The sequence below is a fragment of the Melitaea cinxia genome, chromosome 6, assembly GCF_905220565.1.
Source record: "Melitaea cinxia chromosome 6, ilMelCinx1.1, whole genome shotgun sequence".
NCBI lineage: Eukaryota > Metazoa > Arthropoda > Insecta > Lepidoptera > Nymphalidae > Melitaea > Melitaea cinxia.
Genome location: NC_059399.1, coordinates 4,145,901 through 4,256,570, shown reverse-complemented (window position 1 = coordinate 4,256,570; position 110,670 = coordinate 4,145,901). Strand labels below are relative to the sequence as shown.

Below are 110,670 nucleotides of genomic sequence, written 5' to 3'. Positions count from 1 at the left end.
TAAAAGAATTGTCGATATTTTTTTATCAATCACACGCAAGCATCTTAACAATTTCTAAACAAGAATGTAAGATTTACGTTATTTTCTTAAGCAAATTATAATAATACTTTTCAATCACATAGAAGCTGTTCATTCAATCTCGCATGTAGTTAGGTATTTAATATACAATATATATTTAGATGTAACCACATCATAACTTTCCTGTTTATCCACTTATGAAAAAAGCCAAACTAACCTTCCAATTTAAGCATTTCTCGTTAAATTTGTTACACCTTTCGATATGTCTATTGATATTAATATACTTCGTGACAGCTTATGATGTTGTCTCTTACTAACGATTTATGCAATGTATATAGAATAAAACTAGACCGGATATCTATTTAAGACCTTAGTTTTTAATTTTAGTTGGTTTAGTAGATTTTAACTTTTCTGAATATATAATTAGTGTCAACTGTTTTTGAAAATGAATTTCCTTTCGTTATTTCAATGTTGCGAAGATTTTTCTAACATTACTTTGTACACCTATATAAATACGTGTACATAAAGCTGCCAGAACTATATTTTTATGAATAAGACCCCAGTTATAAATCGTTGTTGGCGGAGTGACATACGGGAGGATGGAGTGAAAACAATACACTATAAGTACATAATAACAACCAGACTCCTTGTAATAGTTACTATTTTGCATTTTGTTAAATTTACAGTCGTGTTCAAATAAATTTTTAAGAAAACGTACCGTCTTTTAATTAAAATTTTTGGTTTTATTTAAATTAAACGCAGTGGAAAGTATAATATCTTTATTTACTGCATAACTGTGTTCGATTTTGTATACAATTTTTCGAATCCTAATGTAGTACCGGTTCTATTTATCGTATTAAATTACGTTTCGTCGTTTTCTAAAGCTTCAGAAGGCGATATTGGTTTTGAACCAAACGGGTATAAATCAATGCTTTGTACATGAGCCCTGACTGACACACCAGGCGGTATGCCGAAGTAATCTTCGCCTATATTCCTAATAATAGTAGTGCCAGGCTTTTTATGTTGTATATTAAAACCTATCGCGAATTCTGGTTTACTTTTATCACCATCATCAACTTCAAAATCATCGTGTATATCATTCGTTCCTTGGGGAGGCTTAAATGGTATGTAAGGTTTCTTCGTCGGCCTATAAGGTTTGCTGGTGGGACGCCACGGTTTGCCTGTAATTTGTAATTATTACTAAGTTCTTTGTGCGCTCCATCACTGTGCTTTAGTGCCGAAGGGTGTTGGTGTAATAAAAACCAGTTTTACGGTGAATATTATTTATTGCGAACAAGCAATTTCATATAGTCATTCCAAATCAGTGCTCTCTCCAACCGCTCTGTGCAACTCGATTGAATATTGTGATCTTGTTATTTTAAAATAAATGGCACATTATTTCTAAATACGTAAATACATCGTCCGTTCTTTCAAATAATAAAGAACGTATACATTAACTAAATAGAAGCAACAAGCAATCTTCATCATCCACGAGATTTCCGTGCAAAAGTTGATGAAAAATGATTTTTCGGGATTCAACAAGATCACTAACGTCAATCACTTGCCATCATCCGTGCTATGCATCACCTGGTCCAGAAGTTGGTTTGGAGCCTGCGAAACTAGTGGCGTCTTCATCGACGTAGCTCAAGTCAGCCAAGTCTTGGCTTCCAGAATCATCGACAAAAGGCGGTTCCTGACCATAACTTTCTCCGGCAGGTTCTTCTTCAGAATTTCCTGTACTAGTACTGGCGCTCACGGGTTTACTGGGTCTGTCACTGTCGGATATAGGAAATGGAGGTGGTTTTACATGCCCTGATGCAGCTGTTCCATCTGGCCCTAAAATTATTATTCGAAGTGGGTAAAAAAAAAAAAATATTATTTCCTGAATACGATTATCAATAAGGTCTGACAAAATTTACAACAATAACATTGTACTCCTTGTTTACCTTTGAATACGTCATCGTTAGTTTCATCGTTCGAAGTGAAGGTTGGTGAACCAGAACTTCCTCCCGCATTGAACGCTGGGTCATAAGCACTGGGGAGAGTAGGGAAATAAGAGGGGATGAAAGGATCGTTGCTATTCTTCACGATTCTATATCCAATGCCTGGTCCAGCTATATAGTGTACCGTCCTGCCAAAATATAGAATGCAATTTAAAATTTGAGATATATTTTAAACTTTTAAACAATAATAAATCTGTAACAAAACTCTTAAAATACAAATAAATATGTCATTAATTGGTTTACTATACTGAATATATAGAATATAGCCTGTATGTCTGTTTGCAAGAATATTTCGATTCCATATAGTATATACTTAGTTTGTTTAATAGTACTTAAGGTATTCACCTTAATAGCTAAAAGTCTAACCTGTTTGTTTGTTTGTGCTTTATTTATGCTATGATTTATAAAAAAAAACATATCAGTCGGACAAAGCAGCAGTTACGTTTATTTCTATAATATAATTGTTGTCTTTATACCTTTGTACCCCTTTATCGTCCAAAAACGTGTACGATCCTCTGACGTTACCGTGTGAGTCGCTGCTCTCGGTTCTTCTTTGGTCAGGACCCGCAGAAATAAATCTATAAATTGATAACATAAGGGCCACAAATAGAGTAGGTAGCTAATGATTACAAAAATAGAATATTGAGTTTATTTGCTTTCGATGCGATTCGATCGCAATAGTATTAAAAAATGCTTATTGTAAATTGAGTTCATCTAAACTTTAGGCATATCTGAATTTGCCTAAACTCTAGCATGGCTAATCTATGAATCTGCAGTGTAGCAACCTCCATACATTATATAGATTACTTTATTTTAGTAATGATACTTTAAAAGTTTTTAACATGATATGCGTTGCATTCTTGATTAACCACTTATACCTGTAGGAACCATCAAGCCCTCTCTGTACGGCAGTACGACCTCTTGACGTGCTCTCTCCTCTTACAAGTGGTGCTCGATGAAACGGTGCTCCGATAAGATTGGGAGCGTCTGGATGAGCTGATGATACGTGAAAGCCTGTGTCTTTTCCAGCTATGTAGGATACATCATGTCGTTCGCCAATATCGTCCACGAATGAATAATGTCCTGAGAAAAAAGTAATTATAATAATATAATAAATAATTATATAATAATATAATAGATAAAAACGTTTAGTTCAGAAAAGAAGTCCATAAAATTATACAGTATTTTACAGTAAAGCGTAGAACAGAAAAAGTAAGTCAACAGAAATAAAATAATAAAACATTATAAAACAAGAAAACAAAGACAAAGTATACGGTAACATATAATTAAGCATAAAATTAAATTAATCGTGTAATGTCAATATTAGGTGTAGCAAAGACAATCAATTCATTAAATCATACTAATTAGGAGTATATTAATTACATTTCGTCATGATTCATGATACTGCAATACGTCATGATTGAAAAAAAAAGAAAAATAATAATAACACAATAAATGAAATATAAAATTAACAACAATATCATACAATACTAATGAGTCTCTGTATACACTTTGTTATCCTACTGATTTGAGTTTTTCATTCAATTAAAACTTCTTACGTCATTTATTTTTTTATTATATTCTTTATTGCACTAAGTAATTTTATAATAGTCATTATAATATAGGAAGTTAGCAAGGACGAACTTATCTCTAAAAGAGATCTCTACCAGTCGACCCATGGAAGTGAGAGATGATGTGAACGCGGGGCAAAGTAATGCAGGAATAGAAAAATAACAAAAAATATACCTACATAATAAAATACATAATAAATAACATACATAAACATACACACATACATCTACATATATACATCTCATACATCTGTAGTGATTTTGAAAAGCAGATAATTATTTTAATATTGTTTTCAAAAGTGGACAGCGATTCAGAAAAGTGCGATAAAGGAATTTTTTGAGATTATTCCAAAAGTTAGCAGCGCGTACAGAAAAGACACTTAGTCGGAAGTTTGTGTTATGCCTAGAAACTTCGAGCATCGTTGTTATGCAAAACCGCCTAGAGCGTGAAGGGGTAAGAATTAATTTGAAACGGGACCGAAGGTAAGGAGGAGATTTTTGATCATGGAGTATCTTATAAAGAAAAGAAAGATTGTGCATATCGCGGTAAAGGTGGATAGGGAGCCAATTGAGTTAAGAACGAAGGTGAGAGATGTGATCTTATTTGCGTAAACCAAAACAAATAAGCTCCTGTGTCACATCTTTATAGTGTCACACATCTGCATAGTCAAGAATGGGCTCGAGAAAATAATGATTGCGAAAGCAAAATTTTAGTTATAAATGGTAAAAATAATTTGAGACGCTTCAGAGAGTGAAGTTCATTGTTCTGCTGAATTCGCTGAGATGAGCTATCCAAGATAAATTGTTGTCCATAAGCAAGCCCAAGTTCCTAACTTTGTCACAACAAGGAATAGCTGTGCCATAGTAAAAGACGGGAGGAATAGCATTCCAACTGATTCGGTTTCTTAAACTACTGCTACCGACAATTCTTCGACATTTAAATGGGTTAATAAGAAGACCGAACGATTTAGCACATAGGTTAATAGCTGAAAGGTCTTCGTTTATGTTCAGAGCTGAGTATAGTGTACATATTCTTCTAATATTAAAATGTTTTAATCTCCTTGCCAATAGAAGTGAAATATATTCAAAAGGAAAATTTATAGGTTGTTACGATAAAGTACCTGTCACATCGCCCCGACTATCAGCATTTTCGTTCTTGGAGTAAGTTCTGGTTTCGATTTTGTAGGAGTAGCTCGGGTCTTCATTAGGATCGAAGTAAGGGTCGTCTTTGTTTCCAATGGCGCCTCGAGGTCTTTGATCCAGGTCAATTTTTCGATGGACATTAGGGCCTTTAGCTCGGAACCTAAATAGTTGGAAATTATTTATCGAAAGAAGTTACTTTAATCGTAAACATAAATAGATAATTATCGACGATATTCCAATTGCAGATTCACAAGTCTGCTAATAAAACAAGGCAAAAATTAAAGACTTTTCTACTTTCTTTTATTCATACAAGATCTAAGATAAACATTTTCCGACTTTGTGCCAGCTGCTGTATCTGCATGCATATTTATGCACTTTTTTTGAGTACAGAGTTATTTATATAAAATTTATTTCGTTTATACATACCCTCTGGGACCAGCAGTGTATATAGTTTCTTTAATTTCGTCAGTTCCGGGTTCCCTCGCTCCGAACCTTCCTCCCACTACATTATTGGCGTTTCCACGCGCTAAGTGGTAACTACCGCCACGGTCTTTGTTTGCATATCTGAACAATAATAGCAAGTAAAATGAACATTTTGATGAATTTCAAGATACATTAATGAGATACACTATTAATTCTTAGCCCATCAATTTACCCCATTATTAAAAATTCTAAAAAATATTCTGTTTTAAAAAAGTCTAGATATCTAATCATACTACGCATCAATCTAATTTAGATTAATACGTAGTAGGTAGTGGCATCGTAGGCCACATAGTAATATTCACTAGATTACACAAAATACTGAAGAATATAATCAGCCACTGTGTATGGCATTTGTGGACTACGAGAAAAGCTTTGACTCTGTCGATACCTGGGTTGTATCATACTCTACTTTTAGTTTCAATATCCGCCGACAGTCTTTAGCTTGACGTTTCATAGCCTACATCTGTTTGTAGTCAATTTATTTTTTAAACGGTCGACTGCGATTACATACTTATACTTATAATTTTTATATCTAAACAAAAGCTAGTTTTTGTGATGTAGGTAGTATGTATTTAATTAATTAGTCATTTGAGGATAAAGTAAATCTTCTTTTGTAAGCCAGTCTTTCAATAAAGCTGTAAACGGATGAACGTAGATTCCTTTTAATAAGCTTCCGTAGAATCCCCTGAAGTTCAGACATTTTCCAGTTTTCTTGTTACGCATCAACAAAACTTAACAGTCAAACGGTTAATCTAATAACAACTAATGCAGCCCACGTTGAAAACTCAAAACTATTTATTATATCATCATTATTCATTACAGCCTATACAGTTCACTGCTGGACGTAGGCCACCACAAGTTTACGCCAAAAATGACGTGAACTCATGTGTTTTGCCCATAATCACCACGCTGCACAGTGCTGTGAGTCTAGGACAAAAAAGAAAAAAACAAATTTCGGTTTCCTACAAATCGGTATTGCCGTTTTAAAAATAATGAGTTCCTACACAACGAGCACCAATTTTTATTAGCTGGATAGTTTTTATTCGCTTATAATGACACTTTGAATGTCTCACTTTGAATGAATACCGCTAACTACCTTATCAGTCGTAAATCGTCTGTTGTGCAAAGTGCATTGTGAAAAGAAAGTGTAACGTTTTTATAAACTAACAGCTATGGAGATTAAAGGCCAAGATATGTACTTAAAATTATTATAGTTTTTGAGTCTATACGTTGTCTTTAACTATGTATGAATCTATCCAAAGTTGCTATTGAAAATAAGTATAACTCGGTGCATTTTAAAACTTTGAAAGAAGTTTTAAAAAAAACATTGCATAACATTGCATACTTGTAACATTTTATTATTACTACATTGGTATACTTTAATTTTCAGTACAGTTTAAGTGCTTCCGTTTGCGACTTTTTTTATAATATCTTTTTCAGCGAGAAGGAAATCTATCAAAAACTCCGGGTAATCTGGTAGAAGTATGGTTTGAAACGGAAAAAAGTGGTCGAGAATCAGCTGTATTTGAGAGAATTTGTTCTCTTTTCGTCGGTTATTTTGTTTAAATATGAGCAATAAGTAGAAAGAAGTTAGTCGTAGCCGCCAAAGACTTTATCAACGCCACGGAGGTTGGCTACAACGGGAGATTCGCCTGCCAGAAAGTTTTAATTAATTTAAAATAATTTAATTTAAATTATTTTAAATAATTATTTAATTTAAAATAATTTAGTTTGGCTATTTTGGTAGATGAATTAAGTTAGAATGAATATTGTGTTTGTTTACCTTAATTAAGATAAATATAATTTTATATTTAATATTGTTATTAGATTAAAGAAGCTAAAAATTATTATACTAGACAACATTAACAAAATTATGTACGAAATATAGTTTATTACAGCATTAAAACTGTGTTATGATTTTTGTCCATCGCGCCATACATTTCACTGCACTGTGCGCTGGGCAAGCGGGTTGGTGACCGTTATTATATCAATCAAACAAAAAATAATACTGATCAAAGTTTTGCGATATCATAATAACACATTAGGTACACGTTTAATATTGAATGCTAAAAAATAGGTTCTAAAAATACTTTGAGAAAATCAAATTCTTTATAATTATAAATATAAAATATATCAAACGTAGAAAATCCGTGTTCACATTTTTTTACATCATAATTACGCTTATGTAAAATAACAAAGACGAAGATACGGTCCGAGATATCAACTAATTACAGTTTAAGCAGATGAAAGATAGCTGCTGAGAATATGCAATTAATTATCATTTGATCCTGATGAAAAGGTATATTTATTATTATCTGTGAATGGAACTTAGTATTTTTTTTTCATGTATAGAGCATTTGTTTATTGCAATAAAGGTTTGTGGCCAGTAATAAAATTTTGATGAAAATAACTGTTTGTTAAATCTTCATGTTAAACGCATAACAATTTTTTTTAAAATCATTGGTATTATATAAGTATAGTTTATGTTGACTCACATTTAATATCAAATCAAAACGAATTTAGTGTAAGTAATCTTTAAAAGCACTTTTGAGTCATCATTTTGCTATTTTAATTTTACTCATCAATTTCATTTTTTTATGTCTATGCAGGCTATAACATCCCACTGCTGGGCAAACGCATCTTTATCCATGTAGGAGAATGATAGGAGCTTAATCCACCACGCTGCTCCACTGCGGGTTGGCGAATACATTCTCTACTATGAGTAACGATTACTATAAGGTACCCTACCTTATAACAGAGGTTGTCCAAACCAAATTCAGTAATATAAAACGTTACTAGTTCTTCCCGTGCATCGTATTCGTTAAGTTTACGGGTCAAATAAGTAAGCGCGTTTCTTTCTTTTACAAAGACCTTTATTTGAAGTATCACGAAAACATATGAGAAAGAATTTCGTTCTTGAAATTCGGAAAATATGTATATTGTGTTCAAAAATAAAGAAAGAATAATAAAAATGTTTTTTTATAATACTGTAACCTCCGATAAAAAATATTATTACCTTAGAAAGCCATAATTAGCTTACACTTATTAAACAATACAAAAATCACAATTACCCAAAATCAAATGATCCATCTGGATTAACATTGTTATAATCACCGTCGCTTGTTCTAGTTTTGCTTGGTATGACCTGAGTCCTTACCACCGAGCACACACACAGAACAAAAACACTATACAATGTCCAGGCCATTTTATTTGTCAAAGTTTATTTTATTAAACACACCGTTCTAGTCACCTCACTATGTTGAAGTATACACGATTCGGTTTTGACTATGGATATAAAAAACAAACCAGCCTTATATATGGCGCTAAAAATGAGCGTTCGACGGAGTAATACCGCGCGAAAACGGCCGGACATCATTGTTATGAATATAAAGTATATTATCCAGTGTTCAGCTATTGCGATAGCTTATAAGCAAGTAAGCGTTTTTTAATTAACTCCAAAAAGTAAGCGAAATTAATTGATTAAGTGATATATTTTCTTAAATATACTCTTATTATACTTATAAGTATATTTAATAAGTACAGATAAAATTTTAACTTTTAAAATCAATACTACCATCAATAGATCTAAAGCACAAAACACGATTAAAACATATAAATAGCCTTCAACTTATAAGTTATATCAGAGATATATCTCTGCTTTAAAAGTTTAAATAGGGATATAATTATCTTTTTAGAATACTTGTATTGGCTACTTGGCTACACTACACAAAACTTGCAAGCTAATTTAAAAAAAATCTTAAAACATTGGCTAGCTATTTTATTGATAACTATCGCATTATAGTGGCAGATTCGTTCTAGCTTATAGTAGAGTAAAATAGCTGTAAACATTAAAAATATTTATGGAAGCGAAACCTAGTAGCCACTTCTTGTAAAATAATTTATAAAACCCAGAATTTCTGTCGTAAGTTGTGTTGATGTAAAAGCCATATTATTTACTAGCTTAAGGAAAAAAAAGTACTAGAATATAGTGCCAGTAGACTTCCTTAGTAAAGGAACTATCTAACATATAAAAAGGTTTTCAATTCGAACTGGTAGTTACTGAGATAAACGCGTTTAAATAAACAAAGAAACTCTTCGGCTTTATAATATTAGTATACATAAAATATAGCAACCATAAAGTATATCATTCAGTATGTACAAGCATCAAAGCGCAAAGAGGCATCGGCATGAGATGCGAGGGCCGCAATATCCTCCGCTACGTCTCGACCAGGAACAAATCTTGTGAGCTTACATTATGTGTAGTTTCATTAATTGTATTAACAATTAAGTTGCTCAAATTTATCTCTCATTATTTTAGGTGAATTAACACGAATTTTATTTTTTGTATTTCTGTTATTTGACTGTGTTTTTCGTAGTATAATTTGAATGTAAAGTAATTTTAAAAATCTATGAGTAAAAGAATTTAAAACGCATGTAACGTTTCCTGTCTGTTTTGTCGTTTACAATATCATAACATAGGTACCTATAATATTTCATTTGTTTTAATTTATTGTGGTGGAAAGTTTTAAAATAATAAAAAAAAATTATACATTTGAAGAAATCAACTATGTGATAGATTTAAGAAATTTAGTAACAATACATTTTCATTTAAGCTGGCGGAATTGACTAATAAAAGACCAGCTGATGCTGATCCTTGTAGTTTCACACGTGTAACTTCCAATCCCATGGGAATATCGGTAATAAAGTAGTTAATGTTTTTTCCTGAATCTCTAGCTATCTATGTATACAATACAGTCAGTTTTGTAGTTTTAGCATGAAATCTATACATATATAAAAGCGAAAGGTCACTCATCACGAAATCTCCGAAACTATAAGACCTACAAACTTGAAATTTGGCAGGTAGACTCCTTATAAGACGTAGGCATCCGCTAAGAATGGATTTACGAAACTCGACCCCTAAGAGGGTAAAACGGGAGTTGGAAGTTTGTATGAAAGTCCTATGTTTTTGAAATGTATACTCTATAGAAGAGGTGAAGAGGTATCTTAATAAGTATCTTTAGAAATCAACTCCCTTTTGGGGTTAAAACGGGGGATGGTAGATTGACTCATTCATCACGAAATCTCCGAAACTATAAGAGCTACAAATTTGACATTTGACAGGTAGGTTCCTTATAAGGCGTAGACATCTACTAAGAACTGATTTTTACAAACCTCGACCCCTAAGGAGGTAAAGCGGGGTTTGGAAGTTTGTATGAAAATCCTATGTTTCTGAAGTAAGAGACTTGAAATTTAAAATATATGCTCTATAGATGGTGAGGAGGTGTCTAAATAATACATCGTAATCTATATATATATAAAAGAGAAAGGTCATTGACTCACTCATCACGAACCCAAAAACAGCTAGAGGGTCCATCCATCTAGGATGGATAAAGATGAAATTTGGCAGGGAGGCAGATTATAGTTAGTAGATAATAGTAGTAGAGTAGAGAGATTTTGCGATATTCCACCGCTAAGCGGGTTTAAGTGGGGTTGATAGTTTGTATGAAACATATACAGCAGTTATAAGTTCGTCGATAGGTTATTTATACTGCAGCCTGAAAATAAAACTAAAAATGTGGTGGATTGAGAGGTTTTACAAAAACAATTATTAAATTATACTAAATTGTGCCTTTTAAAAAGTTACTCAGTGTGATAAGCATTTCAAGTGACTGAAATAAAAAAACGCGTTAAACGTCTTAATAGTAATGCACATCTTCATAACCACGCGGATGTAGTCGCGGGCAACAGTTAGTGTATTATAAAAGAAAGTCTATATGATCGATTTCCTCAAAATCTACTGAACGGATTTTCATGCGGTTCAAGAGGAAGGTTTACAGAACGGCTAAGCCGATTTTAATGAGAGTTTCAATGGAAGTTTGCCGGGAAAACTTTGTGACACACTGATTTCAACGCGGGCGAAGCCGCGGGCACAGCTAGTAGTAACAAACACCCATCTATTCTAACAAACTTTCCTATTTATAATATTAGTAGGGTTTAAAGAATAATTGATAAATATTGCAGGGCAGAGGTTAAATAAACTAATTTTGGGGTAAGGAGGATTTGCTTTTATACCCCTATAATATAGAGATATTATAATATACTCGTTCATACTCAATTGAGACAAACAAAAAAACATTCATATCGTATTGTGTACATTTATTAAATTACAAGTTCATAATATATTTGTATTAAAAGACATCTAAATTTTTACTGTTATCGCACTCTGTATCGAGTTCTCTAATATCCGCGTCCGGCGTTTGTTCCACTTCCTGATGCCTTGGGGATGTTTCACAACGTCGTAATAAATGTCTAATTGTGATGAGATCTTCACAAATCCGTCTCCACTGTATCACAATATTGAGGTAATAATTATTATGCGAATTTGGCATATAACTTGAAAAAGGAAATGTAAGTGCAAGATTTAAAATAAAAAAATAATAATTTAACGAAAATTAATCAGTTTCATTAAAGGACAGCAGTAAACATTGTGCTTAAAATTTGGAGCCGCATAATTGGAAAAGCACCACAAACTTACAGAAGATCGCAGCTTAATAATATTCTTAAGTAGTGTTGTATTCCTGTGGCGAGTACTGTGTCTAAAGCCCCTAAGGAGATCACTGGTTGGGTCGGCAACGGGCACGCGATGATTCGGGTGCTGCTGGCGTCCACAAGTTATGGTAACCGCTTACTTGAGACCTTAGCTTTGCTTGTTTGACTCCCTAGTTTTATGGAAATAAGTAAATGAATGAAATCGCATAGTACACGAAGTTGTGAGTATACTTAACAAACTTTTGTAATTTATTTCCAACGTAAACGATTACAGAGAAACTTCAGGCTAAAAAATTCTATAGGCTTTTAGAATGATCACCGAATACCTGCACATTTCTGCCGACCTTATCACAAACGGTATGCATTTTTGACGGCAAATAAGCATTTGACCTTTGGTATAAGCGCTTGTCACAGACTGTTACATAAAACAGTGCAGACTATTTTTTTTTTCTATTTTCCGCAGCCAACGAATCATGAATATTAAGCTAAGATTTCAGATGACAATTTTGATTAAGATTATCCTATCTAATTAATCATATTTTAAGTAAAATATCAGAAAAAAATATTTTCATGATCATTTTTATTTCCTGATACCATTTTATGTTTATTTTCATTTTATCTCTATATTTATTTTTATACTACTTATTATATCTTTGACGCATTCCATCCAATTTTACTTTGCCTTCCTCTACATTCTTTTATCGTTTAACAGCCAATAAAAGCTCTAAAAAAATTCTTTTTCCTCTTTATGATTAACGGCTTTCACGATGTTCGAAAAAGTTACAGAAGTAGCAAGCACTTAAGAAATTTTATGACGGCTAAAAGTGCATAGTGGAAACAATGGTACCGATGTCCGTTCCGCTGTAATCATCGCGTTTTATACCGAATTGTACTCACTCAGTGAAACGCCTCACAAACTTGACCCCTGGCATCTATCTCATGTATTTATTTTTCATCCATCCTCAGATCAAGATATACTGGCTCTTGCATTTGCATACGTCCTTCTACTTGACCATTGTGTTGTAACGATATATTTGGTTGAAGATATGCCAATGGGATGTGTATGTATGTACTTATCCTTAAAAGACAATTACGCTAGATGTACCATAGAATACTCGTAGAATTAATTGTTTAATTAATATAATTACTTCCTGTTTATTTTAATTAAAAATTTATATAAGATGAATAAAATAAGATAATTAAAATTGCTAAGTTATTTATTTTGTTAAATCTGCGGACCTTATAAGTATGTGCTTTATTCCTAACCTTGTTTAGTCGTACGCTATAATCATTTGAAAGCACTTAGGTACCTTTTTATTTTTCAGTGTATTAAAGTTATTACAACAAGGAAAATAATTTTATAGATTAAATTTATAACCAACATTGTTACATTGCAATGTAATTGATTGATTGGTTTATTGACCTTGCAAGTACAATAAGCGCAATTACAAATATTACGTAGAATGGGGTAGCATACTATGTTAAGTTCGTGCAAATTTTGAGTTCTAGTATTTTGCCATCGTTTTACTTGTTTCGAAAAACGCTATAATAAATCACTTTCATTTATGTTCGATGGATAAGAATCTTAGTGGTCGGTTATTAGTAAATCGTATAGGGAGGAGTGCTGAGGTCGGAGGGCTCACAATGGAGTTGACGAAGGTCATCAGATCTTCACGGTGCTTGCTCGTGCTGACGGTTATTGAACAGTTTTTATACTTGTAAATGTAATCGTAAATTTGTTTTCAGTGTCTATTAACTTTAATCATTATAATTACTTAAGTGAATGAATTTACAACCCGTCTCTAAAATAATCTCATGTTTTTAATATAAGAAATTCAAATTTAGAAGTAAAAGATACTCTAAAACTAAACAACGGACCTTTCTTTTCTTTATGTCTGTATATAATATGAACTATATTCTAAACTTCCTATTATAACTTAAACTGTAATATTATATTAAATATTATATTATTATTACATTACTGTCAATATTTGGGAATCTTACTTTTAACATACGACTACGTAACTGTGTAATAAATTCCGCTTTAGACGTTTATGGTTATTATTTCATGCAAAATCAAATATCAATACTTTTACAAGAATAAGGATCTTTCCACAAGATGCTGATAAAATTATCTGTTGTATATTTTTCACTTTAGCCTATTGCAGTCCACTGCTGGGCATTGGTCTCCCCAAGTCCGCGCTATACTTCCCGGTTCTCCGCAGTCCTCATACAGCTTCCACCAGCGGTTTTTATTTATAACGTTATCAAATGAGGAAAAACTTATGATATATTTTTCTCTTTTACCATCAATCTCTAATATATCTGTCAAATATTCTAAAACTTGTGAGTTTAAAGTTTGTAATCAAAGGTGAACAGAACGAGAAAGAATGTTGAATTGCCATATTACTTTAATGTATTAATCTTTTCGTGTTTTTTTACACAACCAAGTCGGCAAACATATCGAACGAATATCGTTGTTATTCTTACTCTCAATCCCCCCAGAAACCCTAGTCACCTTACTTACCACAAAGACAAAACAGTGCTTGTAAGCAGTATTGTTTAGCACTGTTTTTATTGTAAGGTCGAGGTACTTCCCCAGTCAGGGTTCTGACCCTACAGCTCCAGATTTTGAGCAGTATATGTCCGGCTATGCCCTACCTCAGTTATATTTCTGATAAAAGCAAATCTTAGAAAATAATTCAAGCAACATTATTTAGTAATATTTCACATCAACTGGAAACCGAACAATAATAAACGATGAGAATTTTACAACAACAAAAAATATGTTAAAATACCTTTAAAAATCCCGGATTCACTAATAAATGCGTCTTGTTAGGAAAAACCTGAGTAATTAATGTTTGTACGATCATCTTATCTTACACAATTGAATTTAGTAGGTAAACACAAACGAATTGGGAGGTCGTGGGATAGACGGGCTGACAGACAATCGTTGATAGCCATCGTCAATTTTGTTCGCGCTTTGTATTCTGCTGTGCTTTATGAGTAGGAAGCGGTTTGATTATGAAAATTTTATTCCGCAGTATAATAATACGGCTTTGTTAGTCTCTATTATGATTAATTAATTACAAAAAATATTGTTTCGTACACTCGCTTGGTTTTTTATTATCTAATTATGGGTATAAGTTGTACTACCGTGTATGCACCTAGCGATAATGACGTAGTAATCATTAAGGACAGTTTTTTTTTGTGTATGTACACATGTGTGTCGACGTATTTCGTTTTAAAGTTTAACAGAATTTATAATGTTATAAAAATTCAATAATAGTATTTTTAAGATATTAGAGACGATATTAGAGGCTAGAGCTAGGAGAGAAGATATTAGAGGCTACTTATAAAAAATCTAAGATATAATTTATACGAGGAAGGATTGAGTAGATTTATTACTTAGATATATTATATATCCTATAAAAAACGTTGAATAAACATAATTAAAATTGTTATTAGAAGTGGATTTTTTGTTTAATTTTTAACACCATATTTTATATGAACTGGTTGCAGTTAAGTTACAAAATTTTGTATCAATGGACAAATTCAATCATTATATAAATAGCATGCATAGAAAGTATCAAAACTAAACACATTAAATGAAAACTGTTGTATTATTAAAGATTATTTTCCAAGTTTATAGATCAGGAGCTTTATGCATATTGTGGTGTTTTACTTCAGGTCACTTTCAAATTTTGTTTACTTGTAGACAGCAAAAAACAAACGAAATAAAGAAAATAAAAATTAATATAATAGCTACCTAAATGACTGTTTATCGGCGCTTTAGTTTACATATAAATAGACAGTGCTGATGTTTCGGAAACAGCTGCTGACCTCTATATTATTTACAAAGCAACAAGCACTAGACAGATTGAGCAATGCAAGGGATGTATGAGCTAAACGTCTACTATACGTATACGTAGGATGGTAAAATATTGCAAAAACGAAAAAAAACTACTTTGTTTTGATTTATTCATTGCAATATAACGGTCGTAAGTTCATCAAGTCTCGCGATACTGAGTTCTCAAATATTAGATTTCTTTAAAATGTATCTTTCACTTAGCAGGGAAGCGTCATGTTTTCAGGGAATGTGAATGTTTTGGGAGAAATACCAGTTCCAATATTTCCCGTAATATGAAAAAATAACTTCACAACAGTAAAACATTGACAGGAAAGCGATGCCCCACAGTTTCACTGACCGTAACGCAGCCGTAGGTATACAGAAATTATGATTTCATAATTGTCTAATCAAAGTTTTGATTTGCCTCTTTCAAAAAAAGCCTGATAACCAATTCCCGTGTTATATACTTTAAAACGGCTTCTCATACAAACCTACATTCCCGTTTTCGTCAACTAAAGCATATAATTACAAAAAACGTGCGTACAGATAATTTTTTATTACTATCAGCAACAAAATACTAATTTTAAGTTCAGAAATAACAAAGCTCCACATAAACTTTAACACTTAATCTTGCCTTTGATGATCACATTTAACCGTTTAACGTTATCTAACTATACTATACAGCCCTGTTCCAAATGTCGAATCTATACAAGTAAATAAAATTGGAGTGTCTGTGTTATATAAAAATAACCGATTTTTACTAAATGCGTATGGATTTATACAGGATACATACCAAATATACCAAATAACATTTTTTATAATTTTTGTCTGTCTGTTTGTCTGTTTGTTCCAGCTAATCTCTGAAACGGCTGGACCGATTTTGACGGGAATTTCACTGTCAGATAGCTGATGTAGTAAGCAGTAACTTAAGCTACTTTTATTTTAGATTTTTTTTATAACTTTGCAAACTGAACAATAGATTTTTGTTAAATTCCACGTGGACGAAGTCACGGGCCACAGCTAGTTCATACATAAATTTTTGTAATTTCGTCATTTGACAGTGAATGAATAAAGAAAGAGCGAATTACAATGCTATTTACATATATAAATTATCAAACGTAATATAGTTAAGTAGAGTACGGTATAATAGAGAGAATTAATATAAAATGCTCTATTAATTATACTGTACTGTGTGGCTACGGTACTAAAGAATATAGCCACCCTCCCTCTTCCCGTGGGTGTCGTAAGAGGCGACTAAGGGTTAACAGTTCCACAGCTACCACCTTGGAACTTAAAAAGCCGACCGGTTGCGGGATAACCATCCAACTGCTGGCTTTGAAATACACAGGCCGAAGACGGGCAGCAGCGTCTTCGGTGCGACAAAGCCAGCCCTGCGGTCACCAACCCGCCTGCGCATCGTGGTGACTATGGGAAAAACACATGAGTTCACGTTATTTTTGGCGTAAATTTGTGGAGGCCTATGTCCAGCAGTGGACTGTATAGGCTGTAATGATGATGATGATGATTAATTATAAAAAAAGTCCCTTTATATAATTTCAAACCAATGTCTTATAAACAAAATTTGCTGACAAATAAACGCAAGGCGTGTGTAAGATTTTCCGATTTCTTTTATATTTTACTATTGCTTTTTGAGAAATCAAAGCTGAAAACAATTTTCATACATTCACTAGCTGACACGACAGATTTTTTCTGTCTTAAAAATTTTCAAACGCCCGAAGATGAAATAATTGTTACGTTTCGTTTCAATTTTATGCCCATTTTTTTTTTTAATTTCATTTCGTATGAACAAACGAGTACAAAGTTTCTACAAAATATTACAAAGCTAAAAAAAAATCGGTTGGTATTATTAAAGCCGTTCTCGAATTTACTGACACATTTAGCGGTTCATTTTTAACCGACTTTTTTAAAAAAGGAGGAGGTTACTCAATTCGACCGTGTATATATATATATATATATATATACATATATATGTATGTTCGGGGATAACTTCGTCGTTTATGAACTGATTTCAATAATTCTTTTTTTGTTGGAAAGGAGATATCTTAAGTGTACCATGATAACTAAACCAGGATTTGATGATGGGATCCCAGAGAAATCGAAGGAAACCCTCAAAAATCCGCATAACTTTTTACTGGGTATACCGATTTTGATGATTTTTGATTTAATCGAAAGCTGGTGTTTATCATCTCACATTTAACTCACATTTAAATTTCATCGAGATTTGATTACAACCTGATCAGCCGACCCCCCGGCCCTTGTGACATAATATATAATTTTAGCACAAGTTCTTCTGATGAGGGGTAGACATCTTCACACAAAAGCGTCGTTATTAAATAAAACACAGCATTTTTACTATAATATATACATTATTTATTCAAGAGTCTTAAAGTAAATTATTCTATCAGTTCGTTATAAAGCTTTGATGAGCTTAAAATTAGAATTAATTGTGATTTTATGCTATAAGTAGGTAACTAAAAAATTAAGTACTAAAAAGTATGAAAGCTTTGCAACAGGTGCTTTTATGTATTTTTTTTTTAAATGATAGTATTGCCCCTAATAAAAAGTTTCTATTTCATATATGGAGCGCCTTTCTATGTAGTAACTTTACGATACATATGTATAAGGCTTTGATAAAAATGTGTATAAGGGTTTTACAATTTTAAGGACATCTGCCTTAACAGAGGACACTTAAAATATCACATCTCCTAAATTTCTCAAAAATTCTTTTTCCTACGTATCAATAATGAAATATATTAAATGAATTAATTGTAACATAATAAAGTATTAATAAAATAATTGATATTTTATTGTTAAAAAGTGATCTTTAGTGTCTTCTGTAAAATCTGCACGTTAAAACAAACGACATGTTTAATTTTTTAATGTATCGCTGAGTATACATACGTATATGTCTACATTTTTTTACTTTTTATGTTAAAACAGCAGTGCTTTACATTTCTTAAATTTATTTCTCTTGCGAATCTTGCGTTTTATCTAAAAAACATTGTAAAAAACTCATGACAGTAAATAATAATTAAAGACAATTTTATAATTGTAAAGTATATTTAAATCTAACTATGTTAATGAGCATCAAATATTAGTGTAATTTTATCACTATTTACAAATGTCACTTAGTCTAAATAATGGTAACACTAAAAACTTACATTGTTGCGGAAAGGCAAAGTGGGAAAGAAATTTTATAAAATGTCAAAATACTATGTATGCACATATATGTTCCCTTCACTGTTTGTGCAACCAAAAGTGCATGCATTTATATTTTATTTAATTACTTGAATCAAATATTAATACACAATAAGCAAATTACCTAAACAATAAAGTAAATAGGGTTTTGTGAAACTATCAAGCGTTGTTGTTTTTACACGTTTTTTACACGATTTTTACACGCTTTTTATTAGTTTCACTTGTATGTTTGTAATAGACTCCTTTGGACTTCATTTTGACCCTATTCAAATTTTGAGATTTCATTTAAACTTAGTAGACTTATCGAGGACCGATGACATTGCACTAATTTGATAAGATTATTCCTTTTTAGTTTGGTTTATTTATAAAAGCGTTTCTTTTAGTTTTTTTTTTATATAAGGGTGATTACAGAAAATATATTTTGATTGATTCGTTCAATTTGAAACATTACGATTGTGTGAAATAATTATTTGATACAATTTTCACATAAAAAAGACACGAGTGTTACAAGAGTGAATAAGTAAAATAAATGTAGAGTAGTGTAGAGGCTATATTAAATACATCAAAGGCCGGAGTTCCCGCAGTACTCGCCGATACGGTCTGAGATGCACTCGAAGATGTCGAACGAGACGTCACAGTTTCTTCCATTATCTATGATAAAAGAAGATAATTTGATATTTTAACAAGGCTTACTTTAATTCGGAAAACCGCTCATAGATGGCGCTGTTACATATGAATTGAGCTACAACATCTTTATATATATACAAATAAATGTTTGTCTGTAGGTCTATTATAAAATCGTAAACTATGCATTTGATCATGTCATGATCTTCAGCAAAGTGTTATGCATGAGCCCACAAAGGTTTCTGAGTTGGTACGACTAAAAAAATATATAAAAAAGCGTAGCAACACGCGCAGGGTACAGCTAGTAATTAATAGTTTCTAAGCCTGATGTTATGAACATGAAATTTCTGATACGTATACGTATTTTTTTAATACTATCGCACCTCTTTCAGATACGGTTAAGGATATTGCATTATTTTGGATTTTATGTTAACGATACCAAGTTTAGTAATGTTAGTTAGTAGACAACAAAGAGTAAGGTAACAGATATTTTGTATACGTCAGTCAAAGTATTTAATACTTACCCATAGGTACACTTCTAGAAAACTTGTCATGGTTCCTCATAAGACATTCTCTAGAAGCCTCCAGCACAGCCATGAAATAACCGCGCTCGTTAACGCCATCCGAGTACAGTCCTACTAAACCTTCTAATGTCGGAAATCCATAGCCGTCGACCTGGAATAATATAAAAATTTAGAATTCATATAAAAATAAAATGAATCGTATGTCGCCCGTGACCAAGGTGTCTACAACTTTGCCGAAATATTGCGAGTTTTAAAATGAGATTCGCCGTAAGTTTCATAAAATTTAAAATGTTTTTATTAGAATATTGTACAACATTTGAACATTCCAAACTATGGCAAACAATCTTTAATCGAGGTGATAAATTTAAAATATGAAAGTAATTTATTGTTAATGGAAACTATTACAGGCAGAGAACATTAAAAAACGTCTATATTTTATATATGCGGCATTAAAATCTTAATAATATTTTATGCACATTTCATAGAATACAATTATAAAATTGAAAATTTTAACCCTTTAATCATCATTCTTTTTACGACCTATAATGGTTTATGGGACATCGGTTGACCACCTGGATTTATTATAAACTATTAATCTATTTTTAAACGCGTGTTATAATTTATAAATGTTTCAATTAAAATTTATATTTTTTATTACAATACAAGTAATAGGTGCTTTATTTATGATAAAAGAATTAACAAGTGGAATCTGTGAAATATAATTATTGTATAGTTTATTTAGCTGTATATTTATTAAATATTAATAAATATATAGCAATAAACTATAAAACTAAATATTGTGACGACGCGTTGGCGCAACGGCCACAGTACTGGTTTGTGGCTGTTGCGCTGGCGGTTGCGGGTTCGATCCTCGCACATGACAAACAGTTGTATTGGCCATACATTGTATTTGCCGTAGTCTGGGTGTTTGTGCAGTCCTTGTGGGTCTCCTCACCGTACCTCGGAGAGCACGTTAAACCGTCAGTTCCGGTTGCTATCATGTACACCTGATAGCGATCGCTACTCATTGTAGGGACTATATCTGCCAACCTGCATTGGAGCAGATATTAAATTTACACTATCATAATCACAATAAAAGTTATAAATAAGTTATATAATTATAATACAATTAATACTGCATAATAAGTTATATATTTTTAATCTTACTTAGCTAGTACAATCTATACTATGACTGTATATAAAATCGTGTACACTTTGAAACCTATTGCTGTTTTAAAAATAAGCGAGACGTACAATCAAGTAAATCATTGTTTTTTTCATATTACATTTAAATGGAACGCCCGCACAGTTACGGGACCACTGTCATTCTTTGACTATGGAGTCTGCAATGTTGAAACATCGGGAATCCTATAATAATAATCACAGAAAGTCCCAAGGAAGAAGAAAAAGTTTGAATCAAAGCTTCAATTCAATAGTCTCAAATAAATAATTCAATAACTCTCGACATAAACTTTACGACATACATACTTCTCGTGAAGGGTGTTTTCAAGGGTAATAGGCGAATTTCTTTTTCAATTTTACGACCTCACTCAGTTTATAGGTTACAAATTGGAACGATCATTCGCTATAATACAATAAAGCATTAAAGTCGGCTTTTTGAAATGGTTACTGTCGATTTTACTACGTTTATATTTATCGTATGCAGCTGGCCTGGCATTGGCCTTGGGTATGTTCTTGGAGTATTCAGGAGGATTATTGCTTGTAGAGTAATAAAATAATCTTTGCTGTATCTCTGCGAGATAATTAATATGCGGCTCTTTTCAATTTTGCTTTTTTATTGTTTATCTGTGTTGGATTTAATTTTTGGTTTTAAAGACAATAATATAAATAATTATTTACATCAGACAAAATAACATTAAATAAAAATTACAAAAGTATACAAAGGGCGGTCTTGATTGAGGAAGTTACTTTTTCTTGTAACTAATACTTTTGAAGTAATACAATTAATATATTAGTTACTCGTACATAATATGAAAAGTTTTTTTTTTTTTTTTTTTTTGTTAAATATTTAGTCGTGGAATTTAATTGTGAATTAAAAAGTTTACACGCGTTCATAAATATTTAAAAAAGGAATTGACAGTTTTTTTTTTGTATTTCAAAAACTAATTCAAATAACATTACCAAGATTTACTTTTATCGTTAAGGCGAAGTGGATAGGAGTCAATACTCACGGCTTTCACTTTCCGGTAAACGCACTGCAGCAGGCACTGGAAAATAGAGAAAATACACGTTACGATTGTGTATTATAATCTATAGTAATTTTATCGCTCGAGTAGTGCGTGAAATTACTATAATTACGTGTTTAACTTAAACATCGTGAACAGAACTTGAATATACAAACATACAATTTGAATGCATTCTAATCTATGTGAATGAGTCGACGAGCCTCGTACCGCCATATATATTTTTTCATGTATATATCGACATTTTTTTAACTTTTCCTCAGTACAAAACTTATTCTAACAATAACGATTAGTTTTGTTTACTTTTGTATTGTAATAAAATAATTGAATTTAGCGCAGTCGATTGGAAGTTAGGTATGCATACATTTTGGTGATTCATTTTTATTTATATAGATTTACACATCATTTTAATATAGCATATAAAAGCATCCTTAAATATCTAACCTTATATATATAAACATTAAATGTATATTGAAAATATATTTTTAAACTGCACTATTATTTATTACTATAAAGAAATTATTCTAACTAAACAAGAATACGACTCAGTGGAAGGTATACGAACCACAAAAGCTAACAGTCCTATTTATCTGCTAAATCCGACTATTACAGTCTGTTAAATGGGCGATATAAAAGTACCCTAACGAGAAAGGTCATCTTTACACGTCGTAGAATTTTATTGTCTCTATAATAAATAATATTTGCATCCCGTCGCTAATAAATGTTAATGTGTTCGTGTATTGAAGAATTATAATCAGTTTTAATTTTAAATTTAAGTGATATTTAAAGAAACAACTCCTTAATAGAAGTCTAAAAAGAAACGCATCTTATAACTTCCGAACGCAACACTTGGAACTACTCTTTTTTTGGTTATTTATTGTAATAACAATGATCGTATTTAAGAAAATAAAAAAATGTCGACATCATCTCGAAAAACAAGACGGTGAAGTTCATCGTGTCAGTTAATTTTAATGATTTGGGGGAACAGAGTCATTGCTAATTGCGCCAATAACCCAATCAAAATTAATTTAAAATGAAAAAATAATTATACTATTACATTTAACATTATAACCTTCCCACCTCTGTGGTTAACTCAAATATTACACGAAAGTGCACATATAATCTTTCTATGAAACGTTTTTTTCTGACGCTACTTTATGTTGCGGTGACATTTGTGTAAAGTAAGAAGGTTAATCGAAAGAGTTTTATTGCTACTCCATTTAAATTAAACCTCGTTTTAAAGCCAGTGAAAAGTAAGAAAAAAATTCTCCGTGTCTAATAAAACTTTAGCTAAATGGTTAATATGTAATGTTTATCATAATTAAAGAAAAACACGCAGTAACAATAACGTTAATGACAAAGACTGAGAAATGTAACTTTATTATTGTTCTAAATATGTTACTTTGAATGTGTTGTATATTAATATCCATATACATATTATATTTTTTATTTTTAAATATGTAATAAATTAGTCTGGATTATGTAAATAATGTCTAAATAACGCAAATTAAAGGCAACTACTCACCCCAGCTATTCGTTTCTCATCGTGGGTGAATGGTACTTCACGTTTGTTTCGCCGCCTTTCTGCTGGCATCGTGTGCTCTTCCTTTATCACATCAAGAGCCTCTGAAATTTAAAAATTAAACATTTAAAACTTTTTAGTTAAAAAATTTATTTCACTAAAAACATATGTTTTGACAAAATCCTGTTATAAGAAATCAGGTTTGTAAATAAATTACGTTTTTCAAAACTCTTTTTATTTCTAAAATCACCTCATCGTATTACGAATAACTTGAAAATTGTTATTTTTGATCCGGTACTATAATAAATTAAAACTTTCTTAGTTAAAATCTATTATATTCAATAGTTTTAAAATTTAAAAAAATAATTCAATGATAATATGCTGTATACAAATTATTATATTTTGTTAAACGTGAATGCAACTAGTTGAATTGAAAATAAATTCAACTTTTCATATAGTTTTTTCTCTCATTTTATTATATGTATGAATCAATAATTTTAAAACATTCCAATGATCTTACATTTCTGAGATAAGGATAATGAGCACTTAACATTAATATAGGACATGTAGACATGAACAGACGGACAAGCTTTACGATAAATAATTATAAGCTCTTTAAAACTTGATATCTGATATGAAACCTGCGTATAGCGACTTTAGACTTTTTTCAACAACAAGTAACGTAATTTCTAATTATTGCAATATTATATGTAATAATTGCGCGGTTTTTGCTAAGTTGTCGCTTTATTTATCTCTTTGTTGTATACATCAAGTAATGCAAAGAGATATTTATATTAATTAGTAACTGATCCAGCGAATTTTTTTCACATGTATGCATATATATCATATATATATTAATATTTACACGAATATATTTACTTTTCTTTTATACAAATATTTTAACAACTGTGCGCGACATTCTGCGCGTACATATATTTCGACTTTTTATTTATATAGATTATTAAATAATATTTATTATTTCTAATGATTTTTTTTTCTTTAACTCTGTTTTTAAATATCAAGAATATTACGGATAATAAATGTTTATTAATATGAATTATTAATTGTAACGTTCGTCATATGTTATCTTAGGATGTAAATCTTCGAGTACCATTTATAATTTGTTTCGAAAAATTAAATTCAAATTTCGTCTCCCACAACTACAAAAAACATTCAATCAATTAAATATCGCAATCTAAGATAGAAACAATGTTAATGACAAAACTGCTCTATAAAGCCAATTATTGTTAGTTCCAAGGAGGATATATAGGTAACAAATAGGCTAAAAATGAAGATTTTATTAGAAAATATTCTCTAGTAAAATATCAAATTAAGGTTGTATTTAAAGATAATTAGTTATACTATACAAAACTCTCAACCGACTGTGTTCGATGTTCTTGCGTGCAAGTGCGATTTGCAATTATAGGTAACAGTTGAATGAACATCGCATGTATCTTACGCAAGGGTTATGCAAGCTATATGGGTCAAGCTTGCGATTGCAGTCAGTTGAAAGCGACAGTGTCCTAACATTCGGGTTCTAGTTGATTCCGTACATGTCTAAATACAAGCAAGATATTAGTAATGTACCAATATGTTGCCTGGACAGTTTTTCCATAATTACTTGTTAAACAAACTATTTAATTTCTACTTTCTGTCTATTTAAATTTTTGCCATTTGAAGTATTATTAATATTTTTATCTGGGCAAAGATTCAATAAAATAAAATGAAATAGCCAAACAACCTATCACGAAATCGTAGTTGAACTCCTATTATAACCCAAACCTAAATTAATTTAAGTTTTTTTTCTTATTGATAGTTTAAAATACTTTGTGGCAAAAAAAATGGCGTTCAGCGTAATTTAGAAGCATCGGGAAATTATTGTACCATTATGACTGAAACTATTTTTAGTGGAAAGTAGCTGAAACCGTAACCGTACAGAAGTAAGAAAAAAAACATATAACATACGTAGTCAATAATACAAAGGTAAAAGTTAAAAACATTTGATCGCAGGCCTAGAACATAACAAAAAACATAAAACCATACTTTTGCCAGATTTTAAATTGCATCGTTATAAAATAATTTCGATCATTTTTAAAGCTTTTTAATGGCCTTTGTACCTTAAACTTAATCTTTGTAGTTTATTTTTGTCCCGTTTAATTTTATTTCTTTTTAAGTTTGGTGAATACTTTAATACAATTATTTAACACATTGCCCAAAGGTCAACCATATCATCAACATGAAGGTCAGTGACCAAGCACTGCATCTCAGGCTACTGTTTCGTCATTTAAGAGGATCGCGGTCGCCTTTCACATGGCATTTCAAATATTTTGAATTGCGATAGATGTCGCCATATAACTTGGCATCCTTAAAAGGTGAAGCGGTACTTTATACTAAATGACTTCACTGCTATAAGACATTGTCATAAGATTACATAGTTTAAAAACAATAATATATACCTATATTATTTCCAGTTTTGAAGCCTAGTGGTGGGTACTTTTGAAGAAATTTCGTTATTAATATAGTATCTGATTTTAGCACAACATAAATAGCAATTTCTTTTTTCTAAGGGTCTATGAATTTGAAAAGGTATTCTAGGGCTATGTGTGAAAAATAGGACGATGCATATCAATAGTAGGAGGACTTTCGCAAAATTTAAAACTTGTTAAAAATGTGCCTATTGTACACATAAGGCATCTTTAGTCGTTGGAACCACAACTTTTTACTACTTTTCTACACCGCTTCCATTATTCACTTGTGTGGTTGCAGTAATTTTAAATCAATATCATATTAAGTTTGTTGTTATGGCGTATTAATGAGTCTAGAAACTCGCTGATTCAACTTCAAAAATCTAATGATAAATTATTTTGTGTATATAATGTGTAAATATATTTTGGCTTTAGTAAAATAAACCAGATTTTAAAATTTGACTAAACCACATTTCTTCTAAATTTCAATTTTTCATTTTCAACATAATTAGAAAGAAAAACATAAACTTCGTTAATATAAAGACAAATCAGTAAGAAATACCCCATAAACAGCATACTTAGCTATGTAGAATTATTTACATACATAAATACGTAATTTGCAATTGTCACATAAATGATTCATTTCATTACAATATCCATATAAATCCAATACCAGGTAGTTTTATTCTTGACTCTAGTTACACACAATGCCCTGTGACACTCAGTAACTTGGACGTCCTAAGTAGGAGTTCTCAATAATTACAAATGCACCACAAAGTAAAATAGATCAAGTTAAAGAACTTATTCAAGTAGGCCTGAAAAACACTTTTAAATTATCATTTTATAATTATAATTAAATTATTATCTATGTGCTATACATGTATTATCTATGTGTCTTTAAGTGAATCACAATCGTACGATTAGCGCAACAGCCTATTGCAATATCTGGCGCCAAAGCTCAAACAATACATGACTATAAATTTTTCCACGTTTATACTAATAGTATGATGCTTGGAAACTTTGATTATAGAAGATAAATTAGCACGATACGAGGTCACTACATAAGTGTTCCAACACAACCGTAATTATCAAAGTATTTCAATATAATTTCCATTGTCATGTAACTCCTGCACTTACATAAAATTAATGGACAAAATCTTCGTTTCATCATTTGTTTTGAAGTTCTGTATATACTTAGTCTTACCTCGCTAAGAGTAGAAATATGTTTGACTTCAAAAAATTGTCGCTTAGACCGAATATAAAATCATCATATCAAAAATTTCGATCAAGCGGGTACAACGTTCCCTAGCTTAATTGGCTAGAGCACCGACACGGTCAGTCGGAGACGCAGGTTCGATCCCCCCTGGAACGATTGATTTTTGATATGATATTAAAAAATGTTTAGAAGTCCCTAATGTGTGGGTAACACAAAAATAAAATCGTACAAATTAATAAAATGGAGCAAAATCACGGAAAATAAGATCTACACCTAAGCTAAGTGCTGTGGTGTTTATTAGTTTCAAAGTAAGATTCACCTAAAAATCAGTTACTAAAAGTAATACTAGCCTCAAGTAGCGGTGTGTTACCGTTGTTAGGAAGGTGCCAGAGCTCTTTGGGAGGATCGGGATTAGTTTTGGTAACGCACTTGTAATACTGCTTAGGATCAGGCGGACCGTACAATAGTTTGCCACCTTTGTACTGTCATTTTTTTTCTAAAAATCCCACATATTTTTGATGTTATTTTATTTTTGCAACCATTTATAAGATTTAAAGTTAGGTACTAATTTAGTACTTACTGTCGTAATCTAAAACAAAATGAGGTTTTATAAGAGGGTGATGTCCTCTACTCTATAAATTGTTATATTCATTTTTAGATAATAAACCATTCAGATATAATTATCTATGTGGCGGTCCAGTTTTTATGAAAAGGGCACCGATCGTTTTGTAATAAGTAAACAAAGTATACTTTACTCCGATTTTTTAATATCAAATATCAAGCAATTATGAGTAATACGAAGTGAATAAAACACCAATTCTTCTTACACATATTCACAGGCCAATAAACCTTTGCACGTACATAACAGTGCCCTTAATTAACTTAATTAAGACTCAAATATAATCAGAATCAAAAGTGGAGTATGGTTATATTGCATTGTGAAATACTGGATATTGCAATTAATTGCAGTGATTTAAAATGTCGTATAATTTTGGACAACTGCTGCAATTATTTGAGCTCTGGATCTTAAAACCTTTTAAAATTCACTGACGTGATATTATGAGAGAAGTGAGACAAGAGATGCTTTGTGGTTTTAAGACGCTTAAGATGCAAGTACGCTAAAACACATATTTTAATAAAAAGGGAAAGGTATTATTTCATTAATTGACTCATCATTTATTTTTAAAAACTGATTAATGATATTAAAGTTTGACACAAAAGACGTCTTATTACGAGTTAGAAAAGCTGAGTAAAATGTGACGTAATTTTCTTTATTAAGTGTTAGAACAAGGGGCTACATTTTGCGTCGACGCTAAGGCATATATTATTATTATTAATTAAACAACGAATGAGAATTTTAAATGATCTGTATATATTAATCTTGGAATACTGTATTCGATGTAATAACCTTTTACTTAGCACGACTTTTGACACTCTACTACATACTTAAACTTGTTTGTTTAATTCTTTGGATTGTAAAGGTCAACAAGCAATCCATTTCTTTAATACATATTCAGTTTTGCTTGCTAATATTAAAATGGCGAAGCAATAGTTCGTTTGATTTTGATTAAAACTTTAACATTTTCAACTTTATATTCACAGTAAAAAAATATGCATAAAAAAAAGAAACACAGTTATTATTAGAAATTAGTAAAATTTAATTATTTATTATACATATATATTATAAATACGAGTATACTCGATTTTTTTTTGTAAATTTCCTTCAAATTGTACGTATTACATTGTGCTAAATGCAATCGAATGTCGGGCGTGACCTCAGCTACAGTTAAGATCAGCCTTCTATGTTTTGTGTATTGACAATATGCAATGAGGACATTTTGAAACGTCTGTTATTGTACTTGTTATATTGACTGGAGCGTAAAATACTCGAGTACTGATTCGAATACTAATCTCGTAGTTTATTTTTGATTATTAAACAACTCTATGCCATTTATTTGTGTGTAGGTATGTGTGTATGGGAATGTGTGTGTGTGAATGTGTGTATCTGTATGTGGTTTTTTTTTATAATGATAAAGGATATGAAATAGAAACTCTTAATCATTAGCCACAATTTCAACACACACTCAAGCATATATCATTTGATATTTCTGGCACAAATTCTTTACTAAAAAAATCACTATACTGCGTAAATTAAAGTCTTCCAATTCACGCTACAGACAAATTATCGACGCATTCCATCCAAAAATGTTTTAGTATGAGAATACAGAAAAAAAATCTTTTAAAATTTTCGAAACTTATTAATTACTTTTGTATTTTCTTCGTTTATAAAAACCGTGTCTTGACAATAACAAACAAAAAAAGGATTATCCAATTAAGTGCATTCGTGCGTAAGTTACAAGCGTATGTATATCCGGTAATTCGTTTCTATTTATATCGATAATATTCACCGAAACACGTCATGATCTTATATAATTAATACGTTCAAGTGCCCATAAGCAATGTATATTGTGCAGCTTTTGACATTTCCTTATAGAACTAATGTACAGCAAAACAATAATTTTACATATACTGTGGTCTACAACATCTTCTAAAAGCATCTTGAAACTTGTATATACGATAAAAATATTTCTTCTAGTATGTAAATACATTCATTTTAAACAAGGGATTTCTGAATCACGTTGTTTACGGTTAAATAATGCACTCGTATGCAAATAAGTAACTAAACGTCTCACACGACTCCTTTAGCATGTGGAACTTGTGTCTGTGTCCCACAAATACACAGGCACAAATACCCAGATTACGATAAACATATGTATGGCCGATATATACTATATGAGAGGATCGAAAAACGCATCTTCACCAATAAAATGATACAGATAAGCTTTTAAATGTTGTGTTTTCACAGATCACATCTGAAAAACGGTGTCCTGCACTATAGCATCGCTTAATGCGTTACAGTTGTATCTGATCCAATTAGAAGGTAAAAATGATACTCTGTAGTTAATACAAATGACAAAAAAGTACCTTTTTATGTTTAATCGCGAACAACAGCTAGTTAATAAGATTACATTTACTCAACAGGAAAGAAAGATTGTATATTTCATAAAATACGTACTAGTTTACGCAAATTTTATGCAACCATTAGCTACATCCTTACCAAAGCAATATGTGTACGTGTTAACAAGTTTGGTTACGCATCAATACTTGCAATCGTCAACTAAAATTACTAATAAATTTCTGCCTTTTTAACTAGTTTGATTTAAGGTATCTTAATTATTGTACTTATGGTATTTTTTATTCTATTACATTTAAATGTTAATGAATATTAATATTAATAAGAACTAGATATTAAATTAAATGTACGTGTCAAAATAACATACACCTATAGTATTCTTTTAGTAATAAAATACACGCTGTTATCCATACCTGTATGGATATATTGGATCATATATCAATAGCTACACAAAGTTTATTTGACTTATCAAAAAGACTAGTCTTGTGATGATTTTTATTAAACAATATAAATACTTACTTTAAAATGTTTATAGCTTAACTAGTATGACTAATATTGACTAACACGAGATTTGACTAATATTAATTTTCAGACATCCTCGAGCACAGCCTCAGGATGGCGATTCACCACAGGGATGCCGCCGTCATTGAGGGTGTGCTCGAAATGTTAAAATTGTAGCACACCTTATTTGTAGGAATAAATTGTAATTTAATGTAAGGAAAAAACTTAGGAGTAAGTAAAAATATATATATATATATATATATATATATATATATATATATATATATATATATATATATATATATATATATATACTAATAATAACATAGGTTAAGTGTATATTGTAAGTAGGCCATAAGTGTACATATATGTTAACTAGACAATAAGTGTACATATATTATAGATAGCAAGTAAGTGTATATATAAACATAGATTATAATAATTATTATAATAGTGACAACAATAATTAAAGTAAGGCGCAATATAATTCTATATCTTTTTGCATGTAAGATATCAATTAAGTTTAGCATAATTTTGGTCGGTGGACTCACGTCTGCATTAGGGATACTAAGACAGAATAATTAGATCTCTTAATGTAAGCTGCAGTAGTGTAACAAGTAAACGATCAGTAATAAAACTAAAAATCGGAATAACAAAAGCATGGGCACTTTAAGCCTGTGGACATAACTTTATTTATAAAAAAAAAATATATTAATTTTCAACTACGAAATTAATTTAGTAAATAAGTACAAGCCTTTCTAAGGAAGTACATCGATCATCGACCTTACAAAAGCTAATAAATCACAGCTAAATCATACTGCTTTCTAGCAGTGTTGTATTACTGCGGTAAGTAAGGTGACTAAATCTTCTGGGGGGAATTGGAGGTATGGTCGGCAACGCGCTTGCGATGCTTCTGGTGTTGCAGACGTCTATAAGCTATGGTAACCGCTCATCATCAGATGAGCCAAGTTTAGCAATTTTCGTTTTTAAGTTTCAATTTATATATCATCATTCATTATCTCTTCAGCCTATCGCAGTCCACTGCTCGATGGCGCAAAAAATTTATTATATATTCCATTCCATCCACTTCTGTTCTGCTTAGTGTCTTATTGTGCTATATGTCGTACAAATTAAGGGTTTCAACCTCGAAATTATGTTATGTATAACCTGTTTCTAAATCTTTTAATGGGTATAACCTGTTCTGTACGTGATTAAATAAATAAATAAATGTATAAGTGCCTCAAATTGTCACATCTTTCCATGACGAAGTAAAAAATTACACCTTCAATAGTGAGGACATTTCAATTATACATGTATATAATAATTATATAATAGTTCGACTGTTCAATAGTTCTACTGTTTAAGGATCGAGCCTAAATTGCAATGTAATTGTCTATGTCAATGTCTTGCAACAATGAATATTATTAATATGGCGCGAATATAATTTGTAACGCAGACTATTAGCGATTAAGCACAAGGACTACAATTATTAACACATTTCTGTAACAGCTACATGTTAGAATAGAGGTTCTAGCTTTTACATATAAGAACTGCTTCTGAACTTCAGACATACATTTATTTTTATTTTACGTTGTAAATATTGACGACTAATAACCACGATAAATGAAGACGCGTTGGCGCTGCGGTAACAGCACTGGCTGTTGCGCTGGCGGTCGCGAGTTCGATCGCCGCTCACTACCGACATTTGTATTGGCCATATAGATGTTTGCCGTGGTCTGGGCGTTTGTGCTTGTATATTGTGTGTGTTTCCGAACCCTCGACACAGGAGAAAATCCTACTGGGGGCCGTTGAGTATGAAACGTTTAAGCGTTTATACACGTCCTACTAATGATACTTATATTATAAATATGAAAGTTTGTGAGGATGTAGAGATGGATAGATATTTGCTACTTTTTCAAAAAAAAGTACTGATCTTATCGTAATGAATCTTGGTACATAGATAGCTGGAAATCCAGATTAACACAGGCTTTTTTATCCCGACATTCTACGGGTATCGGAAATTATAATATTTAGATTAATACCTATGAGATTAAGCTAGCTTAGTTATATGACAATTTGTGTAGTTTTGTTAGTCAAGGTCGAGTGAAAGAACTGCAATTAAGAACACACGTTACATTTACACTGCTTTACTGAGAAACGAACTGTTACATCAGTCCATTTGTATCCAAACGTGTTTTGTTAACTAATATTAATTAATGCCCGTATACTAGAATAGCATTATACACTCGATTAGATAAAAATAAACAATGTAAAAATTCATTTATTAAAATTGAATTTTCTTACTTTATGAGTTAGAAGTTAAATATTTTGGTATTTTCGTTGTAATTTTTCAATAGTTACAAGAAACTGAAGGTTCAGTTGCTGCACAGAGGTACAAATGCGTTGCTACGTAAAAAAAACTTTGATATATCGTATAGACGTACGTAAAGCCATAGATAGTCAACAAGAACCACGTTAGCCGTTTCTCTCGCTTACCACAGAGTCCACTCCAGAGCTTACTTCTCATCATTTTTTACGGAAGCACCATAATTGACGTTTGATACATGTTCACTTTATTTTCAAAATAATTCATTTATATAAACTGTTACTCTTCATATAGAAATATTACCAATAATGACGAAATTAATAATCTTTCCTCATGATTTCGATGGACTAATTGCGTAAAAGGCACGTTAAACTGGAAATGGATTAAGACAGCTTAGATCGGTCAGGTTCTATTAACAAGAAATATATTATACGTTAGTTAAAAGCTGTAGCTAGTTATAGTTGATTGCTAAACATTATGTATACTGAATATCAAATAGTGTGACTCTAACCTACTCCGACTCTCCTGACTCTACTATCTCTTTGAATGAAGAGGTTTCTTTAAAGCGACATTAGAACTGTTTTCAAATTAACAAATAAAAAGTGTAGGTACATACTAAAGGAGAGGTCGAAATAAATGGTAAGAAAAATAATTTAAGTAAATAATAAAGTAGCCTAGTAAAGTAAACAAAATCATTAAATTGCTTATCCATTTTAAATAAGTAAATTTTTAAATTTTAATAATATAACATTAAGAAACGTTATTAAGCTACAAGTAATAAAGCAATACTTATATACAAACACATACACATTATAATAAAGAAACCATATCATAATAATGTAGAGAGTGTGTCACTTTTACTATCGACTTGGCCTTAACTACGTAACTACGATCATACGCGTTTGCAGACCTACAGATCTGGAGAACAGTTTGCGAATTTTGTCTATTAGGTATGTTTACTTTCTTGATATTGTCAGTATAAAAGTCTATTGGCTTATTTAATGTATTGAATATATTATTATTTTCGTATTCAACAAAATAATTACTAAATATATTGAATATTATTAAATAACAAACGAAAAATAAGCGACAAGTATAAAAAGCGTTGTTGAATTAATTAAAAAATAAAGGGTAAAGTTTATAGCAAAGTACGAAATTAAAATGAAATAAAAATAAAGATTTAAAATAGTGATAAAAACAAGTTGATTTGTTAGTTCCTATCATACTGAATATTTACCTTATCACACTTTATTTAATTTACGTCTTGACTTAATTCTACCTTTACAATTAAAAAAAAGTAGGTATTATGTTAGAAAAGTATTTATCAAAATACAAAATCAGCATCTAATAAATTTGTTTAAAATTGATTAAAAATTGTACTACATAACAGACTTATTTATATGATCGTGAAAAATTCTAAAGAAAAGTAATTAAAACAATTTTAGACACACTTATTGCGTGCTATATTACTATGCTATACGTGCTATATGTACTATACTATATTACGTGCTAAGGTTTATGTGTTTTATGTTTTTTTTTCAATAGCTTAAATAAAACATAATAAACCTACCTCTTAAGATAGAGACTTTGATTTCATCCTGGCAAAGTGTTATCACTCTTTCTATTTTTTGTGGCGCAGTTGGAGGGTTTCGACATCTTGTTTCCTGTAACAAAATATACAATATTGAGCTAAAGAAAAGAACAGTTATTACAGGTTTTAATTTATGGTGCAAGTAAGTATTAATTAATTTAATACATATGCATTTTTTTTTTGTTTTAATAATAGAATTAGATGGCTTAGTAATTAATTTAAAATAAGACCAGTATAAATATGTACTATAAACAACTGAAGAGTTTGTATTCATCACAAGTGTGAATGTAAGGTCAGAATCGAGGTTTATTTGTTATTTTGTATCTAGAATTTCATCCTTTTATCGCGTCTATTGTGAGATTAAGGAAACATGGAACCACATGTTATTCGCATCAAAAAATATAGAAGAAACAAAATATTAAATTGTGAAATCATTTTTAGAAAAAGTGATTAAAAATTTTAATAAAAGAATCAACTTCTGTAACAGTGGTCGAAGTGTAGATTTATTAGATATTATTTTTCATTAATAATTACCAAACCTTACTCTTTTTAACACAATAATAATTTGAATTATTGCCATCTAAATTTATTGTTTTATTTTGATTTTAAAACATTCTTGTTGAAAAAGTCTTTATTTTAATTTATTATTTATGAAATTAGTATGTAAAGTTTATTTTCCATTTGTTTATACACGATTAAATTATCTATATAAGTAAATAAAAACAAAGTAAGTAACGCCTTGACCGGTAATGGTCTAATAACTCATAAGATCATCTCATTATGCAGCTCTTCATGGTTGACTCGCGTTCGACACAAATGAATGTAAATAATGTAAAGCATAATTCACACAATCCTTTTGACTTTTTTAAATACGCTTAACTTTTTTTGTTATGTATAACGTGTATTTTTTTCTCCCCAGGCAAGCTATTTAAGGCATTTGTTTTAGATGACAGCTAACTGATAAAAAAAATAATAAGTATAGAAATTTTTTAAATAAATAAATAGCTACCCCCTGTATAGCTTTATAAATAAAGAATTTAAAAAAATAGCTGCTCCCTGACTCGGAAATTAAATAAAACCTACAACTCTGGAGTGAAAACTAACTTTAGTTTTTTATCAGATGGGAGGAAAGTGAAGTCATCAACAGACATTTATAATAACATAATTATATTATTAAGTAGTCTAGTTGGTACAGGTAAAATAATACGCACGTTTTCTTACTCGTTTACTGCGTATTTTTTTACTGAAGCGTTACCCCTAAATGTCAACGTTGTTCTATTAATAACTTTTTTTTTTATAGACAAGTAGGAAAAAGAACAAGATCACCCTCCAAGTACTATTAAAATTGTTTTAAAAATTGTTAGCTGATTACCTTTTTTAAGTGTACAACACAAAAGGTCATGACTGCGAAAAATTAAAGTTCAATAAATTTATTATTAACTCCACACTTCTATACAAGGCCTTTACATCACGACCAACATTTGATATGGGAGATTGAGCACGGTCAAGCTACAATGGACGGCTATTCATATAAAGGTACACGATTTATTATATCGCAATAAATAATAAATACATAAAAAAATTGGAACATATAAAAGATTTCTCATGTCAAAAATTGGTAAAACTTGTTTAAAGCAAAAATTTAAACAACGAATTTTTTTAATTTTTTTTTTGAAACGAGTATAGAGATTATTATTATTTTTTATTAAATGATTTTTTTAGTCTTGTAGTAGTTTGTACGTTCATAAAAATAACTACCGTTCTTAAATAATATTTAAGATTATATATTTACCCAATAATTTTATGTTCACAAGCAAAAAAAATAACGCAATATGAAATTACTATTAACATTGCGACAACGATACAACAATAACAAGCATTGCAGCTAAAATTACTATTATTTTTAACAATGTACTCATATAAATCTTAATCTCTATACCATTTGTGATGATTGCAGTACATAAGACCTTACATGTTTTCTCATGCCGATTTGTATTCCGACAAACTAATTACACCACACGTTGATATTAACTTAAAATTGTTATTCATAGAAAGTAACTGTACAAATATTGCTTGTATTATTAACACTATTAAGGTTAGCATTTATCAAGTGTAAAAAAATAATATGTGCAGGAGCATGAATAGAAAATCGAAAGAATTACGATAGAGAATTGGATTCAACTGTAACTTTTTTACTTACATTTTATTTCATTACGTGAAATACTGATTTTTATTTACGTTTCAAATTGTCACCGAATTGTTCTAGCGTATTGACGTTTTTTACAAAACTGGACGTTTTTACCTGATACAATATTTATTCTCAGAAATTAAATAAATGTATATTAAAATATTCAAAATAGTTTTTTCGCAGTTGGTAAAAATCAATCATCTTCGATACTAAATACATAATTAATAACTTTCACGGCCGCTTCAACCAGTATCACTTTGACATTTCAATTTTCGTATGTAGAGCATGCGTTGAAGTAAAAGTACCTAATACGAGTATATGGCCAATATACCCACTCGTAAAAGCTGCGTGATGACGCCAAATAAAACAAACTTTTTATTCACTAGTAAAAAGCTATATGTAGCTACTAGCTGGTACCCGCGACCTCGTCTGCGCAGGATTAGTAATTACTTCGAATAGCTTATTATTTTCTCAATATCTATCTTTATACCAAAATTCATCAATATGGGCTCTGCGACATAAAAATCAAATTGTTACTGCCAAATGTGCATTAGAAATCTATTATCAATTTTTATTGTATACTAGCTGACCCGGCGAACTTCGTATCGCCTAACAGTGACTTTTAAGTATTATCACAAATCTTTTGTATGGGAGTATAGAAAAGTGTTGTTTTTAGACTTTTTCAGGAAATTTAATTTTTTTTTTTGAATTTTTCTCTCCGTAAGAACCATCCTTGTACTTCAAGGAACATTTTAAAAAAAGAATTAGCGAAATCGGTCCAACCGTTCTCGAGTTTTGCGCTTAGCAACACATTCAGCGACTCATTTTTATATTATAGAAGAAGATATGGTTCACTATTTTTGCGATAATGTCATTACTCATACAAGAGAGATATATGCTGTCGGGGACTTTTTTGTAGGACTAATTAAGATAAACACTTCTCTTGTACATTATATACGTGTAAACTCTACAGTTTTTGCAGCGTACGCCAGAATAGCTCGGAGATGGTAGATTTATTTTTCCGACTTACTTGACAATTATCGTTATATTTGGGACAATTCACAAACTATCTTTAAAAATTATAGCCTATGTGTTATTCTAATGTATCAGCTATATTACTGTAAGCTTTCATTAAAATCCATTCGGTAGTTTTTGCGTGAAAGAGGAACAAACATCCAAACATCCATACATACAAACTTTCGCGTTGATAATATTAATAGGATTTATGTATCTATTTATTAAATAGTTTATAAACCTGATATCAACATAAGTAGATATTGTTGAAAGATTCAATCTAAAATATGTTATAAATATTTTTTAAAGGTTGTTTGAAAAAGGTCCCTTTATTGAATTTTGGTGCATATTTTTTTCTTGTTTCCTGCAAATTTCTGTGTTAGTGTTTTGTTTTTGTTTTAGGTCTCTGCTAAAAATATTTTCAACCACTTTTATTTTCAAAGTACTTTTAGGCGCTTTAAGGCTTTTATATTTAAAGCATGCCAATCTTTTAACATAACTCACCATTTATTTCTACTAGACGGTTATATAAGTTTTCCGTAAATTAGTAGTAGGCAAGAGACTTAAAGATATTTTCTATCTCGACTTCATTTATGTAGTTCGTTCTTACGCAATGAACTTAATACTATTGGAGCAATACCATTTATATTGAAGATATATGTGTTTAGAACATATGATACTTAAATATATAAAAAAAATGTAGTCAAATGTGACTGACTGACTAATTGATTAACTAACTGATTAAAAGGAACAAGTCATATACGCTTTTTCGAACTTCGTGATCTTGATTCACTGTTTAAGGCAATGATCATTAAAAGGTGTCACCGTGGTCAGAAATAGCATTTGAATCATCTGAAGTATTTTTCATACAATAAAAAAATAATATGCTCTTTTTGTAAAACATAATATGTATAAACATACAAAAAAATAATACGCATATCGTTGTAAAAAAAAATAAAAGTTGACATATGAAGGTAATAATTAGATATTTTTTTGTTTGTTACTTATTTTTTGCGTTTGAAAAAATATACTTAATAACAAAACTTATAATTGTAAAAATTATTTATATCTGGATCTATGTTTTTTGACTGACTTCAAAGAAAGGAGGAGGTTTTTAATTCGACTATATTTCTTATGTGCTACCTCACAATTTTTACTGGGTACACCGATTATGCTAAATTTGTTTTTATTCGAAAGCTGGTTCGTATCAAGTAGTTCCATTTAAATTTGGCCAAGATCTGATTAGTATTTTTTGATAATTTTAATAATACGCTTTTTTACCTGATTATTAATTCAATCACCTAAGTTGTATTAGGTTCTTGTCGATAAAAAAGGCGTTTTTTTTTTTTTTTTGTTCAAAATAAATAAGCAATATTTAAACAAGATGTCACAAAAAATCAGATTGATTAATAGCAATTTAATGAGAAATACCCACATTACAATGCAAATTATGAGTTTTTTATTTAATTTACTTAGTAATGTTTCTTTTTTGTAGAGAAATTACCGTAACCGTTAAGTGTATCGAATACATTACTTCCTATACTAGTTCACACGGCGTTTATTACTTTAATTATTGGATAATGACACACATTTAACAAGATCAACAGACATCTTATATAGGCACTGTATACTATAGACTTTATATATTAACTAGAATTTTACAAAAAGGTTTTGTTCAGTTCGCAGAGGTTTAAAATAAATAAATTTCTGAAATAAAAGTAACCTAAGTTACTCCTAACTACATCAGATATCTGCCAGTAAAACTCCCGTCAAAATCGGTCAAGCAGTTTCAGAGATTAGCCGGAACAAACAGACAGACAGACAAAAATTATACATCTATGTGCATTTAGTACAAAGCGGTTATTTTAATATTACAAACAGACACCCCAATTTTATTTATTTGTATAGATAGTACAGCATTGTAACTTTATAGTGTTGTAAGTTGGTATAGTTCTTAGCTGCATCAACAAAAAATTATGTCTGAAATATATTTTTTCAAATATTTAATAGCACTTTTTGCTCAATGTCAAGCAAAACTACGGTATGTATAATGCAAGTGCCCGTTTCTTCTTGTGCATTCTAACTGTAAAAAGAAATATATATTAAGTTTGTTGGTTTAAGAGTTAAATAACAAATTTATCTCTTAATAATATTACTATTAATAAATATTGTAATTTAAAGAAGTCTGAAGAACAGTTTCGTGGTCATGTGTATTTTAATATACTATTTCTTATCTTATTATCTTAGCTAACTTTTAGATACAATACAGCCAATGGTCTGTCACAACTGAGTCATTCGAAGTGGGCGCAACCTTGTCAAGTCATTTATAGACGTGCTCTCCATGTATAGTATTGCGTGGGTCGGTGACGCTAAAGGCTTTATCCGTTATGTTACTTGTAATCTGCGATGTTTTCGGCTATTTGATAAAGTCAAATATAATCGTCAAGCTTAAACGTAATATTTTTGCAAGATTAACTAACGTTTAAAATGTAGAATTCAACCAAAAATATTGTTTTGAAATTAATACGATTTACGCTACCCGTCTTCGGTCTGTGTATTTCAAAGCCAGCAGTTGGATGGTTACCCCGCCATCGGTCGGCTTCATAAGTTCCAAGGTGGTAGTGGAACTGTGTTATCCCTTAGTCGCCTCTTACGACACACACGGGAAGAGAGGGGGTGGCTATATTCTTTAATGCCGTAGCCACACAACTTGCAAGCATCATCTATTTTCTAGTGAACTATCAAATATATATTATGCTGCGACCACCCTCACGATTTATATGTAACATAAGTCGAGGCCTTATTCAGGATAGGGTGAGTTTATTATCCTTCTATATTAGATTACATCCTTCTATCTGTCCGCACCAATAAAAACAAAAAGTGAAAGGTGTTCAATTACGTTATAGAGGGGTAACACTGTGTACAAAATATTGCTAAGCGCTTAATCACGTACCATATGATTTATATATTGGTTGTGTATTAGTAAATGCGTGCAACTATACGCTTCATAGACGCTGACGAATGAGCTTGATATCAGCTGAGACCGTCATTTATAGATATAAGAAAATTATTAAGAAATAATTAACATATTTAAGAAAATAATTTGTAATTAAACATAATTTGTGATAATAAAGCAAAAACTGACAATATAATACAATATAAAAATGCTTATATTATAAACCAAAAAAATATATTTTACATAAAATAAAAGTTATATATCAAAAAAATTAAAAACAAAACAAACCATAAACTAAAGGTGGTCAGTCACAAGGAGACAAAGGGATTTTCGGCAAGTGAATGTGAACGATTAAATATAAATTCGAGCGACGCACTCCTAATGACCTTTATACTCAGATATGAAGGCCCTGGCCTTTGCTTTAGGGATTGGCGACAACAGCGTGTTTTTTGTAGCGACATTTTTACTTATCATCTAGACTTCTAACCCCAATTCAGTACGAAACTATAGATATATCTATACATCTATTCAAATAAATAAAATTGGAGTGTCTGTTTGTAATATCAAAATAACCGCTATTTAATAAATGTATATGGATGTATACACGGTACTTATACCAAAATAACATTTTTTCTGCATGTCTGTCTGTCTGTCTGTTTGTTCCGGCAAATCTCTGAAACGGCTGGACCGATTTTGACGGGACTTTCACTGGCAGATAGCTAATATAGTAAGGAGTAACTAAGGCTAATGTTATTTTAGAAATGTATTTATTTTACAACTACAAACTGAACAGTAAATTTTTTGTTTAAATTTGTTAATAGCATACACGCCGAAAGTCCCATCGTTATGTTCTTAGTCGTAAATGTATCCACTTTTTTATTTTATTTAATTCGTACAAATAATACTATCTATAAATATATATATTACTAATTTGTTTCCATCGTTAGTAAATTTTGCGCATATTTCTGTGGTCTGTATGCGCGCATATATATACATATTGACGATTCATTTTTATTAATATAGATTATACAAGTATTTATGTATCAAAACAATTAATTTAAATGTGTCCTCGACATACATTAGCAAAAAAATCGCAAACCAAACGTTGTTGCGTGGTCCTTTTTGCCATTTACAACTAACTGTACAATTCAATCGATTGCTTGATTGCTGTATTAGGCCATTTATATTACATTAGCTAACGGAAAGGGATGCAATGGTTTACATTTAGTTTTAGTAGAACGTAACGTAGATATTGCAATGACTAGCAACCATTGCACAATATTTGTCCCATTTTGCCGATAAACTAAAATGAGCCTTACATAAGTTTTGTTACGTAAGTTTTGAATGTTTTGCAGCATCTTCCTACTGTGAAATTGCCTATTCAGTTAATTGATTTGGTTGCTTATTTGAGTGGTTTACCGCGATAAGGAAGTTTGTTGGTTATGATAACGTAATGACTAACTATTGCTTTAATACTTACAATGCATAGTTTTTGGTTTACTAGCGAGACCAAGCCACCCCATAGTAAAGTAATTAACACCAGAAAATGGGTATATTTCTAGAATATTTTATTCAATTAGAATATTACTACAAATCATTTTGAACGTAGATACATAATCATATGATGCTTCTTCTTCTGGTTAAATGGCTTTCTATAGTCCCAAATGATCACAGATGATTTCGCCAATGTCACGTAGAAAAATTATCTTTTATTATATATATATTATGATGTATACAATTGTCCTATAGAGTTTTGTATGTCATACTCGTTACAGTCTAAACAAAATGAACTAAAATAAACAAAATAAATTAAAATAATCTAAACGATTTCCAAACAAGGTCTGTTTTTACCTGAATTTAATTTGACCTAAAAAAGATCCTAAACATTGCACTGGTACGGAATGGAGTTTCAGAACAGTATTTAGCGTTTTTTTTTTTTTTCTTTGCAGATAGAATTTCGATTACTTATTAAAAAGTCAATAAAAATTTGCATAAAAAGTTGTCCATTTTTTATACAAATAAATATGATTTGTTTTATTTTAATAGCGGGCTCATGTCCTACTTTTATACTTAAAAAACTGCAACGAATAGTTAAATTCGTTGAGTTTTTGTCTATCAGAATAATGTCTAGCTAGTTTTGTTTTCTACCTATTTGATTTAAACAAAAAAAGTTGTAATAGGTAATAACCTATTATTATAATAACAGGTATTAAAATGATAAATTAAACTGTTATTATTCTAATAACACTATCTCAGGTTTATTTTAAAATATTTTATTGAAGAACAATTTCCGAGTTTCAAATTTAATTTATTTTTACTCAAACGTTCTGTTTAATTAATAAATTCGCATTAATAAAAATTACGTAATTGTTTTATTATAATTCGTTGAATCCTAGTTTTTTTTTTCATAAGCGAGTTGTCAATTCTTAAGGTCCATCTAATTTTTTATAACAGACTGGTGTGAATATTTGTTTTTGTAATAAATGTACATTAACTGTGACATTACTTATTACAACTAAATTTATAGTTTAGTACACGTAAACTCGGACAGAAATCGAACTCTTAACCAAAGATCAGAAAACAGTACTATTGTCAACTGCGCTAAATTTAGAGGCTAGTTATATTATTGTTATGTAAAAATAATTGTTACATTAATGTATTTCAAAAAATCCAGACGACAGCATCGTCTTCAAAAATATTAAAATGTCACCTGTAAATAAAATAAAAGAGACTAGTTCTCTTCTCGTTCTATTACGATCTTAATAAAATACAATAAACTGGTTTTTTTATGCTATTTTTAAATTTTGGCAATCTAATGAAAACGTTTTAGTTCCTTGTGATGTTGTATCAATAAAAAAATTAAATATTAAATAAATTCTTTTTCACCAAACTTCCTAGTTTTTAATCATACCAAAGCAATATAGGTCTAGGCATTATATTTTGTGTGTTTTGAGTGTTTTCAGTCCCCCGACGCAGGATTATGTACTAGGGGCAGTTGAATGTCTACCGTTTATTTTTGTAACTAAATTGCAATAATATCTTAAGATTAGCGTGTATAAACAATGAACTCTATAGCGTTCACCTAATTTTATTATGTTGTACATACACGTAATAACAGTAATCAAATAAAACAATAAGAAAAGTTTTTATCGAAACTTGGAAGATATAATCTTGTGTCTCTATGTGAAGTCGCAAGTATTTACACGTATAAAATACGAGAATTACGTAAAATTCATGCACAATATTGTACTACCGAGCTGATAACGTTTCAGTATATGAAGCGCAACATACATACGTGGGAATACAGTATGTATGTGTACATTTGTAGGAATTGACTTAATTGTATTCTCATTTTGTGTATAAGATTCATAAATAACAAATATTTACAGCTATCTAGAATTTTTTTATGTGTGGTAGGTATGTTGTTTAAAATAATCCTAAATGGACATTTGCCATTAAAAAGGTCCAAATTTTGAAAAGATTCTAAACAGATATTTTTCAAAATAAACATCATAAGACAAGAAACAAGTATCATAGTTGTAACATAGTTTCGACCAATAAGACAAAAACTAAAATATTCCTGTTTACATCTTCCATGTTACTGTTTAAGACATTTAGGTAAAACAAAAGAAATGAAGGTCGACATTAAATTAGCGCACGCTATAGCGATTTCACTTTCTCCGTTGTTTCTACGCACCGGTTCCCAAGATCTGATAATTCTTGGCCGTAAAAACCTTAGCACTGATTGATCTGAATCATAAAACGGACCTAATTTGTGTAAAATAAACAAAATTTTATTTATTAATTCAAAAGTGTCAATATTATAACATAGCAACTAGAAATCCGCAGCAGCGTTTTGAGAGATAGTAATAATTGTCAATTGTTAATAGGAATAGTAAAAAGTTTAATAGCAATTCAAATCTTGTATTTAATAATATAATTATTAGAATTTTAAAATATGTATTTAAGTCTTCCCTAAGTTGAGGCTTGTTAACAAAGTTATAAACACATCTATCGTGTAGAGATTCTGGTTGAAAGTAAAATTCCAGTACAGTAGAACACAGCTCAGAATTTAAGCATACTTTAGTACGATACGACATAAGCCTCGACTATGTTATAGAGGGGTTACACCTCACATGTATACAAAATACGAAATAAAAATATTGCTAAGCGATAATAATCACGTTCCATGTGATTTATGTATTTGTTGTGTATTAGTAAATGGGTGCAACTATGCGCATCATAGACAATGCTAGAGGAGGAACAAAGTTGATGATCAGCGAAGACTGTCATATTGAAGAAAATAATTTGAAATTGAATTTAATTTGTGATAATGGAACAAAAGTAGCCGTGATCACACATTACAATATAAAAATGCTTTATTATGAACCAAAAAAGTTATAAATAAAAAGGAATAAAAAACAAAACAAATCATAAACTAAAGGTGGTCAGTCACAAGGAGACAAGCGTATTTTTCGGCAAGTGCATGTGAACGAATTAATATAAATTCGAGCGACGCACTTATTAAACGTAAGTATAGCGTGGTGACTATGGGCAACACACATGAGTTCACGCATTTTTTACGCGAACTTGAGGAGGCTTATGTCCAGCAGTTGACTGAAATAGGCTGGAATGATGATGATGATGATGAAATAAAGTCTGTAGCTTTTGCTCCTATTTTGCTCTATTTAGTTTTGTTCACAGGTCATACACATAACTTAGAGGTTCTATTTAATAACCCAACACACATTAAGGGGCGTACCTTACAAATACCATACATATTTATTATAAAAATGATAAACTGATCGTTTATTCTGCACGTGTTTTGATTCAGAAATATGTAAAGTTCTGTAAAAGCCTGTTGTAAATATCTCACAGCTGTAAAACGTCTCTTTTAGTACAAGGAAAAGAATTTCAGCGAAATAGCAACGCTGTTTCACAGCAAATAAAAGCGTAAAGCGAAAGTGCTTGTTTCAAAACTTCTCATCAACTGTAAATCATCAGTAGACGAAAATTCTAGACAAGTTCAGAATTTGAAATGTTTTGATGACAGGATTTTTTTCGTAAGTAAACATTGTAACACAAACATTGTACATTTGTAACACTCATAATATAGAGACTTTAAAGAAAATATTAGTACCTCGACCTTGAATCAAACAACTCTCTAAACTTTTCTTCTTTAAGTCAACACGAGGTTTTTATATTTTTAGTACACTTGCTTAGATAGAGATAAACAAATAAATAGATATATAATTATTATATATATATATATTTATATTTATAATTTAGATCACAGTCTTTATAGAGAGCGGCGTAATATTTAGTACTTTGAGAAATCAATCATCTTCAATAATACCTTTACTTGTATTGCATCAAGTTTTTTGATGACTCAATTTCTATTCAATAGATATAGAAAGAAATGACATGTGAATGAACCTTTTGCTAGTTTGTGGTTAGTGCTAACAAGCTGCGTGCGGAATCGATTAACATGTTGACTCTTGGTTAAACCGTACAGAATAGTGACAATTCGTAGCTTTTCACACAATTTAAATATTTCAAATTCAGTTATGATTAAAGTATTTTTAAGGTTTTACGTCTTAATTACAAGTTTTATGGACTTGTTTTATCAACTAATTTTTGTCTATTTATATTAACTAATTTTCGTTGCTTGATCAACGCCAACAATTATACACCCGATTTTAGTATTTAAGTAATACGTAATTAGTAAACACAATCCTTAATTTTTTATACGATTTCGAGTTCATTACGCACTGGATGAAATTGTATGTTCGAAAAAACGCTAATATATTGCCATTAATGTGATTTTTTTTTTTACATTTTTATCGATTTCATTCATATTAGGTTTTGATGCCTCTCAAGTGGACATAACACAATTTACGACTTTCTTTACATCTAAAAGAATTGATAATATTTTCTATATTACAAACCATTCCGCGTGACTTCCATTAATATAATATTTTTGATTAATTCTCCACTCCATTAAATCTAGCTTGTAGCTCCACCGCCCCTATAGACATTGGCCTGCATCTTTTATAGCATATTGTTTATCTCAGTAAAGAGAAGTTCTAACGCACAGAAGGTCTTTTTTATATGGTATGGTATGTACCCATTAAATTTAATAGAGACCTGATGAGAACTTTTTGAGTTATTACTAAATACCATGATAAGGAAAACAGGATCTGATGATGGCAACCCAGAGAAATCGGGGAACCCTCGAAAATCCTAGTGGCGACTAGTGCGTTTTTCAATTTTTTCTACTACAGACCTACGTTGTATTACTTGTCGCAATGTAAATTAAAGTCGGGTTTTTTTTTTCGTTTTGAAAGCAAACATAATTATAGTCACCGTACACGAAGCAGTATTATACTTGACAAATATTTTGACTGTAACACAATTTTATTTTAAAATTTTAAGCAGGCGCCACCGGACAGGATATCTTTGGTAATTTTTTGCTTAATTTTTACATAATTTATTACAAATCAACAGGTGTTTTCAACATATTTTGACCCTTAAAACTCTACTATATCTGATTATATCATAATAGGTCGTTTATATGACTTAAGTAACAGTCACACGCTTTCAAGGTTGACAAGAATCTGGAGCATGTGCAAAACAAGTTGATTGATTTTAAAGTGATATTTTTTTTCTTGGTGATTGTAAAATTTACTGCAACTAATTTAATTTAGTTAATTATCTGTATTTGTATTACTTTGAGTTATTTAATAATAAATAATAACACTAGTAATTAATAAATTAATAATACTAAATAAATACTATATATATATTTTGATGAAATAAATACTAATGCACTATTATAAATTTTGGTAATTTTAATAATTTTATTAGTTAATTACTTACAGTCTCAGCCGATATAACACTATCACTTAATTGAACGCTGAAAACGTATAAACACCACAGAAGCGCACTAACTTTATACATTTTTATTTACTTTTTTTACAGAGATAAAACAATTATTCAATGAAATCAATAAGCGATAGAAATAAATTTAATTATCGAACGTATTTACGCGATGTGAGGCGAAAGGCGCGCGACCGAACGCAATATGAAACTTGGTTGTAAGTGCGCTGATTTTTGAAAGGCCCGCGTAGGAGGGTTTCGCGCCTATTTCAAGCTGTCACTAATCGTTCCGTTTCTGCAATAGATATTTATATATGACAACAAATAAGGTTTTATATTAATTTGAAATAACAATGTATACTTTTTACTAAAATTAATAATTGTTTTGCTAGCAAACGAAAAAAACCGACTTCAATTACATCAACAAGTAATGCAATGTGTAAGTAGACGAATAATTGTGTTTGCTCGCAAACGAAAAAAAAACCGACTTCAATTACATCGAAGAGTAATACAACGTAGATCGACGAAAAAATAGTAATACTTTGTTCGTATTCCATATAACGCGACATTATAAAATTGTAGAATTATATAATGTTCTACTGTTATTTCTAACATTTTGTTAGCGATTGTAGGCAGAAATTTCATAAAAGGCCCGTCGTCGATTCGCGCGAAGCGCTGACATCGCTTATTACGGCGGGTTTTTTAGTTGAAGCGGATTTATATTGAATTACGGTTTATGTCTTTTTTATTAAAAATATGTAATGTTCATGTTTTCACACAGCTCCGATGCACGACTGGAGTTTACCCCTTCAGATCAACTGTCTAAATAGGCACAAAAAGGCTTACTAGTCTAAGAAATATATTATTACTATATCAAATTGTGAATAAATTAATGCAATAACGCCATCTATCGGAACCTAATTGCGTTATTAGAAAACGTCTGAACGCCATCTCTAACAAGGTCATTCGTTCAGTAGATTTTACTGTTCAATTTTTTCATTCCGGGGCCTTAAATGAAAATCGATTCTTAAGGAGAAAACTCCAAAAACAGTCAAGTAAATACGCCATATCAGATATAGCTCAAAAAGTTCGAGTCAAATCTCAATTATATTTAAATGGGACCACATGATAAGCACCACCTATCGATTAAAAAAAGAATCATCGATATCGGTCCACCCAGTAAAATAGTAATGAGGTTAATATAACGTTGGTCGACGTAAAATAGCCAAGTAAATACCAAGTATTAGCGATAACTCAAAAATTAAAAGCTCAAATATATTTATAACGAATAAACTGCTACTCTCTACTCTAGTGGAATATTGTAATTTGATCGATAGTGAACGAAGTAATTTCATAACATTTTGATAGATGGCGTTGTGGCAAAGTATTGAACATGACCACAGTCGTCTTAACATCGTCATGTAAATACGTGTCATCAAAGATTACTCAAAAATTGCTCATTATATCTCAATCATATTTAAAACGGACAACATGACAAGTATTACCTTTTGATTTATACAAAAAAGATCAAAATCAGTGCACCCAGTAAAAAGATATAACGTTTATTACAACGTAGGCTGACGAAAAAACCGTCAAGTAAATACGCAATATTAGATATAACTCACAAATTACGAATCAAATCTCAATTAAATTTGAATGGGACCACGTGACAAATAGTAGCTTTTAATTTATATAAGAAACGTCAAAATCGGTGCACCCAGTAAAAAGTTATGAGGTATAATACAACGTAAGGTGACGAAAATAATGTCAAGTAAATACGCGTTATCAAAGATTAATCAAAAAGTAGTTATCAGATCTCGATAAAATTTATATGTGACCACATGATAAACATCAGCTTTCGATTAAAGTAAAAATTATCAAAATCGATACACCCAGTAAAAAGTTATTGCGGATTTTCAAGAGTTTCTCTCGATTTCTCTGGGATCCCATCATCAGATCCTGGTTTCCTTATCATGGTACTAAACTAGGGATATCCCCTTTCCAACAAAAAAAGAATTATCAAAATCGGTATACCCAGTAGAAAGTTATGTGGTATAATACAACGTAGGTCGACGAAAAAAGCGTCAAGTAAAAACGCATTATTAGATATAATTCGAAAAGTAGTTGTTAGATCTCAAATAAATTTAAATGGGACCAATCGGCACACACCACCTTTCGATTAAAACAAAATTTGTCGAAATCGGTCTACCTGGTCAAAAGTTCTGATGTAACATACATAAAAAAAAAAAAAAAAAAAAAAAAAAAAAAATACAGTCGAATTGAGAACCTCCTCCTTTTTTGGAAGTCGGTTAAAAAATTAACAAACGTACTAGTCGCCACTACGATTTTCGAAGGTTACCCTCGATTTCTCTGGGATGCCATCATCGGATCCTATTTTCCTTATCATGATACCACCCCTGGGAATCCAACAAAAAAAGAATCAGCAAAATCAGCATAAACGACAAAGTTATCCGCGAAAATACATAAAAATATGATATACGGTTGAATTGAGAAACCTTCTCCTTTTTTGAGTCGGTTAAAAAGGTAATGGCTACGAAACGGTATTACTGAATTCAATTAAACTTCAAAAGCAATTTGTAAAGCGACGATTGCTAACAATCTTCGCTTTACAAATGAAAAGCGCTTTTTTATATAACTAGGTCGGCAAACAAGCGTACGGCTCAGGAACACAGCACTGGTTGAAAACAGTATTATTTAGCTGCGATCTTCTGTAAGGTTGAGGTACTACCCCAGTGGGAGTGCTCCATATTTTAAGCAGGAAATTTTCTGCTGTGCCCTACCTCAGTTAATTAATTAGTTACGGCTAAAATTGAAGCTATACTGATTCAAAATGTAGATTCTACAGAGAAGAATAAAGAAACTCCACGGTTACTCTTTTAAAAAACTGTGTTTTATTATAATTAATAACTATACGAATGTACATTACATATTAATAAGATTTTAGACTATTTTGTTATTGTTAAGAAGATAAATAATAACATAATTGTGTTTGCAGGCAAACGAAGAAAAACCGACTTCAATTATATCGACAAGTATAATACAACGTAGGTAGACGACAAAATAGTCAAGTAAATACGCATTATCAAAGATTACTCAAAAAGTTGTTATCAGATCTCAATGAAATTTAAATGTGACCACATGATAAACATCGGCTTTCGATTAAATTAAGAATCATTAAAATCGGTACACTCAGTAAAAAGTTATGCAGATTTTCAAGAGTTTCCCTCGATTTATCTGGGATTTCTTCATCAGATCCTGGTTTCCTTATCATGGTACCACACCGGGAATATCTTCTTTTCAACAAAAAAGAATTATCAAAATCGGTTCATAAACGACGAAGTTATCCCCCAACATACATACATATATATTATTATTTTGAAGTCGGTTAAAAATGGTACAATTATGAATTATATAATATTATATATCTGTCTGAGATTTCTCGTCCCATTTTTATATATTACAATAGACGAAACAAAAAGCTTGTTCACGCGAGAAAGTCTACGGGACAATTTTATTGTCTTAACGCTTTTTATTGATTACAAAGAGCGCTTCATAAATTATCTATGAAATTAATTTTCTATTAAAAGAAGACTTAATTTTTTTTTTTTCATATAATAACGTCAATTTTTTATAATATTTATAGATTAAAAATTGTTTGTCTATTAAAATTAATTGTTTGTTAATTAAAAATTTTATATCTATGTATAGACCATCTCCTCCGCCCCGAGATTGCTTGAAAGAGATCTTTTTTCAGCGATGAGGCCGCTCTATGTACTTTCGAATGAAAATGAAATAATCTATTTTACTCATCATCATCATCAATTAATTATTAATAAATTATTTCTAAGAACGGATAACAATTATTATTATTAATAAGAAAAATATTTACACAAGATATATAGACCTAACCTATATAATTATATAGACTATAGAGAGGATGAACACCTAAATTATAGGTCCGGAAATTGAAATTACACAAACACGAAAGCTCAGAGTTTAACAAACAGCTGTAAGGACCTTATACATAAAATTGTCATGAGCAGGTTTCGAACTAGCAACAATCAGTTGCTATGATAACTACCCCAATCTTACATCGGATAACATACGTCTAGATGATTAAATATTATTAATCATATCCTTAAAATCTCGGTATTATTACTAAACATAATTTGAATATTCTTTAATTACTTTCAAAGGTTTATGAAATGCATAATTATGATAGTTATCGCTATGAAGCAATGTACTAAAGTAAGACATAGACATATGAGGCGCGCGAATCTAGGTCCTTTGTGAAACCTAAGTTGAGTACTTTAATATGTGCTAACTATATTTTATCTCGTGATGTATAGCGTGTTATGTCTTCATCTCGGATGATGAAATTATTATAGCAGGAAAATACAAACATAATTAATATGAAAAATTTCAGTATAAATTTGTAGCCTTAACCTAAATTGATTTTTAAATCATCATTACAGCCTATACAGTCCACTGCTGGACATAGGCCTCCACAAGTTTACGCCAAAAATAACGTGAACTCATGTGTTTTGCCCATAGTCACCACGCTGGGCAGGCGGGTTGGTGACCGGATTTTTAAATGATATGGAGGAAAAAAATATTTGTAAAAACGAATGTTACTCTATTATTATAGAGTAGTAAGTAGAGTCATCAGAAGCAATAGCGTCTGCAACAGAACAAAGTGAAACATTCAGAACGACCATCGCGGTAAGTTTACAGGTAAAAGGTTTGATAGTGATCATAACGTACAGGTACATATAATAATATTAAATGCTTTATGCTCAATGGCCCCAGTAGAATGAGACTTGTTGGGAATTCGCATTCCTTAGCGTTACACAGTGTCTGACTAGCCTGTTGGTGCAGTTTGCAGTTATTCTGTTTTGATCCAAGGTTTGAAGCTTCGATATCCATCCCAAGCCTAGGTATAAAATAATAATGTGTTTGGTTATTTATAAAAAAAAAATGTAGCCACAGGAGCTCTGAGTACCTTAGACACCCTAACATTTAAACACTATTTGAAAGGAGTGTTATTAAGATATGATCATTTGTAAGGTTGATTGAGTTGGGCTGCTCTATATTAATTTTAAAATACCGCCAATGCTTTAGCGTTGCGGGACAAAAATAATACTTACAATGTTTTTGATTCTAAAAATATCAAAAATATTAATGAACTCGCTCGGTCGTGATATATATTTTATTAAATTAAAATAAATTTAAATTATTTAAAATCTGACCTTAACATCATTAACGTCTCATTATATAATTTTATTATAAATTTAAATAATAAACATAGCATTAAGTTTAGAATGAAAAACGTCATAAAACAAGTGTATCTAAAAATTAATTTTATATGCTTGTTATGTAGTTAATAACTGGTTTATTGAGATAAATGATATTTAAATGGTAAATATGTAATAGGTTATGTAAGAATTTAGTTACATATTTTAATTTTTATTTACAAATTGTACCAAAAATCTATAAAGTAACACTAAAGTTGTATCGTTGAACCCACCCAAAGATTGTTCCACGCCAATCAAACATAAAATTAGTTATATGAATAATATATATTAACTAGCTGTGCGCGCGTGGAATTTAACAAAAAAGTTATTTTTCAGTTCTCAGAGTTATAAAATAAATAAATTTCTAAAATAAAAGTAAAAGCCTCAATTACTCCTTATTACATCAGCTTTCAGAGATTAGCCGGAGCAAACAGACAGACAGACAGACAAAAATTGTAAAAATGTTATTTTGGTATAGGTGTCGAGTATGCATCCATAATTGTGCATTTAGTAAAAAGCGGTTATTTTAGTATTACAAACAGTCACTCCAATTTTATTCATTTGTATAGAAAATAAAAAAATATTTTATATAATTACTATTTTTTTTTTTCTAGTATTTGTTTGAATCAGCAATTCGACAATAGCAAATTTCGGACTCTAGTATTCTACTCTAAAAAATCTTGAAATTTTTTGTAGGAACAAAAATATTTTTAGGAATACAATATATTTTTTTTTATTTGTTTATTTATTTATTAACTAGTATACATTAATATTAAAAGCTCAATATAAAGACAAAACACTCTTTTAAAAAAGGATTGGTACTAATAAAAACTGATGAAATCATGTTGGTCGCATTTTAGAAATATAAAAAGTATGAAATTTTAGCCACACATAGTATCAAAATAATTTTATTTTTATTTTTTTATATCAACACAAATTATTTATTTTCATTATGTTTTGACACATATTTCACACTGGGACCATTATGGAAGGTAACTCGTGACTCTCCTTTCTTGGTCCTGCCAGTAGTTACTTTATCAAGAGATCTACTAGAAGTTGCACTTCTACTCAACACCTGCATGGAAATGAGTCGACGTTGTGACGTCAATGTTGAGCGCCTGTCATTATAGTATTCTTCGATCTCTTGTAGAGTTAGCTCTTTCGTTTCTGGCAGGCAAAAGTATAAAAAGATGCAACCTGGTTGAAATAAGAGTTTATACGTACATATTATGTATTTTTTAAGAAACATCTCTGTTTTTAGAAGATTATATTGTAGTTAATTTGATTCTCTTTCTTGTTATAAAGTTATACTTTTCATACAGAAAAATGATCCCTTAAGCGTTTAAAGTCAATAGACAACATTAATTCAAGTATGTTATTTATATAACTAGCTGACCCGATAACTTACGGTAATGAAAAATAGATTTTGGCCGATTCTCAAACCTACCCGATATGCACATAAAATTTCATAGTATTTTATTAACCCTTTTAACCCCCCCCCCCCCCCCCCCATATATAATATAATTTAGGGCTATGAAAAATAGACGTTGTTCGATTCTCAGACCTACCGACATGCATACAAAATTTCATGAGAATCGGTCAAGCCGTTTCGGAGGAGTTTAACTACAAACACCGCAACACGAGAATTTTATTTATTAGATTATATTTTATTAGATTAACATTTTTAAGTATTTCCATAAAAATTATCTTTACTGAAATCGTATTTCATTAGTATCCCGCACGATTTCCAATTTGTTCTAGTAAAAAAACACTGTATAACATAGTTTGTTACTTTTATCATAACACTAGAATATTATAATTTAATATTTACTTCTTTATAATATATTATAGATAAAATCATTCACCTGCCAAAGAACAAACGCCGAAAGCAAGGATTGTATTTGAAAAACCAAGACCGTCTCTCACATATGGATAACATATATTAGAACAGAATATAAATAAATTTAAATTTGATATTGATATCCCTCCAAGTAAACCTCTAACCTGAAAAGAAGTATATTTAAAATAATAATTTAATATTTTTATTTTTATTGTTATTTTAAAATAAATATTTAATAACCAATCATAGAATGATTTTATCCGATTTAATTAGTTGAAAGAGAAATAAAAAAAAAAAAATCGACAATCATAGCACAACTAATAATACCAGTCCTAGTAATGGAAAAACGTAGACAATGATAAAATTTCTGTTTATAACATTATTTTTTTATTTTTATATTATAGAAAATAATTAGTTACTTAATTTGTAGTCTTTAAAACTTCTGACTCTATTTCGATAATCTTTTAACCAACCAGAAAGCTAAGAGGGTATATTGGGGGCTCGGACTACTGATACCCGACCGTGAAAATTGGAGCCCTGGGCTTAGTATGAACGTTCGCCCTAGAAAATCTCCTAGTGTAACCGCATCTTAGTTTACGAAGAGTTTGTAATGGATTATCTAGTACGTACAGAGTCAACGCTTAAATATTTTAAAATAATATTCAATTTGAAAATAACAATTTAACAAATCAAGACTGTTCACTCACTTGTAAGGGATATAGTTCATACATAATGAGTGGAGGTAGAGTGTAGTAGCCCATCGTTACGAACATGATGTAAATCATATAGCCAATCTGTGGTAAAATCGTTGATTGCTCCTCGTATTTGATCAGGAGACTGAGAGAGATACACACTATGCCGACACCTAGACCTGCAATTTTGACATTATTTTTATTATAGGTAACAGCCGACTGGTATAAGTACAAACCACCACACCAGAGCGGTTGTTAAACGCCATGCTTATTTATAAATGTTACGACTGCGTGTGGTATATTAAGAAATACAATTAAATTCATTTTTATTCAAATAATTCAAAACAAATATATCTCATTTTATTTCTATAACTGTACTGTGGCTATAACTAGAACAATAATTGCCGCGTTTAATTCACATACACTAAAGAAGAATTGCTGGTAAAACGTACAACTTCGCAACAACATGAGTTGTATAATCTAAAAAGTATAAACTTTAAAACAGTGGTACCAGAAATTATCGCCAAAGGTCTTCGACCGACGTGGAAAATAAGAACAGCAGTTATTATTGAGATAATAATCCTTGTAATGCCTAGAGCAACATTTCCTACTTCAGCGTTAACTGATGACTTTGATCTCTGTTAATAACACAAAAATCACATTACTTAAAGAGTTACAGCGAACATCCGTGCATACTTTTACAAATCTACAAAAACACATATTTTCTCAAGCAATTATAATCATTAAGGAAAAAATCCTTTTACTACTTCTCATTACTTATCAAGTCTCAGTCTATCAATCTCATTCATTATAACAAGGTAGAGCTAAGTTACCAAAGTAGGTACGTATCAACTAAATAATTAATACCTCCAATATATCAACTGTCCACATGAAAATAACCGATGAACCCGACAACTGAGATATTATAACATAAATTGTCATAAGACAAAAAGGTTTGTAAGAGGATCTTTTCAGCAACGCCATTAACTGCTCCTTAAAACATAACCTAAATTTAATATGTAAAATAAAACGACTTTACTAAAATCTTTTAAATGCGTTTGTGGGTAATATTACTTGTGAATATCATTGTCATTCTTAAAATCTTCAAGTTCTTCCATTTCAGCTTCAATATTATATTTTTTACACCGAAATTTCTTTAGAGAAGCCTTCGCATCCTCTATTGTTGCTTTTTGAAGTAAATAATATGGTGTTTCAGGTAGACGGAAATAAACTAGACATAGCGACAATGTAAATACACTGCTCACGTAGCACAATGTTGACCATTTTAAAACTGACCCTAAAGTTGCCTGAAAATTGTTGACTACTATGTATTGTAGAAATTATTGACTTATTATATATAGAGTAATAGACAAAACAAAATCTTGGTAATTTTTACCTGAATAGTGATACCAATAGATATAGCAATATTAGGAAAGGAACCAATCACGCCTCTCATATTTGGTAACGAAACCTCCGTCATGTAAACTCTTGGCACACACATCACCATACCAATACCGACGCCAGTAATAACTCTACCTTTAAATATAATTTATTCAAATTCATAATATGACGTCATTATAGTTATTTTACTTCAGTTATCTTCTTTAGCTTAGGTATATTACCTTAAACCTAAGGACCTTACCACTAAGCCTAGTCTCTTACGCTTTGGTCATACGATTTTAACTAACATAAAATAACAAAACATTCGCTATTGCAATCAAATTTTGTTAATCACTTAAAATAGTGTAAATTTAACTTACGATTACAGAATTGATTGTTAAAATTTCAATCGACTCAAATTAAAATCTTTTTACTAACCCAGTATTATATATTTAGCTGAACTAGCAACACCAGTTAGAAGCCATCCTAAACAAACTGGTAGTTGACTATAAATGAGCATAGTTCGACGTCCAAATTTATCTATTAAATATCCGCATATCAAGCAACCAACAAGAGATGCTAATGATAATACACTGGCTGTTAAATAATAATAGATTATTTTTCACTAAAATTTAACTTAAAAAATAAAAAAAATACTGTCAAAAATGATAACAAACCAATCCACGATTCATCAGCAAGTGAAACTTTTACAGTAGAATCAGGTAACTGCAACTGTGGAAGTGTTACGGCTGAAAAACCATAAGCCAAACCAATTGTCATCATTGATAAATTTACCCAAATACCATAAACCAATTGAATCAGTGAGGTTTCTGTCCAAAAGCCAGGATCTGGATAATTGACTTGCAACTCTTGGGACATTATTTAATCATTGTATGTCAATGTGAGTATATGACAAGGGTTCTTATAAAACTATTCTTCTTTCACAAATTGAAATATTTCTTATGATTACTGTCATTTTGTAATTGTCAAGTAGCAAGCTTTTTTAGTCATATATTAAAAAAAGAAAAAACGTCGTGGTTGTTCTTAAACACTTTATTTTTAGAAAAATTAAAGTTAAAAATTACAAATTTAGCTGCCATCTTCTTTTCCATTTAGCAATGTTTGACTTTTTTTTACATTTTTGATGTTTTAACAAATTTAGGATAAATAAAGGGTCTGGTATACCTATTATTGACAAAATCTGCCATAAAAATTGGTTTAGCTTCTTTACCCATGCGATTCTTTATTTTTTCTTCGAAAGCTGCTAATATTTGTAAAAGCGTTCCTCGAGAAATTGAATCGAATTCAATTCCATCTCCTTGACGGACTGATTTTTTTCCTATAACATTAATTATAATCGTATAGATGCTTCATAAGATTTTGAATTATAATTTTTTTTTCTTTATTTTAAATAAAACAACTCCTATATGGACTATGTCAGTATTTGATTTCATATGGATGCAGAGGGCCTCTAACGCCTATTCAAAAAATAGACGATATTTATTTTTTACTAAAGAAAAATATATAAATTTAATAGTTAAATAAAAGATTGAATAATAAATAATCAGATTGGCAACTCTGAGATCGATCTGTGTTGCTAACTATCGAACGAAACAGGGAATTCCCCTGTTGCTCGTGTTTGGTCTGTGTGTTTTTAGAGGAGAAGGAGAGAGAGCAGAGGGAATTAATTAGAGTCGAATTTTTATTTAAAAAATTATTTGTTGAAAAATGGTCAAAATCTATGCTTAATAGACGTTTACTTTCTTTGAGGATTGTATACATTATGCATAGTACTTTATAAAGCAACCGCTGCGTAAGAAGAAAATAATTTGTTTGATTTTGTAATTATGTGTGATTTGTGAATTTCTACATTTGTTAAAAAAGATTAATTTTCAATTATGACTAGAAGAGAAGGTGACAATATAGTGCCTCGATCACTATACAAAACAGTTTATTAAAAAATTGTAATTAGGAACTTGAATAATAATTAATAGGCCCGCCAGTACTAGTAGCCCAAGGCCCAAAAAACTCACAATCCACTCCTGTTCTAATGAGATATTGTTAAAATTATTACCCTTTTCCTTTTGAAGGTTGGGTAGGTCCGCAGTACACCAGTGCAAGATAACGAAACAGAAAACAATGCAGTGCATGTTTTCGAACATTTGTAATAGTTTGCACTATTGCATTGATTGCACAAATATTATTGGATCTATTCTGAGATATTTTGAAACAAAGACTGCATTGTTCTAAAAAGCCATAGAAATTTCTTTTATTTCGTTTTAATTTTACTGTAGATCAATTTGTATCAAAAGCGTTTGTTAAATGGGTATTTTTTTTTTTTTCATGGCCAAATGGGTACTAGGCAATTTAATAATTCATTACAGAAATATCACAAGTAAAAAGTTTTATGAAAATGTTTTAATGTTTGTTACTTTTTGCTACTAAAATAATTAAACCCTTGCGAAGAAGCGCTATTTGAATATTTGAAGAGCTGTGTTACAGATAGTAATAAAAAAGTGATAAGCATCTAGATTTTAATGTGTTAAATACTTAATAAATTAAAGGTGCAAAAGGATTACAAATAATAAAAGACAATCAAATTGTATTTTCTTAAATTTATTAACAAATACTTCATGGTAACATTGTTTTTTTTTGAAAATTGTTAACATCTCCTGGCACATTTTAAATATGAACATTATTAAAATAAGTATTTGGAATTTTTGTAAGCTGCTACTTGGTGTAGATATTTTACAATTTATCAATAAATATATCTAAAAATAAGTTATCTTTTTATAATGGCACTAAAAATATCTTATTAATTTTCTTCTGTACAAACTTTATATTTTTTACAATAAATTAAAGTACTTTTTACAATAATATGATGGTATAAATTGATTTACTCCTATGTAAATAGCGATTCCAAAAATATGTTTTATATTGATACTTTATATTTCCATAATTATTTATTTCGAAAGTTAAACCCATATTTCATAACTTGCCTATTACTAAACAAGCGATTCAGTTTAAGTGATGTTTTGAGATACAAAGATAATTTACAAGTTTTTCTTAAAGTATAATTTCTAAAAATAAGTACACATTGTACATTTTGAGTAACATACTTATTTCATTTATAATGGACAATCTTTTTATGTATTATAAATACGTAATAGGCTTACAAACCGTAATTTAAAATTTTCCTATTTGAGGATTTATTGTTATTGATATTTTCCTTCACATTAATTAAAAAAATACTTAAAGAATTATTTAAAAGTTTTATTTACAAAAGTAAAATCTAATAAAAACATCTTATTTAGTAGTTTCAGCATCTTAATAACCTCTAATATAGATGTATGTAATATACTTCAACATACATTATCATTAAAAGTACCCTTGCATTGTTGTGTAATTGTTCAAGCTGTTTCAGTGACACTCGGTTTTTTCAAACTTTTCGTCCTTCCGCAAAAGTAATCTTCGATTTCTTGTAGTGTTTTTCCTTTAGTTTCAGGTAAAAATATGTAGAAAAATACCATACCTGTAAACAGATTTTCAATAAAGAATTAATGTAAATGTTATCTTAATGTAGGTCCTTGTAGAACCCCTAAAAATAGTTAAATTATGTTGTGAAAACTAATTTTACAGTGCTTATTTAACATAATTTCAAAATACTTTTAGTCTCATCGTTCATCATCATCATCATTTCAGCCTATCACAGTCTACTGCTGGACATAGGCCTCTACAAGTTCACGCCAAAAATGGCGTAAACTCATATGTTTTGCCCATAGTCAGTCACCACGCTGGGCAGGCGGGTTGGTGACCGCTGGGTTGGCTTTGTCGCGCCGAAGACGCTTCTGCCCAACTTCGGCCTGTGTATTTCAAAGCCAGCAGTTGGATGGTTATCCCACCATCGGTCGGCCATAGCCACACAGTGACTTTTAGTCTAATAAACATGAAAGATTATTTCATATTAATACGTTTTAATTTAAAGTTAACGTTAGATTATTTAAAAAAACAGATAAAAAATCAAGTAAGAAATCAATGTGTTTTTTGTATGTGTATTAAGTACGTTTAAAAATACTCTCACTCACCAGCTATTGATATAGCTCCATATAATCCGAATACCCCGTAGTCGTTAAGAGAATGCTTCAGATACGGGAACGTCTTTACTACTGAGAATATCGATAAGTGAGCAGCACATGTAGTCAATCCTCCTATTATACCTCGAACCTATAATAATTAACTTATTGTAACAAAGTTTAAATGAATAAATGTATTCTTTATTTCTATGTATTACAAAACACGAAGAAAAACAGTGACTGATTAGCTTTTCGTAGTAAACCATTTTCTATCGATCAAAGAATTGATCATGATAGGATATGTTTAGAAAAACTTGTAGAAGGACGTGTAGTGGTACATGAGAATTTATTTCTGATAAATATTTTAAAAAGCCACTGTACTGAACATGCGATTATATGCGAAAAAAAAACACCTTGAATCAAAGAATCCGTTCAAAGGTAGCAAATTAAAAAAAATCATAACAAACAATGATGAACATACCTGAGTAGGATAGACTTCGCCGATCATGATCCATGGTACGATGAGATATCCCAAAGTGCAGAATATTGTGAAAAGGTAGATACTAGCGACTGGAATCCAGGAGTGTTGCGGCGGGATAGCGTTTTCTTTCCAGTATTGGACAAAGTAAAGATATACGGAGAGGGTAATCATCATACTGCCGCAGCCGAGAGCTGTAGTAAATAAAATGAACAAACATCTTTAAATACACACACGGGCGTCTGTTCCTAAGGTCAAAAACTAAATGCTTGTCTCATAGGTAACAGCTGATGTACATATGCAGGTTTATTTACATTAAAGACCCAGATTCGGAGCGAGAATTGAAATCGTAACCCTCGCAGCAGAAAGCAGGGTCACTAAAAATACGGCAACGGGCTAGTTATAAATCATATACAACCATTTGCAAATTATAATTTTGATTTTTATTTACAAATGATCTTGAAAGAGTTCCAAAGTTATCACAAAACGACTCAAGACTAATCAGTAAAAATAAACTTGTAATAAGTTCAATAAGTAACCGACATATTGAAGGATCCATAGAAATAATAATTGTATTATTAAGATATTTTGTATTTAAAAAGCTGAAAATTTTAATTTAAAAATAAGTAAGGACTTACCAGAAACAAACGTAAGCGGTCGTCTCCCACATCTCCTACACAAAATACAGCCTACTACCGTAAATATTACTCGGAGGATTCCCATAGATATCGTCAACCAATATTTGTCTAATGATGCACCAGAGGACTGTAACGAAAATAATAGATAATATATGTAAAAAAAATTCCTGTTAACAACATGAAACAAACTTTTAACGTTGCTTTACTAATATCGATTCGAAACTTTATTAGTTAAGACTTTAAAAAAAATATTTTTTTAATGAAAATATTTGTAAATCCAAACGTTTGTACCAAATTGAATAATTCCTTTTTTAGGTTCGTTATCGTCACGGCAAGCTTTGTATAAAAAAATATTTTAAAATCGATATATTGACAAAAAAAATCTCAACATTTCATGTGGCGGTACGGAGTTCACCAGGTAAGCTAACATGTTATAAATAAATAAATAAATAGAGAAAATAATTCAAGTCTCACCTCAAAAACTTCAACAGCATAAAACGTAATAGTGTTGACTCCACACCACTGGTAAATGAAAAAATAGAGTGCCAGGATTCCAAAAGGCTTAAGTGCAGATGGAGACAGCAATGCTTTTAATATTTCCTTCGGTGATTTTAATCTAGTAACAAAAACAATCTAATTGAGCACGAAAAATTAAGAGCATTGTCAACTAATTGTTTGTTTTTAAATACAAAAAAATTACTTATTTACATCGACAAGTATAGTTCAATATACATTATTAGGAATAATTCAAAAAGTAAACGCAGATCTCGTTTAAATTTAAATGGGACCACACGACAAGTACTCGCTTTCGAGCCAATAATCATCAAAATTAGTGCAACCTCTAAAAGTTATGAGGTAACACGCATAAAAAATACAATAGACTTAAAAATCACCTACTTTTTTGAAGTCAATTAAAATGTAATAGTTTTATTTATCCTATACTTTTTGCGTTACAAAGTTGTTCTAGAAACTTGGATATACCAAACTAACAATTAAACTCGACAGGAGTTCGTGACACTAATTTCATTTCGAAACGCACATTATTCGAACTAGCATAGAATTTTTATTACCTTTGGTAACTAGATATTTCAATTATAATAAGACATATTGTTAAATTTAAAAAGCGATGTGTGTATAAATATAAGTCGTAAAAATATTAATAATTACTTAATCATCGTTAATTCAGAGAATTGCAATCAAAAAGACTTAAAAAAGCACTTGATATGAAAATAATTGTGTTTGCTCGCAAACGAAAAAAAAAACCGACTTCAATTACATCGACAAGTAATACAGTACAAAGTATACACATGCAGTATAGTACAAGTATGCAGTACAGTACAAAGTAATATAGTACAAAGACAACGTAGATCGACGAAAAAATAGTCAAGCAACTACGCGTTATTAAAGATTCCTCAAAAAGTAGTTATCAGATCTCGATAAAATTTATATTTGACCACATGATAAACATCAGCTTTCGATTAAATTAAAAATTATCAAAATCGGTACACCCAGTAAAAAGTTATTACGGATTTTCGAGAGTTTCCCTCGATTCCTCTGGGATCCCATCATCAGATCCTAGTTTCCTTATCACGGTACCAAACTAGGGATATCCCCTTTCCAACAAAAAAAGAATTATCAAAATCGGTATATCCAGTAGAAAGTTATGCGGTATAATACAACGTAGGTCGACGAAAAAAGCGTCAAGTAAAAACACATTATTAGATATAACTCGAAAAGTAGTTGTTAGATCTCAAATAAATTTAAATGGGACCAATTGGCACACACCACCTTTCGATTAAAACAAAATTTGTCGAAATCGGTCCACACGGGCAAAAGTTCTGATGTAACATACATAAAAAAAAAAAAAAAAAAAAAAAAAAAAAAAAAAAAAAAAAATACAGTCGAATTGAGAACCTCCTCCTTTTTTGGAAGTCGGTTAAAAAATAAACATTTGGTTACGCAAAATAATTTCGTACCATTCATTCTTACGAATATTATGAAATTATAAAAAAAACTGAAATTTTAATTTCACGAATTCTATTTTTTGAGGAAATAATAATATTATTTTTATTCCTTTTTTAGCCTCTTATAAGTCATTACGCCATTCGTATTTGTTTACGAGTGATATTTTCTGACGTTGTATCCTATAGCGTAAGTAAATAATTGTAACAGGTGTTAAATAGTATTCTCGCGTATAATGCTCTCTTAGTAAATAATACATTGTTTAAAACAAAACAACAACGAGGCACGCTGTAAAGAAATGTATTTGTTGATGGAATTGAGGACAGTTTACGTCTGAATGTAAATATTGCCGAGAGATAATTTCTTAGAAACAAATAGAATAAAAATACAAAAGTTTAGAAGAGATGCAAGAACAATTACTGTGACAAAAAAAAAATGTTCAAATTAAAAATGCATACTAAATATTTCTCTTTTAATTAAGTTTTATCGTGAAGATAATGTTGAAACCCTTCTCTATAATAATAATAAGTAACTAAGAGTCTAAGTAAGCTGATCACGGAGTTGAGATTAGCTCTACCATATACAATTAGTTCCTATATCGCTTTGATTAAAAATATAGTAATGGAGGTAGTTGTAGTTGTGAGAGTATATTTTTGATTATACATTCAGTCTAGCCCGATGGAGTAGTTTGAAGTGGTTGTGAGATCGATTTCCACCATAAGTCTGGGTGTAATATATGTTTTATTTTTATATGTATTATTTATATGTTTACTTATCAAAAACAATTCTTAAGAACAGATGACCATGTGTATATGTTAATGATATATTATTTATTCAGTGGTCACGGTAACGAATTATTTAAAATATTATTTTGAACATTTTACTTACGGTTCAACACAATTCTTTTCTTTGAACGTTTTCATCTTCTGTATTTCATCCTGCAGGTTGCAGGTTGAGCCTCTCAATTTGGCGAGAGAAGTTTCCGCTTTCTCCGTCTTGTCCTGGGTTAATAGATAGTTCGGCGTCTCTGGTAACAGCGTCATTCCTATCAAAGAGACTATCGGAATGATGGCACTCACTCCCGCAAGCACGTTCCATGTTGTTACACTGCCAATCACGTACTGAAAAAAAAATTGTTTTTAATTATCTTGTGCCTCTAAAAACATATAATGTGAGTTCTCTCGATTAATGCCTAATAAGTTTTATTATATGACACAATCTAAATTTATAAGCTTTATAAATCACAAGTGAAAGTATTTATTACCTATACCTTTTCTTTTCAAGTTATTTTCTATTAAAAATATAAAGAAACCGATTAGTTTGGTATTTTTTTCCAATTTAAAAAAAAATAGTTAATGTGGATATATAGAACATACTTATTTGTCAAAGTTTAGGAGTTTTTCTTTTCTTTTTGTATTGTGTTTATTTCTGGTCCTTCGCCACAGGATTTTATGCTACGGGGACTGTTATTATAATGCTTTTTGGGTACCACGTTGTATTTTCTTTTAAAAGTCTTTTATCTATAGTGATGAACTTGTGATATAAAAAAAAGTTTGATGATAGGTTTCTTTCAAAAGAGAGTTTTAATGAGAAATTGTGCCTAGTTCTACGTATTTCCGTTGACACATCGTAGTTTATATAATAACGCTAGTACACGCTAGTAATTGTTTACATCGCTCAATTCTAATTTTACGCGAACACGCTTCCCGTTCAATTACGGTTTATCAATGTTTGATATGGTAACGGAAAAACAGCGTATGTACAATCGTGTACAAGTCCTTGCAAACATTGGCGGGGCATTCATTAGTCTAAATTTTTACGTCAAAATTTTGATATCGATGCTTACGCAACTTAGTCTGCATTGAATTTTAGATTCCTGAAAGCCCTTTTACAAAAAAACAAGTCAAATAGAAGCAGCAACTTAAATTTATTTGTTAATCTATCTTGTACCTAAACTACTGCTTATGTTTGTTTGATTTTTTTAAATGTAAGCCATTAAAAAAAATCAATATATGATGATGTATTTGTGTAATTTAATTAATCTCGGTTGTATACATTTTGTAGGATAATAATAATTAACTAGCTATCCCCGCGATATCAACCGCGTTTATTTGAGGAAAAAAATAGCCGTCCTACTTCTTAAAGCATACTTAGGTATAACTTTTTTAAATAGTTTAAATTTTTAAGTTGTTGATGCCGGTAGAGCAAGCAGTTTATCTATTAAAATATATATAATTTATGTGGAGTAATTATGAGGTTTGTTCTAAAAATGAAGGCAAACATCTGAACCATAGCGTATTAATATATATTATGATACATAAAACACGTGATGATTATCTTGTTATGATAAAATAAATTTAAAATTATAATCAACATTATAAACAAATCATACAATGATACACGAGTCATATGTCATCGGACTATGATATAATCATAAATTATAATTGTATTTTATATTTATTAACTAGCTTTGCCCACGATTTCATTTGATTGCCACGATTTGGAATTTAACAAAAAAGTTATAGTTCAATTCACAGAGTTATATAATAAATAAATTTTTATGTATATGTACCGTGTATACATCCATATATATTTAGTAAAAGCGGTTATTTTTATATTATAAACAGACACTCCAATTTTATTTAATTGAATTAATCACGTCTTGAGTGTATATATAGTAATATTTATCCTGCTTTTATGGGGAATTATATGTAGGTAATGTCGTGGGACATTAATATATAATAATTTTATAATAATTTGTAATTAAAATATAATTATAAACTGGTATTAAAATAAGACTTATACTTATGCTAAAATGTTCATTGTAAAAAAAATAACAAAAGATATTTTGAATCCTGAGAAATATTATAGATTATTATTAAAGTATAAAAAATATGTTTAAAATCACAATGAGGGTTACTGAACCTCAACTAGTAAAGGTCAACACTTTCACCGATGAGATTAAAAAGCATAGTCAATGTTTACACTGTTAAATGTAGACTAATAAAAAAATATGCTTTTCGTAACAGATTTAGGTCTGCAGATATTAAAATCCCCTTTTTGTCTTTACCGTCTTAGAAGACCTTGAGAAATCGACAGTTTCCCATCGGCTCAAATAAAAACTATTTAAAAAAAAAAACCGAAAAGAAGTAAAAGACACCTTTTTATAAATAAACGCGACTATTATCAATATTTTTACGTAATAATTATATTATGTTTTGTATCGTTTACGAACTCTCGAGTCTCGTCACAGGAGTAAAACGTAGTGGAAGTCGTTGACTGTGAGATATAAAAAAAACGATTAGGTAGATAAAGCTCGAACAAAATTCAAGTGTATTTACCGTTGCACGAACTCAGTGTTATTGTTATGTCTTATAGTTTATATTCATTTTATATTTTTGAATGAATAAACGTTGGCAATTGAACATTACGAGATGTGGAATATGTTTTAAGTTCTATTTTTAAAATTATTTTTATTAAAGTTTCAAAGAATATTATATGTTTAGGATATTTAGAATGAAGTCCCGCTAAACCAACTCTATCGAATATACTCGTATTATCACTATCGAATTCTATTTTATGCGCTCAATGTTAAATTAGCACCTCCATAAAACTTAATACAAACTAATGTATCGTTATTTAAATATAATAGTAATGTCGTTATAATTTTATACATTTATATACATTTTCAGCCTTTCATTATAAATAGGGAAAAAGTCGGATAGTTTCACCACTTTTCAAGAACGCTCTGTTATTCAAGATGTGTACTTATTATTTTTGTATTCGCAGTGTAATGTATATCAAAACAAGTAATTGGTCTTCTATAATAGCTCGTTTTTTAATATAAATAATAAGTACTTAGTTTTGAGTTAATCCTGTTTTATTTAACCTTTACTCAACTTATTCAATTTTCAAAAATAAACTATATATACTAATATTTTCCTAGAAGTATCAAAAATACAATTGAGTAAGTAGTGCGAATCGATTATTATGAAATGATAACACTATCAACAAGCCTTATACATAGTGAATTCGAAACTGTGGCATGTACCCCATCGAAGCAACTATGCGGCTTTTCCCTTATAGTATATAAAAAATAAGGGGCCATCCATAAATAGTCACACGATTTTTTTTACTCCTCCTCCGTTGTTACAGATAAGTCACATTTACGCAACATCCCCTACCTTATGTGACGTCATATTTTTTGCAATTTTACATCACATCAGTTTCGACATTATTTTTATTTCTTTGAAATTATTTTTCAATAAAATCATCATCAATCTAACATATCTATGAAAAAAAATATGTAAAAGTAACAATTATATTTTGAAATGTGATGTCACAAAATTTTAGACCTCTCCCCAGCCCTTGTCGCACAATGTCAGACCTCGTTACCCCTAAGGTGTTATGTAATTTATGGATCGCCCCTAATTTTACATCGATATTTAATTGAATTTTCCCAAAAAGAACTTCAAGACATAAACATAAAAGTTTAAAGTCCAAATTATTAAAGTATTTTGAACTATGCAACGTGGTTTTCAGTAATCGATCAAAATGATTTGTGGTTTAAGAAAATAAGTAATCCGTTGAAAAATGTTGTCAGTTTGTAAACATTTGTACTCCAACTAATAGTGTACATGGATAAATATCGTGCATTGACTTCAGTCTAGTTCATACTTTTTTGTTATAAAAAATTATCTGCGAGTATGTACGGTAATACGTGTACCAGTTTTTTTTTTAATAAATTTACGAATTATGTCTCCTACTTTTTTTTTAAGTTAGTTCGGTATTATAGGTTTTAGTTTAATAGCATATCGCTTCAGCCTATAATATTCCACTGCTGAGCATAGGCCTCTTTCCCCATGTAGGAGAAGGATCAGAGCTTTATCCACCACGCTGCTAGCACATCAATAACAGCAATTTAATTCACACACTCACTTCAGCCTGATACAGTCCACTGCTGGACATAAGCCTCCACGAGTTCGTGCCAAAAATGGCGTGAACTCATGTGTTTTGCCCATATTCACCACGCTGGGCAGGCGGGTTGGTGACCGCAGGGCTGGCTTAGTCGCACCGAAGATCGATTTATGAAATGAAAATAATATCTGAATTAAATCAGCCTATATCTCGGTAAAGGCCCCGTTCTTCCCATAAGAGAAAGATCAACCCTTCTAGTATATAAAGCTTAATCGACCATGCTGTTACATTACGGGATCCAAGATAATTTCCCTACAGCCAGTAACGGCCACTATCAATGTCTATGACAACAACTGGGACTGAAAGTTGTACGTGCTCTCCGAGGAATGGCGGAGAGTTAAATTTGTACTACTCACTAGAATTCAAATAAAAATAATAATATGAAGTTAAAATTTCCAGTTAGCTCTCTAGCACTCGCTTAAATATTACATGTTGTACAAGTTAAATAAATATTATTTATTAATAATCCAAGCCATAATCATAAAATGGCTCGTTTATTATTCTTTATGTGTCATTATTATTCGTTTAATTTTATACAGATTATTAGTTTTACAAATGTTCAGGATTGTTAAGTTAAATTAGTTGTTGAGAGAAAAAATAAAGATATTCACATAAAACAATATTACGATATGAAGTTCGCCGAATCAGATTGTAGTTAATAACAATTATCGTAGGTACGTACTTGTATCAAAACTCCTGTAGAAACTCCAACAGAGGCCATTGCTCCAAGCATTCCTCGTAGATGTGGTTGTGACACTTCACAAGTATACACTCTTGCTGGAGCCCCCACCATACCAGAACCAAAACCTATCAATAACCTGCCTGGAAATATAACAACGGTTTTAACAGAATACAAATATGAACTAAAATAATAAATGTGTAAGGAATGTCCAAGATTTTTTGTTTAAAAAATATCGCCTAAATTCCATTTCAAAGAACAACAAAGGTTTAATTTTTGCATTGGTTTTTTATTTATTTATTTAAATTTACATTTGTTTTATTTAAATGAGCATGTGTTTTTTTTTAATAATAATATAATACGTAAAAACCACACATTAATTCTAACAATTTTTTTAACAATCTTGAAAAGTGTGGTGTTCAGAAATATACGTCAAAAAGTAGGGAAAAGATTTAAATAAAGTTACCTATATAAATCATAGGAACATTTTGCGCAACCGATACAAGGATCCAGCCTAAAATAAGCGGCACTTCCGTGACGATAAGGGTTCGTCTGCGACCAATGTTGTCCATGAGGTAGCCACTGACGATGCATCCAACTGGCGTTCCAACTGAACTTAAACTGGCTGTAAATAAAATAAAAATATTATAAAATAGTTAAAACTCATAGTTTTCATATATATCAGAATAAGTTTCAATAATTTCGTATTAAAGTTATGCTATAGATATTAGACACGAATATATGTAACTATTAAATAAGTATTATAAGCGTCAACATACAAATGCCGTGATCATAGAACGACGGTCTCAAAAATATTGGAAATCTCAAAAGGATAATCTCTGTAAGTACCATTTAAATTATTATTCTTTAAATAAAAGTAAAAAACGAGTACTTGATAAGACTGCTCGATAAAGAAAAATACACTTACCAACCCAACTGGCTTGACTTTCCGTAATTTGAACACTAGACGCAGCGCTCTTCAATTGGGGTAGTGCCGTTGCAGAAAATCCAAATGCCATTCCTGTATTCATGGTGCCTAAATTGGCGACAAATGACGCAATAATCTGCCTAAATGCCTTTCCTCTACCCTCCTTCCCAGGTTTCGAGGTTTTACCTGGTGAAGTTGTTTTGACAATGGTCGGTGATGTACCATTTTGTATAAATGGTGTTGAATCACTCCTGAAAAGACGAAATAATACTTATTCATATCATTTTCCTATGGTTTTTCTATAGACTTTAGAGCTAATCATGTTTATAGTTCTAAATTTAAACTAAGATTTATACGTGTGAATTTTAATACCTAAAATTTTAAGTCTTGCTTGTTGATATGGAAATCGACACAATAAACAATTACCTACCAGTAGGTAAATTATTACGCACAAAACGTTTATTGTTTTATGATAATATGGTTATAAAACTAGGTACTTTTATCTTAATAGGAACACTGTTTTATGAGCTCATTTTAATAATAACACTACCTCGTGCTGTGTATGACAGACTCTTATGTTATCAGACAGTGCCAGTTTGACCTTTAAACAATTTCTATTGCCAACTCATTTCATTACGTGATCGAGAACATGCAAAGTTCTCAATTTATTTTACTATATATATTATTTCATTTATATGTATTTTTTTATTAGATTTTTTTTTAGTTTTTATTTTTCCTTATGATTTAAGTTCGTCCTAATTAAAAAAAATGAATAAGTTACACATATATTTATAGTAATTACAATTTTAACAAAAAAAGAACATAATTTTATAGTTATCAAAAAAAGAACATAATTTAATATCTCGATCAAAAGGATAGGATGTATAGTTGGAAAGTTCTTATATAATTCTAATGTGTAAAATATAAATTAAATCTTAAAAAAGACTGATTAACAAGAATTAAAAAAATTAAAGTCGTTAGAAACTCCTTTAATATTTTTATACGCCACTCGGCTAGTTTTCTTCGAGTCTATATTAGAAACATCAAAATGATTTTATTTTAAAACACATCATCAAAAATGTTATCTCCAAAAACCCACAAAGAGCGTAAAGCGCGAATAGAGCAAAACAAAACAATATAGCTGATTATTAATAGTAATTAATTTTATCTCGTGTTTATTAAAAACACGTGCCCAGTGGCCGGTCTCTGTTTACAGACCGAGTCAATGACTGAACAAATAAACACAGAGAAATTATCTTGACATCTCATTAATTTCTGAATAATCGAATAAACTATTAAACTATTATATTTATTTATTATCAACGAAAGTCTTTGAGTATACTGATTAGGTAATTAATTTCTTCCGAGTGTTATCGATATTGCCAATTATACATACAAAAACATTCAATGATTAAATCGATGATCTGTATCTTGACTTTAAAAAAAAGAGGAGGTTACTCAGTTCAACCGTATATATATATATATATATATATATATATATATATATACATACCCCGAACATACATACATAACATATATATATATATATATATATATATGTTATGTATGTATGTTCGGGGATAACTCCGTCGTTTATGAACCGATTTTGATAATTCTTTTTTGCTGGCAAGGAGATATCCCTAGTTTGGTACCATGATAAGGAAATCAGGATCCGATGATGGGATCCCAGAGAAATCGAGGGAAACTCTCGAAAATCCGCATAACTTTTTACTGGGTGTACCGATTTTGACGATTTTTAATTTAATCGGAAGCCGATGCTTATCAAGTGGGTACATTTAAATTTCATCGAGATCTGATTACAACTATTGGAGTAATCTTTGATAATGCGTATTGACTTGACTATTTTTTCGTCTACCTACGTTGTATTGCTTGTCAATATAATTGAAGTCGGTTTTTTTCGTTTGCCAGCGAACACAATTATTTCAGTACTTATTAGTTTCACTAGTTTATTTTTTCAACTTATTTTTGTATATATTTATCACTTCTTTATTTACTTTATTAATATAAATATTTGATTAGATGTTTCTTGATATATGATTATATATCAAGAAACATCTAATCAAATATTTAAAAAGAAAAAAGCATTGTTTAGCGGTCTACGTCATGTATATATAGGTATTATAGGTTATGTATTTTTTAATAAACGTCTCACACTAAACGGTTACTACGTTGTCGGGGGTTCAGAAACATCATACAAGCAAAAATACCCAGACTACGATAAACATCTGTATGACTTGCACAAATGTTGACTATGAGCGGAGATCAAACCCGCAACCGCCAGTGCTATGGCCGCTGGGCTAACGCGTCGATATATATTTCAATATTTTACAAAGCTAGTTTTATAATATAGAGATAAAATAAAACATTAAACATGTTAATATATAAGTAGATAAGAATATTAGAAAACAACCAGGCAGTCTTTATTAGAGCTCAGCGTGAGTTGTTTAAGTGTTTAGTACATACCGGCGGACGTAATAGATAAATAAGCTACAATGCCTACAATACAATTATAGCAGCGACTACGACACTGTTATAATATATCATCATATACCTATATTTATTAAGTGGTTTTATAGACCATTAAGCTAAATCTATACAAACAAATAAAATTAAAGTGTCTGTTTGTAATATTAATATAACCGCTTTTTACTAAATTCATATGTATGTATACACGGTAGGTACGAGTACATATACCAAAATAACATTTTTTAGAATATTTGTCTGTCTGTCTGTCTGCCTGTTTGTTCCGGCTACTCTCTGAAACGTCTGGACCGTCTGGAGACTTTCACTGGCAGATATCTATTGTAGTAATAAGTAACTCCTGTTACTTTTATTTTAGAAATTTATTTGTTTTATAACTCTGTAAACTGAACAATAACTTTTTTGTTAAATTCCACGCGGACGAAGTCGCGGGCACGGCTAGTAATAAATAAATTAACAAACAAATGCTTTAAACTCAACGGGTCCACTGGGACTTACTCCTGTTTCGGAGGTCCAGGGGGGGGAGGAGGATACACAAAAGCGAATCCTAAATAACGGCGTACTTATAGGTACTAATGTTTACGCTGCTACGAATGTTCGTGAACGCTGTGCAACGCATCGTCAATATTATCGTCGATTAAAAAAAAAACAATGCATTTCTAATATTGTCATAAACAAAATTGTAAAATAATAAACAAGTAAATGAAACATTAATTTGTATAATAAAATTTACAATTCATATTAATAGCGATTATTTTAATTTTATGGAGAGAACGGCCGCAGATTTTATAGGAAAAGCGTTTTAAGATGCCATAAAAATATATCTAATTGTAGGACAAGGTTTTGTTATCTATTAATAACTACAATGCTGGTTGACATCGTCATTACCAGTAATAATAATTAAACATTCAAATGAATTGCCTTGTAAACGTAATTGTAAATAAGTCTTTATTACCTTTCATCGGTACGAAATAATGTTTATTATTCATATATCCCCGATTAATAATAGGTAATCTTCCATTGATGAAGGTAATTGTATTTTGTGTTGCTATGGTAACGAATTGTTTTTGTTTGATTAAAATTAAAGATTGTTCCTTTATAAGATATTAGAGATATGCTGTGTGGTTACGGCATCAAAGAATATAGCAACCCCCTCTCTTCCCTTGAGTGTCGTAAGAGGTGACTAAGAGATAACACAGTTCAACTACTACCTTGGAACTTAAAAAGCCGAACGATGGCGGGATAACCATCCAACTGCTGGCTTTGAAATACACAGGCCGAAGTCCTGCGGTCACCAAGCCGCTTGTCCACCGTGACTATGGGCAAAACACATGAATTCACGCCATTTTTCGCGTGAACTTGTGGAAGCCTATATCCAGTAGTGGACTGCGAAAGGCTTCTATGATGATGTGACTTTATAAGACCGTTGAACATAACAAGAATAACCAAAATACATTGAAGTTGAAATTATAGAACCGGATTCGTTTCTAACCAGTATTTTCGTGTGCATTTATTTATTTCTAAACTTTAAATGTTCTATTTTTATAAGTTAACAAAAAATATTATTGCTTAGTTACAATGTATTTCTTAATATTTAATCTTAAATGTATTTATTTATTATTTATTTATTTCTAACTTTTTCACACCAATACATAATTGACAAAATACAGCATTACATTTGTAAGTAACACAGTTGCATTAGTTGCAACAGGCAGCCTTATTGCATATATCTATAAACATCTCTGGGCAGACGACTGATATAAAAAGCGTGGGAAGTGGCGAAAAATATATTTAATATATGTATTGTTCCACGGTAGAAAGTAAACGTGTAAGAATTAAATTTCAATAATATACTAAAACTAAACGAAATGCTCCATACACAACGGCCCCTAATAGTTTTTAAGACCTGTGCCTAGGCCACGAAAAATATCTTTTTGGCATACGCAAATATTCGCCCTAAGCGATCATCGCGAACCTGCAATCATATACGCAATTATACCTGCAATCACATAGGCAATACCACTGCGTCGCCGAATCGGGTACCGCAAGAAACTTTTCTTCAACCACCTGATATAATTTGAATATGTGGCTTATATATAAGACGTCATGTAATGTTGATTGATTAAAAAAAAAATCTGTCGAGATTGAATCTTTCTCAATAATAAAAAAATGCAAAATTTATTTCCTTTTTTATTGTATACTTTAAGTCATCAATGACTATTTGCTTATAACTCAACCAGTATTGAAAGTCATTAATTAAATTCAAATTGAATCTAGGTCGCGTACACTAGATATCGCGCCATTATAGTATCACGAATATTTTCGGTGATATAAATGTAAATATTTATAATAAGGTAGAGCAAGATATGCCAGTGATAATAATGTAGCGTAACTATTTAACAAGTCTTAATTAACAAAGTAAGTAGAAAATCATAATCTCGTACTATTCAAAGTTTTTTGTTATACTCGTAACTATTCAAAGTTTCATATTACAATGAAAATCTTTGACAGGAGACGACACCATGCTATTTTTAATATGTACGATTTTTATTTTTGTGTTACCCACAATTAGGAATTCTAAACATTTTTGAATATCATATCAAAAATTGACCGCTCCAGCGGTTACGAGTCTCTGTAAAGAACTCACTATAGACGGCGCCACGGTTCGCTTAAACCGAAAGTAAAAATCATCATATCAAAAGTTTCGCTCTAGTGGTATATCGTTCCATAGCTTAATTGGCTAGAGCGTCGACACGGTATGTCGAAGACGCGGGTTCGAATCCCGCTGGAGCGGTCAATTTTTGATATGATATTCAAAAATGTACATTTATATGTCAAAAACTAATTGTTACTGATTATAATAAAAAACGCAATAATATTTATATTTTAGGGAACGTATTAATTTTTTTTATAATAAACCTTGAACTTGCCCCTTATGGATATCACGCACTAATGGTATGTTTGTTTATACGCTATTGGACCAAGTGTAGTGGAACATTTTTGAAACAATAGGCTGATGCGCATATGTATATTAAATTTTGTACACTATTTCTTAAATACTTGTCCGAAACGATTTAATTAACATGAAGGAAAAAATAAAGCTGTCTCAACTTCCGTTCAGCTCGCCTGATCACACTTTTCGTGACGCTCTCGTCTCGCATTCGCCAGCTACTCTCAAAAGAGCTTAAAATACGTAAACGCAGTATGATTTTTAGTGTGTTTGTATAATTTTCTTCCTCAAGAAAATATCTTCAAACATTGTAGTAACGTTTTCATCTAAACATATTTTGATTAGAATACTAACTATACTTGGATTTTATCTGACCATTATAGTTTTATTCGTGCAAGCTTGTTGAGGTTTCAAGTGCTAAATTTGCTTAAAATAGTAGATAACGTATACTCACGAAAGCTGCATCTCTCAAACTCAAAAATTTTGTAACACTACGTACAAATACATATTTGAGGAAAGCTTACCCGATTTTTAGCATAGGCCAGATATACACAAATAATACGACGGTTCGTTAGAGTTTACCAGCAAAACATTTGAAACAGCAGAAAGATACAGCTTGCAACACAATAACAACATTACCCTAGTATGTTGCAACAAATAACCACAAAGGGCAAATATCAAAGACAAGAAGCGACCGGAACACAAGAATTACTACGATTACCAATTGTCCCGATGAGCTACACACAAGAAATCAAACGTAGGACCGAAATAATTACCGTACAACAACTATTCACCAAGCAAAACTCCCACAAAAAAGCATAACAGTAAGGACAAATACAAGACAAATAATAAAACGACAATTTACGAATCAATCGAAAAATCAACGATCAAACTCATACAACAATTAAAAAAGCACTATAAAGAAGTAGTATATGTATTTTTTATATAAGTGTGATATGTATGTATATGCTTGTGATTTTATATATATATATATAAAGCGCGTTTCTAAGTTGAAGCTCATCAAAATTAAGCCTCGTTTTCAAGGCTATCTTTGCCATTTGAATATTTAGACATATGTTTAAAACATGTATCTAAATATACACTACATCAGTTACGCATATTTGCACAACAAAAATCTTATTAATATTATATTAAAATATAATTAATTTCGTACTCACACTAAAATACCGTAAACATGCTATAATATACCACTTCAATCAAAACCTTAAAATATACTAATAAAAAAACAACCCTTAACTATAAAACCAACGCTGAAACAAACACTTACGCCCCAAATGACAACTGTGAAATAACTTACATAGAACCATAGTTCGTTATATCTTCATCTCGAAAACCCTGTAATTCGCTGCACCTGGTATATTAATTCAATCTATATAAATATAAATAAAATGTATTTTATTTTTAAGAAAATATATTTCTGCACTTGTATTAATTTTTACAATTTTCGTGCGAATTTCTTACTTAAAAAAACAGATGAATATCAATTTATAAGAAGAGTTTTTTGTTTTTATGTAACTAGATCGGCAAACAAGAATACGGCTCACCTGATGGTAAGCGATTACCGTACCTTATAGATGTCTGCAACACCAAAAGCATCGCAAGAGCGTTGCCGACCCCATTCCCAGTTCCCCCCCAGGAGCTCCGGTCACCTTACTCACCAACAGGAACACAACACTGCTTGAAAAGAGTGTTATTTAGCTGTAATCTTTTGTAAGGTACTTACTTACTACCCCAGTCGCACTACTCCATATTTTGAGCATGAAATTTCCTGCCGTGCCCTACCTCAGTTATTAGTTATTTCTAAAATTATGTTAGGATAAAAGCCTATATTTTATGCTAGATCACTAACTCTCTACTTACCAAGCTTCATTAAAATCGGTCCAGTAGTTTTTGCGTGAAAGAATCCACACAAACTTTCGCATTTATAAAATTAGTAAAATCTTTTAAGTACATAATATAAACTTATTAAGTATTTTAAAAATTCCTATTTTATATTCATAGTAATCAATCTCATGCTTTATGAATCCTTATCTAGTTTTAAGAGCTATCTGTGACGAACACCTCTCCTGCCAACCAATGATTTACCCGACTAGAAAAAAGGTCAGGCTCAACCAAATCATGTATCTGGGCCGGATCAGGATAGAATGAGGCATGCCAGTTCTGGTCCAGACAAGGATAGCCTGATGTAAAATATAATCAACTATGGTAAGGCATACTGGATCAGGACCCGGTCCGGTCCAGATCAGACTAGCCTGATGTAAAATATAATCAAGTATAGTAAGGCATACTGGATCAGGACCCGGTCCAGCTCAGATCAGGATAGCCTGATGTAAAATATAATCAAGTATATGTATAGTTATCGAAGTTAAGAGTATCGAATTCGCTAATGATATCGCTATGATTTTTCACTTATGTTTCTATATAGTATTATGCACTGTGAATCGAAACTAGTAATAAGTAATACGAAATTAAATGGCTAGTCTGGTATTTTGTTTAATATTACTATAGACGACGCGTTGGTACATCGGTCACAGCACTGGTTTGTGGCTGTTGCGCTGGCGGTTGCGTGTGCGATCCCCGCACATGGTGAACGGCACCAGACCACGGCAAACATATATATATATATATATATATATATATATATATATATATATATATATATATATATATATATATATGTTTGCCGTGGTCTGGGCGTTTGTGTTTGTGTATTGTGTGTTTTTCCGGAACCCCGACACAGGAGATAATCCTAGTGGGGGGCGTGGGCGTGGGCGAATTACATACTGTATACCGCAACTATATGTAAATATTTAGTTCCTAAGTGTTCTTAAGTTAAGCGTAAGTATCAATGTGTATAATAAAGTTAAATTTCAAACTATTTGATCAAATATACCTATATGTGTTATTTTATCCTGTTAACTTCCCAATCAACACAGAAATAATTTTAGGTGAAATCGTAAATACAAAATATATTATATAACTTTTTAACCATTCTTTATTATCTTGAAAACATGATGTAACTGCATTAATTAACTACTACAATAATTAACCAGTTTCAAGTCCATTGACACTAACATTTCTCTTTATTTATATGATTAAATTTGCATTGAAGTGTACAGTATTGTAAATTTGAAGATATCATCAATCGACTTAAGGACTAGTTGACTTGACTTCAGATTCACAGAATTTCATCGTTTCATTCATTTCATCGTTCAATTCATTCACAGAACCTTAACACCAACTCTGTTTCCTAAGACATGTCTGAGTTAATCGTCGCTTAAATTCTTAAGTTACTGATCTGTAAAGTGTATCCTACATTAAATGAGGTCTGGTATCACGCCGTATGATTATATTTTAACATTCATACAACTGGCTCGATGAAACAATTACACATATATTTAACACGCATAGAATCTGCAGAAAAAAACAGTTTTACTTTATTTTATTTTATTTCATTTTATTAGGATAGCTTACAGCTTATTATAACTATAACTAATACAGGATATGAATTTTAAAAAAAACCTAATAACAAGCTTCCACATATAGAAATTATTCAAAAATTAAATCTTTAAAACGGTTATATTAATATAATAATCATTATCATCATCACTTCAGCCTATCGCAGTCCACAGCTGACAATAGCGTGACCACACCAAAAATAGCGTGAACTCATGTGGGTTGGTGACCGCAGGGTAGGTATAATAATAATAATAAGCTCTTAATCATTAAAACTACGGTCTCGATTTAACCTATTATACTTAGATTCATCGTTAACACAGTTACACACAGTCTGCTGCCGTCATAAATGACTGTTATCTGCCCGCATTATATATAGAAATATTTACAGAAATATGACTTGAACAATAATACAATTATTATTTGTTTAATTTTTACTTTCAAAAATCTATCAATTGAATTAGGCTTAAAAGGTATTTTTGAAGCATTTTAAAAAGCATACAACATTTTTAATTAATTATATTGGTTAATGTAAAGCTACCATTGATTATGCCACAGAATGAAAATTCTGTATGTCAACTAGTATAGACTTCTTATGTCTAAGCTGTCTTGAATTATATATAGTACCTGGGTGACCGAGCTTAGTTCGGTATTTTTAGTAAATCGTGTTTTGTGGAAATCATATTTAAATACGAATTACATATTTATAAAATATGAATAATATTTTTTTACCGTCAATAATAAAAGATATAAATAACTATAAAAAATCAAAAATAAAAAAATAGTTCAAAAACAATAATGATTAAATATGAAATATATTTTTCGATATTACCGACATAATAATAAAAAATAAGAACTGAAAAACTAAATAAAAAATAACGAGTGCAATTAGAAAAAAATAATAATAACCGATCTGAAATTTGAGGATTTGAACCATTGTCTTTTCGGTCGATCGAGACCGGCCGATTTTCCCACCTGAGCTAATAAAACTTTGTGACTCTTGCGAAATTTACCTTCGTATTCTAACGATATTGTAGCCATTTTTTACTTGTCTATAAACTAGGATAAAACGACATTTTCTAAAAATGAATCCTAGCTAGATTTATTTATCTCCCCCGAAATTCCATGCATACTAAATTTCATGGAAATCGTTGGAGCCGTTTCCGAGATTCAAATTCCATATATATATTTCATATATATACGAGTATATACAAGAATTGCTCGTTTAATAGTATTAGATAATACAACCATATGTAAATCTTAATGAGTATTTTGAATAAGAAAATCTATTTTTTTTTTGTGTTTGTACAATATGTATTTATTTTTAACCGACTTCCAAAAAAGGAGGAGGTTCTCAATTCGACTGTATTTTTTTTAATGTATTTTACATCAGAACTTTTGACCGTGTGGACTAATTTCGACGAAAAATTTTTTAATCGAAAGGTGGTGTGTGTCAATTGGTCCCATTTAAATTTATTTGAGATCTAACAACTACTTTTCGAGTTATATCTAATAATGCGTTTTTACTTGACGCTTTTTTCGTCGACCTACGTTGTATTATACCGCATAACTTTCTACTGGATGTACCGATTTTGATAATTCTTTTTTTGTTGGAAAGAAAATATCTCTAGTTTAGTACCATGATAAGGAAACTAGGATCTGATGATGGGATCCCAGAGAAATCGAGGGAAACTCTTGAAAATCCGCAATAACTTTTTACTGGGAATACCGATTTTAATATTTTTTAATTTAATCGAAAGCTGATGTTTTTCATGTGGTTACATATAAATTTGATTGAGATCTGATAACTACTTTTTGAGTAATCATTGATAACACGTAGTTACTTGACTATTTTTTCGTCGATCTACGTTGTATTACTCGTCGATATAATTGAAGTCGGTTTTTTTTTTTCGTTTGCGCGCAAACACAATTATCCTTTATAAAGACAGTATTTATTTTCTTGTGTGTAAATATCATATTTCTATAAGTGTTATTATGTGTATGTTGAAGCAAACTGGTTCAAACACGTTTTTAACTGAATGACTGACTCTTTAAACAACGTCATTAAAATACAAGTCTAGTTTTGTGGTATAAACATTACACTTTTAAACGTTTAACCTCACGTCTGATTTAAAAGCCAACCTCGCTCACCGTCAAGATTTATCTGCGATTTTTATTTTAGAAAAATAATTGTGCATGAGCCCACAAAGGTTTCTGAGTTAGTAAGACAAAAAGAAAAAAACATATAAAAAAAGTGTAGCAACGCGCGCAGGATACAGCTAGTTGTTTCACATAAGAAATAAACGGTTTCTGCAGTTTGATTTTTGCTAACCTTACTGGTAATTTAATACTTTTATGTTCTATTAATTCAAGGTATCTAATCACTATATGTAAATTTAAAACGAAACAAATGCATGTATCTAAGCATTTATGCATATGCTTATATTTATGTAACCTATGTTCACAACATGTCTGGATTATATATAACAAGGTTCAATGTATAAAAGAAGCTTTAACCAGTTCATTTTATCAGAAGTCATTACCTCACTGCGTGGTCTTTGATGTACACTATCGATAAGATAAGCTTGTATATCACTCACATCTTGCATGAGTGCTGCATGTAAATTTAAGTTAATTTGAAAACATATTGAAATTTTTATTACACTATTTACATAGAGATAAGTTTAATAAGAAGTAGGTTGATGACCACTGCATTTATCGTATCTTATCAGCAATATATAACAACAATATATAATAATGACTTTATTAGGGTTCAATAAAGAATTTCTTAATTTTTAATGCATATAAGATAACAGTAAAAGAATATTGAATATTGCTTTTTTAACCGACTTCAAAAAAGGAGGAGGTTACTCAATTCGACCGTATATATATATAGCAGAATAAATGCAGTTGAGATGACAGCGTTAAGAAGTATGATAGGAGTTAAACTGAGCGACAGGATAAGAAATAGTGAGATAAGGAAACGTTCTGGTCTGAAAGAAGATGTAGTGACAAAAATTGAGAAAGGTATGCTCAGATGGTTTCATCATATCGAGAGAACGAGTGAAGAACGATTGACGAAAAAAGTGTATAAGGCGAGTGTGGATGGAAGGGTTGGAAGAGGTAGACCTAGGCGGACGTTCCGAGACCAAATAAGGGACGTCTTGAAAAAAGGCCAGGTCAAGAGTGCCCTAAACCGAAGAGCATGTATGAAGGAAATAATGAAAGTGGACGAAGCGAAAGAAGTATGTAAAGATCGTAGCAAGTGGAAAGAAGTGGTCTCTGCCCTACGGGAAAGAGGCGTGATTATATGTATGTATGTATGTATATATATAGTTATATAATTTTTTTAAATATTTTTAATGTATGTTCGGGGATAACTTCGTCGTTTATGAACCGAGTTTAATAATTATTTTTTTGTTGGAAAGGAGATATTCTAAGTGTGGTACTATGATAAGGAAACCAGGATCTGATGATGGGATCCCAGAGAAATCCAGGGAAACCCTCGAAAATCCGCATAACTTTTTACTGGCTGTACCGATTTTGTTGATTTTTAATTTAATCGAAAGCCGATGTTAATTGTGTAGTCACATATTAATTTTATTGAGATCTGATTAAAATTTTTGGAGTAATCTTTGATAATGCGTATTTACCTGACTATTTTTTCGTCTTCCTACATTGTATTACTTATGGATGTAATTGAAGTCGGTTTTTTTTTTTTGTTTGCGAGCATACACAATTATTATTACAAAAGCGATGGTATATATGGGTAAAGTCGATAATTTTGATTTGTAATATAATATTTATATGTACAATTAATTATTCTTTTGTCTTTCAAGTAACAGCCTTAATCTTTTTTTATAAATTATTTCAGTTTACATAAATCATAAACTTAACGATAATAATGTGTATTTTGTATTTAATTTACTATAAATATTTCCATGCATTATTTTTTCAATGTCATGTAAAATGGAGTGTGAGTGTAATGTAAGTGTGATCGACACTAAATATAAAATATAAAATAATTATTTGGAATGTAAGCGCGAAAAAAATGTGTTTAGTAACGACGCCACATTATAAAACTCTAAAACTATCAGTATTCGTCTACTATATTATGCATGTATTATACATATAAACCTTCTTCTGGAATCACTGTATACTAAAGAAAATCGCATCAAGATAAAGATTGCATCAAGATATAGAATTTAAAGATATATAAGCATAAAGACAGCGGGAGGCGACTTTGTTTTATACTACGTAGTGATAAGTGTGCGAAATTTCATTATCCTCCTCCTCCTTAATAATAAATTATCACATGAAGTTCGCACGCTATTACTGATATTGAAAACAAGTCTTTTTTATATATTTTTAATATTCAGTCTATATTAGCTTGACTCACGCTTATCTTTATAATAAATTTTCCTAAAACAATAAAGTTAAAAGTTAAATATTAATACGTACGTATACTCGTACAATAAATCGGCAAATGTGATAACCTTTGTTTCGTAGTAAAACTGCTTACGCGAATAAATAAATAATTCCTTTACTTTAAAAATAAATCGTTCACGTGATGGTATCGTGACAATTCACATTCACGAATGCTAAAATATACGAATATATGGAGAGCCGGTTTTTTTGTTCGGTTATACTGCGAAAACAACTGAATCGATCTGAATAATATTTATACCATAAGATGTAGCATGTTTCGGAAAATGTTTTACTATATAATATGTTGGTGATTACTTATCGTGTAAAAGAATATGGACGGACAGAAATAGCGACCTCTGTCCGTCCGTATTTATGAGATATATATTTATATTTATGTAGGATATGAAATATTACATATGATTATTATTATATTTCATATAATATATGAGAGTTTGGCAACAGTTCGAGATTAATATATAAAAGGGGTTATAGACCAATTACCATATTGCCAATGGTCGATAAAATATTTGAAAAATACATAATTATGCAACCAGATATAAAATTACTATGCATCGAATGACATCTTGTCTAGGGCTCAGTTTGAATTCCAAAAAAATAAATCAACTATTTTCTTATTATCAAAATTTACCAACGAAATCAATAATTATCTAGACAATAAACAACACGTAATTCTTTTATTTATTGACTACAGTAAAGCGTTTGATACACTCGATCATAAATTATTAATAAAAAAAAAACTAGACAATACCGGCGTCCATGAACCACTTCGCAGATGGTCTGAAGATTACCTCAGATAGACCTCAGGGACAGAAAATACCTAGTGAGAATTGAAAATGAACACAGTGATAAAATATCATTTTTCACTACGGGTACAGCTCAGGGATCTGTCCTTGGTTCTCTGGACTATCTGGCTTTTGTAAATGATATGGGAAATGTCATTAAGTATAGTTCGATGTATCAATACGTTGACGACACATGTCTAGTAATAGCCAATAAAAACCTAGCAAAAGCAGAGAAAATGTTACAACTTGACTTTACCAACTTTTGCATGTGGTCGCTTGACGCAGGATTAGTATTGAACTCGCTTAAAACCAAAGTTGTACATATCCGCTCGACGCATTCTAACAAAAACGAAAGACCAATAAAAATACTGGCACACAGTCACGACTACCTTCACAAACCAGACTTTAGGATAAACTGTAACTGTACTTCTTTAGAACAGGTCAATCAATATAAATATCTAGGCTTAATTGTGGACGAAAGATTCCATTGGAGTAAACACGTTGAATATGTATGTGACAGGCTAGCTGTGTTAGCAAAATTTGCCATTCTAAAATACAAAATTCCGTATCCCATCCTTATGAATCACTTTAATGCACTTGTTGAGTCTTTTATTTCATATGGAATAACGAGTTATGGTAAAACATTTAAAACTTACTTAGATAAAATACTAAACCTACAATTAAATACCCAAAAAAGTTAAAAAATCAATTATACAATGAAAACAAACTCAGTGGAATATTTAAATATTGCCAAAATATTAGCAGTGCATACGAAATTTCAGATGCTATAATTAATGGAACAATTTCACAAAAAGAAATTACAAATTAAAATTAACCATAAAATCACGACAAGAGTTCATAACTTTTACGGTAAACGCACAAATAGATCTTTGATACCCCCTTTAATTAACCAAATACCCAGAACTGTACTCCTCGATATTATAGAAGATAATTACAAATATAAACTTAAAAAATATTTCTTTGAACAACTACAAAAAAAATGAGATATATTAAAAACTCAAATTTAATAAATGGATATGTCTATGTATGTATATGCAGATTATATATGTACAACGTATAGAGTATGTGTAAATATATATTATGTGTATGTATACTACCTATATATTTTATTACTATCTGTTTTTGAATGATTAATAAATAAAAGTAAAATATATTTGAATTCTAGCTGACCCCGCAAACGTTGTTTTGCTACAAATGTTATTAACCCGCTTAATCCCCCCCCCTTATAACTTAGGGGTATGAAAAATAGATGTTGGCCGATTCTCAGACCTACCCGATATGCCCACAAAATTTTATTAAAATCGGTCGAGCCGTTTCGGAGGAGTTCAATGTTTAACACCATGACACGAGAATTTTATATATTAGATATTAACTAATTTTCCATAACAACCTGTATACTGCTAGCTATCTCTGAGCAAATAAAAACAACTTAACTATCTCGCTTACACCTGTATGTTTTTTATAATCGTCATGTGACCATACCGTCCATGATAGTATTGTTTAATTAATAAAGGAGAACACAAAACTTTGTTTAACAAAAATTGTCTAAGCTATAAATGTGTTTTTGTATCTATTGTAGTTGTAAATATTATAGCAATATATATAAGTGTTATATAAAATGTGTGAGACTGTTACTTGAAGACAAGCCTGAGGGCTTTTGCAAGTAAATGTAATGTTATGCATGCTTTTCTTAATGTTACAAATAAATAAATAAATAAAATATCAACAAATATTTTTTGATTTACATGTAGAGAATAGAAGCATCCCATAAATAAAGTGAAAAAGAATTATATGTCATATACTGTTTGTTATAGATAAATTTAACGGCAACCGGTAAAACAGGCCCTTAGTCTATACCGCTATGTGAATAAGTATAGTTCAATCCTTTGGCGCCCGTCACTAGCTTAATTGCGTAATTAGAATTTCATCAATACTATATATTCCTAATTTAACGAACTAATTTATATCATAAATTATACTCGTAGAGTAGTTTTCGCGTAGAATTATGAATAAATCTTGACTGTTTTTTTTTTTCATATACATATTTCTGGTTAAAATAATAATTTGTAGACTTTATTATATCAAAAATAATGAAACTTCTATTTATTTTTCCTAAATCTCCTCTTTTTTAGAGACAAGTCAAAAATAATAGACAGCTCAAGACTTTGAGTCCAGTAAATACAAAACGCTTAAATTATGCCTGCCTTCACTATCATTCATGTACGATGATATACACAAACGATGTCTTTGTAGATAACATTCATACATAAGAGTGGAAGAGTTCACAATTAACATTATAAGAAACACGTGGCTTAAGACTCGTCGCGTGAGTGCAGAGACAGACGCTTGGCTATAAGCCAATAACCTCAACCTTGCACTCTCAGCCCAAATACTATGTAACTGGTGAATATTTTAGAAATAAGACCGCCTTATACGAGATATAAATATAATTGCTTGTACCTTCAATATTTTGTTTACTTTTGGTGTGCAATAAAGTATATTTACAGAAGATCTCAGCTAAATAATACTACTACCAAGTAGTGTTGTGTTTGTAATGAGTAAGGTGGCCAGAGATCCTGTAGAGGGCCAGAGGAGGGTGGGCAATGCGTTTGCGATGCTTCTGGTGCTACAGGCGTCTATAACCGCTTACCGTTAGTTTAATTCTAATGGTGAAACCAAATTCAAAATTATTGTAGCAATTTTAGAATAAAACATTTATTTATTATGCTATACTCATAAAATTTATACTATCGACTAGCTGTGCTCGCGACTTCGTCCGCGTGGAATAGTGAATTTACATATTCAACGTGATTCTTTAAATTGGCATAACTTTTTTTATGAACCGATTGACATGAAACATACACTAAATATTAAGTTAAGCATGCCATAATATATTAGTAAAAACCACTTCTAAATCGGATAAGCCGTTTTTGAGATTAGCGTGCACAAACGCACAGACAAAAAGACTAAAATTCTGACCATCATTGTTTTGGGTGCTATTTGCGTTGATAAAGGTCCCAATAATATTTTTTTTATATATCTTAAATGTACTTAAATGTACAGACAGCGACTCGTTACATTTTTTATATGTATTGAAAGTCCTGTTTGTTCATTTTCATTATTTAACATTAAAAATTTGTCTGAAAAACTTAAAAGCACAGTTGTTAGACAAAAATTTCAGTGATCGTTGTTATGAAAAACAATAACAATCGAATTGTAAATTCGTAAATCCCTAAAGTAAAACTTACTCCTAATTCAATGTTTATTTCAGCAATTTCTTTTGTTTATTATTAAAAAAAATATATAAAAATTTAGGATGCGTTCAAGTTACAAAAAATATATTTTTCAGTATACTTATAATATATTTGACTATATATATATATAACTTAATTTATAATATAGCAAATATTTTTATAAAATGTATTTTCCACAAAATTATATAAATTTTAACCTTATTTACTTTGTAATGACAAACGAAAAATATATCTGTTGTATTTATTCAGTTCATTCACGTACGATAAGGAAGGAAGTGGTTTGATAAAGTCTTCTATAACATAATATATTTGTAGAATCTTATTTTTTTTTTTCTTGTGTACAGAGAGACAACGAAACTTCATACAACATGAATTCATTTTATTTTGATACTTGAAGGTTTACGAAAATGAGTTCTTACGTCCTTAAATACTGTAAAACAGTATACTGAAAGTCTTTGTTATCAAAATAAAGTAAATATAAGCATTTGTTTAAAATAAGCATCTTTAGCAAACGTTCTTATTTTACCAACAAATATTATATTTAGAAACAAAAGAAAGTTTAGCTAAGTAGCGTTCGAGCTATTTGTAACGAAATTATCACTTGTGAAAATTAACAAAAACAAAAAAAAACATTATTTACAGTCTAAGAACACACTATATTACACAATACAGTACTAATTTTGATGTAAGAGTTATTTATTAAAAGCAACAAGAACAATTTATATTAATATACCTGTTCATACCTGCCACCCAGTTAGTATGCCAGGAAAATAATAAACAACTGTCGGTAGGTATTAAATTTACACTGTGAACTCGTGGGTGCATTTTTAATTATAAATAAATTTATCAATTTTGAATTAAATATAGGCTGTTTCGCGAATATATTTCTAATATACTGAAATAAATATGAAATAATTTTCACTCATTAACAGATGGAAGTTCGTCTCTAGTTTGAATCTCCTACTATTATCATCCTATGTGAAATTGACCAAATCTTATGAGCTACTGTGACAATATTTTCAATCTTTAAACTAAAGTAAAATATAAATTAAAAATATTTAAAATGAAAAATGAGTTTTCTAAAAATATTTAATGACTTATTATTTTTTGTTTTTTTTTTTAATTAATTTTGACGGCGGAAAACCGGGATCCACAATCCACTGCTGGAGATAGGCCTCCACAAGTTCGCGCCAAAAATAGCGTGAACTCATGTATTTTGCCCATAGTCACCACTCTGGGCAGGCGGGTTTGTGACCGCAAGGCTGGCTTTGTCGTACCGAAGACGCTGCAGCCTGTCTTCGGACTGTGTATTTCAAAGCCAGCAGTTGGATGGCTATCCCGCCATTGGTCAGGTTTTTATGTTCCAAGGTGGTAGTGGAACTGTGTTATCCTTTAGTCGCCCTTACGACACCCACGGGAAGAGAGGAGTAGGCTGTATTCCTTACTGCCGTAACCACACAGCAGGTGCTCTAGCTCAGTAGAAGTTATTAGGGAAAGTAAACGAAGTCAATCAAATACATATGTATATCTTATAATAAACAATATATTATGAATATTTATTTTTATTACTTAGTCAAAAGAGTTCGCAAAAACCATCCAAGAAAAATTAAGGCGTACACTGTGGATGTCACGTGATTTTTAACGGTACGGTCCGGTTGTATCACAATATTGACCTCAGTATCAGTATTATAAGGAAAATATCTTTAAATTATATTTTCTATATTTGGCAAAGTTGTTTTCTTCAAATAATAGTAATAATCAAAACCCGAAGGTGAGAATTCTTGATAACTTTGATTTATTCTGTATTTCTGCTTACAAACAATGAAATATGAACAAACAATTATTTATTTACAACTCAAAAAGTGATAACGCTTTGTCGTTAAAACAATGAACGCGAATTTAAATGGATAATTATTTCACTGTCGTGAACTTTTGGTAGGAATAAATTAATAGTTAAAAAATAGTTGAACTAGAATTTAAATCGATGCGTAGAAAAACGTGCGTAGTGCATAGCTTGTTCATATCCAAGTTGTTTAGACGGCTAGGTATTTAAATGCATATTCCATAACATTCATATACGATCGTGAAGTCGTAAACATTAGTCAATTCTAATTTTTCATAAAAGATAATGTCTAGTACATATTTATGTGTATAAAATTAGATATTGGTAAAAACAATTTTAAATTTTGAATTTATAAAAATAAAAATATCGTTTATGGCATAATATATTTATTATAAAAAACTTTTGAAACATTATATGCAATAATTATGAATATGTTATTTTGTAGACACGTAGAAACCCTCGCGTAATCGGTTTGTTTTTGATAATGATGTAAACAGTCCTTAAAGTCTAGTTTTTACTCGACCGGATTATTTTAACCTACATAATTATTTATACTTAAAAATGTGACGTTTTCTTTAAAACATTTAAATCTATCAAAGATCCATTATTATTTATTAAGATAAATTATATTATTATATATTTTTATTACAAATATATGTTACAAACTATTGTAATGTATAAATACGATATTTTTCTAGACACGACATATAATATTTTTAAAAAATAAAAAATAAAATATACTCACTTTTCGTCTGTCATTTTATAAAATTATTTATACAATAATAAAAAATAAAAGTTCGACACAATATCACAGGTTGATGATTTAAAAATAATTAAATAGTATCACATATTTCTATCACTTTTTATGTCACCAGATTTACTTTTAAATTTTTGTTGGACGGGACGAATTGGAAGGCATTTTATCTAAAGATGCGCGTCCTACCCTTCCGGCGGTTACATATGTATGTACTGAGATCATGTACAAGCGTTCCTACTTATATGGATACTTTTTTTACGCAAACTGTTTTGCGCGAAAACACAACTCGACAATGTGACATCTCGATCAAATTTTCCGGTGTTAATCGACTAAATTTTTACTTATTATGTATATTTTTGTTTTAATATTAGTTTGTTAAATCGTTCAGCGTGGAATTAAAACAGATAAAATTTAAAAACTAACACGCACACTTAGTATGTTTATATGTAGCATATATGCGATGAATCAAACCGTTTGCAAATATTATGAAAGGGATGATTTTAGTGAACTTCACATCCAACATACCTATCAACAATCTTGTGCGCCAGATCCAAATATTTACGTTTTTTTCTCTGTTTCGTATTTCACGAGGTTCTCGCCTCACACCCTCGACCATGCCCTGTGAGTGGGTTTGACCCAGTCGTTATAAACTCGGACTTGATCCGCCACACGCCGGCCCCGCAAGCAGGAAACCCCCGCCCGCAACACCACGTCTTTCAGCACCGCGCCCCACAGGTGCAACCTCCTCGCGCCGCCCCGGCGCCCCAGGCGTAGCCCGGGGCTGACAGTGACAATCTGAGTCTGCCAAAGTAAGGGTGTCCGCGGCTCCCACACCGGTGGACCGCAGCCCCAGCACGAAAGCGCGCTATCGCACGCCTTAGGGCGGGCGAGTGAATCCACCCACCCCGTCCTCCGCCTGAGGGAAGGAAAACCCGACCCATCGTCTCCGCGCCGTCACAGCGCCACACCCTCACCCTCGGCACCCTACGAGCCACCCTGCACCGCACACGACCTCCGAGCTGAAGGACGGTTGAAATCCCACCCCCCGGCCAAAGGCTCCACCATCCTCAGGAGCCGGCCCCGGTACTCATCTGGTTTTTGGTCCACGGGGGTCCCAAACTAGGACCCCTACCACTCGCAAGCAGGGCAAGCAAGCGGCTTGCCCCCATCTCTACCCAGAGAAAGCGCCTAGTAGAAGATCATGCAACTTCCCCTGGGCCCCAGATGAGCCCTGGCGTGGATCTTTTCGCTAAATAGCGATTTTCGATAAGTATAAATAGCGATATTTCTCCGAAAACTGAAATCAACTCAAATGGTTGACGTTGGTAATCATTAGACTCATTCAAATCAATTTTTTTTTATTTAAATTGTTTTCTGGGCTATTGAGAAGTTCATCAACTCTAAATATAATATAATGAAAGGTGACGGCAACATAGAAATGCTTGGAAACGATAGCAATGGCAGCTTATTCTCAGACTTAATATGAGTATTTTTTTATTATGAGGAAGTTCATATTTTGTAAATAAAATTACTATTTTATTGTCATGTCTTTTGCAAATTATGCTATTGGTGAGCAAAATGACAAACATTTGTATAGGATAAACAGATTTTTTTGTAGTGGTCTGGGTAATTTGTGTTTATTTGTAATATTAATTTATTTAATAATATCTGTAAAACATATGTCATATAATTTATAGGAAGGGAGCGATAAATAAAGAGCGATACAATAATATTGGATTAGCTATAAAAAATAAAGGGAATGTAACTTGTATTCTAATATTTTAAGCCCCTCGCTAAGATGGTAAATAATCACAGACAGCCTAATAGCAACCATGTCATATGGACAATAGATGGTAAGGTAGCATGTAGGCGTAACACGGGAAGTATCACAAGGGCGTTGCCGATCTACAATCGCTATCTACACAACGTATCCCTATAAGCTGTCTTTCTCAACACAGAAATATTCCTAGCGCGCAGCATTATTTAGCTGAGATCTTCTATAAGGTTGAGCAGATTCCCCAGCCTAGCTGCTCTAGATTTTCAACAATATATCTTGAATTTGTCAGGCAATCCTTGATCAGCCTTATGCAAATTGTTGTCCCTAAAAAAATATCTAGTATATATACCTACAAGGTTCTTTAGTTTACCTATCGACGTTGTTTGCCAACGTGTTTCGCGGGCGTGACTTAGAGACATAGAATAAACAAATAAACTAATAATAAAACCCAAACAAATAAACGTTAAGGGTGTGTACGTGTAAAAGTAAATGCACTGACGGATGATAATTAAAAAGATAATACAATAACAATAATAGATATATGTCAAGATGCAGATGATGTTGCTCGATTGTGTGAGGATTTTTGCCGGTTGTCCAGCTTACAACCCTAATCCTTCAGTCTAATCTTCCTCCCGGAGCCGTAATTTTCCACCTCCTTATAATTAATATTACATTACATTAAATACTATATTACCTCTATAAGCTTAAATAAATTTATTTTATGGGTCATTTATTTATTTTATTTTTAACTAGGACTCTGATACTAAAATAGCGTGTACATAAAGTTAAAATGATGTCAATAAGCCTGGTTAACGAGTAGGAATACTGGAATATTAATATGAATGATATTACTCCATAGTTCAGTGCTGGAAAAGTATATCTCCTGAAATCGGCTCCAAGTATACCTATTCCGCAAACCTCATTCAGTCTTAGCCAGTGATTATGCCTAAATTGTTACCTCAGCAGGAAGAAGAATGATTCACAATGCGTTTACTGACACAGTTGCTGAATTTTATTTTGCGACTTAAGTAAACTAATTACAAAAAATATTTTTAATCTGTTCAAATATCTCAACAACTATAAAATAAGATCTACTGGCAAAAATTGGTTGTCTGTAAATTTGGTTTACAAACGATAATTTAACGTGACAACATCATGAAAAAACATCTCCACGGACGGATAGACCAATCGAGTAGCGCAAGCGTACAATGTGAGTTTTACGGGACAATGAGCGTGACGGTGCAAGAGTCATCCTTTTTGTGCATGCAGTCGGCTTTCATCGATTTATTAGACATTGTCACAACAAGAAACAAAAAACGACTTCAATTTATATCGACAAGTTATAACACAATACACATTACGATCAGTAATAATTTAAAAATACTTTTCAGTTCTTGCTCAATTTTAAATGAGACACGACAATCACCAGCTTTTAATTTAAAAAAAAAATCGATAAAATAGGTAAAACCAGTAAAGTGGTATGAGATAACACACATAAAAAACGCAGCCGAACTAAGAACATCCTCTTTCTTTTGAACTCGTTTAAATAGAGTTGAATAGTATTTTGGAAGGATATTTTGAAACGTTTGTCTACTTGTTAGTCTACTAAATCAGTTGGTTAAAAAAGTACCTATTTCTTAGCTATAATTATAGAGAATTTTACCAATGTATACGTGAAACAAGAAAGACTATGACAGTTAAAGGCTTTTTATTTCATTTCGTCAGAAATGCACGATGGATGAGGAAGCTTGCCCTTAAACATTGTTTATGTTTTTTGCGCGTTTCAAATACGTCATATATAAACATAGAATAAATTGAAAATTAAATAAACTGTTGACAAAATCAGAGCAAATAAATTTTGAGGGTGTGTAAGAGTTATAATTGTGTTTGCTTGCAAACGAAAAAAATCGTCTTTAATTACATCGACAAATAATACACCGTAACTAGACGAAAAATTAGTCAATTAAATAAGTTAATATTACTCAAAAAGTACTCTTTAAATCTTAACCATATTTAAATAAGCCTACAAAACAAGTATCAGCTTTCGATGCAAACAAGAATCATCAAAATAGGTATAGCAAGTAAAAAGTTCTTTTTTTATATTAGTTCACAAAACCAACTAATAGTTCAATATGGACATAATTATAAAGTAAAGTGCAAAGTGTAAAGTATGTTTGTACAATTGAGTCCACTAGATGTGGACACAGCATGCATTAACAAAAAAACAAAACAGATAACTATAGTGCAAAATCACAAGTTATATAAAAGAAATATAAAAATACTAAAACACATGCAATTAAAAAAAAAACAAAGTGAACATTTGAATATAAAGAGGGAAAATTCATTACAATGGAAACTAAAAAAGCAATAACAATCTAAACATAGAGCTTAATATACAGCTTATTTTTAAGTGTATACTATCACAGAAGATATCTATAGCGTGGGTATCTCTTTCCATTTGCGAAAAACTGCATTCTTTACAATGTACTATGTCTACCAAGATTACTTTTTATTCTGGGCAAACTAAATGTCTTACGGTTATGTGAGCGGCAACCCTTACGACGAACAAGAAATTTAAGTCGTTCAACCAATTTAGGTGCATCGATTAACTTCAGAAGTTTAGACTGGAAAATGATATACGCATTATATTAGCATTATCATTATATACGGTAAGCAAGATGAGCTTCATATGTAAACAATTCCTTATACTTGTTAGTTATAGGTATAATATACAACATAGGAAAAAATAGTCAACGCATTATTATTAGACAGAACTCGAAAAGTACTTACTTGTTAGATCTCAATTGAGTTTAAATAGGACCTTATGACATAAAGCACTTTTCGATTAAAAAATTATCAAAATCGGTTTACCCACTCAAAAGTTCAACATTATAAAATACAATCGATATGAAAACCGTTGTTTCGAATTGATTGATAATAATTATTTTTAATCTCAACCTTTCTACACCAATATATTTCAAAAAAATAGACTGTTACAATGCAACATGTTTTTTTTTTATTTTTTTTTCGTTTTAAGATTTTACAAATCTTTGTCTCTATGCTTGTATTTGGTGATAAAACTATTTTAAAAAAAAGAGAATATCATTTAATAATTGGCAACCTTTGTTTAAATAAATAAACACCGACTGGGTCGTCCGAAAGTTGGCAATGATCCTGCTTTCTGTTTCAGGTTTGCTGAATACCACTCCGATTCTGGATGCAAATTGTTTGATGTAATATTTATACATGTATTGTATAAATTCACAAAAATATGAACATTTATATTATTCGGTTGTAGCCTAAAACGGGGGCCATAATTAATTAAATATTCTCTATATCTAGAGAGATAAATTAACATAATTAATTATAAATATACATATATCTCTCTCCAAACAGTCAGAGTTTACTATAAAAATATTTTTTATTTAGTAAACTTAGTAATAATTATTTGAAATACTTTTAAAATCGCTTAACGTAACATTATGACTTTAAACATTAAAAAATGTTGCAATATAATATAGTCGTTAAGCAGAACAAAATATTAAAATGGAATATTAATTATATGTGTACGAAAAAAAATTAGAGCATCAATAAGCGTTTGTAGCGTACAAGCGCTTATTGATGCCCTAATTGTTGTACCAAGCGCATGTTTCTTTACGATATAAACTACAGTATGCGCATCTCATATCCTGCATCATCAAATATACATTTTTCTATTTTCACATTTTGTCAAATATTTAAAAGTATCTTTGAACGACTTAATAACTGTTAAAATTGTCTTAAGCCGATATAATTTTATCTATTCCTAAGAATACAAGGTATAACGATTGATGTAAAATCAATTAGATCTTGTACGATAAACGCATTTGCAAGTTAAATCATCAAATCTAAATTACTTGATCATGGTCTGTGGACATTTGTCACGTTAGCTGCATTAACGTTATATTTATAGCTTAAGGTCTTAAAATGTATAAGTTGTTTATTATAATTTTGACGTCATTATATAGAACAAAGATAGGGTTATAAAATTTCAAAAATAATGTAATAATTAAACTAAAGTAAATGATTTATAACAATCGCTTTAGTGTACGTGGTACGTATGCCGTGTAGGTAGATGACTACACAGCGCCGATTTGCGGATTCGATTCCCGCTCGGGATGGGCATTTGTATTTGTCCAAATATTTATTTCCAGTTTGAACGTATGTCCTTGTAAGTTTCCCCATCGTGCCTTGAACTGCACGTTAATCTCTCGTTATTCATAGTAGGGAATAAAAATTCACGAACCCACAGTGGAGCAGCATGGTGCTCCAATAATTCTCCTATATGGAGAAAGAGGCCTATAGCAGTGGAATTTTACAGTTAATAAAGCTACAACGTAAAATAAGTTGTCATTGTCAAATTTAAATTTCCTTTTTGTTTTCAGATAGCGGAATTACAAGTTTTACCTGATGGACCATTAAGCTATTGAATAACTAAATACGGTTGCACATGAATTGGGTCTTATAATCAAACGATATTCCCTGAATATTGTTTTAGTAAAATAACTGGTTTTTGAACATAAACTTTACTGATTTTTTACCACAATACTCGTAATATTTGGTATTTACGCAATACAGGCGTTTATCGTATCTATATCGGTATAAATAGTTGAAAGATGACGACGCGTTAGCGCATCGGTAATAGCACTGGCTGTTGCGCTGGCTTTCGCGGGTTCGATTCCCTCTCACGATAGACATACATATGTATCGACCATATAGATGTTAGTCGTGGTCTGGACGTTGCGTTTGTGTATTTTATGTGTTTCCGGACCCCCACACAGGAGAAAATCCCACTGGGCGAACCGTTGAATGTGAATCGTTTATTAATTAAAAGAAAATTGACAGTGTTTTCCGAATTTTTAGACAAAGCCAAAAAGTCCTTCTATTATCTCTAAGGGCATCATTGCAAACTATAGAGAGGGGATCGAGAATGAAATTATTTCTTTGACATTGTTTTGCTAACTGCTGACGGCATTTAGTTATACTTCAAATTAAAATTCTTAAACAGCAGTTACACCTTAGCACCAAGGTTAGCCTTGCGACTGTATCCTAAAATGAAGACAAGAATTTAAAGAATAAACCAGAATCATTTTATCGACGCTGTTAGTGTAGATTAAAAAAACGCACCTTAATTATTATGCTATATCGACGTATTCTTCCTTGAAATTCATATTCAAATAAAAAATTCAGACACCGTACCCAAACAAGGGAATCTCTTTAAGGTCTCAACCTCATCGGAGGTGAGAGGTCTTTCTTATACATTTGCATTATTTTATTTGACAACTTGCAAGACGGAGTTGAAGGGGAAAACAAATTAATTTGTCCTTAGCGGCTTCTGTCACGCATGTTTAATATAGGTATGATTTAGGAAAACTAAAACTAAACGCTATCTGTGACCTAATTGACATTACGTGTTTATTGGTGACATTACGTGTGTATCGATTTGTTATTTTCATAAAGGTGTTATTTGTTCATGTTGCTTGTGTATTGGAAACATGAGATAAAAGTGTGATTTATGTAATAGAAAGAGGATATCGTTTTCTGAAAAGTAAAAAAAAAACTCTAGACTTGATTTACTAAAGAAAAGAACAGTTTTTTAGTAGTACCTTTTTAAAGAGCAACTATTAATTTATTTCATGTACGCTACTTTGTGTACAAATTTGTCTTAGACATTTTAATAGGAAGGGACTTATTTCACGGAAACTTTTTTGACAATAAAAAGTTTCTATCATTGTGATATAATGTTATAATTAAATGTTTAAATTAAAGCTTGCCTCTTTAATTAAAAAAAATGAATTTATAATAAATAATTTAGTGTCACTGTTAAAAAGCAGCTACCCCGAAATTAATTCTGCAATCGAATGGCATCAATTCACGTTTTACAATCCACCGAGTTACATAATTATGTAATATGTAGGTCTTAAACGTCAAGCTGATTGTATCTTCGGTCTTTTGAAGGTAATTGAAAATTAACATTCATTGTGATCGCCATGTCACATTTTTAGTTTTTACATAATCTTTAAGGTTATAAACGCCTATTAGGTGTGTTTCCTTCAAGTTTTCCTCACAGTATTTTATCACGTAAACCAAATTTACATTAAAAGATATTATCTTTTATCACATAGGTACATTTCTTAACATTTATTAGAGAATTTTTGAATTATTTGTTTTTACAAAATATTTAATAAATTTTCATTAAAATAAGTTCAGTCAGTATTAGTGTGTTTAGACAACACGATTGAAGTACAACTTACGTATTTTCAACTCTACTCTTTTTAACGTGGAGTGTAATGCGATCGTTGTTCACACATTTCAATACGATTCTACTTATTGCACGTTTCTGGTTTGATACAAAATACCATAGAAACGCGAAAATATTTATTATATAAAATAATATTTATATGTATATATTCCTAATATATTATAGTAATATATTCCTTTGAGTTTGTATATTTGTATAGTACCTTTTTTATAGCAGTAGTGATATGTATTATTTTATAAAGAGATTTTTGACACTTCATAATAGTCACTTAAAAAAGAAATATTTAATTTTACTTTTATGTATAGGAATTGGTAAATAGCTTTAAATGTCGTTTCTTTGTTTTTTCAGGTAGGTTAAGGGTTTTTATAATTAATTTTATATTATAATGTATATAGAAAAATTGTATAATAAAATCTTTGTTTTCTCAGAGCAACACATTGTATAATTTTCCGATTCCAATTTTAAGTAATTAACTAATGTCTTATATATATATATATCTTAGACACAACCGGGGCAACCCACCCTTCCCTTGCATCAAAACAAAGAGCAAAAAACATGGAAGGCACTCTGAGTCAAAAGCTTGTTTATGGACCCAAAAGACAGCTTTTGGCATAAATGTAGAGAATCATTGACAATAGATACATAAAGAAGGGTCTTAATCCAAGACAGTTTCCTGAGTATATGCATCTCGACAAAGAAAGGCGTTATCCGAAGTAAGAAGTGCAGTATACTGTACAAGGTACAAGGTTCATATCTTGTCTTCATTAACATAGATGATTGTAAGTTGAAATTACAACGAACACGAACACGAGGATGTTTGGGCTTCCTAAATAATAGACAGTTTGATTATATATTCTGATATACCTTTGACCTCGTAAAAATTATTGGTTGTGGTGCTTAGGAGAATTCTGTGAGAATGTAATCAATGATGCGATGCTTTATAGATCAATTTCGGGAAAAATGAACAGTTCTTCAATGGATTTTTAAGAAAACCTTTATGAATGTAATCAGTATTCATGCATTTGAAGTTGAAACAGAAGATGTTAGATCCAATGCTTGTACAATGCCCAGACCTATTTGCGTTATAAGCGTACCTTTAACTATTACATTACATATATATGTATAATATATTTATAAACAGAATAATCACATACATATTAAACGTATTTTTAAGTTGATCTCTTAATATTATCATTTGGAGTAAAAACTGGAAGTTGCTAGAAGTTTAAACGATAACTTTGAAAAAGAGTATTATTTTTATCAGTGTGACATTGTGAGGTGGCTTTATGAATCCAATATTCCGTGTGTCACAACGTACAATGCATAATATACCTAAAATTTTCGCTATCAACAATATGGACCAAAATATCAGAATATAATCAGAATAATATATTACCAGATATAATCAGAATTAATTTTTCGTCACTATGCTGAAATAAGATTTTTTTTTGTTTATGTTTACACCGCGTTGGCGCAGCGGTCACAGTCATAGATTGCACCTGGCGGTTGCGGGTTCGATCCCCGCACATGACAAACATTTGCACATTTGTATTGGCCATACAGGTGTTTGCCGTGGTCTGGGTATTTGTGCAGTCCTTTTGAGTCTCCCAACCGTGCCTCGGAGAGCACGTTAAGCCGTCGGTCCCGGTTGTTATAAAGTACACCTGATAGCGATCGTTACTCATAGTAGGGAATATATCCGCCAACCCGCATTGGAGCAGCGTGGTGGATTAAGCTCTGATCCTTCTCCTACATGGGGAAAGAGGCCTATGCCCAGTAGTGGAATATTACAGGCTGAAGCGAGTTAGGTTTTTCTCCATTCCCAAATAAATATATAGAAAAAATTATTAATGTGGACTTTTTTCTTAATTTTTGAGATAGGTAGGTACTAATAGGTCAATAATCTGATTCTCAAGAAAGGTCTAATTTAATCGTTTAAATATTTAATTCTTTGTCTTAAATATTACTAAGATAATATAAGAGAACATTAAATTTGTAACTCCTAGACGATAACAGGATTTTAACAGTATGTAAATGCGTATGACTGTGGTTTTCTTCCATTAATTTCGAGAACTTTATCGAAAGCATTGATGTTTAAAATACGATGTAGTGATATCTTTTGATTTTTAATGATTTCTCAACATTAATGAATATACGCATTCTTTTACGTTTAAATTTGAGAATATCTTGACCCACTTTTAAGATGTAAATATACGAAAACAACTTTAAAAACGATTTATTGACACGGGGTCAAAAATGTATCAAATAAACTGAACAGTTTTTTAAAAACCGATCCAATCCCCTTCGTGTCTTTTCCATACTACGTGACTTTAATAAAATTTGAAAATGGAATAAATTTAGTTTGTAAATTATCTTGTAATTAATGCTTTTATTTAGTACTTCTTTGTTTCTCCTGTATTTTATTCATACAAATTTCCTCTTTTGATTAAATCTCAAAACTTCCCTTATTAACCCTGGTTACAGACTTACAAAAAATATAACTTGAATAAATATTCGTTTTTCTTTTTTGTCTCTATAGTTCTCGATGATTCTATTCGACTTATCGAAAATATCGATATTTATACACAATACGTCAGCTATCATAGATACCTATTCTTTGTATAATATCGAAAACAAATCCATGTCCATCCATTCAAATATGTACGAAATATGTATTATCATACATCCATATGTCTTAAGAAATTTCCTCATTCACAATAATATTAGGATCTTTAAATACATAATAACACCAAAAATAAGTGCTTTATAATCTCTGACATGTTTAAGCCTACTTACGGTCTTGTGTATCAATTCTCTTTGTCTCATCAGGACATAATATTAAAAAACCCTTATATGCTATCTTATCAACATTTATTTTATATAACTGTCAAATTTAAACTAAAAGTGGAGCAATAACAGCTTCGTCTTTTATCTATAGATATAAAAGATCAAAGAAAAAGTGAATACCTTTCCAATTGCTGATACATTGTTATCTAATAATAACTTTATTATGATTCTGCTGATACTAAAATATAATAACGACTTTTTTATAACAACACTTCTAGCGTTTCATAACATTAGAACGCAAAAAGAGTTGAAAAATATTTTGAAACGTTACGTTTTTCTACTTGTTTCAACGCATCACTCATACTGAATTACTGTTAAGTTTACGTTTATAACTCACCTCGGAAATATATCGACTTATCCGTAGAACAGAGTCCTATGTGATCATAAAGCAAAAACCGGCTAAATAGCTAGACGAGATAAGCAATTCGAGCTCTACAGACGTACGTTTTTAGAATTTTCGTATTTTATTTAGTTTCGGAAATATAGAATCGAATAACGTTCTATCTGACATTTGCTCCGCGTAATAACGCACGAAGTGATCAAGCGACGGCGCGCGGGCACCAGGAGCGGCGCGAGCGCACCGTCCGTTCGTCACTCTGGCCGTTGTTCGTTGGAAAACGGGTATTTTTGTGGCATGCGCTTAGCTTTATTTCCCTTTGATATAAAAGTGTAATTAATCGGTACTTTGTATGAAAAAACATATTTTTAGAGATGTTACGATCTCGGAAAATGTTGGATATGCTCAAAGATGACGCAGAAGAGCTTAATCTTAATTCAAAATTTACAGAATATGATGCTGTTAATACGAAGAACAGCGTAAATACTGGTAAGTTGACGATTTTTTGTTACATTATTTCGTGATATAACATTTAGGTCTTAAATTAATAAATATTATTTATATGTATTTTTTTATCGCAATTACTAGTTGTGGGCGATCGATTTTTACGTAAGACGTTTTTTGACGGGGGGGTAGTGAAATAGCATTTTGAGTACGAAAATGCGTTTGTCGTAATACATCGCACCTTTAATAAAACAAAGATGTAACTCAAAATTTGTGGATTTGGAGATTTTACAATAAAACGTGTCTTCGTCGCGTAAAGAATAGGTAGACTTCGACTCCGGCGTTTTAACTATAAGATACAGAGAGATACGCGATAGTTGCTCTCTTTTCTATCAACTGGAACTGACAAGTCAGTTCTTATAAAGTGGCGTGATTCAGAGATGCACCGGCAGTGAGCGTAGATTGAAGTTCTGTTGTTTTCAATAACATCAAATAATTCGATATTGGATTAAAAGGTAAATATGGAATATTTTATTATTTAAAAATAAAAAGATAATTTTTGTTATACTTCATTCTCTCAGAAAACGCATTTGATGACGATGTGATGACATTTGGATTTACTTCGTTTTTGTTTTAAAAATTGACAAATTTTACAAAGTTAACGCCTAACACTTCAGTTTTATATTGAAATATATGCCTTAGTTGTTGGAGTAATTGATTAAGTATCACTTTATTGTAATAAATAAGGCTGTTTATAAAAGTTACTTTTGTTTACTTCTTTTTATTATTTAGAATGACGAAAGATAAGTAAAAACTTTCAATATTAATTCCCTTTTCGTGTAAAAGTTAAGAATAACTTGTAACTCTTGTGCTTATTTGTATAGGTTTTGAAAATTGTGTCGTCTTAGAGCTCACAAATTTTTTTAAGTTTAATACCACAGTCAGATACTGAACACCACAATGAAGAGTTACAGCGTATCGAGCGTAAAAGTTATAAGATAAACATAATAGTATAATAAGTTATATTTTTTTTTTATCTTATTACTGTAATAAATGTGAAAGTTTATGAGGATGACGTATAGATGGATGTTTGTTACACTTTTACGGCAAAACGACTGAATAGATCATTGTCATTCAACAATCCTGCTACTTTGACATTAAATAATTATGATTATTATTCATCCTTAAAATATACTACAGTATTATCAATTATTGTCATTTTAGAAGTTATGCAGGTTGAAGAGGAAAATCAACAAAATACATATATCCCCAGAGCCCAAAAATGTAACTGAAGAGCTGACGAAAATGATGACACCGACTCAATATTTTACTGTCACTTATGAGTTGACGAGAAAAATGACACCTAAATAATACTAGCCATTTACAGTCCTCTAGTTCGTCTTCAAGATCATCTTCATCTAGTTCCGATTCATCTAGCTCATCATCGTCAAGCTCTTCTAGCTTATCTTCATCCAGTTTTTCAAGCTCCAATAGTTCAATGCCTACCCAAAACCCTGCCCCACAAAACGTTACAACGAATTGTAAAGAAAAGACGTCTTACACCAATTCACCACAAAATAGTGAGAGGCAGCAAATTCAGCTGAGAGAGCGACGAAATTACAATAGTGTGGCCAGTTACAATATTTCTCCAGGATACACAGATCTAAGTGACGTCGACCTGAGTGACGACGATCCACTGTAGATTTTAATACGTTGTTTAATAAGCCTATCAACAGAAGAAATTTTATGTTTGAAAATCAAAGTTCTTCTGACTCTGACTGCAATAATAAACCAAATATTTGTCAGTCAGTTCAGCCTATTGCAATGCACTGCTGGACATAGGCCTCCCCAAGTTCGCGCTAGTCATCCCGGTTTTCCGCAATCCTCATCCAGCTTACACCGGCAATCTTACGTAGATCGTCGGCCCAACGGGCCAGAGGACGTCACACACTGTGTTTGCCAAGACGCGGTCTCTACTCCAGGACGCGTCTGCTCCAACAGCCACCAGTCCTGCGACACAGATGACCAGCCCACTGCCACTTCAACTTGCTAATTCTGTGGGCTATGTCGGTTACTTTCGTTCTCTCGCGGTAGTATCGTTTCTAATCCTATCTTTGAGGGAAACCCCAAGCATGGCCAGTTCCATTGCACGTTGAGGGACTTTATATTTGTGGACCAGTCCCTTCGTCAGTGTCCATGTCTCGGCTCGGTATGTTAACACAGGCAGGACGTATTGCTCGAAGACTTTTGTCTTCAAGCATTGCGGAAGTGAAGACTCGACGAAGCCTGCCAAATGCCGCCCAGCCCCACCGAATCCTCCTATCGGCCTCCTTCTCAAAGTTGTTGCGGCCTAGTTGGATAGTATGGCCTAAGTAAATATAATCCTGAACAACTTAGAGAAGGTTACCATCGACCGATACCTGTCTCGGTATGACTTGGTTGTTAGACATAACTTTCGTTTTGTCCAAGTTCATACAGAGAACGACACGTCGGGAGGACTCGTTTAGACCGGCTAGCATTTGGCCTAACTCATCTAACGTGTCCGCAAAGATGACGATATCGTCGGCGAAACGAAGGTGAGAGATGTATTCACCGTTGACGTTGATACCTTATTCCCCCCAATCCAAGGTCTTAAAGATATCCTTCAGCGCAGTGGTAAACAGTTTCGGTGATATTACATCTTGCTGTCTTACCCCATACTGCAGGGAAATAGGTCTTGTTCTCTGGTCCTGGACATGAACGGTCATCGTCGTTGCGTCGTACATACATCTCAGTACCACGATATATCGCCAGTCGATATGACATCTCTGCAGAGAGTCCAGGACAGCCCAGGTCTCGACAGAGTTGAAGGCTTTCTCGCAGTCCACAAATCCCATACACAGCGGCTGATTATATGTATCTGTCTTTTGAATAATCTGCCGAACAGTATGGATATGGTCTACGGTGTTGTAGCCATTTTGAAACCCAACCTGCTCTGGTGGTTGGAATTCGTCGAGTCTTATGGCTAGACGATTCGAAACTACCCTCGAAAACAGCTTATATACGTGACTCAGAAGTGAGATCGGTCTGTAATTCTTCAGCAGAGACTTAACGCTTCTCCTAAAGAACAGCACCACCACACTCCTGGACCACAACTCCGACGTAGTACCTCGGTGGCTGTCAGTGTTAAAGAGTCTTGCCAAGTCTTTTAGGGCAGGTCGCTCTGCGGCTTTAAGAAGCTCAGCTGTACAAATATGTGTAAGGGCCGCAAAAGGTCACTATACGTTGAAAAATGGCATCAAATTAGAGCAAAACGGCTCAGAAACATAGGCCAATCATATACGTCAGTGTCAAAAGCTCGTAAACAAATCCAGCTCGTTTTATAAAAGATACATGTACCGAAAAATGTAAATTCAATTGTGCAGAAAATATTGATTCCGACGGTATTTAACTTAGGGTTTCACCAACCAAAAAAAGGTCAGTGTGATCTATGTGTATCATATGATAATTCAATGAGAAAAAACAAGATGATAGACAATATAAGAAAGAAAAGACTGCTGATTTTTATACTATTTACTAGCTGACCCCGCAAACGTTGTTTTGCCATATATGTTATTAACCCCCTTAATCCCCCCCCCCTTTAACTTAGGGGTATGAAAAATAGATGTTGTTCGATTCTCAGACCTACCTGATATGCACACAAAATTTCATGATATTTACTGGAGATATTTACTGGAGACTAATTGTACCTTAATCTTATAATAGTATATAGTTTTTGTTTTGTTTAAAAAACAATATTTGTAGCCGTAAAGAGATATATAAATATCAGAAGATTGATAAAAATTTGTTTAATTTAAAAAAAAAGGTGATAAATTTCAGTTTTCGTTTTATAAAAAAATGATGCATTAGTACATACAACGTCATCATTACAATTAAATAATCATAAAACGAAATATTGTGATTTATTTTTAAAACTTTTTGTTATGTTTTAATACTAAAGAGAATTTTTTTGAAATACTACCTAAAATATTAAGTAATTTTTGCCATAAAGAGATTTAAGTCGGAACTTTTTTTTCATCTCCATTTTACAGCTATTATAGAATTTAACACAGTTGTTTTTCTATTTTTCTATTAATCTCTGTACTTTAAACTACTGATATCAATAGTAAAAGTCATTAAGAGCATTACAAATAATTGGTAATTTTTAATCAAACACAATGCGGAAAAAGTGCAAAACTTCAAACGCCAATTCCCACAAATTGCGATTTTTGAGTTACATCTTTGTTTTATTAAGGGTGCGACATATTCACTTGGTAGCCATTATTAATGTAATAACAAAAAGTAAAAAGTAGAAGTCCTATGTAATATTCGGACAATTTTATACGAACAAAATTGAACTTTGAAGCATTATATGTGACTATCAAACGTTTTTCTACGGAAGCTGTGATTCGATTCATCGGTTCGATATTAAGATGGGACGTTGTTACAGGGAAAATTGAATCAGTTAGGACGTTGTTCGTTTGAAAATATTTTTAATTACAAATATTTTTAATTTAACATTTGTTCAATTAATTGCTAACATGTTATATTAATAGTATTTTATGAATACCTACAATAAATACAGTTTTTTCTTTTAATTTTAGTTGTGTATGATAACGAAACCACTATGACACATCAAACGTCATCATTGCCTCCTGGTGCAAAAGAAATTTGTCAGGAACTAGCTGACGTATGGGAAAAAATCCTGCATGAAGATAATGGAACCAAAGAAATTACCTGTGACAGCTCAATCCAGAATGCCACGTCTGATCTGTCTACCGAGAGAGTCTACAGCAATCAACCTAGTACACTTTCTTTGGAAGCACCTTCTAGTTTCAAAAATTCGCCAATAGCCAGGTTGAAAACTTAGAAGTTTGTGACGATAGGTTTACTCCGATAAATTTGAGACTATCAGTGCCAATTCCTATTCCGTTTCCTACTAATGTCAATAAGTCCTGCGATAACATATTCTGCGCGAATCTGACTGCTGTAGACTCTTTGATTTCTTCGTCCTCATTTAGCACTACGAATACGCCTGCTCTTTCGTACTAAAGCAATTACACTACACCTACTACAACGACTAGAAAACGGCAGAGGCTCTCAAAAGAATGAACAGACCTTAAACGCAAATCCTTTGAGAACTTTAGTAAAACATACGTAACAAAAAACGGTAAAGCCGTACGTAGTACGTAGACGTAAAAACAATAGGACCATCGTGTAAATACTGTTACAAACGTTCTTTCAAATATTCCGATAAAATAAAGAAAAAAGATGTCTAAACAATGACACTGTTAATAATAGAAAACATAGTTTTAAGTATTATCTCCCGTTGATTACAGGTGATCCCACGCATCTCACTGCGAAAAAATTGAAGTATAACAAATTATGTTCATTTATAGTCTTGCAGTTTCAACTCTAAGACTGCATGGAAGAAGTACGATGGAAGTGCTATATTAGAAGAGGACAGACGGGTTCGCCACGAAAAGCACAACATTGGTATAAATTACTTATGCAATGAAACAAAGTGTTTGTGACCATGTTCGGGCATTTGTACCCATTGAATCACATTATATCCGTAAGAACAGCTAAAAACTTTACGTACAAGGGTACTTAGTATTGCGAAAATGTTCAAATTATATCTTTAATGGTTCGATTCAGAGAAATACACATCTAAGGCGATAAAAGAACGCCAGTATCGTGAAATTGACAACTAAAACTTCAATCTAGCTTTTCATATTCCCAAAAAGGATCCGTGCGATGAATGTCCAGAAAAAAGAATCTTTGAAAAACACCACACTGATAAGCAGGTTGCAAGGCATTTAATAAGTAATTATAGAAGCACTCAACAGAGTAGTTTATTGTTTGTCTACGTAATATTTCCTTGCTATTAAGTATGTGTACCTACCTACACACGTCTAGGCTACGATGTAAGAGTGATTGATAAATTAATGAGGCTGATTATTAAGTGACTTATTTTGAGTTCAGTCACTAGTGAAATATTTAAAAGTACGTTTTATCCGTATTATTTATTTTTGTATTACCCGCACATTAGGGAACTCAAAACATTTTTAATATCTTATGCTATACTTTACAATTAAACTGTATGTATACTATAAACTGGTGACGTAACAGTTAAAACTTAAAATAGTAATTAAATGGCATATCGTATCACATTATTTTTTGTATGGTAACACGTTGACACAGTTAGTTGGAGGTGCAGGTTCGATCCCCGCTGGAACGGTCAATTTTGGATATGATATTAAAAATGCGTTTTATCTGTTGTTATCTTCTTCTATAATACATACCACGTACCTTTATATGTTTAAGACTGCTATTTAAGTCCTTACCGTAATTCTTCTAGGCTACCTATTTACTAGTTACCTACCATACAATAAATAATAAGATACGATATGCCATTTAATTACTATTTTAAGTTTTAACTGTTACGTCACCAGGAATTCACGAGGTTATAGTATACATATAGTTTAATTGTAAAGTATAGATCCTCGCCTAGGTGCTTCTAATTATAAAATGATAAAAGCTCAATGTTATTGAAAAAACTATGTTATTGTTTATTTTATAATTAAAGAATTTATTTTGTTTTATCAGGAGCATAGATCTGTAACTTCTAACCGAATCTAACTGTGATGTGATTGCTATTCAAAGTGATGCCATCTAATGGTTTTGTTACCTATTTTGTGATTTTTTTAAATTAAAAAACAATTAAAATAACATTTTTGTCTTTTATTTAGTTACATTAGAGTTTAGTTATAATTAGGGTAAAATTATGTTTTAAATTTCAATGTTATTATTCACAATGGACTCTTAAAGTTATGGGTAATTCCAACAAAAAACGAACCATTTTAATATGGGACGTCACTTATTTTAGACATTTCCGTAAAACAATGTATAATATACACTACGGACCCAAGTTATTCCACAGTAAAACGTCATATGGTAACATAGAACTCACTATCTCGTGTAATAAACGGTTTAAAAATATACGCTACAAAGCATTTTACAAGACAGAGGCAATGTAACAACATACCAAAAAATCAAAATGTCAAGTCTTACCGTTTAAGAGTTACAAAAGTCAACAACTTCTTTAGCCTCTACTGAAAACTATCAAATCTACAGATCGGACTTTATTCTACGGATGAGTCGATATAGTATTAGTCTTAGGTACTACGTACATAACACATATATGTGTATTACCTTCAAAATTATACTGTTTTTAAATGGAGGCGTAAATTAATATAACGAAAATTATAATTTCTATATTATTATTTATAGTTACAGGTACATAAAGGAAAGGTGGGTAGCCCCGGCCGATGGGTGGTCCCGGCCATGTCTTAGATATATGCACCTCTGTAATTACAATAAATGTTTTCGCGTTTCTATAGTCTTTTGTATCATACCGAAACGTGTAATAAGTAGAACTCGGTTGGTGATTTCGTCCGATCGTAAAAGCGTTCAAACTGAAATGTGTGAATAACGATCGCATCACGCTCAACGTAAAAAATTGATAATAATTAGCGTATCAAATACAGTACAGTCGCATGAGAGCTTTGTTTGGGATCATAGTTATCAATACGATAACTGTGTAAGTTCTGTTTATTATGTGTCGACTAACAAAATGAGTACCTAATAGAGGCTATATATAATTATGTATTTCCTAACTTCAGTACAGTACTCAATTGACAGTATCTACACACGTGTGTTAAATATTCATGTAGGTATAATAATTAATTTTATCTTTTATAGTACTTGGGAATAAGCCATCGTAATATAAAAATTGCTGTTCAATTTTTTAGATAGTTGTGTACCAAAAATTTTTTAATATTTTTTGGAACAACTTCCTTTCATTTTTTTTTTAATTACAAATATACAATATGATGTGTAAAATGACGAATATTTTTTTTAAAGATATTTTTGTGATGCAGGAACAAATTATGGCATTTTTCCTTATTTTTTAACAAAACAGATTTTAAAATTTTGCTACCACAACCAAAATGTTGATATTTTTTTTATACTACTCGGTTCGCATACAAGCATATAGATCACCTGACGGCATTAAAGAATATAGCGACCCGCTCTCTTCCCGTGGATGTCATAAGAGGCGACTAAGG

The 110,670-nt window shown here is 31.1% G+C and overlaps 4 protein-coding genes across 4 annotated transcripts; all 4 read right to left on the bottom strand.

Moving 5' to 3' along the window:
- Positions 1-782: 782 nt before the first annotated feature.
- On the bottom strand, positions 783-8,423 carry LOC123654592. The gene is made up of 8 exons (XM_045590489.1): positions 8,290-8,423; positions 5,162-5,299; positions 4,714-4,895; positions 2,900-3,104; positions 2,498-2,599; positions 1,965-2,149; positions 1,606-1,854; positions 783-1,199 (listed from the first exon to the last, which is right to left on the bottom strand). Exons 1-8 carry the CDS (start codon positions 8,421-8,423, stop codon positions 880-882), a joined length of 1,515 nt encoding a protein of 504 aa, XP_045446445.1. The 3' UTR covers positions 783-879.
- Positions 8,424-19,240: 10,817 nt separating this feature from the next.
- LOC123654210 (general odorant-binding protein 70) lies at positions 19,241-48,091 on the bottom strand. Its single transcript, XM_045590128.1, has 6 exons — positions 47,821-48,091; positions 34,763-34,856; positions 23,714-23,814; positions 22,177-22,212; positions 19,985-20,135; positions 19,241-19,487 (listed from the first exon to the last, which is right to left on the bottom strand). The coding sequence occupies exons 1-6, from the start codon at positions 47,899-47,901 to the stop codon at positions 19,399-19,401; spliced, it is 552 nt and encodes a 183-aa protein (XP_045446084.1). The 5' UTR covers positions 47,902-48,091; the 3' UTR covers positions 19,241-19,398.
- A 5,981-nt stretch (positions 48,092-54,072) lies between these two features.
- On the bottom strand, positions 54,073-57,926 carry LOC123654494 (facilitated trehalose transporter Tret1-like). The gene is made up of 9 exons (XM_045590393.1): positions 57,725-57,926; positions 57,486-57,644; positions 57,064-57,203; positions 56,742-56,974; positions 56,535-56,673; positions 56,179-56,305; positions 55,683-55,846; positions 55,001-55,139; positions 54,073-54,332 (listed from the first exon to the last, which is right to left on the bottom strand). Exons 1-9 carry the CDS (start codon positions 57,924-57,926, stop codon positions 54,073-54,075), a joined length of 1,563 nt encoding a protein of 520 aa, XP_045446349.1.
- A 2,378-nt stretch (positions 57,927-60,304) lies between these two features.
- LOC123654493 (facilitated trehalose transporter Tret1-like) lies at positions 60,305-93,889 on the bottom strand. Its single transcript, XM_045590392.1, has 10 exons — positions 93,816-93,889; positions 70,783-71,033; positions 70,321-70,479; positions 69,858-69,997; positions 65,087-65,319; positions 62,711-62,852; positions 62,237-62,363; positions 61,602-61,792; positions 61,133-61,271; positions 60,305-60,579 (listed from the first exon to the last, which is right to left on the bottom strand). Exons 1-10 carry the CDS (start codon positions 93,887-93,889, stop codon positions 60,458-60,460), a joined length of 1,578 nt encoding a protein of 525 aa, XP_045446348.1. The 3' UTR covers positions 60,305-60,457.
- Positions 93,890-110,670: the final 16,781 nt, after the last annotated feature.

Coding starts and splice junctions, on each gene's coding strand:
- LOC123654592 (XM_045590489.1), bottom strand. CDS start 8,423: ATGGCCTGGACATTGTATAGTGTTTTTGTTCTGTGTGTGTGCTCGGTG. Junction 4,896..5,161: donor TACACTGCTGGTCCCAGAGG/GTATGTATAAAC, acceptor CCAACTATTTAG/GTTCCGAGCTAAAGGCCCTA. Junction 2,150..2,497: donor GACGATAAAGGGGTACAAAG/GTATAAAGACAA, acceptor ATATTTTGGCAG/GACGGTACACTATATAGCTG.
- LOC123654493 (XM_045590392.1), bottom strand. CDS start 93,889: ATGTCTAATAAATCGATGAAAGCCGACTGCATGCACAAAAAGGATGAC. Junction 71,034..93,815: donor ACCGTCACGCTCATTGTCCC/GTAAAACTCACA, acceptor TCGTCTTTTCAG/GAGTGATTCAACACCATTTA. Junction 65,320..69,857: donor CTACAGGAGTTTTGATACAA/GTACGTACCTAC, acceptor TTTTTTTTTCAG/TACGTGATTGGCAGTGTAAC.
- LOC123654210 (XM_045590128.1), bottom strand. CDS start 47,901: ATGTATAAAGTTAGTGCGCTTCTGTGGTGTTTATACGTTTTCAGCGTT. Junction 34,857..47,820: donor GTGTTATATCGGCTGAGACT/GTAAGTAATTAA, acceptor ATTTTGTTACAG/GAAACAAGATGTCGAAACCC. Junction 23,815..34,762: donor CAAAGTCTCTATCTTAAGAG/GTAGGTTTATTA, acceptor TTTAAATTTCAG/AGGCTCTTGATGTGATAAAG.
- LOC123654494 (XM_045590393.1), bottom strand. CDS start 57,926: ATGTCCCAAGAGTTGCAAGTCAATTATCCAGATCCTGGCTTTTGGACA. Junction 56,975..57,063: donor CTATTGGTATCACTATTCAG/GTAAAAATTACC, acceptor AACAATTTTCAG/GCAACTTTAGGGTCAGTTTT. Junction 56,306..56,534: donor GGACAGTTGATATATTGGAG/GTATTAATTATT, acceptor TGTTATTAACAG/AGATCAAAGTCATCAGTTAA.